This window comes from Castanea sativa, chromosome 6 (genome assembly GCF_040712315.1).
Source record: "Castanea sativa cultivar Marrone di Chiusa Pesio chromosome 6, ASM4071231v1".
In the NCBI taxonomy this organism is placed as follows: Eukaryota; Viridiplantae; Streptophyta; class Magnoliopsida; order Fagales; family Fagaceae; genus Castanea; species Castanea sativa.
The window spans coordinates 42540346-42667982 of NC_134018.1; the positions used below are offsets into that span (position 1 = coordinate 42540346).

The 127637-nt window shown below is 33.9% G+C and overlaps 11 protein-coding genes and 1 long non-coding RNA gene across 18 annotated transcripts in view; 9 read left to right on the forward strand and 3 right to left on the reverse strand.

Moving 5' to 3' along the window:
• Window positions 1-2488, forward strand: part of LOC142641436 (uncharacterized) — a 5899-nt gene extending 3411 nt beyond the window's left edge. The window contains exons 2-3 of the mRNA XM_075815874.1: window positions 1426-1902; window positions 2289-2488. Of these exons, the coding sequence (XP_075671989.1) occupies window positions 1426-1901 (476 nt within the window). The 3' untranslated portion in view covers window position 1902; window positions 2289-2488. The remainder of the gene's footprint in view (window positions 1-1425; window positions 1903-2288) is intronic.
• A 3076-nt stretch (window positions 2489-5564) lies between these two features.
• On the reverse strand, window positions 5565-7828 carry LOC142639183 (large ribosomal subunit protein uL10). The gene is made up of 5 exons (XM_075813309.1): window positions 7332-7828; window positions 7170-7238; window positions 6494-6592; window positions 6028-6420; window positions 5565-5928 (listed from the first exon to the last, which is right to left on the reverse strand). The coding sequence occupies exons 1-5, from the start codon at window positions 7587-7589 to the stop codon at window positions 5779-5781; spliced, it is 969 nt and encodes a 322-aa protein (XP_075669424.1). The 5' UTR covers window positions 7590-7828; the 3' UTR covers window positions 5565-5778.
• Window positions 7829-9560: 1732 nt separating this feature from the next.
• LOC142638100 (syntaxin-31) lies at window positions 9561-15597 on the forward strand. The gene is made up of 6 exons (XM_075812097.1): window positions 9561-10066; window positions 12094-12344; window positions 12445-12590; window positions 13968-14006; window positions 14717-14914; window positions 15067-15597. The coding sequence occupies exons 1-6, from the start codon at window positions 9814-9816 to the stop codon at window positions 15224-15226; spliced, it is 1047 nt and encodes a 348-aa protein (XP_075668212.1). The 5' UTR covers window positions 9561-9813; the 3' UTR covers window positions 15227-15597.
• A 15077-nt stretch (window positions 15598-30674) lies between these two features.
• LOC142641755 (auxin transporter-like protein 1) lies at window positions 30675-37526 on the forward strand. Its single transcript, XM_075816240.1, has 9 exons — window positions 30675-31494; window positions 31605-31796; window positions 31915-32100; window positions 32252-32364; window positions 32495-32678; window positions 32988-33085; window positions 34767-34974; window positions 35597-35854; window positions 37116-37526. The coding sequence occupies exons 2-9, from the start codon at window positions 31629-31631 to the stop codon at window positions 37320-37322; spliced, it is 1422 nt and encodes a 473-aa protein (XP_075672355.1). The 5' UTR covers window positions 30675-31494; window positions 31605-31628; the 3' UTR covers window positions 37323-37526.
• Window positions 37527-40585: 3059 nt separating this feature from the next.
• LOC142641632 (uncharacterized) lies at window positions 40586-42762 on the reverse strand. Its single transcript, XM_075816103.1, has 3 exons — window positions 42578-42762; window positions 42286-42492; window positions 40586-41400 (listed from the first exon to the last, which is right to left on the reverse strand). The coding sequence occupies exons 1-3, from the start codon at window positions 42684-42686 to the stop codon at window positions 40781-40783; spliced, it is 936 nt and encodes a 311-aa protein (XP_075672218.1). The 5' UTR covers window positions 42687-42762; the 3' UTR covers window positions 40586-40780.
• A 1878-nt stretch (window positions 42763-44640) lies between these two features.
• Window positions 44641-47789, forward strand: LOC142638906 (uncharacterized). Of its 3 annotated transcripts, none has more exons than XR_012845088.1 (4): window positions 44641-44755; window positions 44849-44944; window positions 45168-45318; window positions 47059-47789. XR_012845088.1 is itself a non-coding variant. In XM_075812979.1 (4 exons), the coding sequence occupies exons 1-4, from the start codon at window positions 44723-44725 to the stop codon at window positions 47242-47244; spliced, it is 453 nt and encodes a 150-aa protein (XP_075669094.1). In that variant the 5' UTR covers window positions 44641-44722; the 3' UTR covers window positions 47245-47789. The 3 variants fall into 3 exon arrangements, 1 of the variants encoding a protein (XP_075669094.1); XM_075812979.1 differs by having other exon boundaries at window positions 45181-45318; XR_012845089.1 differs by lacking the exon at window positions 44641-44755 and having other exon boundaries at window positions 44762-44944.
• A 2964-nt stretch (window positions 47790-50753) lies between these two features.
• On the forward strand, window positions 50754-53884 carry LOC142641213 (uncharacterized). The gene is made up of 5 exons (XM_075815616.1): window positions 50754-50844; window positions 51188-51277; window positions 51374-51472; window positions 52823-53021; window positions 53386-53884. The coding sequence occupies exons 1-5, from the start codon at window positions 50821-50823 to the stop codon at window positions 53679-53681; spliced, it is 708 nt and encodes a 235-aa protein (XP_075671731.1). The 5' UTR covers window positions 50754-50820; the 3' UTR covers window positions 53682-53884.
• A 1027-nt stretch (window positions 53885-54911) lies between these two features.
• On the forward strand, window positions 54912-60750 carry LOC142641551 (putative zinc metalloprotease EGY2, chloroplastic). Its single transcript, XM_075816000.1, has 12 exons — window positions 54912-55288; window positions 55395-55479; window positions 56352-56495; window positions 56989-57039; window positions 57139-57249; window positions 57710-57784; window positions 57891-57996; window positions 58142-58235; window positions 58759-58912; window positions 59577-59784; window positions 60021-60181; window positions 60336-60750. Exons 1-12 carry the CDS (start codon window positions 55134-55136, stop codon window positions 60582-60584), a joined length of 1593 nt encoding a protein of 530 aa, XP_075672115.1. The 5' UTR covers window positions 54912-55133; the 3' UTR covers window positions 60585-60750.
• Window positions 60751-70052: 9302 nt separating this feature from the next.
• On the forward strand, window positions 70053-76832 carry LOC142640879 (anthranilate synthase alpha subunit 1, chloroplastic). Of its 2 annotated transcripts, none has more exons than XM_075815190.1 (11): window positions 70053-70421; window positions 70754-70938; window positions 71037-71226; window positions 71693-71844; window positions 72446-72561; window positions 72652-72898; window positions 73000-73056; window positions 73243-73395; window positions 73531-73611; window positions 75428-75514; window positions 76236-76832. In XM_075815190.1, exons 1-11 carry the CDS (start codon window positions 70259-70261, stop codon window positions 76560-76562), a joined length of 1758 nt encoding a protein of 585 aa, XP_075671305.1. In that variant the 5' UTR covers window positions 70053-70258; the 3' UTR covers window positions 76563-76832. The 2 variants fall into 2 exon arrangements, with proteins under 2 accessions (XP_075671305.1, XP_075671306.1); XM_075815191.1 differs by having other exon boundaries at window positions 73555-73611.
• A 5-nt stretch (window positions 76833-76837) lies between these two features.
• LOC142640880 (small ribosomal subunit protein bTHXc-like) lies at window positions 76838-79157 on the forward strand. Of its 2 annotated transcripts, XM_075815193.1 has the most exons (4): window positions 77211-77458; window positions 77566-77630; window positions 78041-78144; window positions 79024-79157. In XM_075815193.1, exons 1-3 carry the CDS (start codon window positions 77290-77292, stop codon window positions 78131-78133), a joined length of 327 nt encoding a protein of 108 aa, XP_075671308.1. In that variant the 5' UTR covers window positions 77211-77289; the 3' UTR covers window positions 78134-78144; window positions 79024-79157. The 2 variants fall into 2 exon arrangements, with proteins under 2 accessions (XP_075671307.1, XP_075671308.1); XM_075815192.1 differs by lacking the exon at window positions 79024-79157 and having other exon boundaries at window positions 76838-77458; window positions 78041-78274.
• Window positions 79158-86345: 7188 nt separating this feature from the next.
• Window positions 86346-92447, reverse strand: LOC142640895 (pleckstrin homology domain-containing protein 1). 3 transcript variants are annotated; one of them, XM_075815211.1, is made up of 4 exons: window positions 89695-90467; window positions 88410-88886; window positions 87970-88039; window positions 86346-87863 (listed from the first exon to the last, which is right to left on the reverse strand). In XM_075815211.1, exon 4 carries the CDS (start codon window positions 86961-86963, stop codon window positions 86532-86534), a length of 432 nt encoding a protein of 143 aa, XP_075671326.1. In that variant the 5' UTR covers window positions 86964-87863; window positions 87970-88039; window positions 88410-88886; window positions 89695-90467; the 3' UTR covers window positions 86346-86531. The 3 variants fall into 3 exon arrangements, 2 of the variants coding, with proteins under 2 accessions (XP_075671326.1, XP_075671325.1); XR_012845278.1 differs by lacking the exon at window positions 86346-87863 and having other exon boundaries at window positions 87870-88039; window positions 89695-92447; XM_075815210.1 differs by lacking the exon at window positions 86346-87863 and having other exon boundaries at window positions 87870-88039; window positions 89695-90483.
• Window positions 92448-107725: 15278 nt separating this feature from the next.
• Window positions 107726-110738, forward strand: LOC142638519 (uncharacterized). The gene is made up of 4 exons (XR_012845024.1): window positions 107726-107779; window positions 108570-108736; window positions 109796-109835; window positions 110190-110738. It is a non-coding gene; the product is annotated as an uncharacterized LOC142638519 (long non-coding RNA).
• The last annotated feature ends 16899 nt before the right edge of the window (window positions 110739-127637 follow it).

Genomic DNA, 127637 nt, shown 5'->3' on the forward strand with positions numbered 1-127637 from the left:
TAGATAGAATCTATGAACATCATATACTATATATAATAAAAGTTGGGCTTAGACGCCGTGATTGTGCTAAGTGGCTTCACCAAATTGCAGAATTTTTTTTAGATTTTAAGATTTAAAATATGTATATATATAATTTTTTTTTTTCTCCTATAATCTCTAAGTTGATAAAAATTTTAATTTGATTACAATCCAAATTTGTCATATAATCCACCTAATCCTTATTTAATCTTAATTTGATTACAATCCAAATTCTTTATCTAATTCTTATTTTTTACATGCAGTGTATTATAAAAAAAGCAACAACTTTCTTTTTTCTTTTTAATTACTACACTACAGGTTCTAATTTTTTTTAATTGCAGAATTTTTTTAGATTTTTAAAATATATATATATAATTTTTCTTCTCCTATAATTTCTAAGTTGATAAAAATTTTAATATGATTACAATCCAAATTATCAACTAATCCATCTAATTCTTATTTGATTTTAATTTGATTACAATCCAAACTCTTCATCTAATCCATCTAACAAACAAGATCAAGTGTAAGTAAGACTCTAATTCTATTTGTTCTTATCGACTTATTTGGATAAAATAACAATAAGTATTGTATTAACTTTTTTATAAAGTAACAATTTTACTTTTAGCCTAATTTAAACGTTAATTGTTGTTTTTTTTATGTGGATAAAGTATCAAATGATAGCTAATATGTATTAACATTAACGTAAACTTAATTAAAAAATCTTAGATAACGTCAAAACAAAAACAAACAAAAAAAAGGATAAAGTAACCCAAAAAAAAACTAATATATATTTAAATAATGAAAAATTTTGCAAAAAAATAAATGACAAATTCAAATCCATGTAAGTTTGAAGAAAATCATACAAATTTTGTTTCATGATATTGACGAAAATAATATACAAAAAAGAATAAATCATCTTACACATTCTAAAAACAAACATATTTATTGCACTATTTTAATAAGTTATTACTTTTATATATATATATATATATATATATATATATATATATATATATATATATATGCATTTCGTAATACCTTAGTTTCATACAATATGAATTTATTATAAAACTTAAAAGTAAAATATTTATTTATTTTTATTATATATTCTATTATCTAATTTTAAGTAAATTAATAAAAAACTATTTACATATGAATTTTGATTTAGCCGTACATCGCACAGGCATAATGCTAGTATCATACTAAAACATGTACACGCGCACAAATTATCAATGCTTCTAACTTGGAAGTTGGAAATGATGGCTTTGTCTTCATGTTCTTCTTTAGGTTCAACATTTTTTTTGCTATTTTGAATATACAACGAAATTAAGTTGTACTTACATTAAATTCCAAATATCATTGTATGAAACTAAAAATATTCCCACACATGTCATAATTAAATTACAGAGTGTGGCATGGGTGGTGAGGCATCAATAGAGGCGGACGTGTATAGCTATGGAATATTAATACTGGAGATGTTCTTAGGAAAGCGACCCACTGATGACATGTTTAAAGATGGTCTCAATCTCCACAATTTTGCTAAGATGGCACTGCCTGACAAACTTGTTCAAATTGTGGATCCAATCCTTCTACCAAGAGAAGTTGATGAAGCTCCAATGGCAATAGTGGCAGCTAGAGAATATAATAATGGCAATGAAATTCAAGCAGACATGGAAGCTCAAGGTATTCCAAACTTTTGCCAAATGGATCCCAATGTGCATAAATGCTTAGTATCAATCCTTGAAACTGGACTTGCTTGTTCAATGGAGTCACCAAAATACAGAATGAAGATGAAGGAAGTTACCAGGGAACTACATTTGATCAAAAAAGCTTTTCTTGGCTCTGCTATCCGCAAATGTGAATTTAAAAGAATCCAAGTTTAAGGTACTTCTGGACATTTCAAATTTTAATTTGCCTATATAATAAAATCATCAATGATAATTATCTCCTAAAATGATCAAATACTGTCCAAAATGGAATTGTGAACGTCATTTTTTCTATATAAAAAAAAAATCATGAACTTCTTTTATTATTTTGATAAATGATTTTAATTTATAAATAGATATATTTTTCGATTCTCATCAACAATAAAATGTTAGACTAAAATTTTTCACACTTTTAGATCCAAAACCTTACAATAGGTTCTTTCATATTTAGTTTTTTGATATGGTCTCATACAAATGCAATAGTTGTTCTTGTTTCTACTTTCATGGTTTTTCTTTATAGTTTGGGAAATAACGAATATAACTAACTTTGTACTTGGACTGCAGAGCATGAAACTACCAGAAGAGGTCACTGAAACTTCTTTCATGTCCCTGTTGAGCACATAATATAGGTGTGCTAGTTCAATCTCCCTTGCCAAAATGTTTAAGGAATGATTTTCTTATATTTTCATGTGTCTATGTATTTTGTTTTATTTTGAAACTCAGTCTAGTTACAGAAAACCCTATTGTATTAGGAATATCAACTACGATGCTTTTATTTGAATGTTTAATAAAGATATGACATGTATCCAAAATTCTCGAAATATAGAGTTTTTTAATAATTTTGTTTATTCTATATTTTTTATTATTAATATCTCTAAAAAGGTTCTAAATATTTTTTATTTTCTAATTCAATAATTACAATAATGAGAAATGGAAATTTGAAGGTTTTTCTCATAAAAAGGAGAAGACAAGTCACTAAACTATAAGGCTATTGACACATGAAACATAATTATTAAAACATTTAAACAAGATGGAAGGCACAGAAAATGAAATAACAAAGAAAAATTTTATAGGACAACTGTTCTCCAAACCAATCTCCTCCAACCCAATAATTTTGGAAATTTGTGAAGCATAGAGATTACAGAGGTTAAATAAATCTTTTCCCTAGAGCACTAACAACATTTTTTAGTTCCCTATTCCGAGTAAACCGACCATACATACTCTAAATTATTTTATATAATTTATAATAAAACATTTTTTTATTAAGTGAACATCTTCTTTATTTTTCTTCTTTATATGATTTCTGATTCTTCTTATGTCATTTGGGATATTTCGAACATATTAAAATTATTAATACAATTTGGTCTAAGCCTAATTTTACTACCAATATTTTAAGAATTCTAAAACTATTACCCATATCAAAATTCTATTTCCAACCATTTTTTTTTTTTTATAGATATTACAAACCATTTAGAAATTTAAATAAGCCTTATGTTTCTTTAATCATCTATTATAGTTGATCTTTTTAAATAATAAGATTTAGATCGTGCCTACCATGCTTGCTATGTAATTTGGAAGTATATCATAATTCATAACAAAGGAAATGAAAATTCAATGATCTTGACCAACTTTGTCATCATAATTCATAACAAAGGAAATGAAAATTCAATAATCTTGACCAACTTTACCAGTATATTTTTGTAGATTTCCAAATTGAGGAGGGTGATCTTGCAAATAATTTCCTAAGAAACAAACTGGGGCGGCAAAATTATTCACAACATTTACATTTATAGATTAATTTGGTAATCTATTAATGTGAATCACACATATAATATATTTGATGATATAACTCACACTCCTTAATTCTGCTAGTGTTAACATTTGTGTTCTGCCTCTCCTTGAAGACTGTAGACAGTTGATATCTCAAATTGGCCAAGTCCGAATCAAACATTGTTTTCGCGAGGCCAATACTTGTGCTGATTTTTTGGCTCGGTTAGGATCTCACCAGGATCGATCTTTTGTTTTACATCATGACCCGCCTATGGGTCTGTTGGTTTTGTTAAGCTCTGACAGAGCTGGTTTGTACCATAGCAGATATATTTCTGATCTGTCTTGTTTTCCTTAGTTCTTTTCGTTAATGAAATTCCATTCTATCCAAAAAAAAAAAGATGATATAACTCACAAAAAATGTGGCACCCCGCACCCATTTCCCATTCTATATAAACTCCACCCCTCAACAGTTATGCATTATATAAATCAATCTTGTGAGTTGTGAGCAAGAACAAATAAAGAGTTAGAAAAAGAGAGTAAAAGTTCCTTAATTATCGAAGCTTGTTCATCCGTAAGATCAAGGACTTCAAGGCTAAAGACAGACCCTTCATCATAAACTGAAAGTACAACGAGGCCATAAGAGAACGGCCTTTTGCCAAGCTTCGCAAAAAGGGCAGCCTCGGAAGACCCAACCTCGTCACCCTTCTTAATCAGCTCTATGAGGGTGATGATTTTAACAGTACCCTTACTGATTTTGGTGGGGATGTTCAGCACCTAAAAGACTTTCAGGTGCTGAATGCCCCCAATATCAACAAGGAAACTATTAATGGCATCAGGACAAAATGTTTCATGCTAATAGAAAACTCGAATCCAGGTAATAATTGTTAAATAATTGTTTGGTTTTAACAATTAGATCAAAGTATGAGAGTAAACTCGATCGAATACAGTGGAGTTATGCGTTAGAGTCGATGAAACCATGTTCTAAGGTAGAAAATTGAATAATAATTATCCATGTCTATTCAAGGGAAAAGGAGAGTACCAATCCAAGGCTTCCTCGGTAACTTATGGTGTGTTGCGAATTGTATGATATTTTGTATTAAATTTTATTATCTCTTTTATAATTCTTTTAAAAAAATAAGTAATTTACTTTAGCCTGATGGGTATTAATTATTTATTTAAACAAATTATAAATGGATTGAGGATAATTTTTTTATGAGTAAAAAAAAAATCATTAACTTTCAAGAAAACCAAAACAACCCTCTTTGCTTTGTCAAAATTTAAAAATTTAAAAAAAAAAAAAAAAAAAATCAATCAATAGATCAAGCACCAAGTAGACCCTTGAAGGATGTATGGTGTGGATAGAGTTCTCTTTAGGTAATGTTTCCCAGAACCATCTAGGATTAGTCATGATAAGCCTCAGGGCAGATCTCATGTAATACTTTTTCCACTTTTTGACTGTACAAGCATATTTATATTCTAGTATAGCGTTTACATATTTTGCAATCTATTGAAAATCAATCCTATTACAAAAAACCGAATATAACTATGATTCTTTCATTTGAATGTTTATTAAAGATTTGACATAGTATCCAAAATTCTCAGAATATTTAAGGAAAAGAGGCACTGAGAATTTTGAATCCAATCCTACATTAGAGGACTACTTTTTTTGTTATTATTTTTTAGTATTACTATAAGACAGATATCATATTATTCTATTTCCGTCACTGAGAATTTTGAATCCAATCCTGAATTAGAGGACTACTTTTTTTGTTATTATTTTTTAGTATTACTATAAGACAGATATCATATTATTCTATTTCCGTTGTTGGGGTGTGCAAAATAATGGGCGAGTAAAAATCGCTGCATTCCTATTATAGCGGGCCTTCTCCATTTGGGCACCTTCAGGTTATTGCCTTAATGGCCTATCCTAGTCAAGGGATAGTGCTTACAAGGCATCTTGCGCTGTCTACCAATCCTGTAGGGAAATAAACAGATTTTCCCAATAAACAGATCTGGAAAAATCTGGGTTCAAAGGGGTGGCATAGACGGGAAATAACTCAGATAAGTCAATAACCACTACAAACTCAAGAAACACTCTAAAATAAAACCAACTAAACTCGTCCATGAAAAAAAACTGCAGAATGACGTCCAAATTAATAATTTCCTCAACTGGTGGAAATATTTTGCAGTCCAAGTAAAATGGCATATTAACTTAAAAATTCTCCAAAAAACAAAACATTTCTAATGTAAAACCATCAGGAAATAAACACCACTCACGCAAGTTTTAGTCAAATAAACTAAAACCCATGTCATCATCCGACTCTTCAGCCGGCTCTTCCTTCTTCTCTTCCTCCTTGGCAGCAGCAGCAGCAGGGGCACCACCAGAAGCAGCTGCTGCAACAGGGGCAGCAGCAACAGCAAACTTGCTAGGATCCTGCATTTATACTCAAAACAATTAATGTATTGAACAAAGGCTGGGACTTGACTATATGTGAAAAAGTAAGAGCCTAACTAATGCTGAAGAATCAAATACCTTTAGATACTCCTTAACTTTCTCCGCCTGGGGGAAGGAATACTCAGTAGCAACAGCAACTGCAAGAACGTTCTTGTAGGCATTGGCGAACATGTGTGGCGCAGCAGCTAGGGTTGGATATGAGATAGCAAGCGACAGTGACGTCACCATAGAGACACCAATGAAGAACTTCTCTATCAGGTCCTCATCCGTAAGATCGAGGACTTCAGGGCTGAAGACAGACCCATCATCGTAAACTTGAAGAACAACAAGGCCATAAGAGAATGGCCTTATGCCAAGCTTTGCAAGAAGGGCAGCCTCAGAGGACCCAACCTTGTCACCCTTCTTAATCAACTCAACAGGTGTTATAATTTCCACAGTTCCCTTATTGATTTTAGTTGGAATATTCAAAACCTGAAAGATAACGGTGTAAGAACAAATGTTTCACACAAATAGAAAACCAAATGATTAAGACAAGAATTCAAACCTGGAAAAACGAGGTCTGTGATGGATCCAGACCTGTGTTGCCAGGAGGGACAACGACATCAATTGGTGCTACCAACCCAACACGAGCAGGAGCCCCAACCTGTTTAGTTTAAAATGTTACAACCAAGTTAGTTAAACTTCAGAATAGGATAAAGCATTTAGAACACAATTTTTAGTTCTTAGCCTCAAAGAGAATGATTCAGATTTCAAGGATAACAAAAACAAATCAATCACCGTGCTCACTAAGCAAATCGTTAAATGGAACAACCAATAACTTAAGCTCATTCAAGAGTTACGTGATTAATTTATTCTTTTCTGTATATAGTAAATAAAGAGTTGTTAGTTCTTCACACATCTATGCTTATGATAGATAACTACATTATAGTTAAAATTACACTATTTGAGTAGATTAGATAAAAAATAGTTCCATTTATATAATTTTTAACAGGTTATAGCTTAACAACAAAATGGGCTATCCATATTATCAATAAATTATAATTATTAATTTTATACCCTATGAAGATTTCTACAAAATAAGTAATCCACTATCAATTCTATTAACCATTAACACGTAGAACTCGGCTTGTTTAATATTAAACAAGCATATATAGTTAAATTATTTTTCTCCTCAAATAAATAAATAACATAAGGAACCTAATTAAAAGTAAAAAATTTACCTTGTATTTGGCGACCTCTTCACTGACCTCCTTCAAATCACCCTTAGTGAAAATCAGACCCACGTTGCCCTAATCAAAAATAAATAAATAAATAAATAAAACTCAATTTTTAACTATGAATGAAACAAACAAAAAAAATGAAAAAGAGAGAGCGAAACTTACGACAAGGAGAGGAATGAGATTGAGGAAGGCATTGTTGCCAGTGTTGTCAGCATGGATCCTGATAGACCTCTTCATCATGGTGTTTTTACCCATGAGAACCACCGAGTCGCCACGTAGACCCTTGCGAATACTCTGTAGCTGGGTGGATCCGACGTTGTCGGCCGCCACAATAAGGATCTGGTTGTACTCGTCCAGCAGCTGGCATAGCTTGGAGTCGTATGCGATCTTCTTATCGGCTTTTGATGGCTTGTGCACCATTGTTACGATGGAGATGAAGAACAAGAATGATGTTTTGGGTTTTCTAAGGTTAAAATAAAAAAAACACCTGCGAGAAAATGAGCAAAATCGAGGGCCAAGACGAAGCTCTGTGCTCGGTCAAGGCGGACAGCGAAACGGCGCCGTCTCTTTAACCTCTGATTCTAGTAAGAGCTTTAGGGTTTGGGGAGGTTTTCTGCACTAAGAAGCTCGTAGAAAATGAGAGCAGAGAGGTTAGTATTATATATATATGGTGGGAAGTGAGATGAGGATTAGGGTTTTTTGAGGATGATTTGGATCTGACGGTTAGGATGTTTTCTTTGTTTGGATCTGACGGTGATTAAATGGGGTCTTAATTTTGGAATTTTAGTGGGCCTGTGGTGTAAATTGGGCCTGCAGAGTGGCTCAGTGGGTATTGAGAATTACGTCTGGCTTGACCAAGCATTAGGCCCAATCTCAAGACAAACCATGATTAGGTTTTGAACTATAGCACTCAGTTTTGTTATTGAACTTCTTTCTTCTTCTTTTTTTGGAGTCGATTTTTTTGTTATTGAATTTAAATCTTGTGTCAATTTAGTGGGCTTCATTTAAATATTGAGTGATTGAAAATAATAAATATTTTTATTGTACTGTGAATAGTTATTAACATGTAGCTAATTTTTATAGTCAATAATAATAAAATATCAATGGGTTTGAAGAAGGAGCAACTTATTTAATTGTAATGGTTAAATTTGCGGTATTCAAATGAAATATGCAGAAAGCATTCTTCGTTGCCATTTCTATTAGGTTTTGAATAGATCCAACAACCACTTGTGAGCAACTAAATGGTTGAACCATTGCTTCTCTTTAATCAACAGTGGGTCCTGTCTTTTACCACCCAATGTGATCGAGTTTTGAGTCTAGTCTAGGTTGAGTTTAAAACCAACTCAAATTGACTCGTGAGCACCTCTAGAGATATCACTTGTGAGTTTCCTATATGTTGCATTTAAAATTTTGCTTTAGGTTCATATCACATTACACTAGTTATTAATAAACTTATTAGAGTAATGAAAAATGAAGTCATAAGTGAATACTCTTTATTGGCAATATAGTTTTAGTGAATGAAATTAAACATAGAGCCAATACATAGTTCGATATTAGATGGTTGCTCTAGAATTTAAAGGCTTCCGACTAAGTATGTATAAAACACAATAGATGAAATGGAAGTTTAGTAAATTGAGAGAAAATAATAAAGAAGTTGTAAACTTGATGGTCAATAGATAACAAATAGAAGTTATTTTTGACATCTTATTTCAATAATTTACAAAGATTGAATAATATATGAATCATATGTTAAGAACATGGTAGGCAACATAGAGAAGCACATCGAAAGTATTATATGATGAATACTTATTAATTTAAATGGAAATAATTATGAAGCTACTATGTTTTGATTCAAGTAAGATAAGCGTTGATAGGTATAAGAAGATCTAAAACAACACACATAATTTTTTTTTTTTAGAGACAAATAAAAAAGAAAAGACAATGCTAACTATTGAAGCATTGAACAATGTAACTTTGGGGGACAAGATTTTCTCATTTTTAATCCTCCAATTCCCTCTCGATCTTATTTAGATAGAAGACGTGTGGAATTTAAAAATTAAATAATTGTCACATGTCACACATCCCATTAAAAATATAAGGAAATTGGATAATTCAATTAGAGGAATTCATTCTCTAATTTTAGACATATTAAAATGCAAAGAAAAAATACACATAATTAGGTTGTTAACGGGATGTGTGACACGTGATTATTATTAACTTATTAAGGGTGTATTTATTTATGAAAATATAGTTTTTTAAAATCTTAATTCTTCATAAGTCATAAGTTTTTGAAAACAAGATTTATGAAATTAAAATAAAATAATAAATTGGGCCTAATAAATATAATTAGGTTGTTAAAACGTAATTTCACCAACAAGGTGTTGAGGGGTCCATTCTCCATTCCAACCCGTTTAGGTTGTTATGTAAAAAGAAATCGAAGGGGTTAGATGAACAGGGCCACGAGTAAAGAGCACGAAGCTCAAATCCCATACCACCACCAATCCAACACTGCGAAAATTTCACACGAGTAGCTCCGGTCAGCTCGCGATCCCAACACCCACTCACCGACACCAAGCGCTACTCACGTGCACATATATTATTCTATTGTCGCCGACAACAATTTCATTTCCGACCAATACAAGAAATGGCGTCAACGTACAGAGATCGGACGGCGGAGTTCAGATCACTCTCGGAGACTCTGAAGAAGATCGGAGGAATCACAGCCGTTCATCATCAACAACCCGAAAACGACCCAGCTTCATCGAAACCATTGACAACAACACCACCACCAGCAGTAGCAGCAGCAAACTCTTCTAGATCCGAATTCAACAAGAAGGCCTCGCGAATCGGGTTGGGGATCCAAGAGACCTCACACAAGATCTCAAGGCTCGCCCAATGTAAGCTTATCTGTATTGTATTCTATACTGTTATAGTTTATCTGGTTGCCGCCAAAATTAGTTGGTTAAAGTTAAAATAACAAAATTAAAAAAAAAAAAAAAAAAAAAAAATGTAACCTCTCTGGTTCAAACTTAGTCTTATCGGTTTATGCTAGAGATAGTTCAAATTTTGGTACATATGTTCTTATGTTTTATAAATTGATGTGTTATCCATTACAAAAAAGTAAGCCAGCTTGTTGTAATAAAATTGATAATAGCTTTCACATTTTCCATAGGAGAAAGTATCTTGTGCAATAGGTGTGAAACCTCATACAAGTGGATCCCATATGCATGTAAGGGTGGTGTTGTATGTATCTGTTACATAAAGATACCACTTCATGAAAGAGATCTTATAAAACTAGAAACATAAGTTGTATAAAATGTTGTGTCAACTTTGTTCTCCGTAGTTGTCGAGGGGTTGGCAAAAATAAAAATGTTTCAATGAAGCCTTGACAGGGCAATGGTTATGGTGATTTGGGAACAAGAGTGATATGCTTTGGAGGAGGGTGATAGAAGTTAAGTATGGATGTGATTGGGGGAGCTGGTGCTCTAATTCAGTACCTGGTCCGTATGGAGCGAGCTTTTGGAGTGTTTTCGCATTATATTCAGTATGAGGTAGGACATGGGTTTAGAGTGAAGTTTTTGCAGTATGTGTGGTGTGGGGAGAGTTCTCTTTAGGTATGTTTCCCACAACTATCTAGGATTAGTCATGATAAGGAGGCTTATGCGGCGGATCTCATGAAATTCTCTAATGGGGTTCTCCATTGGGATTTGTCTTTTATGAGAGTTGTTCAAGACTAGGGACTGGAGTTGTTGTTGAACGTTGTGGATGTTATTTATAGTGCTCCTTTGCGTGGGGGTTGGGATGATAAGATGTGTTGGAGACTATCCAAGAGTAGGGGGTTACTGGGTTTGACCCATTCTATGTTCAGTTGTTTCCTTGGAGGAGCATTAGAAAGCCGAAGGTCCCTTCTAGAGTTTTATTCTTTGTGTGGATTGCGGCATTGGGGAGAATTTTGACTATTGACTACATACGCAAAAGGCATATTTGGATTTGGATTGGTGTTTTATTTGCAAATTTAATGGGGAGAAAGTGGATCATCTGTTGCTTCGCTGCCCTATTGCAATGGAGTTATGGTCAATGATGCTTGGATTTTTTGCGGTTTCTTGGGTGATTCCAAAGTCTGTTGTTGATTTACTGGCGTGTTGACAAGGGAGGTTTGGCTGACATCACTGGTGTTGCTTGGAGGGCTGCTCCTCATTGTATGATGTGGTGCCTTTGGAGGGAGAGTAACCACTGGTGCTTTGAGGATTTTGAGCGGCCTTTACCAGTTCTAAATTTATTTTTCTTCCAAACATTATTAGACTGAATGTATGTTGTGGGAACTATGTCTCTATGTTTGGTTTGTGATTTGGTTGATCATTGTAATTTGCATGTTTGATTGTACTGTTCCCCAATTGTATACTTCCTGTATGCTAGGGTGACTCTTTTTTTTTTTTTTTTTTGGTTTCTATAAAATTTATTACCTAAAAAAAAACACTGTTGTGTCAACTTTTGAACATATCAGAAAAAAGTAATTAAATTATTTATCTATTTTTATTGTTGACGTGGCACCAATCACATTCATCTTTATGGCAGATTGTAAGCTTTTTGTAGTAAACTTGCTAGTAAATTTTAAGTATTTTCCCTTGAAATGTAGTCCTATGATTTTTGGACTTAACACTTTGTGTAATTCACCGTTGTTGGGTTGACCATAATGTTTTATGATTATGACATTTCATTCCTTGTTTCTGTCCCTTTAAGACTGAAATGAGTTATCTAACTTTGCTCAAAAGAAAGAGGGAGCTAAAGAAAAGAAAACTTAATAGTGTCTAGTTTGGTGAATGCTTATTTTCCAGTTGGATCCCAAAGCAATTAAGATCTTATAGAGCTGGATGATAATATGCTGACCTTAGGTTTTGCTTGGTTTGTTTATATTGATGTGCAGTGGCGAAAAGGTCAACAATGTTTGATGATCCGATTGTGGAAATACAGGAATTAACTGCTCTGATAAAGAATGATATTACGGCGCTGAATGTAGCTCTTTCAGATTTACAAACCATTCAAAACATTGAAATAGCAGATGGGAAGTATTCTGAGGATAGAGTTGGACATTCCACAGCAGTTTTTGATGACTTGAAGAGCAAACTTATGGGGGCTACAAAACAGCTACAAAATGTTTTGACAACAAGAACAGAGGTTTATTTCAACAAGCCCCTACCTTTATCGTTTACTCTCTTTTTTTTAGTTTATTTTAAACATTTGCAACTCTTAATTATTTGAAAATTGCCCCCCACAGCATATCAAGGCTCATGAAAATAGGAAACAAATGTTTTCCAAGAATGCATTAAGAGAGAACCCTTTTCAGCATCATGCAAAAACTGTGACTGAGCCACCCCCTTGGTCCAATTCATCAAATGGAGATGCAAATGCACAACCATCAGCGTAAGTATATACTATTTAAATTTAAGGTGCACATCAATTATTATATTGATTTACCACTTTCCCTTTGCCTACGTGTTATAAAGAATTCTCACATAGGCTCAGATACTACCCTTTTGAAAATACTAGTTCAGCGTAAGTATATACTATTTAAATTTAAGGTGCACATCAATGATTATATTGATTTACCACTTTTCTTTTGCCTACGTGCTATAAAGAATTCTCACATAGGCTCAGATACCACTCTTTTGATAAATACTAGTTCAGTGTAAGTATATACTATTTAAATTTAGGGTGCACATCAATGATTATATTGATTTACCACTTTCCCTTTTCCTATGTGCTATAAAGAATTCTCACATAGGGTCAGATACCACCCTTTTGAAAAATAATAGTTTCTAGTGTACTAGAATCTAGAATTTCGGTAGTGTAGAAGCTTCACTGAACACTATATTTATCAGCCATTGGATGGGCTAACAATCTAAACAAGTACAAAAATACATGTAGTTGCATTGCTGACCAGTTTAGAAGCTTTAGGTTTATAATTTTCTAGTAAAGTACTTAATGATATCTATGAGGAACTCAGCTGGGACAGAAGATATGAAGAAGATATTAGTCAAGATGAAATGTCATCTTTAAGATGGATTGTCATTGCTGAATACTGAAAGTTTACTGTCCAAAGGAATTGTCATGTATCAATTGGAATTTAGGATATACTAATATTCTTTCTGTTAGGCTAGATTTAGGCCAAAGACTTTTCCAATCTCATCCCAGCTCATCCCTTTACTACTTCTGTCAATGCCAAGGGCAAGTGTACAACCATTTTGGTTTGACATTTATTTGTTTTGCATCCTGCCGAGACATAAAATTATTGCTTGATACTTGAAACTAGTATATACCTCAAACCATCTTACTGATCCTCATCTTCATGTGCTTTTGAAGCTGTCCAAGTTTATGTTTACAGATGCTGCTTCAGTAGATTTGCTCAGGGGTATAGTTGAACAATAACTTAATTGTATGCTAGTCGTATCATAAAGGTATAATACAAAAAAGCATTTAAGCATCAGTTATGTGTCTGATATGGCAGCAGATCCAAATTAGAAGGGTGTCATAATGAATCTTATATAATCCGGTCATTGTAATTCTGTTTTAGGTTGGAGGTTTTAGATTAGACTTATTCACAGAGGTCTTAGCTGTCAGAAATGATAAATCTATCTGTGTAGAAGTCTACAAGTGTAACTGTCTTTCTTAATGCTTGATATTCCATTTATTTATGAAACCTTGATTGATCTCAAACAAATTTACCATTTCTAGAATAATAGGGCTTCCACAGTTCATTTCTGATAACTGATACTTGTATATCTCTCTCTCTTCAATCAGATTGCCACCAAATGGAGTTCAAGTTGGCAGCCAGCTGAGGTGTGTTTCATGTGACTACCACCCTAGATCAAGTTTGACTTTTTTACATTTTGTGTAGAACATGTATTTTTGTGTTTGACCATGTTATTTGATATTTGTGATCTCCCACTCATGCTCACATGGACACATTATAATGTTCTTTTTGTCATTGGTATTGCATTTTTTTTTTTTTTACTTATCAAACAAATCCATGTAGGGAGCACTTTCTGGAGCCATTTAAGCTGGATTTGAATGGCTTGCTTCTGGTTTTTCTGCTCATAGTTTCTTTGTTAATAGTTGAGCAGTCACCACTACCCCCCCCCCCCCCCCCCACACCTCACATTTGTCGTCCTTCCTTTCTCCCTGGGAGTTCCCCTGCTTTCAGCCATCCTGGTGCTGTCTAACTTCTGCCTTTTTTTACTGATACTATTGAAAAGGCTCTATGTAGGGCCTTCATTATTTTGTACAACTTCCCCACTTCCAAGCTCGCTTGATTATAAAAATGGAAACCACCAAAATCTTATTCAATAATTTTGCATTTTTAGTTTTTTTTTTTTAATTAATTCAATAGTTACAATGACCCACCAGGAGATTCCAATTGAGCTACAAGGCTCTTGGCAATTTGCATATTTAGTTTCAGGATTTATTTGTTTCCCTACCATGGCAATAACTTGAGTTCGCTTTTGTAATGTAACTGATGTTACATATATGATATAACCTTGCCAAGTCAGACGAAGATTAGCTGTTGAGAATACTCCATCCCAGCATATGGAAATGTCAATGTTACAGCAGGTGGTTCCACGGCAGGAAAATTATGCACAAAACCGGGCAGTTGCTCTTCACAATGTGGAATCCACTATTTCAGAACTCAGTGGGATCTTTACACATTTGGCTACAATGGTTGCACAGCAAGGGGAACTGGCAATCAGGTTTGCCTTTTTGCTTCAATGTGTCATAGAATTTGTCTGTTTTAGATGTATTAAATTGGGAAAAAAAAATGAAAACCATGGAAAGTATTTAATTTGGTTAGATTTTAAACTTCAAGTTCTGTAGCATGACCTCCCCTGATTGTTATGAGCAGGATTGATGATAACATGGATGAGTCACTGGCAAATGTTGAAGGTGCTCGCAGTTCTCTTTTGAGGCATCTTAACCAAATATCATCGAATAGGTGGCTTATGATAAAGATATTTGCCATCTTGATATTTTTCCTTGTGTTATTCATTTTCTTTGTGGCATAAATGTCATTATGGGAACCAACATACAATTCTTGCTGCATGGGGTTTCCAGGCTTTCTCCATGTCCATCCATCGGCTAACTTGTCAGGAATAGGTTACCTTTATGTGGGAATGAGTAGGCTCACTTATTGTGTATATTTACTTGGCATTTCCATTTTACAATTTTTTGCTATATCTTGTAAAAGCTTCTAGCTATCTCTACAGAAGCATATATATATAGCAGTATTTGTTTTTGAGTTGTGTGCATTCATCAAGTGATTGAGCTTGGAAATGTATATGTGATTGCGTATTAATATTGATACGAAATTTTGACAACATTATGGTATATTGTCTTCAATTCTTTTAAATACCAGTGAGCATCACTTTTTTATTTCCTTCTTGATGTCTTGGGGGTTGTGCCTCTACTATACTCTTTTGATAAAAATTATTGGATATGGATCTAACTCTCTCCCTCTAATGATTGTATCATTATGCAAGCAGATATATGCAAAATACAATGACTTCAGGGTAGTTTAGTGGTTAGATGTTTCAAGCTTGCTTGATGAATAGTCTGCGAGTTTGGATCTTCTGTGTGCTCATTCATGGGTAGCCCTTAAGATGTCCAGAGTGGCAGTGGACAGTGACCTGGCAGTGCAAGATGAAACTTTTGCATCTCAATTTTCAAATTTAAACCAAGGATAGCAGGAAGAACCTTCCAGTCCTCGAGTAGTCAGGTAGATGGTCATGTAGATAACTTTTGTGACTTGTTTTATTTTAGTCTTATAGCCGAGTGAGCAGATTACCGCAGCATTCACAAAGCTCCTTTGAGAGTTTTGAATCTGCATCTTAGGCATAAGACATAGATTTGGATTTTCTGACACAATACATGTGTACACGTTTTTTATACATTTTCTGATACAAGCGTAAGACATTTTTGATACTTGGAAATATCAGAAAATATCATTTGACCTAAAGATCATTGGCATATGACTTATGAGTGACCTAAAAGCAACATGATTTCTTCTTCTTTAGATGCAAAAACTTTCAAGCAGTTTTGTATTTGAATTAGCAACCATGTAGTACATTTGTCTTTATTATAGATATTGATGTATTTTGAGCCTAAGATCGGCTTCAATCTCACTCTAACCCAATTCTTTTGTTACCCCCAAGCTGAGGCCATCCAGGGTCTCAAGCCATGCTTGGCCAGTCACAGAATTTATAAAGCATATTAAGGAACCTAGTGCATAGTAGTCTTGAAGAACTGAGAAACATGTTTGTGGAGCAATACTGGGTCATCAGACAGTTATATCCCCCACACACATCTACTTTTTATTTTTGCACTGTTTCAGGTATGAGTTAAACTGTTTGAGGTGGAGTTGTCTAATCCTTAAATTATGTAATTATCACAATTTCATAAAATAGTGTGCCTTGTGTGTGGGGAACAACTTGAACGGGCATGTTCACCTACGGACTAACATGTTGAGTCACTTCTTAGATGTCTCCTCCATTAAAAAGCCTAGGAATCAATCAACTCCTGAATGGGCTTTTTTACTTAGTGCTAGCAATTACTTTCGGTGGGCTAGTGACTTTTGAGTCCTCTTGTCATCATTTGGGCACGTGTGTAGGATTTGGCAAGTTACTGAACTTGAGCAAATAGAAGAGTGTGTTTGGAGGAAGCCAATAGCTTTTATATCTCAATTAGTTAGCATTTCTTGGTGTTTCAAAATATTCTGAGTTTAAAACCCTCCTCCCCGTATCAAATGACCAAGAAAGAAGTGTGTTTGGAGTAGTTTATTTTTGATAACTTATTCCGTTTAAAAAATAAGCTTTGTTTAGGGGGGAAGGTGAAATTTAAAAACTCATTCTTAGCAAAATTAGCTAAAAGATAGACTTAGGCAAACACACCTTAAATACTTCTGGATTAAATGTTCTCTAATCAGCTCCTTGTGCACATGACAAACTCCAAGGTATGGCTGATTATAATGTGAGATTTTAAGATATTATATTTGAACTAGACTCAAGTTGTGATTGGCAAGTGCTTTTGGAAAATCAGGTTGCTAATTGCTATTAGTACCTCAAGGTTATGTCTTATTGCTTAACATCCTAGTAGGCTAGTACTAGTCTCATGCTTCACTATGCAACTATAGTAGGCTTATATTCCTATTCTTTTTTATTATTAATTTAAAGAAACAAAATGAAAATGGAATTTTTTTGGTCCTGTCAATGTATTTAACTATTTATGCAAACCATTTTGTGTTTTTTACAGAAACTAGAATATCAAATTCCAAAAAAAAAAAACTATACTGTATAGTATTTAGGTAGCTGCCAAATCACATTTTCGTGAGGTATCATTTAAGCACAGCATTCTAAACAGTTGGTGGAGGAATCCACTCACATCCTTTTTCTCAAAGAATATTCTTTTCCATTTGAATGCTTTGCCAGTTTCTTAATGTCTATTATTGTTTGCCACATCTGTTAGTGGAGAAATGAAAGAGGAAAAGAACGTGCTAGACAAGCCAACATTCAATACTGTGACTAGCTTTTCTTACGCATATGCATAGGAAAACTCTATTTTACATGATTAAAGAAATAACATTTTGTTTTGGTAATCAAACAGGCTTTGGCAATTATGAATTCATGAATTGCATATTGGGAGAGATATATATTAGGGACTTCCTTTTCCGAGCAACTATCTTTTTTGCTCTTGAAAAGGAAAATAATCTTTACCAAGGGCTTCAAATATAGAGAACGAGATGAAGTAAAAAGCTGGATATAAAGGTGAAAGTTGATTTTATACGTAAGAGCGGAAAAGGAAAAAGACCCAACTTTTCTTTCTTTTGCAGTGTATAAGATAAGGCTTTTCCATGTTACGAAGAATCTTTATTTCACGAAATTTCTGAAAGAGTTAAAAAAAGAATTGTGGCCCTTAAGTTCTTCTGTCTCATAAAGCGTTTCCAATAATCTTATTATCTTACATTATTGTTGGTGACTAAATTTTTAGTCTCCTAAGTCCTAACAAAGTTGCGGCTAAACAGTGATGGTATGAAATGGAAACGGATTAATCAAACTTTGATAGATAGTTTTAATTTATAGCGTCCTCTCCTATTAATTTTTTTTTATCATCAAATTAAGATATCAATTAATTTTTAGTGTAATCAATGATCAAGCTCAAAATCTTTTATTTAACCACAAAAGACTTTACCAAATAGGCTAATTAAAATCTACAAAATCTTATTAAATAGAGTAACTCTATATTTACATTATAATTTATAAAATTTTAAATATTCATAACGAAATGGTCAATCCCCAATCTCCATTTAAAAATAAATCAATAAATAACCTAATACCTTTGTTAAAAAGGCTATTTTGGATCACCCACGACATAAAAATGTCGACACTGGACACTGGTAAAGCCGAAGCCGACGTGGGATAAGATTACAGTATTTATTTGGAGCTGAAAAGACAAAACAAGAAGCTGGGCTTGGAAATTGGGTCGGTTTGGTATCAAACTACTGGTGTTTGTTTAAGCCTGAGTTGACATTGAGACAACTAAAGTTTGGTCCAATTATCTGTGACTGTGAGGTAACTGGCTCCCCATGCCAGACCAGGAGGAGGAAAAAGGAGAAAACTACAGCAACATAAAACATTTACTTGGGTAAAAAATATATATATATAGAGAAAACCTAGGTAGACTAGGTTGTAAGTTTCCAAGGGTTTGAACTCCATGTTGTAAGACGAGGTTGTAAGTTTCTAAGGGTTTGAACTTCATGTTGTATACCTTTCAAAGAGAATTGAGGTTGTAAACGAGCCAAGTATTAAGTTCAAGGTTGTTTATTTAGTTTTGTTTCAAACACGAATCGAGCTTGAGTTCATCACCTAATTAGCTATATGATTAACCTTAGTTCAATTTCTTGCTGAACAAACTCTATCTTGTTTTTTGAATAACTTGTTTAACTTATTTATTTAATTATTTCCCATATATGTTGAATACCACAACAATCATTTTTTTTTTATCCATTCACAAATCTACACTAATAATTAATAAATAAATTATTGTTGAAATTATATTATTTGAGTTAAAAAAAAATAGAATCGTTTTTGTTACTAACTTATAAAATTTACATTCACGAACTTTTTATAGTATAAATTTACAACAAAATAGGCTATTTATATGATCAATAAATTTAAAACAATAAATAGAATCATTTAAAAAATGTCTTGATTCATTTACATTCTTAAAGGGAATTATTTTATGAATATATTCTTTCTGATTCTTCTAGATTTAGTCTAGTTAGTGTAATATCTTGAAACCCAAACCACCACCCCTCCTCCTCCAAAAACAAAAAACAAAACAACAAAAAAGCAAGACTAGAGTTTTTTTTATTTAACATAAGAAGATTACTTATGGCATCCCTAACTCCGGATTTAAAAAAAAAAAAAATCATTTTAGATTTTTTTATTGTCTCCAAGCAACTTTTTTTTTTTTTTTTCTAATAAAAAAGTGGTATCAATTTATTAAAAACTAGAGAAGTGATACGTTAAAGTAGAAATAATAAAAACATGGAAGGAACCACACCAAAAGGCACGGTCCTTCATATGCAAAGCATGCTTCGCCAACATGTACGCAATTCTATTGCCTTCATGAAACACACGTTTAACATCTAAACTCCGGAAGTTTTTTCAGGTTACTCTACCCTTTACATATGAACTATCCTACCTACAAGCGAATCTTGTAGGTCTAAAACTTCACGGTGAAACTACCTTAAAAATATTAGAGGATTTTAATACACCTACCAAAAAAGCAAAAAAATTAAATAAATAAAAAGAAAAAGAAAAAAGAAAGATCATTATTTGGGATTAATCATTTCTAGCATAGGAATTACATTATCATAGCCTTTCCTGATTACACTTTTTTCCATCTTCTGGTGGTAGGTAAAGGACCCCAATTAATTATTAATTAAACTTAAGCCAAAATGGAAGTAAAAGATGTAAGTTTGGCATCAATCATTTCCAGTATAGGAAAGAGATTAGCTTCCCGGATCATTCCACTTTTTCAGTTTTCTGGTAGTAGGTTGGGATCCTAATTAATTAAACTTATGCTGAAATTGAAGTAGTGAAGTAAAATAAAAGTTAAAATTTACTGTTTTTATATTATTAAAAAAAAAAAAGATTTTCAGATACCATAAACTTAGCGTAAAATCATTGAGGTCAGCTACTAAAAGATTAAGTATTAATTAGTTTGCCATGAGTTTAACGTACAATTTTTTTAATTTTCAATTTTGTCTAAAAATAATTACACGCAATCTTGTATCTTGTCTAATATGAAAAATTATTGTAAACTCTTGGAATACGTCGCAATCTCTCCTCTCACATGAATGATGAGTTTCATTGTGTATTTAATTATTGGGGCTTGCTATTTATGCCAGAAGAGGGAGTGCACTATTATTGTACTCCCAAAGATTTGTATAATTATTGGTTGCTCATGTATATTAGATGAGTAATTCGTAATATGACTTACAATTTATATGAAAAGAACGAGTAAGTCACTATTGTACACCCAAAATGTATAAATTTTTAATACACAAAGAATACTAAACGAAAGTCTTGCCTTAACATAATTTTTTTTTTAATGAAAGAAAATGGTAAGAGCAGGCGATCAAAGTGACTTCCCTATCTGGGCGTTATTATAGTAGTATCCTATTTACTGGAACCAAGTGCGCACAGCCGCACACACATTACGTGAATTGACATTTCTTTTATTTATATTTATTTATTGTTATGGTAAACTCAAATGGAAGTAAAGTCACCCAATTTTAGACGGAAGTCCATAAATCAAGTCCATGTGTCCATGATAGATGGTGGAAGATGCCCATTGAAAAGACTAATGGATACCGATACCATGGAATGTTATCCCACTATGCCTAAAAGAAGCATAGCCTTGTGCAGTGGTTGATAATGATGCATTAGATACCCACTATAATAATAAGTAGACATATCGGAGACAAGCCCTTCAATTTTAGAATGCTAGTACAACAAAGAAAGAGGCAGAGCTGTTTGTTGTGGTCGCCATGTGTGAATGGTGGGATGAGATTTTGTTATAACTTTGTATCATTTGATGGTCCTTGCCTGCTTTGTTTTCTCTGTGCATATCAAATTTGATGTTACATTTCCTTGATTTTTGTGCAATAATGATGCCGCATTTGGGTTTCTTGCTAAGAAAATTTTGCTCTATAATGTCTGCTCATAAATCTTCTCAGAAGAAAAATCTTCAAAATGTGATTATTTCATGAATTCTCACACCTCTTAGATTAGGACGTGACTCACATTAAATTGTCTTGCAAATGTTTATGAAAATCATTATCAAAGATATTAGGAGATACCCAAATGCAATGAGCTCATCAACAACTAAGTTTGTGAAAAATAATCTAATCACAAACATGTATGGTGCAAAATATTAATGTGTAATATACTATCAACAAGAAAACTGAATTATAAGAGGCGGTTTAGTTGGTATGGATTTTCTCTTTACTTTAGTTAGATTTATGTGACCTACAAGTAACTTTTTTTTCAGTGTTAGAATCTGTTTAGTTCAACTTATTTTCATTTTAAAAGAAAGAATACAGTTTTTTCTTTTTTTTTTCATGAAAAACTATTATAAATTACAGGATACCAAAAAATATGAACCAATTTTATACCAAACAAGAACTTTTCCATTAATTCCTTATGACTTTGTTAATTTTCTTCCCCAAGTATAATAATACCCCATGTCTAAATCATACTCTAGATCTAAATCCTACATAAGCTAGTGGATGCCTGAAGGCCATAAAGGCATTAGACTCCATCCCTGCTGGTTTTATATTTCTTGTCAATATATGTATGTGTATATATATATATATATATATATATATATATATATATATATATATATATATATATATATTGTAACGAAATAATGTAAATTAACTATTGTACACTTCCATACTTTAGCTTTTTAAAATTTCTTTCCATTTCCTTCTTACTCTTGAAATTTTCCCAAACAAGAGTCTAAAAAGAGGAAAAGCTCTCCGACAACAACAACGTTTATCTCCAAAGAAATCTCCTTCAATTTATCATATGGTGAATAAAATAACCGTCTACATGTATTATTTAAAAAAATCTTATAACTCATTTAAAAAGTTATATGACTAAAAGTACACATGGATGGTCATTTCAACTACCGCATAATGAGTTGAAGAAATTTTCTTTCATATCAGTTTGGAGGTAAAACTCTACCCCTCCAATAATGTCATCAAGATCTCTACATGACATTATTTGTTTCTCAAATATCCTCAAGTTTCTTGAGCTTAAGCTATGTGACTCTACACCAGTTTCTTCTTCCTCAAGCTTATTATTATTATTATTATTATTATTATTATTATTATTATTATTATCAGTAATATTAATTATACAAGGTATGATAAGTTGTCAAGTTAATTTGGAGAAATATCGCTTTTATAAAAATCCACTACTGATATACATATTTATTCACATCAATCACCACCACAATAATTATGGGGAAAAAAGTTTAAAACATTTGTATTCTAAATATATATTTTTTGATAGATAGGTTAATATCAATTTCAATGAAATAGTGTTCTCAATTATCATGCCAAAACACCTTTTTGATTTATGCATAATACACATTTTAGATATTTTATTTGACTATTAAAGACACCAGTTAAATTAAGTGGAACCCACTTGTTTCTAAATATATTGATGATGTATTTTTGATAACTCTATAATATATTATATGCAGTCATGTCCCTTTTCTTTCTTTTCATGTGTCTCCTATTTGATTAGAATGCTCTCTATTTGTTTTTAAACAAGATATCTATGTTTTTAGGATTACAAGTTAATTACAACAACTACAACAATTAAGAATGGGCCCCTAGCCCAAAATTTTCATAAGCTTAATCCTCGGCCCCATACCACTATGCCAGTGATTAGTGATTGTTAGTCATGCTGGTAAAAATTAATGATAACCTGTGACCCGAAAAAAAAGAAAAAAAGGAAATTAATGATAGCCCTATTCTCTTATTAAAAAATGATAGCCCTATTCCACATGAATACGAACAGTCAGTGCTTTAAATCCAACCTATTTTTCTGTTTGATTACTAGACAATACAGTGTAATAAGAATGTGCCTCTTAAAGTCTTATTTTTTGGGGACTTTTTAATCCATAAAAATGTTTTTATTTTCCGTGTTTATTTATGACTCTTTAAAATGATATGGAAAACCATTTTCACCATTTGATTGTTACAAAAAGTCATTAAGTTCTGTTAGCATGGTGGCCATAGTGAGAGCTGTGGAAAAATTAGAACCGTAAAAGAAGTTGCGGTGATAATTCAATAGTTATAATAGGAGGGCGAGAACTTGAACTATGAGCATTTCTATTAAAAAATTCAAAAAAAAAAAAAAAAAAAACTGTTACAAGATTCATAACAATGGAAGAGTGATACATTAGAGAAATATATATATATATTAACTCTTTTGGATATTTTTTTTGTTGCTTCGGAAAAGTTTTCTCTTATCAAAATGTTCACTCGCACCCACCACACCAGAAAATATGGAAGACATTTATTTTTTTGGAAAACAACTCGCGGACCGCGGTAGCTTGGCTATGAACAGATCATAGAGATCATGTCAATGTAGACATCGCCAATCGCACAGTGCCACCACCAATAATCTATTATGCCAATGATTATTACGATAAATAAAAAGTGTATTACACATCTTTAAATTTGATATATTGGTGAAGCACTTTATTATTAAAAAAAAATGGCCATGATAAAAGTTTCATGTCCAACCCAATACAACCTCTTGTCCTGTGTTCATAATTGTCCCAATGCAAGTGTGTATTTATAAACCAAATTTTGGGGGCATTGGAAATGGTATGAATAATAAAAATTGAATAGAATTATGACACTGCTACATGATGATTTATTTCGCAGCATTAGATACATAATTGAACCTTTAAATAAATCAACTTTGTGGGGACTTGGAACTAAAGCATGTCCTAGGATGCTTGTTCAGTGACTCCAATCAAAACAGATTCTGGGTGGGACAAGTCACTGAAAATACCAAACAGTGAAGCTTGCAGCTCACAGTTTTTTTTTTTTAATTTAAAAATAAATTCTAACTCCAAAGCTTTTTGTAGAGTAGAAAAAGCAAAATAAACCCAATCTTTTTCTTTTCCAATGGTATTTCAAGCAATATTCTCTCTCTTGTGGGTACCAAAAAAAAAATCCTTCTAATCATAATGGTATGTTTGGACCATTTTTCTTTCGTATGAAAACCGAAACAAAAACACCCCACCCGCCAATTTGTCATGCTGATATGATTAGAGATATAGTGGTAGTTGCAATTTGCTTAGACGGTAGAATTGGAAGGGTCTAATCCTTTAATCAAGACCAAACAATTATAGATACGCAAACAGAAAAGAAATTGGTTTGTTGCCCATGAATATGAATCTAGGCACGCTGTTCTTCCCATTAATTATTATTTATATGCGTGAAGTTGAAATTTTACTAGAGGTGATCATCTTGGTAAAACAAGCGAGTTAATTTGTATTTTAAAAGGAATCTCATACAATCTCACGCGACTATAAAGAAAGAACGTATGGTAGAGGTTTCATATCCTCCATATGATGTATTGCAGCTCAACTAGCATTTTTGATAAACAGCTTCAATTCTTCGCTTCTACAGTTCTACGCCGTAACTATTGAATATTTTTTTTCAAAGCTATAAAAGTTACCATTATTTATTACTTTTTTATGAAGAATAGGGCCTAGTAACTCATCCCATTAATCATTACTATCCCACCAATCCCGAAGTTAATTGTTTATTGTTGGCATGTTTAGGAATAGTCGATCATAGTGCTTTAGAAAAAGGAAAAAAATGGGGCTTAATTTTTGAATGAATGCTGCATCACCTTCCTTTTTATGATGTTTAAAATTGCATTGAGAAGCGCATTGGATGGTGAAATGGGATTTGATAGGTGCATTAAGATTAGGATATGTAAATGGTCCTGTAAAATCACCAAGATGGGGAGCCATGCAAATTACCATATAGTATTATTTATTAGTCAACAGTCAGAGAAAAAGGGAGACAAGGAGCATATTAAGGAAAAGTTAAATAAAGAGTAGGAACCGAGTGAGAAGTTGGACCCTCCACCCACTAAGCATGTTTATTTTAGCTCATGATAAGGGGAAAATAGACGTTAATGGAGGTTTTAATAAAGATCAATTCACCAATTAAATGTTTGCATGCTGAAAAACTTTTGACTAATTAAGACCCTTGGTCACTTAAGAGTGGCTCAACCAAATTCTTCTAAGCTTAGTGTTATATGTTTTTTTTTTTTGGGTCAAAGTTCAAATCCAACAAATCCCTCGTATTTTCACAACATGTATTATTCCTTTTGTTATTTGGCCCTCCATTATGTTCATGTGAATGCACACCATGATAATTAATGCTAAAGAATTAGGGAGAAGAAAAGAAATGAAATCAAAAGGACGCCGCATTTTGCACCTTATTTTACTTTATCAAATGATACAAATGTGAACATTATTGGTGATGGGTACTATCTAAGGTTGATGATATCCAAATAGAAAAGAAAAATAAAATAGTGTCAAAGAGAAAAAGTGGAAGAAACAAAAATACCTTGATTCGGCTGGGTGACAACCAAAAAGAAAAGGGGAAAAAAAACCAAACAATTACATTATTATTATTATTATTACTATTATTTGTGTTACAATAAACTCAAAATAGAACATATGTAGAAGTATATAAGATTTATACTCGGTTTGTTTCAATAGAAAACTTCATATAAAAATATTTTTTCGCATTAAATTTAACTTAGTAGAAGATAGAGTTGTTTTCTACTAAAATTTTATGAAAAACGATTCAATCTCATGCGAAGGTAAATAAGAAAAATAATTTTATCTTGCGCTAAACTAAATAAGTAAAATAGCTCTATTCTATGCAAAACTAAACAAGAAAAGTCAAAAGATAATTTTCTAATTTATTTTAAGGTTACTACCTAATATAGGGAAATGATATGGTATTCTAAAAAAAAAAGGAAAATGATTCAATTCATGAAAAATGTTAATCTCAAAACAAATGGACTGTTAGTATAATTATAACCCTTTAAAACTAGGGTATATTGTGGTTTTCTAAAACAGTAATTCAAGGAGTCTCAACTTTTTTCACATAATATTTCACAATTACCATCGTGAAATTAATAAAGAGATGTTTGTGATGATCTAAATAGAAATCAATAAAACCCATTTAAGTATATATAAGAATATCTTAATATAATAGAACCTCTTATTGTCATTCTTTTTATGTTTTGTTTTGTGCATGCATTCAAATATTAGCAACAGTACTTAAAGGCCTGTTTTTGTTCATTTAAGTGGCCGAATTTTGTTTTGTTTTATTTTTTATATAATAAATTGATAATACATGGAAAATCTTGATAGAGTAGCACTAATATTTGTTGTTTTTGATAGAGTGGCAAATTGACACGGTTTAGAAACTTTAATTTGCTTCAAAGTTTTTTTTAAAAAAAATTGAAAATGATTTTGATCAACCATCACAAAACTAGAAGGCAATTATATAATCTACTTTTTTTTAAGGGCGATAGAACTTGAATTCATCTCTTTGAGGGGGAATTAGAAGTACCCTGAACCAAGGGGCCTTTGACAACATATCACTCTCTCTTGGATATTTGAAAGAATAAAAAGGTTAGAAGCTTTAAAATGTCATATTTCTCCTTAATAAAAATCTTATATGTTACTTTCGTATTTCAATTTATGTTTCACTAACTAACATGATACATTTTTCCTTTTTATAAAGTAATCAAATTTTAAAATAGAAATAAATCAAACATAATAATTAAATACATTTTCCCTTTTGTAAAGTAATTAAAGTTTAAAATAAAAATAAATCAAACATAATGATTGGTGGAACGTAAATATTAAGAGGGAGACAGAATTTTGATTCCATTCCTCATAAGTCAAAACTACTAAGGCAGATTGTAGGGTACCCAAGAAACAAAAAAGCAACTAAAGAAACTAGTTGAAGCTGAAGCTGTAATCTTCAACAGAGACAGCCCAATCTTCAAACAAAATTTTGTTGTTTCCTCTGCGGTGGATTTTCATTTTATCACAACTCAAACTTTCTAACTTTTGTGAGTTCGAATGCTCATTCAGTCTGGGGTTAGTGACTCGCAACTTGACAGTATGTCTGTGCCGAAGGCATAGTGGTCACTAAAGAATAAAGATTGGAATTACATAGTTTTCACTTTTCATTTTCCATGTGTTTATATTTTAACCTTTATTATTAATTTTTTACTGGTTGAGGTGGGTCGGATTTCTAACTTCATTTTGTACGAGCTGTCCTGTTATTTTTCTAGAATAATTGGACACGACTTACAAGGATTGGAATTGCGAATAGAGTAATACTAGGGGTATAATTTTTTTTTTCACAGTTACCTATCTGAATGATTGAGACACAATAAAATAGACATAAATGGTACATCCAGGTAAATATGATCTTGATTCTCGTTAAAGACAAAAGGGGTTTATATGATTTTGTTAATGGTAAAAATTGGTGCCATTTAAGAGCAATGGCATCAACTCTTGCAAAGTATTGTAAAAAAAAAAAAAAAAAAAGCTCCGATACATATTAAGCCATCTATTTTTAGAAATATTTTCTCAAGAATTGAACAAGTTGTTAATATTTTTTCAATTTTTGAAAAAATATTTTCAAAAGTAATTAATTATCATATGCTTTTAGGGCACATGTTAGCAAAATCCTTTAAAAAATAGTTTATTTTACACATTTTGACAAAAAAACACACATCAGTATGTGTAAAATTATGCATAAATACAAAGTCTTTTATACATTATTTTAGTATTATTTTTCTCCCCTCACATTCTCTCTTCCCCTTACTCTCTCTCTCTTCAACTCATAAAAATATTATTTATATAAAATATAATGTATAATAGATGGATTGATATGGGTGTTTTGTAAAAATGATTGTGTAAAATAGAAAAAGTAGGGTTTTTAATGTAATATAGACAGAATATTTTAGAAGAGCTGATGTGGTTGTTCTAAGACTAAGAATGATAGGAGGATAAAATCACTTGTCATATGTATCTGGATGAGTACAAATTCTTTGTATAATTTTTTGTGTTTCACCTTGTATATATGGCATACCATAATTGGTAGAACAAAAAAAAAAATGGTGGAATTGACTTATATTATAACTTTTTCACAAGTTTTAATAGGGAAATGTTAACCAATGTCCTTTAAGAGCATTTTTTAGAAACATTTTATTAGGAGAAAGATAATATATATATATATATATATATATATATATATATATATATATATATATATATTGTTAACAACTTTTTATATTTTTCATAAAAGTTGTATCGAAACTTTCTTATTATGGTTAACAATTGTCTTAGGGATATCCGTTAACATGACCCATTTTAATATAGTATGATGCCATTGATGTATAATAAAAATAATAAAAATGAAATAGACACATGCCCACATCATGTCGTATTCAGTGCATTAAAACATTGGATGCAAACTAAACCCTAAGAGCATTTACATTAGTAAGTGCAAAATGGAAAAATTGCAAAAATTTACACAATATAGCCTATAACTCACACGCATTAGACAGTGTATTATTGTGTAAATATCCAAACTTATACACGGTTATTGTAGTTTTGCAAATCAATATATCATAACATTATAAATATATTTGATTAAAATATACTACTTTTTTTATCATTTACTTTTATAAATAAAATAATGTAACATGTATTTGGTTGTAGTTTATTAGATTTTTTAATGTATTAAAATTTGAATGATTGTTTTTCTTTTGTTTAGCAATCTTTAAATTATTAGTATTTTTTAAATTTTAGTCATTATATTTAATGGGTGATAAATTAATTTGAAAAATCTAGGTTCATAGACAAGTTTAAGACTATTGACTTGTTCTTTAAATAAATACAAAGATAGTAATTTAGAAATAGTACTATGGCAGACAAAAAACTGGCTTCATGGACCTCCATGGATTACAGTTAAAAAATCTCACACAATCTATTTATAATTGAACAACTGAGAATAAACATTCCACAATAGGAAGCTCAAACAATTGATTTCATTGATTGCAAACATTACAAGTAAGATTCAAATGTTCCCTCCTCCAAAATTCTTCCATCCCCGCGGTGTTATATATATTCTCTCACTTATCAGATTGGTCACCCCCTTTTTTCAAAAAGAAAGAAGATCCTATATCTTCTCTTACTCCCTCCTTTTTTTTAGGTATATTTATTGGTCCTATCCCTACAACTGTCCTGTTGCTAGCTCAACTCTCAGAGATATTTTTTTTACTTTATTAGTTTCCTCCCCTCACTTATTCTTGAACTCCGTCTTCTGGGGGATATTTTTAATGTTTTAGTTGCCTCATATGTATTTAATGCGGTAGAGGTTAGGTAAGGGCTCCCTCATTAATGCAGAGGTAAAAATCTTCAACCTTCTTGCATGTTTTGGAAGTTTCCCGTGGTTTTGGGCACCATTTGGAAGCTACATGTGGATTATCCGTGCACCTCGCTTTAAGTAAGGTTAGTTCATCACCTTTTCCACGAGAACCATTTTTCCGTGGTATTTTCCTTTCTTGGGTATAGGGGATGGTTCAGCTTCCTTCAAGTGTACAGGCTAGGCCCAGTTCATTCCCATGGCCCAGTCCATTATTGGGCTTAAGGCCTGGACGGAGATTCTTCTACTCTCCACAAGTACACTTTTGAGTTCTTATTATTAAATTGTATGTACATTACTATTATTATGGATATAATTAATATATACATAGAGAAAAAAAATTTATTGTCTAATTTTATGTTTGGCCCCCCAAATATAAATTTTTGGCTCGACCACTGATTTGTGATAATTGAATGAAAAAAAAAAAAGTAGTGAAAAATGTGGAAAGAGTTGGGAAATTGAATTCTCATAATTATTTTAGGGTAAATTACAACTTATTCAACTTTGGTTTAACTGAAATTTAAATTGCTTATTTGTAATTTGAAATCCCATGATACAAGTGTTCTACTAAATTTTTTTTTATCTTATTTGATATTGTATTTTTATGTTTTTTGAGGTGAAATATAAAAGAGGAGCAAATTACATATTTAGTCATGTTTTTAACATAAGTGACTAATGAAAATTTAATTAAGCCAATTTCAGGTGAGTAAAGTGTCAAATTTCAAATCATAACTAGACAACTTAAATTTCAAACAAATCGTGAATGAATAAAATTGTAATTTGCCCATTATTTTACTAAGATTTGGATCTGCTCCTGTACATAGAGCTATAGGGTAATCTAACCATTTTATATAGCATACTCTCCGAGACAAAGTGACAGAGAGAGAGAGAGAGAAAACAGAAAAGAAAATAGTAGAACAAGTACATTGATAGAAGCTAAGCCTAAGATCTCTGCTAGCAATTGCTAACAGAAAACACAGTGAGACAGAGTTAAAGAGAGAAAGAAATATAAAGATTTCGTGCTGTGTGGTATTCACTTTGTATTCTCGGTTTCTTAAAGACTAGCATCAACGGTTGCTCTCTGTACTGCAAAAGTACCTCTCTCCCTAATTCACTCTTTCAGGTGCTCCTTTTTTGTCAGATCTCGCTTCTCAAAGCCCAGGAATCAAGCTGCAAGAACCAACTACCTTTGCTCACTCTTCCTTCGTTGTATCCAACTCAAAGTTTCCCTTTTGAGATAGTGGCACTATTTGCTTTATTGGGTTCTTTCTCTGTCTTGCCTATTCCTCCAGATAAAGCCACATTTAATAGGTTGTTTAGGTGAGAGAGAGATAAGATTGTGTGACAATTAAGGCACTGACTGACAATATTGGAATTGTGTGTGACTTTTACGAGTCCAATGCACTACAACTCCACACAGATTGTAACTTACTTGGCGAAGCTGTAAGTAACAGACGGCCAAACCAATAAAAGAGTCGTAGTTCTATTACCCTTCACTCATTTTTGTTTCTTCAAAAGGCAAAAAAACGAGATAAGCGCAATTTCTATGCTACTTAAGCAGTTAAAGAAGGCAGCTGATTGCGGACTGTCACACATTTGTCATTAAAGTGTTGCTGGCTCACTCTTCTTTTCACAGTATAAATTACCTACTAGTTGTGACTGACCTCTCAAGCACAAAGCCACAGACTGAGATTTGGGGTATCTTCTAGTCTTCTACATAGCAAGAAATGTTATTTTTTTTTTAAAGAAACATTCTTGGGGTTCAAGTTTTGAGCTTTGTCTGATTTTAGTTTTAATATATGTTGCAGATCTATTTGTTGAGTCTGTAAAAAATGTTGCCTCAGAAACAAGCAGAGGAAGCCATGGTCTCAAGCTCCAACTTGACTCAACATGATGACAGGGATGAAGAGATGCCAAATGAGTCTGGTTTGGGGCTCAAAAGCCTTCTCTGGCATGGTGGTTCTGTCTACGATGCCTGGTTCAGCTGTGCATCCAATCAAGTAATACCAAAAAAAAAAAAAAAACCCAAATCATAATTTGGATTCATAACACTATTTTCCTTTAGTTTGTCATGGAAAGATTGGCTTTTGATTGGTTTTTTGGTTATTGGTTATACAGGTTGCTCAGGTTCTGTTAACACTGCCATACTCTTTCTCTCAAATGGGTATGCTTTCAGGGATTTTACTGCAAATCTTCTATGGTATGATGGGAAGCTGGACTGCTTACCTGATCAGTATCCTATACGTTGAGTACCGAAGCCGAAAGGAAAAAGAGAATGTCAGCTTCAAGAACCATGTCATCCAGGTAAGTTTTTCAAGACCACCACCATCAATCACCAAAAGCAATACAATTTCCACACAAGTCAAATTTACAGTCTGAATTCCAATACAGAAAATGACCTCTTTTTTTTTCTTCTTCTTCTTTTTTTTTTTTTTTTTTTTGAATATTTGGACAGTGGTTTGAAGTGCTTGATGGTTTATTGGGTCCGTACTGGAAAGCCGTTGGGTTGGCCTTCAACTGTACCTTTCTCCTATGTGGTTCTGTTATTCAGCTTATAGCTTGTGCAAGGTCTTCTTTTTTTCTTTTTTCTTTTTTTTAAAAATTTATTTTCCTTCAATTTATTTAATTCCAAAGGGATAATAAGAAATGGGTTGTGCAACTTTTGCTTAAATTACTTTTTTTTTTTTTTTTTTTGCAGTAACATATATTACGTAGATGACCATTTAGACAAGAGGACATGGACTTATATCTTTGGAGCTTGCTGTGCCACCACAGTGTTCATACCCTCTTTCCACAACTACAGGATTTGGTCCTTTCTTGGGCTTGGAATGACCACCTACACTGCTTGGTATATCACTGTTGCAGCCCTTGCTAATGGCCAGGTAATTAGACTTGACTAGTTTCTGGTACTGTTTATTATGTGTTATACATTTCTCAATTAAATTCAACCAAAAGTTATATTTATATGAAATTGTATTGACTAATAAGTCAATAAAATATATGGTTGTACTGAATTAATCTAATAATACACATGATTAAATTTAATTGAAAAGTTTAAAGTACAACACCTATGGCTATGCCTATTCCTATTCCTAAATTTTGACATTTTATTTTTTATTTGTGTGCTTGATTTAATCATTTAAGCTCCTCATTTTTATTCATATATGTTTTTTTTTTAAACTGGTTTACAGGTTGAGGGTGTAATACACTCTGGCCCAAAAAAGTTGGTTTTGTATTTCACAGGCGCTACCAATATACTGTACACTTTCGGCGGGCACGCCGTCACTGTGTGAGTTTGATACCTTGATTCAATTTTTTTTTTTTAAATTTATTTTAAGAGATCATATATAATGCTATTATCTTCAAAAAAAAAATCAGAGAAAATGTAAGGTAGAAATTCATTGCATGGCGGTTCCTTTTAGAAGCTAGCAGGCCATTAATGGGTTATGAGAAAAAACTCAGAAAAGACAAAATTATGAAACAAAATATTTATTTAAGCCATTAATGATCTCTAAGTAGTTAAATCTTAAATGCACGTTTGGAGGCTAAGTTATACTAAAAGATTTATTTTTTCACGATTATAAAAAAAAAAAAGATTTATTTTTTCACAAAAAAAAAAAAGAGTGAAATAAATTTTACAAATTGATGTATTAATTTTTAAAGACAATAGAAAATGTAATTTTTAAAAATTCATTGCATGGCCGTTTCTTTTAGAAGCTAGCAGGGCATTAATGGGTTTTGAGAAAAAAACTCAAAAAGACAAGATTATGAAACAAACTATTTATTAGACCCATTAATGATCTCTACTCTATGTAGTTTTTTTTTTTTTTTTTTGGAGATAGAATGATCTCACGTTAGGGATAAATTAGTTTTACAAATTAATGTATTAATTTTTAAACATATTGCAAAAATATAATTAATTTTTTTTATTAATATTATTAATATGATATTCTTCGTATGAATGGTTACATCAATTTGGATATTTATTTATTAAGGAAAGTTAGTAGTAATTTTAATATTTTTTTAATCTTAAAAAAAGAAAAAGAAAAGAGAGATCTTGATTGACTTAAAACCTATGCTTTGTCGTTTATAATAGGTAGCGAAAGTGAGGTTCCATCAATAAAATAAAGGTTAGCATAGCATAGGATCTGGTCTTACTGCCATGAGTTAATACTGATGACTGATCTCAAAAGCTTTGTCAGTAGGCTTTCATTAAAAATTGCTATGCCATTGCCATTATAATGGGTGTAGCAAGAATCGCGCGTTAAATATTTCCAAGTGGGGGTGGTTTTGTATTAGTTCGTTCAATTAATGGGGTTTCATAATAAAATAGTGAATCTTTCTCTCTATTTCTTTATGAGGACTTGATACGATTTTATTGAAAATTGAAATCCATAATATTTGTAAAATTTAAAAGTGTTCCACACACTTAATTCATTGTATCCGGATCAATTCAGGTCAAGTGCTTAAGATTTGGCATTAACTCAGTCCTCTGTCTCTCTTCCTTTCTTTATCTTTCTAATCCTAGTCAAATTCAAAGTATTAATATATATGATTTTTATACATAATTATATATATATATATATATATATATATATATATATATATTATATTCCCTTATCATCTCAAATTAGATATCACTTTTTACTCCTCTCAAGTGTTGCCCCTTCTCATTGTTTCTTATCGCTTGTTCTTATAATAAAGGTTAAATAAGCTAAAGTGCTAGTTTATTATGGTATTAAATCAAGTAATAGTTTTAATCATATCTTCATTTTGCCTTCCATTTAATCCCTCATAGTTAATTCATTTATTTGTTTGGTGGATCCGTAAGTTACTTTACATAAGGAAAAAAGAAGAAGAAAGTCTTCATCAATCTTTTGGGGGAAAATAAAAGGAAGAGGGAATTTGTATATGATAATTGGCATGTGTGATGGGTGGAACTAAACTTTCTAGGATCATGTTGTTTACAGGGAAATCATGCATGCAATGTGGAAGCCTCAGAAATTCAAGTTCATATATCTCATTGCCACTCTCTATGTATTCACCCTTACTCTTCCATCTTCTGCTGCTATGTATTGGGCCTATGGTGACCAACTCCTAACCCATGCCAACGCCTTCGCTCTCCTTCCCCGGACTGCATGGCGTGACGCTGCAGTCATTTTGATGCTCATTCACCAGGTCCATACATTTCCCTATATGACTAAATTGTTGTTACAAAGTTAGGCTAATGTACTAATTTAGCCTAATGTTACTTAAGGAATTGCTGCTAGATAGTAGGGACATGCACGTGAAAGACCTCAATGAATTCTCACAAATTAACTGGTAGTATTTAATAAATGACCCATAACATGATACTAAAATAACTATTAATTTTACTATAAGAGCATTGGTTTAGGAGCTATTTTTAGAAATATTTTATTGAGAAAATCATTAAACAATAAATGTTGTTGACAGCTTTTTATATTTCCTATAAAAGTGGTGTAAAAAATTTTCTATTATGGTTTATTAACAATTGCTCTACGAGCATCCGTTAACATAACCCATAACATGATACTAAAATAGTTATTAATTTTACTATAAGCTTGCAATCTAAAATGACAGTAAATGTAATTGATGTCATGTCACTTCAATAGCATAAAAAATAAATGTCAAAATTACTTTTTGTAATTGCAAACACATTAGTTTGATAGACTTATATATCAAAATTTGGAGTATTCTTAACATTACTCTTTGAAAACCAGACGTTTTCCTTGTACAAAATTTACATGTTTGAGCTAATGTATTACATGTGTTTTGGCAGTTCATAACATTTGGGTTTGCTTGTACGCCATTGTATTTCGTGTGGGAGAAAGTTATAGGGATGCATGACACAAAGAGCATATTTTTGAGAGCACTGGTGCGGTTGCCTGTGGTGATACCAATATGGTTCTTGGCCATTATATTTCCTTTCTTTGGTCCAATTAACTCGGCTGTGGGGGCTCTTTTGGTCAGCTTCACCGTCTACATCATCCCCTCTTTAGCACATATGTTAACTTTCAGATCTGCCTCAGCCAGACAGGTAAAAATGGTCCCTTCTCTCCACTTCTTATCTTCATTTCTAACCATTGTGACTACTCTTAGTCTTATCCAAGTCCAACTGGCATTGTCTAGTCCACCATGAAGTTCTTTAGTGCATTACCACCTGCCTCACTTTGAACCCATAATGACTATAACCAATGTGATGGGTACACATGCTTGTAGCTTACATGGTGACCAACCAAATAGTTTCCATGTTGATGTGGGGGGCATATTGGTCATTTAGACAGTTAAGTTGGGTCCTAATTGCTGTTTATTAGTACTTACTTGTTTAGGTAATTTTATTGACTGAATTATTAGACAGGGGTATAATTTTGACTTCCTAGGAATTTAGTGGAATCCATGCTGGGTCTATGAGCTGTTAATCACAAAATCAGGGCCTACCTAACTATAATCTATGGGGTTATGGCTATAGATTTTCTGGTAGTCTGTCAGCTAGTCATTGTGTCAATGTTAGTACTAATTACTTTCTAAGATTCTTTAGAACTTCAATTCTAAACCCTTTTTTTTTATCCTCTGAAAAGATTGGAAACTCTGTAGTTTTACACCGTTTCTTGGAGTAAAATTCAGAATTTGTGTATAGCATACAGTACTCTCTATGGCTTTGCCTTTCTTACACTCACAATTTGTCTACTAGGGAGCACATGGAAGAATCCAAATATGTGAGGATACAAAATCAAAGGGTGTTACCTAAAATGAGAAAATAAAAGGAGATAGTTAATTGATTTAAGGAATCTGCATATGAATCCAGCTTTCAATTTTGGCTTTGAAGTGACTTACAGTATCGTTAGCAAATTCTAGCCCCAATAATTCTTTTGGAATTTTATGAGACAAAGATGAGTTTGGTGGCATCTCCTTGTCATTCAGTTATTAGATACCCTCACATTTCTACTTTTACGTCTTGGAATGCTATTTGGGCCAAGCTATCTAATAACTATATCTGTGTTGACCCTACTTAGTTCATCAGTCTTTGTCGAAAATACAGCTTCCAATGACTGCAAGCTAACACTTGGAACAGACTCAGTTTATAAATAAAAGATATAATGTAATTAATTAAGTACAGATTGGATTAACAATTTGAAAGTACTTTCTTTTAAAATTGTTTATGCAAATTCTTAAAGTATTTTGCTCTCGAAAACAACAGAAATACAAGCAATGTGTTCATCAAATTATGCCTAAAGCTTTATAGTACACTTCTTTTTCTAGTCCTCTGATATTTAATGGTGTAACTTTCATGTATGCAGAATGCAGCTGAGAAGCTTCCATTTTTCCTCCCTAGCTGGACGGCCGTGTATGTGGTGAACACATTTATAGTGATATGGGTGCTGGTAGTTGGCTTTGGATTTGGAGGATGGGCTAGCGTGACCAATTTCATCAGGCAGGTTGACACTTTTGGACTCTTTGCCAAGTGCTATCAGTGCCCCGTTCGAGCCCCAACTGGAGGTCACTAATGTCACTCATGTATTATATACATAAGGAGCATCGGCATTTCCCCCTAATGTGGTGTGCTGTGTTTTCCCCTTCTTTTTGTTTAATCTACAGTATTGTGAATGGTGATGTTTCTTTAGTAATTTTGATTCCTTCTCTTTTAATAAGTGAAGATATGTTCAAAAGATGCCAATGGTATGCAAAGAAAGTACATTTATATTTTGCAAGATCTCCACTGTTCGTTTTTGTTAATTGTGGTCTGCTTCTAAATACTAAAAAAGGTTGTGCCTCCAATTTTTCAAGACACCATCTTTGATTATAAGGAAAACTTTGTGGAGCACTGAATTGAGGTATCTGCTTCACATGGCTTGCACATTGGCAAACTTCTGTCTAGCATCCAGCTCCCTAGCATTTGAGTCACATGAATACAAAACTGTATGATTATGATTAATAATCTATATTATGCCCCCTTTGACTGGCTCTTTTTTTTTTTTTTCCTCAATTCACATGAACCCATAACTTGTATGTCGTTTTGCTGCATAATTTTGTTCTCTTATAGGGTTGACTAGTCAAATTACAATGGATTAAACTTGGGACCCTTGTTGATGTGGATGGTGGCTTGAAAAAGTTGTTCCCATGTGTTTGGTTTTTGTAGCTTTCATCTTTATCACCATACTCTGAATTGCTTCTTCTCAAGCCTCGTTTATTTATTTATTGCATCTATGGGTTATGCTAATCATTGGCATGGGGATACACAAAGACAATGACAAACCAACGATGATAGAAAAAGAAAAGTTATTCTTTTGAGTTGGGAAGGAGCAAAATGGTCCAACTGCCAATGACATATTATACTCCATACATTTTGAATCCTCTAAGGAACTTGCTATTCTTCACCATAAATATGGAGGACCAACACATCCTCCTCACCGACAGAGTCCTTTAAGACCAAATTGTAAATAAAATCATTTAATGTCGTTTTCAATTTCACCGGATTGGATCTTCTCAAATAGTCAAATTAACTTGAAGTAGAAAGAGTTCATTTCATGGTTAGTAACATTTAAAGTTTTAATTATAATTTTTACAAGACAGTTTGTAGCCCTTTACATTTTTGATATTTAATTTAAAAGATACATTTTTTAGAGATAATTATAATATGCTACTAATTCCGTAGCTCAACTATTTCCCTCTTAAACCTCCGAATACTTTGTGCTTGGGAATGTGTCAATTCAACTACTAGGCTTTTAGTATTTAAAGATACATTTTAAATAAAGAAGAGGCAATCATATGTTTTCCAAAAAAGAAAAAAAGAAAAAAAAGGAGGCTGTCATTGTTATGCTCTTCTCATTGAATATGCCCTTCAAATGCACTACTTATCTTTAGAATAAAAAGGTTACAATCCCTGCCATAGATATCAGTCTTTGTTTTTTGTTTTTTAAAGCTTTTTAATTCCTTTACACATATAAAAGATAATGACAGACCAACTTTTGGGAAAGTTTTTAAGGAAACGAGAGGGCATTACCTGATTGAGTCACTCGTTTACGTCCTGTTCTTATCTTCCTTTCTTTTCTCCTTACAAAAGCATATTTCTTTACGCTAACTAAAGTGTGAAAACAGCAGTTTTCAACTTTTTTTTTTTCTTTTCTATTGTTGTGAGGACAGATGATCCAAATTATTGAGTATGAGTTATTAATAGTAAAACTATCAACTGTTTAACACACACAGTTTTGTCTCATCATCATCTTATTTTATTCAAATTCTTCTCATTAGTTCAAATTAATTGGTATTTTTTTCTCAGAAATACAGTAAACAAGTCCCTCAACTGAGATTCAATATGAAAACGTGTGTGATAGACATTAACATGATAATGAGGATTCTGGGCTTCAAGCCTTCAACGAAAATACGAAGCCCTGGCCCTTTCTTCTTTTCTATGTTAAAGGCCTGCATTGGGCTTGGATGATATAGAGAAATGTAGCCCATATTACAAAGGGGAGCTACATCCATTATGGAGCGAGGAGTGTTATGCACACAACATTTTCTTCTATGAAAGGTTGCGTCTGTTTCAGGTGAAAACACTTTCAGTAAATTGTTTTACACCTTTTTGTGTGTTTGGTAGTTACAGAAAATTCAGCCAAACGGAAATTCAAATACATGTTGACTGTAAAATAACCCTTTTCACACGTAAAACCATTTCCATTCTTATTTTACCTTCAACGAATTTTCGAAAAATACACACCCGAAGAGAGAGAGTGAGAGCTCAAGCACACTCCACCTGAAGAACCCAAGCACATCCTCGCTGATCAGATCGCCGTCCTTGTTCAAACCCATCCCCACCAGTGATGCCCAGAACCACCCCTCAACACATGGCCCTGCCGTCGCATGCAAGCCACTCTGCTGACCCATCCCTTGTCCTCGTCCTTCGCCGACCCATCCCTCATCCTAGTCCTCACCGACCCACCTCCATCGACCCATCCCTCGTTCGAACCAACCCATACCTTCAAATCAAGTTTTACGGATTGAAACTTGACATGAGAGAGAGAGAGAGAGCTTGAAGGGAAAGTGAAATTGAAGAGAGAGAGAGAGGGAGCTTGAACTTGGGAGAATCTCATCACTGCTGCCGGCTCATAGTCGCCGCCTGAAGCTTATCATCACCGCCAAACATAGATCGGAGCCTTGTCATCTCGTTCTCGTCGCCGCTGAAGCTCGTTGTCAACGGCAAACACAGATCGGAGCCTTGACCCGATTTCAACCTCTCTCGATCTACCACTCTCTTTCCCTCAACCTCTCACTCTTTCTTCCTCCCCCTCTCTATTTGACCAAGTTTGAAAGTTTAATGGTTTTATTTTGATTTTTGTTTCTTTAAAAAGTTTATATCTTGTAATTTTCTATTATAAATTTGTTTGGAAGCTGAGAAAATGACTGAGAAAATGTGAGAAACCAGTAGAAAATTTGTATTTTTCATAATATTACCAAACACTTGAAAATATTTTCTAATACAATTTTCAAAATACAACCAAACACTAAAAAAATATTTTCCTTTCCCGAAAATATTTTCACCTGAAAATATTTTACACTCGGAAAATATTTTACATTCAACCAAACGCAGCCTAAGAAGAAAAAAGAGGGTTGTTACATAATTTCTTTGAGTTTTGACAAAGTACACCAAACTTGATTGGAGTCTTGATTTAATGATAAAAAACTATCATCATTAGCGGACGCTATATATTAAAACTCTTTTAAAAAAAAAAAAAAAACCAAAAGAAATGAAACATTATTATGGCCTAAAAAGTAAAGAAAAAACCCTCATTATTATTAACTCTTTGGATACGGTCCTTGGATAAGGGGCTTTTTTTTTTGTATAAGCCCCAAAACACATTCACCATACCAGACCTCCAAGTCCACCAAAAGTAAAGACCCTCGTAAACTACTAGTATTAGACACCAAAACCCAATTACTTCTACTAGCAGCATACAAAAATTGTAGATTACAAAGGACCCATGGCTAAAGAAGCAAAGCCACTATCAAATTTGGGCAACTCATTTTCCATCTTTGCTATCTCTTTAAGCACTTCCACCATAGCAACCTGCTCTTTCTCAACCTGTATCTGTAGGCCCATAATAACACTTTCCAACCTACTTATCTCCATTCTATGAGCTTCAGCCTTGACCTTCAATCTCCTAATCTCCAACTGAGACAGCTTTTGCTGCAGTATCACCTCTGTTAACTCCACCAACCATTTCCTCAGCTTAAACACATTGTAGCCCAAACTTTGAAGCTCCTCCATAGTCTTCCACAGCTCACTGGCTCTGACCCAGAAGTCATTTGCGGTCAAAGAATGTATTTCTTCCACCGTTTCTTCAAATGCTCGATCCCACCCTGCCATTAAATTCTTCCTTGCCGCTTCAGAGTGGCTACGAAGCTGAAGAAAATGAGGACTGTGAGGAATGCCTTTCAGGATTCGCGAAATGCGTATTAGTGGTAAAGGTGGACATGAAACTAGTTCAGAATTTTCTTCTATCTCTTTCAGGGTGTTCTGCTGATTGAGTCCACTGTCTTTTCCTGAATTCTCTGCGTGATCTGAGCCTGCTACTTCAACCATTTTTTCTGCATCGCAATGTTTAATGTTCAGACAAATTAACTCATATGCATTCTCTTTTTAAATGAGTTAGAAACTTAGAAAAGTGACAAGTTTGAAGTTACATTCTTTTTTGGTTACATTCATCATACTCACACCATTCATCATACTCTACACCATGATAAATTATCTATAAAAAATTAACTACTTAAATATTATTCTAACAAAGCTATATCGTCCCAAAATCTTAAAATTTTAGAAAAAATAATAAATTTTTAAAAAAGAATTCTACAATACACACCAATTTTAATAGACTTAAATAAAAAAAAATTAATGTACCATACTACCAATAATTAATTATATTTTTTTTATGTGGACCAATAATTAATTTGGTATAACTTAAATTGATATATTGTTTTATTTAATATATATTCTATAGTGATATGTGACTAGTTAAGATTAAGTAGAAAAAAGAAGAAGAAGTAGATATGCTACCAAAAATAAAATTACAAAATTAGGCCAAAAATACATGGTTGGTATGTAAAGTTTAACTCATCACTGATTTTTTAGCCTTTGAAATTAAAAATATTTATTAAAAAAATTAATATTTATATTTATATGCAAACATAATCATAATAATTGCCTATTACTAATTTAGTATTTACCATAATTATCAAATTTTATATTTATATGAAAAATAAAAGAGTGATTTTTTTTTTGAGTTAAAATTTCCCAATCTAGCAATGACCATGAATTCAATCATTATTCTAATATTAATTGTAAAATTTAAATTTTTAATCATGATTCTAAACATAATGGTAGAAACCATAGAATGACCTAAATTTAAAAACATAATGATTATAATAAGTTTTAAAATTGTATACAAAATAAATACACGCAAGCATTGAAATTACCGGGAGTAGTATGAGGAAGAACTGATGAAGTAGCGAACGAAAAGGGATTGCAAAACGGTGTAGTTGGAGTGTAATTTGACAAGTTTTGATTTGTTGCAAAAGAAACTGTGTGAGCTCCGACGCCGAAAGAGTGACTTCTAGTTTTACCACCTTTCCTTGTGACTCTACAAATCCGACGGTCTCTTTTGTCTTTGACATCAATGGTTCCTGATTATAGTAAACGTTGTTACAATAAGTTTGCAACTTTGCATACGAGAGAGAGAGAGAGAGAGAGAGCAAATGAAGTGCTTACCAGAAGAAAAAGAAAAACCTTCTGTTGCTGCGAAAACGAATGAGTTTGTGTCTGCCATGGTTGATTGGTTTCCAAGTTCAAGAGTGGCAATTGGTATATCAAAGAGCATATATGGTACAGAATGGTTTCCCAAGGTAGCTTTGCAAAGAAGGAAAACACAGTGCTAGCATGTGTTTTCTTTTCCCATAAGCTTTTATTTCAAGTGTGATAAGTAAAGCAAACATTGGGTTACTGTCTTACATTGGAGGACCAATGGTTGAGCACAATTTCAACCGGGCCTTTTGCTAAACTTCTTGTAATACGTACTAACTTTTCGAGAGTAAAAACTGAAAAGAGAAACAAGGAATTTGAAAGTGAGAAAGAATTAAGGAGATGATAGCAATCGACGGTGGAATTAGAGAGAAGAAATAGGAAGTCAATATATTATGGTACTTGATTGAGACTAATCATATGATCCTTATCGGTTATTTGAATTTATATTCTGAATAAGAAAAAAGAAAATGTTAATAAATACCTTAAGGCTATTGGTTTATAAATTATTTTTAAAAAATTTATAGGAAAAGAAAAAATAATTATTTATTTTGACGACTTTTTATATTTAAAAGTGGTGTTAAAACTTTTCTAAAATTTATTGTTTGCACTATTTCTTTTTGTGAGAGAAAATTTATATTATCGATATAATTAAACATTTAAGATTTTCTCTTGACTTGGGTTGACACTATTTGATAGCTGTATCATTTTTTTTTAGAGATAATTACAACATGCTGCTAACTCCGCAGCTCGAACCCTTTCCTCTTTAGACTCCTTAAGTATTTTGTACATGGAGAGGTGCCAATTTAACTACAAGGCGTTTGGCTTTGATAGCTGTATCATGGTTAAGAAAGGTGATCACTCAGGGTTTGGACCTACATTTATGAGCTTCATGGAAAAAAAAGAAAGCTACTTTAACTTTTATAGGGAAAAAATCACATTATCTAAAATAAAAGGCAAAAAAAAAATCACGACAATATTATTCCCCCCCCCCCCCCCAAGCTTAGGATATTGTTATGCAACGAATTTTATAGGGGTGGTTGGTGAATGATAAAAGATTGAGTGGTTAATAGTTGGGTCTAAATTAATAAATTTAAAATTTTTAGGAATACAAATCTTTTACCTCAGTTTTTGTATCTTACAAATCTTTTATCCCCTTTTGTATTTTATTTTATGCTCCACCAATCACGGTATGTCATGTGAATGGTTTTCTTACTTTTTTTATTTTTAATTTTAAACTTAAGATTATTTTATAAGAAAATTTAAATAAATACATGATAAATTATGATTGATGAAACATAAGTGGAACTCAAAAAGTGGGATATAAACTTTATATTCATTTTTCGGGTTAAATGTTGTCTTATATGTATTGACTACTCATCTCAATTAGGGCTTTCCAATTTTTTATTTTTTATTTTTAATATAAGATAGAAATCCTATTCTAGTAAAGACTTGAACTCGAGTGTGTGAAACTCTCTTTCATTAGAGACTTAAATCCCGACCATTACCCCTCACCTCATAATAACTTTGTACTTGTGAAGTAACAATTATGCTTAAAGTGTGAAATCGTGGTTTTCCAAAGTATTAATCAATTTAATCTCCCCAACAAATATATAAACAACTAATTTGGAGTATGATTTCCTAAAAATAAACAACATGTTTGCATTTTTGTTAAGGACATCTAGGGACCATTTAGTTGGTAATGTTGTGTTAGCAACGTTGTTTAAGTGTTATAAAAATACATGTAAGTGAAAAAAAGTATTATGAAAAAAAGTATTGTATTGTTTAATCAACAAAAATTGTTGTTTAAAAAACAAAACCAAACACTCTTAAGCATTTTTCCTTCTTAGTTAAGATTTTTTTTAATTTTTTTCCCCTTTTGATAAACAGTAAAAAGAATTTTTTTTTCTTTTAATTCCGTCCCTTACATTCTTTCCAGCTGGAATCACAACTATTCATCTGGGCCGTCCAGTCATTCTAACAAAATCTCCATTGCCGGGTCCACTGCAAAATAAACGGTCCAGATTAATCTAAAAAAACAAACAGTAACTGCTCATGATCCTAGGCGTCTAGTGAATCTTTCTCAGCAACGGAGCTGACTAAAGACACCGACAAATGGCTCCAACAGGCGGTGGAAGAACGCGACAGGTCCGATTCGTCAACGTTTCATTTCTTTCCTCCACTCCACTCACCCCTTTTCTTTTTTTCTTTCTTACAAAATTTTCTCGAGAAAATTTTCAGGTGGGTTTAAGACGCATTGATGCTGCACTTGATGCTTTACGTCCCATGGGCTTCGCTGAAGATTTGGTTCGCAGTACTGTTAGTGAACTCCTCGAGGTCAGTGTTTTTAACTAATCGTTTGGCTGCTGAGAAAACTCGGAAAAATAAAAAGAAAAACTGTTTCTGGTTATTGTTTTTAAATATTTGGATATGGGTTCGGGAAATGTGACATCTTTTTGGAAGTGGGTTTAGAATGATATTGGAAATATATTTGTTTTCTGGGCAACCAAACAGTGATTTTTAACGTTTATTGTGTTTTGTGTGATATATGAGGAATTAGGATTTTGGTTCAGGCTTATGGCGGAGATGAAGGGTGGGCTTTTATAGAAGAGGCTTCTTATAAGTTGGTTATTGATACCATTTTACCAGAAAGTGAGGAATCTAAGCGGGAAGATACTCAACCGAAACTTATTGGGAATTTTTCAACCAAGGTAATGGAGCTTTTATTTGTTCAACTCTCTTTCATGTATTATTTTATCAATTTAAAAATCTCTTTTAAGTACTAGCTTGTTTGGTAAAGCCTCTAGCGGTGAATAAATGATAAAGAGTAATTATCAAGTGCAAATGTTATAAGATAAAACTATCTCTAAAAAAAAAAAAAAAAACTTATTATATGCATATATTTTTTTAAAATGTAAATTTAATGTGGTTCTCTATGTTTCTATACTTTTTGTGAAATTTACTTTACTGCTCTTTTGGTTTGTTTACTGCCGAGGAATGAAAAGAAAAGAAAAGAAACAGGGAAGATTACATTATAAACCATACATCTTAGGGAGAGTGTCAAAAGTTTTAAATTAAAAATTGAATTTTTAGACTGATTCAGATCTTATAGTTCTGCTAGTTTCAAATCGAACCCTTAAATTTTAAAATCATATTAATTTAAACCCTATAATTTTGTTTGATTGGGGATTTAAATTGATTGAAATTATATAAACGATAGACTATGTGATGATATCACACCTACCAGTGCCTTCATTAGACCTGTGAAAGTCAGCTCCAACAGAACCACATCTAAATGATAATCAATACCATAGCATAGAAACTTATAATAATCAAGGCTGGCATGATTTCAACTAGCTTTTCTTACAGCCATGATGGATAATTCCTGAGCGAAAGCGGTTAGTCCTTTATTCAAAAGTCCTAAAGAGTGTAGGTTAATCGTCTATGAAATTTAGTTCAAATAACATTTCCTCTTTTCAGTTTTCATAGAGAATAGAGTTGAGGATGAAGTCATGGTTACAAGATCCACTAGGTGTGTGTGTAACTTATTAATCAAACATGTCCTAAGAGAACAGAAAATAAGCTTGTTTTGTATATGACATAACTATTCTTAATCAATCTTATAAAGAACTGCTTTCTTGATCACCACATTTTTGGTAAGTACTTTCTTGATCATCCCATGAAAGCTCATTTAAATAAGTTATTCTTCATGGAGGAGGGTGTTAGATGTTTTAGTTCAATATATCCTGTCATTGCTTGTTGTTTTCATAATGCTATTTTGTGCTTTATATGTTTTAAATAAGAAATATAAAATGTGTATGGTTTGCCCCATAGACATAATGATATGGTAATGGGTTCAGGATGTGTGCATAACTCTATTATCAATTACATACCTGATTGGATTGTTTAGAAATGGAGGAAGATACATAAATTTAGATCTACAAGAATTAAGTTGAAGCATATTCTTCTTTTATGTGATTGTTTGTAGCGCCCATGTTCACTACTGTGTAGTTTGTACCTGTTTCCTAAGAATTGATCTTAGAAGTTACCAACACCAAGACACATACCAAATCCTGTCAAGGAGGTTTCACCACATTTCTTTGTGCCTTTTTCTTACTCTATGCTTTGAGAGTGGTTTGGTTGTGTTACAGCTTGTATGGTGGATGCCTTCTCTTTCTTGATTATATTGGGCCATCCCTGTAGACTTGTTTATTAGATATGATTTAGCTATTATTTATGTTTATATGCTTGTCATTATGTTATATGAGGTCCAACATATCCTGCAGACATTATTTATCTATTTTCTTTCCAAAATGCAATTTGAGTGTTGATGAAAGCATATAGTTCCAAGTTGTTGATCCCAAGACTTGGTTTATTTCAGCATGTTATTTGTCTATGAACAGTGATGTGATGCTATCTATTATTACAACATAATTTCCTGAATTTTGAAGGATTTCACTTTAGACGAGCCTGGAGTACAATGTCATTCCCCAGATGTCCATTCTATGCAAATCCATTCCTTGCACAATCACTCCCCGGCCCCAAAAGACATCATGAACCGTTCTCTAAGGATGATGCATCACAAGAGAAACTCAGTGTACAGATTCGATCCCAATTTCCCGATTCCCCACCACTAGTTGACATTAGACCTGTGACAGATGATACCTTACAAGATAAGCCTGGAGTACAAATGAACTACTCACAAATTGTAAACCATTCTCTAAAGGATGATGCATCACAAGAGAAACTCAGTGCACAGATTCAATCCCAATTTGTCAATTCCCCACCACTGGTTGACATTAGACCTGTGAGAGATGATACTCTACAAGATGAGCTTGGAGTACAAATGAACTACTCACATATCAGCCCTGTGGTAGCTGACTCTGCAAGTATGAATCCCCCACCACTGGCTGACACTTGTTTTGTTGGAAGGCGTAGACCTTGCTATGGGTGGATAAGCAGTGATGATGATGAAGATTTTGTGTATTTAATGCCAGCCATATAAATTATCATTGCCTGTTAATGATCTTAAGATGGTTTAATTTTGTTAAAATATTTCTTAGTGGGTTGGAGTTGATATCTTTTGCTCAATGGAATGTGGATTTGTGTGGGATGTTCACCAGAACAACTGTAGATGTTAATGTGATGTTAATAATCAGAAAAAAGAAAAGAGATTTTAATATGATGTTACTTCAGATTTTCCACTTCTTTAAAATTGCAAATTTTCCTACAATCTTATTAAGGACAAAACTTATATGAACTTCCTTCGGTGTTGTAATTTATAATTTATTTTCCCAATTAGATTCAACTGTATGACTTATTGACCAATACAATACAATTGTAGTTATGCTCTTATTTACTTTCCATCCAAACTCTCAATCATAAAGACAATCAAAATTCCAGTGCAATGTCTTCCTTGATTTTAAAAGGTTACAAACAATATAGGACTGGGTTAACTATTTTGCTATTCAAGGGGATTGGATACTGAAAAACATTTTCTATAATTCTCAACATTGATTCTCAACACGAGTAGACAGTTAACTAGCTCTATGCATACTCTATGTACATGCTTATATTTATTGGTAAATCAATATCAATCAATCAATATATATATAAAAGCAGAGACCTCATGCGAGAGAGCATGAGGTCCTGCCATGTGGCGCTCTATTTGAGTTCTATTAGACCAATTATTGCATTTAACCTTCCCAAATCACCTTCACTTGAAAAATAAATTCCAACATCCTTTTAGAAATTGAAAAGATGCACATTACTTATTGTTTAGCAAAATCAAATTCACCTCTTTCTCTTTCTTAACTCTTTAGTTCCCTTTTAAATTTGATGCACACTAATATAATTCTTTTTAAATCAATATATACATACATATATATATATATATATATATATATATATATATATATATATTATCTGTAGCCCTTAGAGCTTACTGGACGCTAAGGAAAATAAATCAATGTAATAGTTCTTTGGACAATAACCGAAATCCCATTAGATACCTCTACCCTTTCTAGCTCCATTGATGCCAATTTGCTTCAACCATTATATCTTCTTCTCGGAGCTATGTTTTAGATCCCAAATTTAATAATAAGGTAATTCTTTCTCTAAAATGTGGGTATATAATCTCTAAAAACAACCCTTTCTCTATCAGTCTCTTAATTTTTTACTTTATTACTTTGATATCTTTAATTTTACTTTGTAATTTTGGTTTGAACGCAATTGCCTTTAATTTATATGCATGCAAATTGTTTGATAAAATAGCTGAATGTTTTGCTATAGGCAACTATTAATGCAGGAGCAGCAAACTATTTTTTATGTGTTCATATTGTAAATTGTAGCAATACACAATAAATATGGTCTGTGCTAGAAGTAACGTTGTAAATTGCTTCATATAAACACTATTTTGGTTTTACTTTCTTTTCTATAGTTTTTATGGTTTGCTTAATTTGACAATTTTGTCACTAAACCAGAACAAAATAAAAAAAAAACAAGACAGGAGAATTCTATAGCTATGAAATTTATCTTAAGTGATACTCATTTTGCAACATTTTGATTGTGTATGTGTGAGTGATATTAGAATAATTCAAAACATTTAAGAATATATATATATATATATATATATATATATATATATATATATATTAATTACAAGTCAATTCTTTCAATTTTTATTTTTATTTTTATTAGTGTGACTGTTATTTATTCCAATAGTACTATAAGCATGAATTTTATAGAAAGGTATATAACAAAATCTGCCAATTGTTTGAAATACAAACTCTTTTGGCCTTTGACCGGCACTTTGCCACTTCTTTTTATCATAAATCAAACATGAACTTTCTAAATATTGTATTTGTACTTTTGCTTTCCTATAAATACTCGGTAATTAGTTTATTGTCATACGTATATTGAAGATGGATTGTGGGTTAAGAACAAGTTTTTGGACTAGGTTTTAGGATAATTATATCTAATTATATTTATTCAAATCAGAATTGCTGATACCTAAAACATCCTAAATTAACATTATAAAGTTAATATAAGGAGGCTCAACTCCATGTTTCAATGAATTCTATGAGAGAGTGTCAATGCCCTAATGAAGGACGAAGTCCTTACATCTTTCAATCGAATGTCCAAAACTACCACAAAATTGGGTCGTTACTTTTGATAATTGGAGAAAAACCCCGTTTTGCACACCTAAAGAGATTTTTTTTTTTTTTTTTTGAGAAGGCGCCAAAGAGATTGATAATGGGCTAACTGCTTTGCCTAGACATGACTCACTATATGACCTTGACACTACTATATATAGTTAAAATATTATTGAGGATGCTTGATGAGATCAATGCCTTGGTTAGAAATTTCATATGAAAAACAATAGATTCAACGAGTCTGATATGTACAACATATCCTTGCAGCTAATTGGGTTCATGATCAACTGATGGTAGGGAACAAAATATGCCTACTTGGTCTGAAGTTTCAGCTATAATTGTAGGTGATTTTTTTTTTTTTTTTTTTGAGAAGCAATTGTAGGTGATTTTAGCAATGAAAATATTCACCATTTGTGTTATAATATATGTACTACATTTTTCAAAATCATCTTACATAAAAGCTTATATAGCATTATTCGCGCATCGCGCGAGCAACTTCCTAGTTAGATATGAAAGTGAGGGCCAATTGTATCTCATTTCATTTTTATAAGAAAGTGAATTAAAGCATCATTTGAGTGAAAGTTCATTCTAGAAATAAAATGTAGGTTACGAGTTATATATAATAATTTTTATTTTCAATTTGTTTATTTTACTTTTTATATTTTATTCCAAAGTATATTTTAGCTATCTAAGTATCTATCAAATAGTCTTAATTGATCTAATTAAACTACGAGTAGGGCTAAGAGTTTAGCGGTTATTTTTCCACACATGCCCAAATTGGACCGAACAGGTGACTTTAAGTCAATTCAATTCACATAACGTGTGCAACAAGTTTTTTATTTTCTTATTAAGAACACAGTGTTGTCAGACTTGGACTAGAGATTATAGAATCCAATTGCACTGCAACACATGGCAATCCATGGCCCAATGATTACATGGTTAGATCAATATTTTATTAGTCTCTGACATGGCAAGAGGCAAGTATGCACATTTGGACTTCGGAATCGGCACAAAGAGAGAGAGAGACTGTGTGTCTGTGTTGTGTAGCAAATACTAGCAATGGCTCCGAGAAGAAAACCCAAGGCTGAGTTTCTCACCCACTGAACATTTTCTTGCGCTTCCTCATACCTTCCCGAGCTTTCACACTTTCTCACATTCACATTTTCCTTACTTTTCTGATTTCTCTCATTTTCTCACTCCTTTCAACTCTTGCCCACCTCTTCTTTTCTCTTTCCCTTCAAATGGGTTATATTCGACTCACATCAATATTCTCTCATATATCTTCCCAAGTTCAAAGCTTTTTAGAATTTTCTCCCTTGTTCATATTTTCTTTGCAAAATTTTCGCTTTCTCAAACTATTTGCTATTAAGTTTTCTTTCTCACTTGCATTTTCTCATTTGCTTGTTTCTTTGGTTCTCTTTTGCAGGTTGAACGCATGGATGGGGCCCTTGAGCATATGCGGCAGTTTGGATTTTGCGATCAAGTGGTTAGAGAAACTGTCAAAGAGCTCCTGAAAGTGGGTTTTTATTTATTTGTTTTTTGTTTTTGCTAAAGCAAGGACATTCATGGGGTTTAGTTACATTTGACATAAATAAGGTGTATTTTGCTTCAGGTTTATGGAAATGATGGGTGGTACTTCTTTGAAAGTGATTCTTACAAGGTTCTACTTGACGCCCTCCTTGAAAAACAAAAAAATGGTGAGCAAGGGGAGGTAAATATTTACTGTTCTCTGCTAATTCTTTTTAAAAAATAATTACTTTATATCCTTGAAATTTTAGTTGTAAAGTAGATATATACATGCTGGATATGTTTAGTTTAGTTCTTGTTTTCCTGAGACAAATTAGGAAAAGAAAATAATTTGTTTTTAGAATCCAGTTCCTTGGTGATTGAAGATTTCCAATTGATTGAGCCTATCACACGCGTGGCTTAACAGGGCAGCACCTAAAAAATCTAAACAACCTAAGGTTAAAAATTCAATTTTCCCCCTTCTTGGCTACCACACCTAGGGTGAGAGCTTCATTGCTGGAATGATGGAGAAACAGGAAAGAACTTGGATATCAAATGGTGCATTAGGCAATTTGTATAAGACCTTTTAGCTATAATCTGTCCATTGTGGTTTATGGGGGTATTAGGATTTAGAAATTCAATCTCCCCTTGTTTTGTGTTGACAAGTTTTAGAGTTCAAATATTTGTGAAAAAAAAACTTTATTATTGTTAATTTCCCAAATATACGAGCTGAAACTACATCCAATACATTGGAAGTTAAGTTTGTTGTTCTTTCTAGTCTTGTGCAATCGCTATTCACTAACCATAAAAAAGCATTCAGATTAACTAAAATGCAAAGAAGGAACTCTTCCTACTCCAATAATTGCTGCAAACTTGCTGTTGCTGAAATTCTTTCTATTTCCAACAGGCGCATGTTGGAAGTTCAAAATCTTTAGAAAGAGGCAACTTTGTTAATATCATCAATGTTAAAAAGAAGTACACTTCATGTCTATCATGTTTTAAGCTTTGGGACCTAGGATTAACACAATGGACCTGTCTCATTGCTTTGTAAATTTGTTGAGGTTATTAGAGTTGCTAGCAGTCTTCCTAATGAATGCTCCGGTTGACTCTTTGCATTTCTGTGTTGTATTATAACTTTAGGGTCTATTGATGATACTTTTATATAGCTTGATTTGGTGGCTGATCTATGTTGTGAACTGCTGTTTTTTATGCTCTTGAACTGAAAACATTATTCTGTTATATTAGTGCTAAGTTGCTTTGAAAGTCAAAAGAAATGGCCCTTCCCCCAAGTGCTGTTACTGTTCTCATATTATCGTATTTGTGGTACTTTTTTATTATCTCTTATGCTACTATTGTGTGTGTGTGTGTGTGTGTGGCTTGTAGTCCTGCTACTCTTGATATTAAAAGCTGGCTTGAACTTTGACCTAAAGTAATTAATTCTACAAAGAATATTCATGATGCTAATTCAGACCTTGAATCTCAATAGCAAGAACATTGTAAATGCAATTGCTTACTTTTCATGCACTCATAAGTATTAATATATTTTCTTCTGAAGGATGCATCACAAGATGATACAAGAGGCAGAGATGATATCAAGACACTACCTGCTGGGCCCTCTCCATCAAGTGTACCTATTCATCCATCCCATTCTAAGCTGGAGGCTGCAAATGCTACGATTCAAACTAATGAGGCTTTAGACTCTGCATCACAGACTATTGAAACCCCGGACGCTGCAGCATTAACTAATCATCTTGGTAATAAACTTCCAAAGCATTTCTCAGAATTTAACTGTGTTACTGATTACTAGGTACTAACAACGATAACTGCCCCCTAAACATTCTCATCTTTCAGTTAATTGAGTGAAGCCAAACTGTCTTCTCTGTAAAGTCAAGTCCCATGAATCCATTTTCAATATAACTTAGGGGTGGTCATCAACTAATGATGTAATCTTGTTTTCAATTTCCTTCCATTCAACCAAGCAAAATTGGAGATAAAAGTGCTTTAAAATCAACAAATATAATTTCTAGTGCATTGATAACGCCATAACAGATTTGCACCAAATGTCATTTATAATTTCCATGTTAATTCCATTGTATATTGTATGCTCTTGTTATGCAGATGGCAAGGAACAATCCTCACTAGAGGAAGGAGAAATAAGGGACCCCGGTGGTAGTAAACATATTGGGAACAATCTTACCTGCTCTCCTCCTGGTTTGCACACCCCACAGCGGGTGGATATTCTCCCAGCCTGTACGCGTAGACCTTGCCATGGGTGGATCAGCAGCAACGAAGAGCAGGGTCCTTTGCATGGAACAAAAGCGCCATTTCCAAAAGACATAGCAAGGTTTCTTCTTCGAATGGATGGGCGAAGAAAGCGCAAGACCAGGTGGGATGTTAGGCCTGAAGATATGTAATGTAGCTGCCTCTTTTGTACTCCATGGACTAGGTTTTTGTAGAACCAGAAAACTTGGCTGCACTTGTGAATCCTGTAACTTGACTAGCTTTTTTAGAATAGAGTTTAGATTTAGCTAGCGTTTTCTTGAATCGTGACAACCTATGTATATATATCTCCACTAAAGTTATTAGAGTATCATTGCGTTTGGCATTGGCTGAAAAATGCAGTTTTTTTTTTTTTTTTTTTACTCTTTAGCTTATTTTTGCTATTATTTATGCGTTTTATTTGTGAGTTCTACTGTATTATTTCAACTAGTTTTTAATTTTTTTTTACAGTACTTTCACAAAAAGTTTTTAGTTTTAATTAGATAAGTTGTTTCTAAACGGACACTAACTATAACTAATTGATATGAAATCAAAGCAATTCACGGGACAGAGGAGAGAAAATTATCCATATTTGAAGTGTCTGTTTAAGAACAATTTATTTAACCGAAATTGAATTTTTTTTTTGGGTAAACTACATATTTAGTCCCTAACCTTTACACTATATTTCAATTTGGTCCTTAACCTTTTAATTGTGTCAATTTGGTCCCTAACCTTTTAATGTTATGTCAATTTAGTCCTTGCCATTATATATTAGATGAAAATTGCTTATATGAGAAATGGTCAAAATAAAATTTTAGTTTATTATCATATAAACGGAAACTAATTTTTTAATTTGGCCATTAGATACGTCATCAATTTTCATCCAAAAGATAACTATAAGGACTAAATTGACACAGTACTAAAAAGTTAGGGACTAAATTGACACAATTGAAAGGCTGGGATCAAATTGAAATATGGTGTATAGTATAAGGACCAAATACGTAGTTTACCCTTTTTTTTTTTTTTTTTTTTGGTAAGCTGAAATAGTACCGAGACTTAAGAATATTTTTTGTAATAGGATGCATAAATAATAATAAAATAAACTAAATAGAAAAAAAAGAAAAAAGAAAAAAAAAAGAAGGCTTTTTATAACTGGTAGCCTCGGTTTCTATCGTTACAAAAACAATTTTCACAGCGATATTTGGCGTCTTTTAACAACTTGAATGCCGTCACGAAAAGTGAACTGGCTTGATGTAGAAACAGCCACGTGGACTAAAATATATACCGCCAGGATATCCACTCGATGTACACGTGTCCATTTATAATTCGTTAACCGACGGCTCTCCTTTCTACAATGTCCAAAACGAAAATATCATTACGCGGGCAACGAACAAAAAACAAAATAATATCAGATAATTCAGTTTGCCTCTCTCTTTAGCTATATAGCTCTCTCTCAATCTCACTGGATAAGCTTTTGGCTCTGAATTCTTCAATTTTTTTAAACCCTAATAATTAAAATCTCTCTTTCTTTTCTATGGCGCTAGGGTTTCAATTGGATTAAAAAGCCCTCTCTACGTTACGCTCCGAGAGAAAAATAAATTTAAAAAATGAATTTTCCGGCAACTTTTCGCGGGAATTTCGTCCCCATATCGCAGTGCAGCTCTTGTTGTGATTTCCGTTTTCGGCCCTATTTTGCTTGCTCAACTGGTTCTCGGCGAAAACGGTGTCGTTTCAGTACCTTGAAGTCGTACCAGGTTTCGAGGTAACTGTTTTGAATGGTATAGTGATTTATATAAAGGTTATCAAATTTAATTCACATTTTATTTTATTTTTAAAATTTTGATTAATTTTTGTTATCAATATGTTAGATTAAGACTTTGTGGGAAGCGAGAGATTGCGTGTAGAGTGACTGATTCTGATACACAGACTGACCCAGATAGCAATGACGATAAGGTACAAATTTTTAATATATTTATGATAGGTTTGGTTTGAAATTTACCATATTGATGTACCATAATATGAGTAAAACTTAGGCACAGTTAATTAGGCGTGCAGTAACTTATGGCTGTATTAACCAATGTTGAAAAACAAATGTATTTTTTACAATGACAATTAAATTTAACCATGTGGTTTGTTGGTTGACACAACCATATTGTTGAATTCAATTGGGTAATCTAAGGAACTGTACTTAAGTTTTATTTTTATGCATATTGATTTTTCCCATTAAGTTAGGCCACTTCTGGTTGCAATAAGTTTAGATTTGAATTTGCCTTCCGTTTATTTGGGATTGGAAAACTGTGCTTTTATTGTGGAATTGGAACTTGGTGTTATTAAGGCCTATGGTGAATGAAGCAATTTAATTGCTAATTTGGAATTTTAGTCCACACAATCAACTAGAGCTTGAGTTTAAAATTGTTTGACTTGATTTTGTTTTACGCAGCAGGTGAAAGCATAACCGGTCTTTTAGAACACTTGGTGCATTTCCTAGAGGGGACTCTAATTATGACTGCTCATATTAAATCCAATTATGGTTACATAGAATGATGCTCTTTTGTTTTCAGAGTTTTTGTTTGTAACTCTTTTTATTTTTTTTAAGTTTCCAAATTGTGATGTTCAATGCATTATGTAAGGATTTAATGATGAATTTGTTTAGAAAGTGATATAGAATTCATGACTAGACATTCATCTTGTCTAGAACGCACATACACTTCCTCGTAAAATTTATGCTCTTACATAATTTCTGTTCTTGGTTCAATAAAACAGAAGTGTTCTTTTCAACATTGTCATACCCTTTATGGATTTTGATATTATCTGGTTATTTCTAGGAAAAAGAATTACAGAAAGATGGAGAAAAGTCACCTTCCACTTCTTCCTTTGTGCAAAATGACCCCCAACTTGATTCTCAGCCTATTAATGGGGAAAAAATAAACAATAGTGATGAGGAAAATCAAGCTCAAGGTGGTGTACAGGTATTTTTCCCTAATATATAGAATCACTACTTCACCCTTGGAATAGTCTAATTGTTATATTTACTTCTTGATCAGAATATGATTGCATTCCCAAGCAATTAGGTGTCACTTTCATATTATGCGTATTTTCCTTTTCAAATTCTGCTTTTTAAAAGGGGAAATGGCCCCTGGCCACTTTGTATACAAAAAAAAGGAAGAAGAAAAGACTCCTATATGAAAATTAGCCCTTTAACTTGCATTCATGACTTATGTACTTTGGCATAAATCTATCTCCTCAAGGGTTCATGTAAGACCTGCAATTTGGACATGGGTTTAGCATTTAAATCCCACTATGAAACTTCCATCTTTAGGCTGATTATAAAGTTTAATTCCCAAATAGAAGGTAGCGTATTTAGGATTGGTTCTCATTGTAGGATTTTCTTTGTTGTCAGAAAGTTGTTCTAGTGAGCATGGCATTCTGAGCCTTACTGTCTTAAGATTTTGTATGAAACAGGATGTTGATAGTGTAGAAATTGCTAGTGGATCTCCTCTGCCAGGTGTGAAGGTGATTGTGATGAGCACCGTAATATTTCCTGCTAAAGAAAATATTTCTGTTATTTATCTCTCCTTTTTGACATTTTGTTAGTAAACAATTTCTGAACAGCCACAGCAACTGGATGAATCAATCAGGATTTCAAAGGAAACAATTGAAATTCTTAAGAATCAAATATTTGGCTTTGATACTTTCTTCGTCACAAGCCAGGATCCATATGAGGTGAGATATTTACCTAGCTAGCTTTGAATTCCATCCCCACTTCCTCCCATAATGGCAGGTTGTCAACTTCCATTTGAAGGGAAGTTAAAAAAAATACAAGTTGCAATATCTATTAGGAACTTCACTTGATTCCGGTTCATATCAATGTTTTATTAGGGGTTAGAAATTCTTTTTGGAATTATGTACCTCTCTCAAGTAACTTTGAGAGGTATCAAAGGATTATGCTACAATAGATGATATTGATAACCATTGGAAGTCGTGTTGTACTCTTTCTAGTCCAGTAATCCTACATCTCTCTCTTGTTATATCTGGCTTAGTTTTTTTTTTTTTTGGATAAGTAATAAGATTATATAAATCAGGAAAATTGAGTCTCCCAAGTATTGTTTTTTTTTTTTTATAGGTAAAATCTATTAGTATCTTCATCATAAGCATGTTGAGATTATTGTGTTACTTTTGCTAGGGTGGAGTCTTGTTTAAAGGAAACCTGCGAGGACAGGCTGCAAAAAGTTATGAAAAGATAAGACAGAGAATGCAGGTACTTGTAACCCCCACCCCCCCCCCCCCCTCCCTTCTTTTGTTTACATTTATGAAGGTTCTTGTTGATTCTTTATTCAACTCAATCTCTACACCATCTATTTTAGGATAAATTTGGGGATCTATATAAGCTTTTTTTTCTCATCAATCCTGAGGATGATAAACCAGTTGCAGTTGTTGTTCCAAGAATGACCTTGCAACCAGAGACAACTGGTAGTTATTCAGCTCCTGCATTGAAGTTACTTTTATTTTTCTTTTAAATTTATTTATTAGAATTTCCATCACGTGCTGTAGGGCTGAATGACTAACAGACAGCCTATGATTTTTGTACTATAATGGACTTGGTAATATGTTGCAGCTGTCCCAGAGTGGTTTGCTGCTGGGGCCTTTGGATTGGTCACAGTGTTTACCTTACTTCTTCGAAATGTGCCTGCATTGCAGTCCAACTTACTGTACGCAATCCCTTTTTGTATGTTTTATATGATATTCTTAGGTAAATGCAAAGCATGGTTTGTTTTTAACCCTCAAATCAATATTACTTTCTTGTTCATTTTTCCATTTTAGATAGTGAACTTTTCAAATTTTATTAAATGCTCGTCATATTTTATATATAGATCTTTTTTTTTGTGAAGTAAACAAATTTATTCAAGGCCGGTACTTCCAAGATGATATTGCTATGCAATTATGTGATTCCTTTAAGCTGAGCTTAATTTTAGTCTGTGAGGATGATGACTTCATCCGATATTTGTCTTTTGCTTTGTTGCTCTTTTGCAAGGACATTTCCACTTTGTCATTGTTGTTCTTTTTGTTAAACCTTTGTTTTATTTAATTGGAGAGTTTCAGTTGATTATCTACTTGATATTTTCAACTGTGAACTCTGATTGGCTGTTTTGTAATCCTTATATTGATGTAAGTCTACATTAGCTGTATATTTATTTTTTTCTGACTATGAAGGTTATGATATTAATTTCTCAGATCAACTATTGACAATCTCGACTTGTTAAAGGATGGGCTACCTGGTGCCTTAGTAACTGCACTTGTCCTGGGGGTACATGAAGTCAGCCACATTTTAGTTGCAAATAGTACTGGAATTAAGCTTGGGGTGCCCTACTTTGTTCCTAGTTGGCAGGTGATATATATGATTGTCCCGTATTAATTCTTTCCTATAAAAAAATATTTTATAATTATTTTTTTTTTATTTTTTTTGCATTTAAGTTGGTGGATCTTTGTTTCCATCTCTTAGGTGAAGTTTTCAAGTCTGCACAAATCCGGATCTTTATCCCATTTCTCCTGTCATACATATCACTAGAAGCCAGTAGTTAAGCTGCATTTTGATTCAACTTGAGTGGAGAATGACTTCTAACTGCTGCTAGATTGGCTTTAAATAATCTAATTAGGAAACTAACTTCTGGAACTGTAATCTTCTATACCCAGCAAAATATAATTGCACCATCTGAATTTATTTTTTATTAAGTCTAGTTACAAGTTGTAAGAAATGCTGAAGAAAGTTTAAACAATGGATAATGGATGTGATTTAACTTAAGGTGTAGTTAGAATGAGTATATTAGTTCTTCACTTCTTCTGACTTTTCTGCTACCTGTTTTGATATGGAATTACTTTAACCATCATGCCCAAAGAGAGATTTGTACAGCAAACTGGTCTCATTATTACCGGTCAGATTGCAACTGTTTTGGCTGTTAAGTGTTAAGCCATGCTTTCTTCTGTAAAGTGGGCTTTTTTTTTTTGGTGAGTAAATTGTGTATTGAAAATCTAACGAGTTGTTTTGGTGGCAGATAGGCTCATTTGGTGCTATTACAAGGATTGTAAATATTGTATCTAAGCGTGAAGATCTTCTGAAGGTTGCAATAGCAGGACCTTTAGCTGGGTTTTCGTTAGGTCTTGTTCTTTTGCTTTTAGGGTTCATCTTACCACCAACAGATGGTCTTGGTGTTGTTATTGATGCTTCTGTGTTTCATGAATCGCTTCTTGCCGGTGGCATTGGTAAGCTCTTCGAAAATATGTTGCATGCAGGGACTGAGAGATGTAAAGACATATTAAATCATGGGTTGGAGGAGCATCTCAATTTTTTTTTACTTTTTTTTTTAATTCCGGAATATGCCAGCAATCATATTTATTTTTCAAGTCTTGTGCATTCTATATTTCAGCAATCATGTTATTTTTCATTAATTTGGAGATACATTGTTGTATACTTAAGTTGACTCTTGCTTCTTTTATAGCAAAGCTGCTTCTTGGCAACGTGCTCAAGGATGGCACTCCCATATCTGTTAATCCTCTCGTGATATGGGCATGGGCTGGACTCCTTATTAATGCCATCAACAGCATCCCTGCAGGAGAGCTTGATGGGGGGAGAATCTCTTTCGCCATATGGGGAAGAAAGGTATGCAATTTGAAGTTGAATATATTACTGGAAATTCATTTTTACATGGCTAATAAGCTGGCTAAGACCCTTGAAACACCTAAGCTACTATGAAACTTCAAATTATAGAGAGTGAAAAATTGCTAAACTGATTAAAAATAAAAACATTTGCCAGGCTTCATCTCGCTTCACAGCTGCCTCAATTGTGCTGCTTGGATTATCATCACTCTTTAACGATGTGGCATTTTATTGGGTTGTTCTGATATTCTTCTTACAGAGGGGGCCAATTGCTCCACTTTCTGAGGAAGTAACTGATCCTGATGGAAAGTATGTTGCCCTTGGAGTACTAGTTTTGTTTTTAGGTTTGTTGGTATGCTTACCATACCCATTTCCCTTTACAGATGAAGTAATTACAAGTTTCTAGTAACACTTCCTTATATAATTTAAAAGATCTTATAGAATTAAAGAAACCATTTTTGTAGGATTTGTCTTAGAAAATTAAATGTATTGGTTTGACAGAAATAATATTTCATAAAGACGTCTCCATGCTTTCTTAATTTCATCATTAATGAAAAAAAAAATGTCTCTCAGGATTTTTTCTTGTGTCTATAAGCCATTTTGGATATTATGGTGGAAACATTGGTTCTTGAAGATTCTTTTTGCTTTTTATTTCCCCCCATTATTGTTACCCTTTTTTTTGGGTCAATAACGAAAAATTTATTAAGAAAAGGCAAAAGAGGAACATGCTCGTCAGAATCAACAAGGGACCAAAGTGGGATAGAGGTGATGGATTGGGGTCCAAGTCTGTCAAAAGGATGTCCAACGGGCCAAATTATGGGCCAAACAATTGTTAGCTCTAGGAAAAAAAGAAAAAAAAGAAAAGAAAAAGAAAGATCAAGCAGGAAAATAACAAATAGGGGTTTATCATGAGAATCTCTACAGATAGAGGCTAGGAAAGATCTTGTGTCAGTAACAAGCATCAAAATTGAACTGGGACCAGCCTATGGGAGGAGACAAGGTAGGAGGCTGCTTTGGATAGTAGTAGAGGCCCGGGCTTCTACGACCAGCTTTAGGCCGTTTGGTAATGTTGTTTTAATAATGTTGTTTGTATTATTTAGATATATGTGTGGGTAAAAAAATGTGCAAAAATACGTGTAATGTTATTTAAACACTGAAAATTGTTATTTAAACAACGGTAGCAAATGAGCCCTTATTGATCCCAATGGTAAACAAGTATCTACAAAATTTTAGTGTCATTTGGGAATAGTTTATTTAATTTTTTGCGAAAAATGTGCTAAAATATACAGTACTTTTGAAAAAGCGAAAAAAAAAAAAAAGTGAGGTTGAGCATTAGTATTGAAGCTTGTAAATGGTATATGTTAGAAGATTTTAGCATCAAAACCATAAAAGTATGCAAAAGTGTGCATTCGGTATTGTAATTGTAAAAAAATTTACAATTGTGCTATGGTAGCATCTTATATATATGATACTACTGTAGCACAATGGTATTCTTAAAAAGCATTTTTTAATTGTCTCTCTTCTACTTTTTATTAATGATTCCAACAAAAAATAGAATTTTTTAAAGAAACTGGATGTGATTAGTTAGTTGTACATAAAAGCTAAAAGTTGAGCCTACAAGGTAACTTTTTGTTTATTTTATGTTTTGTTTGGAGGTTTCACAATACACTTTATCTCACTTTTATTTCAAATAATTCAATTTTTAGCTTCATTTCAAATAATTAAACTTTCAATTTTTTTTGTCTCACATTATACAAATAAGCTACAAAAAATAAGCAATTTTCAAACGGATACGAAATTGTAAAAACATCACTTTTTGTTTAATTTTTGAAGAGGCATAGTGGCTTAAGACACATCATGAGGGGAAAAGGAGTTTGTTGTGGATTGTGTTCTACGCTACTAGGAGCAGTAGTTTCTCCAATCAAATAAAGGTGGAGAATTCTACTAATTAAATTCATGACATATTTATATGAGAGGAGAGAGCATTGCTTGTTTTGAGAATACGGTTGTAAATGTGTTGTAAAAATTTTGTAAACATAACATCTCTCATTTTTTATTAATAATATTTTCTTCACAAGCAAGAAGAAAATATTAGGCTAAAATGCAAAACTGACCCTTTAAGTTTCAGTTTTTGTCATTTCAATCCTTTAAGTTTCAATTTTGTCATTACAGTCCTCTAAGTTTCAAATTTTGTCGATTCAGTCCTTCATTACCCTTCAGTTAAGTCTTGTCGTTAACTAAACCAAAACGACGTTGTTTTGGTTTTTTTTTTTTTTTTTTTAACTTCTTAATTTTACTAAAATACTTTAATTACAAAAAAAATTAATCTAATGGGAACGACGTCGTTCCCCTGCCTCTGAAAACCAAAAACATCACCGATACCCTATCTCAAACAACTCGACTAGCTAAGAAATTTTGGGGGAGAAAGAAAGAGCGGAAAGAGAGAAATATATATGTTAAGAAATTAACATATATATGACGACGACAACGACGATCAAGACGACAAAGGAGCTGAAGATGAATCCATGTCGTCCTCCGCTATCGCCTCAGACATTCACAGAGCTTCCACGTTCCCCGTAGACTTAATCCAGAGATCGAAAAGGACAACGCCAGTAGAACCCATCGCATCGTCCTCACTAGCCGCATATTCTGGTACTCTCAATTGTATCCGAATTAATTGAACCTTAATAATAATAATAATAATAATAATAATAATAATAATAATAATAAATTTTACGTAATTGCCAAATTCCAATTGAAAATTAAATATTCTTCTTAAATAAATAATAAAAACCTAAACGGCGAAATTTAAAATTAAAAAAAAAAGTACCAGAGCTATGAAGGAGATGATGCCAAAGAGAGCGGTGAGGATGTGATAAATATGATCTTGCCAGAGAGGAGAATCGTCGATTTGGTCCCACCAATTCTAAGCGTTTTTGAGTTCGTACACTGCTACCATCACTGCTGTTGGTGCGCTTATTACACTACCGCTACGACCCATCACCGTCGTTGATAATATGATGATTTACAACGCCTTTGTATTGAGCAACTTTATCTCTTCCACCGAATCGTCCATCCCCACGCTCTTCTCTCTCAATCTAGATTTCACAGTCTCTCTCTCTTCCCCTTTTTCTCTCCCCCCAAATTTCTTAGCTAGTCGGATTGTTAGGGATAGCTGGATAGGGTATGTGATGTTTTTGATTTTCAGAGGCAGGGGAACGTCGTCGTTCCCTTTAGATTTTTTTTTTTTTTTGTAAGTATAGTATTTTAGTAAAATTAAGAAATTAAAAAAAAAAGAAGAAGCAAAACCCCGTTGTTTTGGTTTAATTAACGGCAGAACTTAACTGAAGGGCAACAAATGACTGAATTAACAAAATTTGAAACTTAAAGGACTGAAATGACAAAACTGAAACTTAAAAGACTAAAATGATAAACGCTGAAACTCAAAGGGTCAGTTTTGCATTTTAATACTATATTTGATTTTGATTGAAATTGCCAGTTGTGGTTGTTGGAGTCCTGCGTCCTCCACTGTTTATCTAACTTAAAAAATAAAAAAGCACGTTGTGGTCCTTGTCTAAAGAATAGTCATCCAGTTCTATCAAATGTCTCCGATATGATGCAAACATAATGGTTCACGAAGAAAGTTAAGAAAATGACATTTTTTGTGTGAGAATAGAATAAAGACCGAAGTGGGCGAAATCAAATGCATTGATCTCTTGTGCCAATGGTCCATAAGATCGATATCGAAGTTAGGTTTCACGTTCTAGAGAAGATATTTTTGTATATATAAGATACACGTTGGCAATGTGAAGATCATGTAAAAGATGCATGTTGGCAATGTGCACTAAGAACTGACGAGGTCTTGTAAAATCAATTTTCTTAGACTGAGCTTCATTGCCTTCTCATCACCCAGCCCTTAATCACGTGGTATGTGTGACACTCGTCTATTTGTGTGTTTTTCGTTTTTGCCTCATCTAGTGTGTTTTGGATTTCGTAAAATAGTATAATAGAATGGATTATATAGATCATAAAGCGACTGAATGGAATTGAATGTGATGCATCTTTTTTTTTTCTTTTTTTTTTTTCTTTTTTTTTTTCTGGTGTGTTTTATAGTTTGGGATAAGATTTTCTCCCATTTAAATCCTCAAATTCCTTCTAATTTTTTAGTCTGATGTGAATCACATGACATTTATCTGATTTTGTATAGTTTATGTGGATTTTTTAAATACTACTTGTCTTATATCTGGGTTAAAATATTTCTACTAAACATCAATCACCCTAGATGAAAAGGAATTTACACTACACATAGTTTTATATTAAAAAAACTCTAAGAGAACAAATTTATGATAATCCACCTGAAAAGATCAAATTTATATGGTACAAACTGAAATTTTTGGGAAAAAAAAACAGAACAAAAAAGGATAAAAAGGAAACTCAAAACTCCATATTGGTGATGATGATTGATGAAACCATGGAACCTGGAGTTGCAAGTGAGCTTATTTGAAAAGGATCATAAATTATTATCATAATGGGTTACTTAACTTTATCACAAGTATTATAGTCAAGAACTTTGTTGCTTAACTAGCATTTCTTCCAATTGACATATCCAGATTCAAGTCTTCCCTTCTCCAACAATTAAGTTATCCAAAAAAAAAAAAAAAAATTTAAAGTTTAGGGGAGCCGTATTCCTCGTTTACATGTGGATGTGGCTCTTCACCATCCATATATGATACATCCTTAAAGGCTGGACCTAATCCAAGCATATATCGGAGTACAAGATAGGTGCTATTGTGCCTAAAAAAACAAAAAAAGATGGTCCTGGCATTCTTGTCTAATTGGGTGTTTCTTTATCGATCGACCTTTTCTCTTTTGAGGCCCTTGGCCTTTTTTGATAGTGATCTGGTAGAAAAGAACTAATAACTACAACTTCTATTAAAAAAATAATATAATTATATATTTTGAAAATTTAATTGTTAGATATTATATTTTTTATTTTCTTAACACGCATGTTAAATTTCGTGTCAATTGAATGTTATTTACTATGACATAGCTATCGATTTTTTTTTTTAAAATTTTTTTTAGAGAGTTTCAACCTATGATGTCTGCTGTTGATGATATCTCTTTATCATCAGATCAAGACACCAATCAGTTTTTTGTGTAGTCGGAGATTGAACCCCAGATTTTTTATACAATGACTTTAACCCAATTTTTTAAATTGAAACTCACTTTTTTTAAATGATATGCATGAGGGTTGTAAAAAGAAAATGTTATTTAATAGTATTTTTTTTCAAAATTTATGTACCATAAAAAGATATTATATAGAGTTATAACCATTGGTTAAAAAAATCTTAGTTGTAAAATAACAAGGAAGGATTTTTTTTTAAATTTTTTTTAAAGTCTTGAATAACAGTCTATCAAATGAGGAATTCCTAAAAAAAAAAAAAAAACTGTAAAATAACAAATAAGGTTCAAAAAAAAAATTGAATTCTTGAATAACATAATAACATATGAGGAATTAAACACGAAACTACGAACAAAACCCTCAGAAAAAATGGCACGTGAAAGTATCGGATGATTCGCCTAATTCATGTTTTTCACATATGCGCCTAATTCATGTTTTTCACGCTAGTCTTTAACGTTTTATAAAAAAGGTCCTAAATCGTGTTCTGCAAAAGCGTAATTCAAAGTTTGACCCTACGTGTTTGTCGCTAAAAGTTTTTATTATATATATATAGAAATAAGAAGTGAGAGTGTGAGACTGAAAGAGGGCGTTTTTTTATTTTTATTTTTTATAATTTGATTGTTAGGAAGAATAATTTAAACACTCAACGTCTCCATTGAAAACATGCAAATTTATTACAAGAGGATCTCAGCAGAGCAGAACAAGTATGAGGTTTTGATGCTCTTGTCCAATGAAAATGAGCATCATATATGAGTATGACTAGTGAGTATTCTTGTCTAATGTGGGTCTTTCCTTTTTGACTTGAAAGAAGCTTAAGTCCGCTTTCAAAGACGTATTTGTTGAAAGATGACTGAATTGGACAAATCTCATTGATTGAGACATTTATAATAATAGTGTAATTTTTTTTTTGGTTGAGAAGGAAATAGAGAGTGTAAGTTAACTACTATATTAAAGAGATGAACTTCCTTGAACAATATATATATATATATATATATATATATAATTAGTGAGGGAGTAACCTTTGTGACTAGATTTATAGATATATTGTTTAAGATTTTTTCAATTTCAACTTTGAGATACCAAAAGTATCAATTAACCATATTTAAATAGATTCTTAAATCACGAGAGGGATATAGGAATGTAAAAAGGGAAAGAGAGGGATGAGCTTTCTTTCGCTTTTGGCATAGCGGCCCCAGTAAGTTTAAATAATTCAAACAATTATTGATATATTTATTGTAATTTTTTTGAGAAAGTTTCAACTTACATCGTCTAGGGATTGCAATGGGGTGAGGCGGGGCTGAAGGATGGGATCTTCGTCCCCGTCTTGCATGGTTTTGTCTTGCTCCATTCCTGCCCTGCTCCGCATGACGGGGAAAACTTTCTCACCCCATTCCCACCCTTTGGAGCCCCGTGAAGCCCCGCCCCACCCCGTAAAACTCTACTTTTTGTTAATTTTCCCTATAATTAGTACCATTTTTTTAATGAAACCTATTTCATTAATAAAAATATACTTGAAATTACAACTAAATTTATCCCATCAAATCAAATCAATTTTTTTAAAAAAAAATTAAATGATATATCCAAGCGTTTAACAAGACAATCATCCAAAAAAAAAAAACTTATAGTATAATACATAACAAAATAAAGGCAGAGAACCACATTGGGTAGAATAAAATAAGCTAATATTGATATGTTATTTAAATAGTAGAGTTTTAGGGTATGAAAAATTTACAATTATAATCCTTAGCAACTCGGACGGGGCGAAGTGGGTCTAAAAAGTTTAAACCCATCCCCACCCCGCCCCGTGATACGGGGCTAAAATTTTGTCCCATCACCGCCCCATCATCTTTGCAGGGTGGGGAAAACCCGTGCGGGGCGAAGCGGGGGAGGGGCGAGTTAAGCGAGGCGGGAAAAAATTGTCATCCCTAATATCGTCTACTTCTAATTATAGTTTTTTATTATTAGATCAAAACATCAATCAATATATTTGTTGTAATTTAGTACTACATAAAATACTAATGTCATGAAAAACTTTGAAAAGTTTTAATTGGATCAATTTTGCGTATTGTTGATATCTAAATGGCTTATATATATGCTATTTTCTTACGAAAATCAATTTTTATATATGGTTGATCATGCATGATTAACAAGAATCTAATGGGAAGGAGCCTGTAAATAATGCATTCTTGAACCACACACTATATTTTGAGAGGATATAGGATTTTTATATCATAAATTTAGATTATAAAGAAACAATGTCCACAACATTTTTGTCCAAATTTTAGGTGGGACACACACCTATATGCTATAAGGAAAAAACTTATGGTCCATTTAGATTGAGGGAGGGGGAGGAGGAGTAGAGAAGAGTAGATTTAGCACAAAATTAGTTATTTTTAGCTAACTCTACTCTACTTCCCTCTATTCCCCCTCCTTCCCCCCTCAATCCAAACATGTCATTAGTCCCGGAATACTGATCGAAGACTACCTATGAATTACCCATGCTATAAGACATCTTTTTAATTGTGCCCATATGCTAAAGTGGTCGGTAAAAAAGTTGTGTCATTTGTTGTGGCTTAGATTTTTTTGATTTTACAACACGAATCTTGCTGAACCTGACACCAGTGAAAAAAAAAAAAGGAAAAAGAAAATACTAAAGCTATTATAAACTAATTACAAATTCTTAATACAATACTGTGGCGTTTGGTACGGGGGAATCCACATTACTTCTGGCATCCAGATTCCTAGGAATGTGATTCTTAGGAATCACATTCCTAGGAATGTATTTATTCCTATGTTTGGTTTCATTTAGAGATTCCTAGGAATGTGAGATGATAATGTTTGGTGTATTCCCAAGAATCTTAAATGAATTATTTATTTTTTCCATTTTGTCCTTAGATTTGAATGTGAACTACTAAGTCCTTTAAAAAAAACTTCCTTTAAATAAATAATGAAAAATATATATAAACTATTAAAAATATCTTCCTCTAAATAGATAGATAAAAAAAATATTTTAGAATTAATATGAAATTGACGTTTTTAATCAATGATATTGTAATTTGCTCAATCGACAGGTAAACAAGGGTGTCACCTAATTTGAACTAATTAATGGTACCTCCTTGTTAATGAATTATTTTGACACTACTTTTATGAAATGTATAAAAAAAATGGCAGAAAAAATCAATTTAAAAAAAAAAATTCCTAACAAGTTTCTAGAAATTTAAAATTTTCTTTTCCATTAATTTTTTTCCTTACAAAATTGGGAAAAATTAATAGTTAACTAAGAGCATAGATTTCGAAACTTTTTTTTATGAAATAAGAAAAAAAAAAAAAACCAACATCCATGTCCAAGCTAAAGCAAAAGCAAAAGCAATCCTTTGGGCGGTTAGTTTGGCTAGACAATTGAATGTAGATCAGATGGTGTTTGAAGGGAATTCTAAGGCCTGCATTGAAGCTTTGAGTAAGTCAAAGCCTGTCTCACAGTGGCGGCTTGTCACTTTTGCAAAGGATGCCCTTCGGACCTTTCGAAGCAATCTAGCTGGAATTTCAATGCCTAGAGCTGGAAATTTGGCTGCCATAACTTAGCAAGATGGTCCTTCTTTTGTAAATGTTGTTCAGAATGAGGCTGGACTCTCTTAGTTTAGGAGCCTCGCCTTTTTTTGTGCCATTCTATCCTTTGTTTCCTCATTTTTTTCACACGTAAAATCTAAATAGAACCTTGTTAAAAAATATATTAACAGGGTTGTTTATCCTTATATTGTTTTGGCGGGAAAAGATAAAGACAAAAGAGAAGATATTGATAATTTGTTTATAGTTTATCTTAATTGCTTAAATGATAAGGAAAAATGGTTAAAATTGTCAATTTATAAAAAAATATAATTTCTTTTAAGATTTGGAATCTGGATTCCTACCTATTTTAAAGGGAATCCACATTCCCACTGAGAGGGGTTTAAGAGGGGAATCCAGATTCCCCTGGCATCTGATTCCCAAGCGTAATTTGCAACCAAACATAGGAATCTTTAAACATTCCTGGGAATCCTAAAACATTCCCCCATACCAAACGCCACATACAAGTAATTGGTGTCTCTTCAACCCATAATACTAAAATTGTCATTATTACTATTCATTTTATTGTTGACACATAAACTTAAGACTTATACAGTGAAATTTATAATATTTCAAGCATCACTTAAAAGAAAATGCTAATGAAAATATACCTCTCTCCCAGTTATCAAATTATAAATAAAAATTAAAAAAGAAAAAGAAAAAGAAAACCTAAACTTGGTTATTTTGTTCTTCTAGATTGATAATTGAGACATGCGAGAACTAAGATTTGAACGAAAATAGTAAAATGTAGTCCAAAACACTCAATTTTTTTTAACTAAATAAGGATTGTTATTGCATACTCCAGTAATTGAGACTTGAGAGAGCTAAGATTTGAACCGAAATGGTAAAATGTAGTCCAAAACACTAATTTTTTTTTTATAACTAAATAGAGATTGCTACGGGAGGAAGAAAGTATACTGCTAAGTGAAACCCATCCTCCATAAGAGGAAGGGAGTATACTATCAAAATATACAATAATTTTCTAGCCAAATAAAGGACATAAGATTCCTTTATTTATTTATACATGTCTCAAGAAGGTGAGACTCACGTTTATGTTATAAAAAGAAAGTATACTACCGAGTGAGACCCATCCCTCTTTAAGAGGAAGGGAGTATATGTGCGTCTGAAGAGTCAAGAGTGAATACACGCAGTGCGCGCTACAGTTGCAGCACAGACATCTCATTTTCTTATTTAGGGTGTTTTTTCAGTTACGGAGGCCCCAACTCCCAAAAGTATTATACACACACCACCATCTCTCCGCTACCGGTGACCCGCAGTTCCGGTACTTCTTCCACATGCATTCCGAGATGACAATGCAAACCCTAGGTGCCCTTTCCTTCCCGTCCAGCCACTGGCGTTCCCGGTTCCCGGTCACCGGTCTTCCCTCCACTAGAACCTCAATCTCACTCTCATTCTTCCGTACAGTGAAATGCTGCGCTCTCACAAGCTCCCCTTTAGGTATTAATTTTTTTTTTCTTTTCTATGTTTTTATTTGAAAGTTATGATTGCTGAGAAAATTAGAGAAAGTACTCATTCAAAAGAATATGAAGAATTTTTTATTTTATTTTTTATAAAGTGTACTTTGTCTCATTTTCACAGTCACTAACTGAAAAGGCTAATAAGACTTATTACAGTGAAAGCGATAGTTTTAATCATTAGATACTATATGTCAAGTTACATTTTTTTTTAATAAAAAAATTTCAAAAAAATTAGAAGCAACCAAAAATTAAAAAAAGAAAAAGAAAAAAGAAAATTAAGGATTTAAGTTATAAGTGATTCTGTTATTTCAGTTGACAATGAGATAAAATTTGTGGAAGCGGCTAAAAGATCGAATCTAGTGCCACTTTATCAATGCATATTCTCGGATCAGCTCACTCCGGTTCTAGCTTATCGGTGCTTGGTTAAAGAAGATGATCGGGAGGCTCCGAGCTTTCTTTTCGAGTCGGTGGAGCCTCATCCTATTGTTTCGAGTGTTGTAAGTGTGTGTGTTTTGGGATTTGTTTATTTTTTTGGTTTTGAATTTCGAGTGTTGTAACCATATTTTATAATTGAACGCTGCATTGGTTGTTATAGGGGCGTTATAGTGTAGTTGGAGCTCAACCGACAATGGAAATCGTTGCGAAAGAACATAAGGTAATGATAATGGACCACGAGGAAGGTCACTTGACTGAAGAGTTTGTTGAAGATCCAATGGTGATTCCGAGAAGAATCTCGGAAGATTGGAAGCCTCAACTTATTGACGAACTCCCAGGCACATTTTGTGGTATGAGAATTATGCTACATAATATATATATATATACCTTGCTTAGTGTTGAAATTCGATATACATTTTAAGTATGATTGGATCATGACCTTGTGCTAATTTTGTTTTAAAGTTGGTTTCTTGGATATACTATGCTCAAGCTGAAACAAAAGTGCACAGAGATATAACTTTTTTTTTTTTTGTTTATTGCTGATTCAGCAGATAACTTATTCAAGCAATTTCCTCAATTACCCTCTTAATTGGAATATTGCATTAATGTATGCTAGAGACATATAATGTGTAAGTTTCTCTCATGGCATGCTTATTGTCCTACAAGTTGGCAACCCATGGTGGGTCTTGTTCATAATAGGAATCGGGTATTTGGGATTCACTTGATTGTCTATTGATGGAAGTAAACTACAAGTGTTGTATTCCTCTTTATATTTCTGAAATACCTTGCTTTGTGGTAAATTACTGTCATGACTAGGTGGCTGGGTAGGATATTTCTCTTATGATACAGTTCGGTATGTTGAGAAGAAAAAGCTTCCATTCTCTAGGGCTCCAAAGGATGATAGAAATCTTGCTGACATACATCTTGGCCTCTATGATGATGTGATTGTTTTTGATCATGTGGAGAAGGTAATCTTGTTTTGTAGCATTGACAGTGTGTGACCTTTTACAGGTGATCATAATTGTTGGTTCTGATGTTTCCGTGTGTGAATCATTTGTCAAATACCACTTAAATTTTCTTTGTAATTATTTTTTGGTTTCCATTTGAAAGTTTGAAATTTTTTTTTGGCCCCCCCTTTGTAGTGCTCATGTCCTAATTTGTACACATTAAGATGTCCATGTCTCTCAGAAATGTTATGGGCATGATCATTCCTATTAGAGGTGAAAAGAAGGGAAATAATAAATTAAAATATGCACGTATACACTTCCCAAGATTTTGCTTATAATAAAATGGCAGTGTATACTGCCAAGGAGCTCTAGCTCAACTGGCACCTCCTCCACTTATAGGTGTTGGGTGGAGGGTAAGGTGGTGGGTTCAAAACCCACTGAGTGCGTTTGTAACTTGCCAATAAAAAATAAATAAATAAATTGCAGCATATATGATTGTACATTAAGGTATTATATTGCCATTTGTGATGGGTTTTTAAAAGTTGATTTGCAACTTTGCTTCTGCTTTTGGGTAGTTGAGTTTCATAATTTTTGGGCATCTTGGTGTTCTGTTCATGTGCAGAAAGCATATGTGATTCACTGGGTGAGGCTAGATCGGTACTCCTCTGTTGAGAAGGCTTATAATGATGGGGTGAAACGCTTGGAAGTATTACTGTCCAAAGTACAAGATATTGACCCGTGAGTAACTGTTCTTCTTGTTCTTTGTATGAAAATACTGGAGGTCATAAAATTGGTAAGTAATTTTTTGATTTTATTGTCAATTTTTAGCCCAAGGCTTTCTCCAGGGTCTGTGAAATTACACACTCACCATTTTGGTCCTGCTTTAAAGAAGTCAAACATGACAAGCGAAGAATACAAGAATGCCGTACTACAGGCCAAAGAACATATTTTTTCAGGAGATATCTTCCAGGTCGTATTAAGTCAACGTTTTGAACGGAGAACGTTTGCAGACCCATTTGAAGTTTATAGGGCTTTGAGAGTTGTCAATCCAAGTCCATATATGACTTACTTGCAGGTTTGTATCTCTTAAACCTTTTCTAATCTCAGGCCCTGGTTTTATGAGTTTGCTAAGTTGTTCTTTCTGATTTATTTTTCTTTTAACTTGTTCTAAATCAGGCTAGAGGGTGTATTCTGGTTGCTTCAAGTCCAGAAATTCTTACTCGTGTAAAGAAGGTATATTATAACACTAATTTGAAGTCCAACAAAATGATTTGCTCCTTGTTTAGCTTTAAAATTATTTTCTACCCATAAATTTAAGCAAGTTTGTGGATGCCAGTGAGTTTTTATGTAATTAGAATTTATTTTTTCCGTTTGAATATTTACAAACAAAGATATCCATTTCTACAATGTTATGAACAGAATAAGATTGTCAATCGGCCATTGGCTGGTACTGTGAGAAGAGGAAAGACAAAGAAAGAAGATCATATGTTGGAAGATCAGCTGCTAAGTGATGAAAAGCAATGCGCAGAACACGTCATGCTTGTTGATCTGGGTCGAAATGATGTTGGAAAGGTTTCTCTTAAATCATTCTAATCACGACTCTCTCAAGAGTCTCTTCTTTGTTTTTGCTAGAAAGGGTGTGACTTCTCTTTTTATTGTTAGCTGCATATATAAAACTGGTCTTGGTGACATAGATTCTAAATGTAGGTCTCAAAATCTGGTTCTGTGAAGGTGGAAAAGCTCATGAATGTTGAACGGTATTCCCATGTGATGCACATAAGCTCCACGGTGAGAATCTGCACTCTAGTGTCTGTTATTGGTTGAATAGGAACCTAAAAATGTTTTTTCTTCCAAAGAATGATTATCTGCATAAAGCATGTATAAGAGCACTTGCAGCAGTGGAGCTAAAAAGCTATATAGTTATTTTAGCTCCATCAAAACACAAAAATAACCATACAACAGTGGAGGTAAAGCTATTTTTTTTTTTAGCTTCATCGCTATAGTGCACATCCATAGAAATAGATGTGCACTGTAGCTTAGAGCTAAAAAAAAAAAAAAAAAAAAAAAAAAAAAATTCCCTGCCCGGTTGTGTGTGGCTGTGATGGTTGTGTGTAGTGGATATATTATTTTCTTGTAGTAGATATCTTATTTTATTGTGATGTTTATATTATTTTATTGTGTTGAAAGCTAAAATAGATTCACTATTGCAGTATGTGTGTAGGTAAAATAAATAAAGTAACTTTTTGTGGTGCCAAATAGTTAAATTTTTAGCTCTACTAATGTGGATGCTCTAACATGTTATTATGTCATTTGCACTGGTTTTCCTTCTATAATTGGATGGTGTAGGACAGGAACCTGGATTTGGGAGACTACTTGATATTGACATACTGTATACATATGACATTTAAAATGAGTAAGTGAGAGCAACTAAACAACTAAATGGTTGCGATGTGGGTGACAACCATGTTGTAATTGCCAATTTTGGGTTGAATGTGCATTTATTCCCCTAAGAGCATCCACATTGGTGGAGCCATAAATTTAGCTATTTGGCACCACAAAAAGCTACTTTATCTATTTTACCTTCTTACTTTACAAAACACCCAACATTAGTGGCTTTATTTTAACTTTCAACACAATAAAATAATATAAACAACATAATAAAATATTATATCCACTACAATAAACAACAATCACAACCACTATTGCAGTGGGTTTGGCCTTCTATTTTTCTTCCGATCTGAACACACTAACACACAAATTTGCAACCAAAAAAAAAAAAAAAAATCACAAAATTCCAATTTGCAAAACCCATAAAACAACCCAACATACCAAATTTAAAAACTGAAGAGAGCTGAGAGGCATTAGCTGAAAAATAGCGTGCGAGGGAGAAAGAGGCAAAAAAAAAAAAAAAAAAAAAAGGAGAAGAAACAATGTGCAAGAGAGAAAAAGGAAAAGAAAAAAAGAAAAGAAAAAGAAGATGAGCGTGCAAGGGAGAAAGAGAGCGTGGAAGTGTAATAAAATAAATTTTTTTGCTTTAGCTTTTTTGCTACAGTGCACATCTATAGATAGCTATGCACTGTAGCAAGAAACTAAAAAATATTAGCTATGGCACCACCATTGCAACATGCTTTTTAGTATTGGTGGTGCTAAAAATAGCAATATGGCCTTTTAGCACCACCAATACTAATGCTCTAAGGAGAATAGTATGTCTACAGTAATAAGATGTAAATGTCTATACACTGCATAATATAGATGAAATGCCTTGCTTCAAGTTTGGTTGATTAATGGTTATTGGGGTTAGGTCTGGCACTCAAGACATCAAATGAACTGATATATTAATGTTTTGTTTTGTTAGTTGTACAAGTCCATTTTGCCTCTTTTGCGACATTGTATTATTTCCTTTCTTGACTTTCCTAACTTGAGGAAATTTAGGATTTTGCTAAATTTCATATATTTAATTACCATATTGATTCCAGGGATGATTATGCACTTGTTCCACATTGGTTCTATACACCATTGTCCAAGAATATTCCTTGAAAGCACTTCAAAGCAATGTGACCTTATAGATTCATAGTGACAAACGCATGCTGATTATCTTATGCAGGTTACGGGAGAGTTGCAAGATCATCTCACTTGCTGGGATGCCCTTAGTGCTGCATTGCCTGTTGGAACTGTTAGTGGAGCTCCCAAGGTTTGTAGTTGTTTTGGCAAAATTTGCTTAATGGTACTTTTTAGAAAAAAAATTGGGTGAATAGCATATGTTTGAAGTTTTTTAGTTAGTTAGACTGTTTTTGGAAGTCGAGTTTGGCAAACTTGGGTTTGGGCTAGAAGTTGAGTTTGACAAACTCAACTTCCAAGCAATATTGATGCATCCTGCTTGGAAGTCGAGTTTGTCAAACTTGACTTCCAGCCCAAACTTGACTTCCAAAAATAGTCTAACTAACTAAATAACTTCTTTCGTGTGCTGCTTTCCTAAAATTTTTCTAAAAACATACTATTTGGCAAATTTTGCCTGCTTGTTTTCGTTCCTTTCATTTACCCTGAGGCTGCATATTTGGTTCTAAATCAATGACAAAGTGTTGCCAAAACAAGAGCAATACTAGGATACAACTTGTTTTCCAAAATTTTTCAATACTTGATAAGATGTGATTAGTGCAATGTCACTTTCACATGAGTTCATCACTGATAAAACTTTTATTATGCACCAATTATAATATATCACCTCAATAGTTATAAATAATTGTATCGCTAGAGTTATTGCAAAAACAATGTGGGCTGTTGTAAGAGAGTCAAGATCATTGCGAATGAATTAGCCATGTGTAATCTTACCTAGTTTACTGTTCTAAATTTGCAGTCTCTGATCAAGATTTGTTCCTCCTCTTTGTTCTGGTTGTCATTGATGATTTGTCCAGGTCAGGGCCATGGAGATAATTGACGAGCTGGAAGTGACAAGACGTGGACCATACGGTGGAGGCTTTGGAAGCATTTCTTTTTCAGGTGACATGGACATTGCTTTAGCTCTAAGGACAATGGTATTCTCCACGGCAACCCGATATGACACAATGTACTCTTATAAGGATGCAACCACACGCCAGGAATGGGTTGCTAACCTTCAAACTGGTGCTGGTATAGTGGCTGACAGTAGTCCCGAAGACGAACAACAGGAATGTCATAACAAAGCTGCTGGTCTTGCCCGTGCCATTGACTTAGCGGAATCAGCATTTGTTAATACTAGCTGATGCTCTATGCAATGGCACAGCCCCCCTTCCCCCCCTTTTTTTTTATTTGTTTGAGAGGGGAGGTAGAGCGGGTCAAACCCGATACAGGGATGGAGAGTAGCTTAGTATGTCCCAAGTCCCAACGGCCAATTAAGCTATAAGGCCGTTGGGACATACCGTAATTTTATTTTGAAATAATTTGTAGCAAGTTTTCGGTATGATTGATCTATATGTAATGTTCATATTTTGATGTATGATATTATTTAACATTTAGAGAAGTAATTTTAATTATATTGCAAGATGAAAAACATTGTAAAAAAAAAACGCAAAATGGGAATGCAAAAAGAGAAATGAAAGGAAAGTAAGAAAGAGAAAAGAAAAAGAGAGATAGAACATAGAACAAGAAAATAAAAACGAGAAGTTATTTTTTTATTGGAGAATGAGAATCCTTAGCTTGGCTAATATAGCAAATGGGAATGCAAAATGCATTTCGCATAAACTAATAAATCAAAGGCTACCAAAATTTACAAGATCCATTTCATTTTATAAAAATATGTGAAATCTTTTTTTTAGATCAGAATTCAGGAAAATTGACTTATTATATCGTTAAAAGAAAAGGAAAAAAAAAAAAAAAAAAAGAAGAAGAAGAAGAGAGAGACTTTTATGACTTTATTACAACGACGACGTCTTACATGTCCCTTTTATAAATTCCTCCCGGTTGCACTACACAGAAAAAAAATTCATATCCATGGCGTCGCTGCTACTGAAACTGAGAGCTCTTCCAATTCCAACTCTGGCACCCGATATCTCCTCCAATTTATCGTTTTCTCAATCCGAAACTCTCTCTCTTCCAAAACCCATATCCCCAAATTCGATTTCACTCTCTGTAACCTCTCCAACACTACCATTATTAACAAGTAACGTCTATCACAAACCCTCCAAAAACATAACATTCTTATGTATATGTCTTTATGTTTCTTATAAAAATTTTTGGGCTAATTTCTTTGTTTTGTTTTGGTTTCAGTTCACTGTGGCAGAGGTGACAGAAAGACCGCCAAAGGCAAGCGATTTGCTCACTCCTTTGGAAATGTGAGTTTCTTAAATTCATTATTATTTTTTCTTTATTTAAAACTTGGATGTTTTTGTTCTTTGTTTGGCTTCTGAGAAAACCTAGGAAAAGCTAGGAAAACATAGGGAATATGAAAATGAAACAACAACTTATGGTGTCAGCTCTATCAGGATTGCTTTTATAGGGTGTTTACGAGATTTGAATCCGGGTCTCTTATTTTTGGACAAGAGACTTTACTAGATTAGCAAACTGACACCCAATTTGTTTTTTTATTAGACTAACTGAGCAAACTATGAAGTATCAAAGATTTCAAATTTGATGTATTATATATTTTTAATATTTTGGGCAACCAAATGGAGTGCTTTCATCTTTGATGAATGATTATGAGAATGTTTTTGGGTTTTGATTGTGTTGTGTGTGTCATCAACAGGCAAGGCCTAGGAGCAAGAAGAAGGGGAGAGGTCCACCGAAGCCACCTATGCCTCCATCGGAGCCTAAGAAAGATCGCTTTGATAATGATTAGAGATGGTGAAGGTTGATATTGATGGCTCATTGTTTCCCAAAAGATTGTTTAGTTTGACATCTTTTTTTTTGTTTGTTTGTTTGTGTGTGTAATTTCTGACACTTGAATTGCTTTTAATGTTAGTAAAATTGCTTCTATGGATCTTTAATTTGTAAATCAAAGCAATTTTTCTGTGATTTTACTTCACTAAAAGACAATCAATTTTCTGGCTAATTACCTGAAATTGTGGTTAAGATCACAATTTGTTAGCTATTCCATTTTGTAAAATTCAGGGTTTGGATAATATGTGTGTTAAAAGAAAACAGATGTGAAGCCCCAGCATGCAGGTTTTATGGTAAGAAAACCTGAAGGTGGAAAACAGAATCTGAGTAAAACAATCTACAACAGTTTGAAATTAAAGGCTTGAATTGTTGTTGATTGAGACAGATTTGGGAGTTACTGTGTGATATTTTTAATTATAAGTTGGGTTTCCTATTTGGTGTTGAATTAGTGAATTACCCATGTGTGTTTGTGTGTGATTTTAGGCTGTTGGACTATTGTCAGTGTGAGTGTGTGGATCGACTGTGAATACCTAAGTATTTGTGGAGAGAGTGATTCTGATACATTTATTAATGTTTCTTGGGAAAGTATAATGGATTTTTTTTTTTCTCAGTTGTTACATGGATTTTCATTTATTCGTTAAAGAAAACACTAAATACTTTAAAAACGAGTTTCGCAGAAAAAATGTCACATATATAACTTGATTGGCTTTAATTTTTATTGAGATTTAGACAGATACAATCATTGAAATTGGTATTTTGTTAAATAACTAATCTAATCTTCTAGTGTTGGAGTTCTCAACTCATAGCAATCATTTTGGTGAAATTGCAATTTACATTATCTTTTTGTAGGTAATTTTCCTGTCTGTCTCACTTAAGCATTGACATGGATTGGATTCGGTTGCTTCTATGATATTGTTGAATTAGCACTTTGATGATCTACATTGTTTTTGTGGGCGTTCACACTGTTTTGCAATGTGGTTCTAGTGTGTGTTTTTACTAAATTTAGAGTTTTGTAATGTTTTAAGATCTAATATCGGACTCTGGACTTTTTGCCAAGAAGCCAGTTGTTGAAAAAGGTTAATGACGGAAGCAATCTATATGAAAAACAGTATCTCTCTTTCAATCTCTTCTTCTTGTTCTTTTGTATATGGGATGTTTGGTTTCTGGCTGCTGGGTTGGTCACAAAAACATCAAGGATGACTCCCATATAATCAATGCATACTTTAATCTTGCTACTCATAGACAGGTGCTTTATTTTAATTATGGTTAATCATGTTTATAGTTATATACTTTATAAAATGAAATGGCATTTATAAGTGTTTTAACAAATTAGTATTCATAGTTGGAGCCAATTCCCCACTAAAATGCAAATGGATTGCGCATGAAGCAAGAGTAGCTTTATTTGCTGCAACAAAAGCAGTTGAAATGGGATATAAATTTGTAATTTGTGAAGGAGACACCATGAATGTAATCTTCCCACTACAAAGTTCCTCGACTGCCCTCCATTGGACTCCATTGAGAATATCACTGCTAGAACTATACTTGTCTTATATTCTTTTTATTTAATGCTCTGTAACAAACACAATTAGGGAAGCTAATTTTGTGACCAGTAATGTAATTAGACGGAGATGGATTCATTTACCAATATTTGCAATTTTGTCTTTCTTTGTGATAAGTATTATTCAGAAAAAAAGTGCATGGCATGTATGCCCAAAGAGACTTTATCACTTAATTAAAAATTTTCTTATGCAGAAAAGGATGTCAAAAGTAGAACTAATGGCTTGTTTGCAGAGAGTTACTTTCATATATTAGTTACATTCCTTCATTACTTGAGTATATTAGTGCTTCATTACATCCCTTTGCAGAGAGAGTTTTGGACATTAAGATACTGTCGTGCACCCTTGTGTCTTGCTGCAAACTAGATATTTACTAAAGTTGATTTTGTTGTAATCTTACTGGATAAGGTTGCTTAGGTTACATCAAACCAGACGTGAAATCTTCTCGTTTCATTTTGTGAACACACAATTTATATCATGCTCTTTTGAGTTTCAGCTGAAATTATGCAGTGAAATATCCTATGCGACATGTGTGAGTATGAAGACTTAAAAGCCTCTCTAATAACCTCAAGAGTTAGGCCCTTTTGAAGTTATTAGTATTGTAAGCTCTTGTGAGTCTTTCTCCCCCATTCCCCGTGTGTGTGTGAGTGTAATTTAACTATGTCTATAAAAAAAAAAAAAATCCTATGCAGCAATTTCTGCTCGTGTTGATAAGAATAGGCCACAGGAATTTAGCTGCTAATCTGTTATAGGTACTCTAGTTTGCAAATGAGTGTCAGGAAACATAATAGTGCCTAGAAGCTAATGGCACACTTGAGAGTTGAGGCATTAAGGTTGCTTCTACAAATACATCCAAAGTTATGAACATGATGACATGAAATTGATTGACAGCAAGCGACTGATGGGTCATGTAACAGAGACGTATTACAAACCATAAGATTTACAACACATTTGTTTATTTGTGAATATAAATAGAAGATTCATAGGGGTTGAGAAACACAAGATTTTGAAAGTCACTAAATTTTTTTTTCCGTCTTTTTAAAATATCAAATACATCAACTGTTTAATTTAGTGCTAATATAGAAGCTGTAAAATAAGAAGCAAATAGAGAAGAAAAATACCAAACATAAAAGCATATACAAAAAGAGAATGAAGATGAAACTCTAATCAATATATATATATATAGATGATACAACTGCAGCTTTAAAAACAAAGTCAAGTTTGCCACATTTATTTTAGACTATGATCTGCATCAACCGAGTTGGTTGGTTACTTAATTAAACAGTGTTAGTAACCATAGGAATAACGACCTAACAATAATACCTTAATATGTTATCCAACATAAAATCAAAGTAAACTCCTATGCAAATAAAGAATTACACCAAGTTTCAAAATCTTCATCTTTCTCCTCATTCAATGGTGACACACAATGTGATACACTATCCATGCTTATAACATCATCCCAATTAATGTTACCGAAATCTGAAGGTGGTATCTCAGGAGTGGCCCCTATCTAAGGAGTGTTCATCTCCGAAATCAGTGATGGAAGCTCTAGATTCTCAAATGAAGTAGTGTCCTCTATCTGGTGTGAATTGTCTCTTGTAACCCCTCCTCGTTTTTTAAAATTTATTAATCTGGTAGAGGACATAATTGTCCTGAAATTCAAGAAAAAAATGTCATTTAAAGACAGACCGATAATATGATAAAAGGCAAGATATTGATTTTGATGGAGAATTAACTAAACTGTCCTAGATGTATACTTCAATTTAATTAAAAAAAAAAAAATTTACTTATAATTAATGATAACAAATCAAGAAACAGTATAAACAATAAAAAAAAAAAAATTGCTTATAGAAACAGAACATGTTGAAAGACAAAAAAAGAAGAAGAAGAAGAAGAAGAAGAAAGCAAGATAATAATTAGAAAAATAACATGTTGAAAGACAAATAAAAATAAAAATAAAAATTTTATTATATCTATGGGAGTCAAAAACCACTATTCCTCAAGGATGATATATGGGTCCTCGAGAAGTAGTTTGATTGACTAACAATTTACTTATAAAAGGGAAAAAAACACTCTACAATGGGAAACTCGAGCAATTGATTTTACACAGTACTGCTCATTCAAAGTTAAAAACGTGTTACAAGAGAAAATTCAATTTCCCTTGGTATTGCATAACAACAGTTCTTAATGTTTCACTCTTTTTTCTACTACTAATCCTCTCTCTCTCTCTCTTTTCAGTCCCCCTTCTTTTCTTGTCCTCCCCTTTATATAGGTATCTTTTTGTTCTTATCTCTACAGCTATCCTGTCGCCAACCGAGTCTTTAGGGATATTTTCTTCTCCTTTATTGGTTTCCTTCCTTCCCTTATCCTGAAATTTTGACTTTTGGGGGTGTTTGTACTGTTCAAGTTGTCTCTTATGCACTCAATGTGGCAGAGGTTAGGTGAAAATCCCCTCATTAATGCGAAGGTGAAGATCTTCAACATTCTTGCTTGTTTTGGAAGTCTCCCGAGGTTCTAGGTACCTTCTGAAAATCAGACATGAATTATCTGTTCACTTTACCTCGGGTAAGGCTAGACTCTTTTTTGCTTATTGCCTTCTTCACGGGAACGATCTACTAAAGTTGCTCTCCTCCTCCTGAGTGTTTGGGATGGCCCCACTGCATTTCTTCCATACCCTATAACCCATTGGGCCCTCCTACAAGTATACATGTTTGGCCCAATTCATTCCACAATGTCCAATTGGTACTTGGGCTTTAGGCCTGAATGGGACTCTTCCACTTTTCACAATATTAATAAAACTAATGGCTTGTTTGGTTTGTATCTGTTTTAAACATTTTTTAAAGTTAGAAACAAAATGCAGTGGAACCTGCTTTAAAAATGAATTTGGTTGGAGTTTTTAAAAATACAACTTAAACTTTGTTTCGAAGATCACTACACAGATGCGAAAACTGAAATCATCTCCTACATGTTTTCATTATTCATCATTTTGTTCTTTCAGACCTATTGTGGCAATTGGGTAATATCTAAAATGAAATATCAAGCTGTTACGAGAAATTGATTATCAATAATGAATTGATGCATCCACAACTTATTCTTATGAAATTTCTTAAGGTTTCACTTTGAATTTAATTTTGTCTCAAAATTGGATAAATTTTATTGTGGAAAATTAAGATGAACTTGACGTATGCTTGGATAAATTTGATTTTTAATTATTGATTTAATTTTAAAATATTGGAGCATTTTAAATATTAAAAAAAATGCAAATGAATTAATTGATGGAATATAATAAGTTGGCAAATTGAGAAGAAGTGAGGAGCAGAGTTAAGCTTAAAGATGGGCCACTGGTTGGAGAGGTTTTAAAATGGCTAGGTCCGTTTGGATCGTGTAGGGTCAAGTCAATTCCGACCCAGCTTATCCTAAATACTATTTTGAAAAATTGCTTTGTCGAGATTTATATCTCTGATATAACTCATTTGGATGGGAACAACTCAACAAAGCATGGTGAATTTATTGTTTGTGGTGCGTCGATATGGATGTTCAAAGTTGACAATTTGCAACCCGGGGTGGATCATTATTTGCTTCTTCTAGAACTATTATTTGGAGAGTTTTTTTTATCCTTGAAAATCCATCAGAAAATCAAGAATTCAAGTCTCAACAATTTGAACCATTCTCACTATGTCTAATCTGTGCACGCTCTATGGCCTATGGTCTTGTGAGGAAACTGTCGTTCATGCTCTATGGTCCTGTGGAGATGCAAATGATGTATGGGCTGGTTCAAATATAAAGCTTCAGACCGTGATTTCCACATGCTGTTTGATGTCTTAGTTGAGAGATTAACGAAGGACGGAGTTGTCTTTTTTACAATATCGGCATAGCAGATTTGGTCTCGTGTCGTGTCGTGTTCATGGCAGCAAGTTCCATAATCCTCTAATCCTCTGGTGTAAATAGAATATGCTCAACAACTTTGGCATGGCTATAGGCAGATTTGCAGAGTTGAGGAGATTGCACATCCCTGCTGTTCCAACTAACATGGAGTGATTTGGGATGTTGATATATCATGGTCATTGCTGCAAAGTCCTCTAGTGTGCCACAGTTACATGGTAGAATGGATGCTTATGTCTATGGACTATGCAGTAGTTGATGCACTGAATTTTTGCCTGAAGGTTGGTGTTTTCAATGTTCTTATGGACTGAGATGATCTCACTTCGATCAAAGTCGAAATCCATCAACCACTTATGGCCATTTATTGTTGGATGAACTTAGATTGTGCACTGGTTTAGATCCTTCTATTTTAATTGTTTGTAAATCTTCCAATAATGTGGCTAGCTTGTCAGCTTCTACTGCAGAAACCCAAACTGATGTTGTCGTTGAATGGAGGAGTCACCTCCTCATTTTGGTGCTACTGTTGCAGCTGATGTACCTTGATGAATTATATCAATAAACTTTCTAATCTATATTCAAATAAATAAATATCTTGTATTGTACTATACACGAACACTATGAATTTGCACGGTCCATTTTCTTGTGTAAAGAAGTTGAAAACTAAAAAAATTTGAACCTCATTTTCTTAAACTTTCCCATGGACCCAACAAACTGTTTCTTTCCATGATATTATTTTTTAAAAAATAACTACACATTTTTAACCTCAAAACCAACACATTCGATACAAACTAAATTAAAATATTCACAATCATTATTAATCAAATTCCAATAAAGCAATTTTACTTACTTATCATCATGAGCATAAAGTGTTTTTATTTCAACAAAGCAATTCTACTTACAACCATATATATATATCAAATTCCAAAAAACAAAAAACCCCAAAAAATTTGTATACATCATGTTTGACATATTAAAACACAATACTAAATAATAAACCCAAAAAATCCATCGGCTGCAAGATAGGACAAGGTAACAACAAGATACTCTAGACCAAAACTAAAGTTGCCAAACACAACAGAAACAGAGAATTAGTAGAGATTCCTTAGATTGCTGTTGAAAACTAGTTCAGGTTGCTCTGCTCTACTTGAGGGTAACAAATATTTCGGTTAAACGAGGGAATGATAGGGATATGATACCTATCACAACCTCCAATCTATGTGGTTGGAAGCTAACATCCACATTTAGACTTAAAAGTACGCTACTTCTGCATTTATACTTGTATACTGTTTTCATTTATGTATAATTCTATACGTATGTATTGATGTATGCAAAGAAAGACGTACACAAAAATCGCAATAGAATTGACATGAATGAGGTGGTGGCCGAAGCTTAACATTGATGGCAGCAAGAACCTAGTCATGGTCAGAATAACTAACCTTGTCGGTGGCCACCCCTGCTCCCATTCCAATCTCATGTTATTCAAAATAACATAGGGAAAACGCTTTGTCTGACTCCACCAATTTCAGTGGCTCCAATATCACCTTAAATTTCTACCAATTGTATGTTATACTTCTAATCATAGTGATTAAATTAATTTATTAAAAAAATATTTCTTTTTCATATTCCACATTAGTTTTGATCATGAATCTTTGAAGCCCAAGTGATCAAGTTGAAGGGATATTAAATCCTTACCCTGAAACATTTTATCTCGAGTACAAAGGTCAAATAAATGCTATAAGAGAGCGGATTGAATTAAGCCTAGATGCTGCTCCTATATTTTTATTGCATTTTCATTCAGGATACTAGACAAGAGCATGATTAGATATGGGAATCTAGTAGGTTGAAATTGGTAGCAGTCTAAAGAGTCCAGAAGGTTGGTGAAGAAGTTCAATGTGTAGCATAGAAGCTTCTGCATGAACTTCCAATCTTAGCTGTCTCTGTGTAAGGCTGATTACATGACTCTGTTGTTCCTTTTCTGGCTTACTATAAAAAGGAAAAGAAAAGAAATGAAGATGAAAATTGCTTTGCTTGTCAGTTTAAATCAACTAGTTAGTAGGGGACAAGATGTACTTATCTTGAACACTGGTTTGGAGATGAAAAGAAAAAGATAAAGGACTTTATCCCTGTTGAGACACTTATAGCACCAGATGATTCACGTTAGTATGATATATCTATTATTTTCAATATCCTATATTAAATGACTTTTTTCTTGAACTCTACACAATATATTTCATGTGCTTAGTCAACAAGATGTCTGTTTTAAGCTGGCTTCAAGATGATAAGCATGGAGGAATCATATTAAGGCACAATGTTGGTAAAAGCGTGATGCACACTTATGTACAAAGGCCTCCTAGAGCCTAAACACAAAGTGCAAGCATGCGCAATCTTAATAGACAATCCAGCGATCAACTAATCATATAAAATTTTATATAATTCTCTTTGTGCTTTACAAAATATACACTATGATATTTGATATCTATGATCAAAATAAAGACAAACGCTAAAAGGCGCTACAATGTTAAGTAACGATTTCTTTGCCTAACAAAGGCCATGCAATGCAATACTAAATTAATAGTCTCTCTCATGAGGTTCTAAGTGTAAATTTGATTGTGCAGTCAGGTTTCGTGTTTACTGTTCAGTGACTAGTGATTAATTACCATACACCAATTTGTCCCTATTTAGAAAGCAACACGTTGAATTCAGCAAAAATCAAGGAGTTTGAATGAGAGATTTACTGTAAATTCAAGATCTGAGAAGTGATCATTGATTCATTACCAAACAGAGAGAGACGGAGAAAGTATTCTTACAATTACAATTACAAAGAGCCACAGAACGAAACGATCCGCATAGATATACAAACAAAATATCCGAAAATTAAAAATACAAAGAAACCGAGCTCACCAATTATTATCATCATCATCGCTTGCTATCGTAATCGACGATCTCGGAGTCGGTGACTGATCTAGAGTGCTGCACTATGGACCGTCCGATGGAATTGATCCAATCCTCCTTTTCCTTCTCGGAATCGGCGATGAAGTACATGGTATCGGATCGGGTGGAGAGTTCGAAAGCGTACTGTCTGTTGAGGATGTCTTCGGCGCCCTTGACTGTGAGGCAAGTGGCCACGGGGATGACGCCACGTGGCTTAGAGACGCGGGTGACGGTTGAGTCTTTGAACCAGAACAGCTTGCCTTGCTTCAACACGAACCAGCGGCGACGCCAGGTTTTGATGTACTCGCCTTGCTTGGTTAGCCACCCGGTGCGCTCCGGGTTGGCCCAGTACTCCACGCCGTCGTAGTTGTTGGGCTGCTCCGCCTGTCCCGTCGCGGCCCGCCACAGGCTCGCCATCCGAACTTCTTTCTTTTTTGGAGGAGCGTTGAGTGGTCGGTGGTGAGAGTGAAACTTAAATAATATTTGGATTTTTTTTTTCTTTTGTGGGGGGAATTTGTAAACGTGGCAGTTAAATTTTGTGTATTTATGAACTAACCCAATGATTTCATGATATTTTCATAGACTAATGGATCTTGGATTTCTTTTTTCCTTTTTTTTCGGTGCTAAGTAAAATAGGACTGACACATAAGAAATGAGAAGGTAAAGTTTTCCTCCAAATCGGTTTAAAGGAATCTACTTTTTTTACTTCTTAATGATAACTTATAAAACTATTTACTTGCAATTTTTTTAACAAGTTGCATAACTTATTAAATAGATTACTTGACTAAAAATACATAGTGATGATTATAAGTTGAGAGTCATTCTCTTATTCCAAACTTAGAAAACATGATTCTCTTTATTAACCTTTTTACTTAGAAAAAAGAATGGAATCTCATAAAAAAAAAAAGAAAGAAAAAAGAACAGAAATTACATGAACTTCCTTGGCAATAAAGAAACTACAATAACCAATAATATTTTGTGGAAATGACAATATCCTCCTTGAGTTTTGTGATAAACGTAAAATATATTATGAAATCCAATGTTGCTCAAGTTATTGTATTTTTGTAGACTAACATATATTGGGTTCAGCAAAAATGTTCATAATTTTTCTGTTAGCTTATTGATGAAATCTTCATTTTTCCCTTTACTTTTCCAATTTATATGATTTAATTTACCCAACAAATTTTGTTGTTTTTGTTGAAACGCAATTCAAATTCTTTACCCTTTAAGTAATTTAAGGGCAAATAAGAGATTTAATAGTATATTTTATTCTTCTCATAAAGTTTAAGGGAAATTATGATTCCCGATAAGGGACCCCTCCAAAAAAAAAAAAAAAAAAAAAAACTTATGTTAAGAAATAAGAACCAAAGAAGTCATACATTGATCCTTCAAACAAAGGAGATTAAACAAGAACGCCACATACAAATGCCAAATCTTTGCTCAACAAGGGTAACAAGTGGATTCCACTGATCTCTTCAAGTAGCTTATTGCACCTAGAATTTAAGTAAAAAATTAGTTTTGTTCTATGATTGTAAATAAATATCATGATACCAAAAACAATAACACGTTTTGTATGTCATTAAAAAATAAATGAAAATTAAAGTACCCTTATCCATTATTAAATAGTCAAAAATTTCAGTGAGAACAGCGAAATCAATTAAACAATCATGATTATCAAACAAAAAAGATTTTTCTTTTATAAAAAAAATCTACGCTTGTGTTTATGGAAAATTAATTGGAACAAGGAAAGAAAACATATATCTAAAAAAAACACATAATGGCTTGTAAGTTGTAACTATTTTACGAGATAATTGTCATGCCATATTCTACTTAAGCAAATTCAAAATTGAAATATAGCATTACCTCAACTTGGATTCTACTAGATAAGTCCACCTCTGCGGATCCTGGAACCAAGAAAAGCATTTTTAATCAAATGCATTTCTCTGGTAACTTCCTCCATATTCATTCTTTCTTTTGGCGACTCCATTGAACAGGCAAGTCCAATTTCGAGGACCGAGACTAAGCACTTATGCACGTTGGCATCAATTTGGCAGAGGTTCACAATATCAAGAGTGTCTTCATCTGTTTGAATTTCACTTTTGTTGTTATATTCTCTAGCCAATGTTGATGTTTGCGTTTCTTCAACTTCTCTTGGTAGAAGGATTGGGTCTACAATCTGAACAAGCCTTTCTGGCAATGACATTTTAGCAAAATTATGGAGATTGAGACCATCTTCAAACATTTCGTCAGTGGGTCTCTTCCTCAAGAACATCTCTAGTAGAAATATCCCGTAGCTATACATGTCCCCCTCTGTTGAAGCCTCACCGCCCATGCCATACTCTACACATTATGTTATGTAAGGAGATTTTGCCGTTCTTGTTTATAATGAGATTTGGGATTCAAGGAGAGTGCAAATTCATTTGAGTCATAAAAAAAAAAAAAAAAAAATGAAGGTAGAAACAAATTGAACCTAAGGACAAACATGATGATAGATACCATGATTACAAAATTTCAAGTTAAGAAAATGGTAATATGTCCATCAGAATAAAACTTTTGGGGTCTAGCAGAAGGAGGTAATATTAATGGTCTAGATGTAGTAGTTAGTAGTAAAGGAAATATGGTTAATGGTTAGGATTAGGATAATCTAATCAAGTTAATTTTTAAATGGTATGGTCATACAATCATATTGGACACATTAGATACTGGCCTTCCTAAATACCTAGGGCCCTTGGCTCCACGGTCCACCCATATATGTTCAAAAAAATGCTTAAAAAAACAACGAGGTAGTGTTGAGGGCACATTAGCACTAATCTGTTTTGAGGGCAACTACACCATATTTGATATAGTCGGTTGGCGAGCTATTATCACAACGAGGTAGTGTTGAGGAAATAAATGCTTAAAAAAACAAAGTGAATGGATAGTCAATGACATTTGTCAACCAATTTAAATTGTGTTTAAAGCTCTTCATACTTTGAGTTTATTTAAAAAATAAATTCAGTGTGTGCATTCGTGTTTCCATGTTGCATTTGAGAGAGAGAATCTTGTGTTGATAGTAAGGTAATTGCAAAAGTAACAATAAAAAATTAATATTTTTCAAACAATTAATTTAAGATATTTTATAATTTATACACAATTGGAAAGGCATTACCTGGAGCAGCATAGCCAATAGATCCCTTTATCCCAATTGTACTAGATTGCTTTTGAGAAGAATCATCAGTGGTTGGGAGGAGTCTTGCTAAGCCAAAATCGCTTACATGAGCAACCATATCATCATCAAGAAGAATATTACTTGGCTTTAAATCACAATGAATGATTGGTTGTGCAGAATGATTATGAAGATAATCTATTGCAGAAGCCACATCAATTGCAATATTTAGTCTTTGAAGAAGGCTTAAATTACTTGATTGATTTTCATTGTCTCTCTCGGGATGTAGCCAAATATCTAAGCTCCCATTTGTCATGAATTCATAGACTAGAGCTTTGAATTGATTCCCACTGTAATCCATGCTAGAGCAACATGTTAATATCTTAACAAGATTCCGATGTCGAATGTTTCGTAATGCATTGCATTCAGCCATGAAACTTTTGGAAGCTCTTTTGTGTTGAAGGTTAAGGACCTTTATAGCAACTGGTCTTTTTCTTTCTTCCTGACCAAGAGCTCCTTTATAAACAGCACCAAAACTGCCATATCCAATTAAATTACTTGGAGAGAACCCACCAGTTGCTTGATGAAGTTCTTTGTATGAAACATTTGGAAGGAGGCTTATTGTTGAAACCATAGAAGGCGATTTCTTCTTTGATTTTTTCATCCAATAAAGAGCAAGAAAGGATGAAAACAAAAAGAAAAATATAGCAATGGAACCAACTACAATTGCTAGTTTGAAGCCAGTGGATTTTCGTGGTTTTATGAAGCTTAAAGGGCATTTTGGCAACTATAATTTTGATATACCACCACAAAGTTTAGTGTTTCCAATCAATGATATGACACTTGTGTTTTTGAAAACCCCTTCAGTTGGTACCTCACCCTCAAAATTATTAAACGAAATATTCAAATAATTGAGAAAAGGAAGCTTCTCTATACCCTTTGGAATGGATCCTGATAGGTTATTTTGTGAAACATCTAGATATTGGAGGCCTTTCAAAGAAGCAATTGATGATGGTAGTGATCCTTCAAAAGAATTCCCTTGCAAGTAAAGTTGTTCCAAGACCAAGCAATTTCCTATAGATGTAGGAATTTCACCAGATAAATTATTGTTAGAGACATCCAGTCCGTTAACATTTTTCAGATTACCTACTTCGAATGGTAATTTGCCCGTAAAAGAGTTGTATGACAAATCGAGGAATATTATTGGAAGGGAAGAAGGACCAATAAGCTGTTGGGGTATGGATCCATTTAGGTTATTCTGTGAAATGTATAAGATCTGCAGATTTTGACAGTTTACAATTGTTGGAGGTATGGTTCCTTCGAATTTGTTTTCATCTAATTCAAGTTCGAACAATTGAGTAAGGTTGCCTATGGAGGCTGGTATTTCTCCTGACAGTTTGTTTCTACTTAAACCCAATATTTGCATCTTTTGAAACTTCCCGAAAGTAGCAGGAATGATGCCCGTGAAGTGATTCTTATATAAGGTCAAGACAATTAAGTTGACAAGATTTTCTAATGATGCAGGAAGAGTTCCAGATATTTCGTTGTATCCAAGATATAATCCAGTGAGTTGGGTGGACAAGTTGGATATTGAATTGGGCAAAACACCTTCGAATTGGTTTGTATCTAAATCCAATGATTGAAGTCTGCTACAGTTTGTTAAAGATGTTAAGAAATTGAAGTCCCTTCCTAGGGAATTATTACGAAACCGTAGCATGTAAAGATCCAACAGATTTCCCAAATTAGTTGGAATTGATCCTATAAAATTGTTATCACCTAAATCAATGCGTTGAAGCTGAGTTGCGTTGCATAATGAAGCAGGGATTGGCCCAAAGAAATCATTAACAGCAACTAGAAGAAGTTGGAGATTAGGAAGATTGAGGCCTATGTTAGGTGGAAGTGTACCATTAAGTTGGTTGTTCGCAATTGACAAACATTGGAGAGATGACACATTGTAAAGAGAGGAAGGGATTGTACCTGACAATTTATTATTCCCAATCGCGACTCGTCTTAAGCCTTTTAATTGGCCTACGACATTTGGAATATTTCCCACCAAATTATTGTACGCTGCACCGAAATATTTGAGTGATGAAAAATTTCCAAAAGATGGTGGAATACCTCCTGTTAGATTGTTTATAGAAAGAGAAAGGCCTTCAAGCTTCATCAAAGAGCCTAGGTCAGCTGGAATCTTCCCATTAAGCTTATTCCCATTGAGATTTATGAGTCTGAGATTGGAGCAGTTGGATAAGCTGGACGGAATTTCCCCTTCCAACGTGTTATTGTTAAGAGAGAGGTTTTGTAGTCGTAACAAATGACCGACTTCTTGAGGAATTTCGCCATAGAAGCTATTGTTTTGGAGCTTGATGAACCGAAGAAAGGTGAGGTTTCCAATATAAGATGATATGGATCCACGTAACTTACAGCCCTCTAGGTTCAATGCCGTGACTCTTTGGTGCCGACGGCCGCATGTGATTCCATGCCAGTTGCAGAAGTTCATAGAATCATTCCATGAGCTCAATATGTTAAAGGGATCCTGAGGTACAGATTCTTTGAATTTGAGCAAAGCCAAATGATCAGTCTTGTTTGTTGGAGCAGTGGCTGTAATGGTGGTCATCAAGCAGAGTAGGCATGTGGAAAAGAGAAGAATCACATGAAGGTTTATAGAACTAGATGATGCACACAAATTGGTTTGCTGAAGCGTCATTTGGTTTGGAGGAGAAGGAAGCTGGTGACTATGTGAAATGGAGGCTGATGAATCCGTTGGGGTCAAGGGCGGAATATGCACTTATATTGAAATCGTACTCCACAAAAATACGTTAGCTTATAGTCTCGTACTAATAAAAATTCTGTATACCCCACAAATCATAATAACATGACATTCTTTTTCCACCATTTCTCCCCCGTTCCCATACCTTTCTTTGTTTACTTTTTAAAAGTTTCATCATTCTTAATTTTTAGTGGGGGGCAGATTTTCTGCCACTCTCCTCCTTTCCCATTTGAATCTATTTTCTTTTCTTAATTCTTTCAATGTTTTATTCTTATTGGCAAATGAACACTGCCATATAATTTGATGAAATATAAAAATCAAATATTAAATGGTTTTTCCACCATTTCTCCCCCGTTCTCATACCTTTCTTTGTTTACTTTTAAGTTTCATCATTCTTAATTTTTAGTGGGGGCAAATTTTCTGCCACTCTCCTCCTTTCCCATTTGAATCTAATTTCTTTTCTTAATTCTTTCAATATTTTATTCTTATTGGCAAATGAATCTACCACTCTTTCCCCCATTCCCATGCCTTTCCTTCTTTCTTTACCTCTCCAACTTTTCCTCAATTTGAAATTTTAGTGGCAGAGAGAAGAGTGTCATTTTCCTTAGGCTTTGTTTGATTGAGAGCTGGGAAAGCGGGGAATAGAAGAGATTTGATTTTCTCTTATGTGTGTTTAGTTAAGGATGAAAAAGTTTTTTGTATGATTGAGAAGAAAAATGAAATGATAGAAAATATCGTTTAAATAAATTTACTTACATACTCTTATTTATTGCATTAAAAAAATTAATAATTTTTAAAAAATTGTTGTAAAAAAAAAAACTGTGGGGAGTAAAAAGACCCAAGTGGGCATATGGGCCTTTGGATTGTAGCATGGAGGGCCGACTTGCTCAGAATTAAGAATTTGTTAACTCTACGAATTGGGCCATACGCCGAGGGTTCGAGGATACAGCCGAGGGCGAGCTTCTCCTCGGACAGATCCAAGAGAACTCAGAGCTTCATTATGAAGGTCAAGGCACAACTCTGGAAAGACTAATGGTTAAAGGGGGAAATCCTGAACCTTCGAGGTACACCGGTGTTAGAAAAATACCAAAAGAAAAGGCTGCCACCTCCACATTAAAGACTTTGCACCTACCTTCCTGGCCGCATTAATGGGGAAGTGAATCTGAATAGTAGAACTGAAACTTCTGGTCACTATTTAAAGGCACTAAGAAAAGAAATATCTAGGGGGGAGGGGGTTGGAGTAACACGTGGATAAAGCATCGGAAAAAGAAGTATTTAAGAGGGATGAACGCCAGAGAAAAGGGGAGGTCGGTAACTAAGAAAGAAATTGAGAATTGTAACTTTTAAGAAAGAAAGAGAAATAATACAGAAGTAGCCCTCGGCTTACGTCCGAGGAGGTCTATTTGCAATTATCATTTGTTATTTACAAGTGTTTGTAACTCTTAGCCTGTTATCAAGTTCTCATTACCTCTAACCTAGATTTCAAGCCCACACTCTACAAATTTTATTATTTAAGGCTCATTGGGCCTGAGTCCGTAATTGTCTTTGGGTCCAGGTACAATTGTGCACTTACAAAAACTATAACAACAACGTGTGGGAGGAAATAGGGGTAGATGAGTAATTTTTCATAAGCCCCTCTTTCCCCATATTTTCTCTGTAAATGGAGAGATTCCAAAATCACCCAAAATGGTGGGCCCAGGAGAAAACTCCTTGGGTCCCCTATTTTTCCCCCCAACCAAATACCCTCTACTCCCATTTTCTCTCCACTTTTCACCGTCTTCATCCTCCAATAATCACCTCAACCAAACGGGCCTTTAAGGTTTAGGATGGAGTTTTATTTCCCCAAATGTCAAGTGATTTTTTTGTAATTTTATTTTTTTAAAATGTTTTAGTAGTATTTTTTTTTTTATATCATTTTTGAGGTTTTGGGTATTTTGGTCAAAATAGAGCTTTCAGGGTATTTCAATCGTTTTATGGTTTTGTGAATTATTATAGAGTTTGGTTAGATTTTTATAATTTTAAGTGATTGGATGCCATTGCAAAAATGAGAATTTTGTTTTGGGTCTTAAAATCCTGAGTGAATTTGGCATAAAATCAAATCTTTGCTCTTTTAAACTATCATTACGATGAGAGGTCTATTTCCCCTGGGCCCTTGGATTCTAAACATTATCAAAACCCAAAACAAAACAAAACAAAAAAGAGACCACCTAACCAATAATATTTGGTGGAAATGACAATATCCTCCTTGACTTTTGTGATAAATATATGATGAAATCAAATGTTGCTCAAGTAGATTCCATTGATCTCTTCAAGTAGTTTATTGCACCTAGAATTTAAGTAAAAAAATTAGTTATGTTCTATGATTATAAATAAATATTATGATACCAGACACAAGAATACGTTTTGCATGGGGCCATTAAAGAAAATTAAAGTACCTTATCCAGTAGAGTTCTTGGTCTAAATAGGCAAAAAATTTAGTGAGAACAACTAAATCAATTCAAAAATCATGATTATCTAAAAAATAAAAAAGATTTTTCTTAAAAAAAAAATCTACACTTGTGTTTACGTGAAATTAATTGAAACAAGGAAAGAAAACAGACACACACATATGTATATATATAAACATATTGACTAGTAATTATTTTGCGAGATAATTTTCATGCGATATTCTACTTAAGCAAATTCAAAATTTGAAATACAGCATTGCCTCAACTTGGATATACTAGATAAGTCCACCTCTGTGGATCCTGGGACCAAGAAAAGCCTATTTTATCAAATGTATTTCTTTGGTAACTTCCTCCATATTCATTCTTTCTTCTGCCGACTCCATTGAACATGCAAGTCCAATTCCAAGGATCGAGACTCAGCACTTATGCACATTGGCATCAGTTTGGCACAGGTTCACAATATCATGAGTCTCTTTATTTTCTTGAATTTCATTTTCTTACCTTCTCTGGCCACAATTGATGTTGTTGTTTCTTCAACTTCTCATGGTAGAAGGATTGGGTCTACAATTTGAACAAACCTTTCTGGTAGTGCCAGCATATCAAAATTATGGAGATTGAAACCATCTTTAAATATTTAGCCATTGGGTCTCTAACCCAAGAACATCTCCATTAAAAATATCCTGTAGCTATATATATGTCCCCCTCTATTGAAGCCTCACCGCACATGCCATACTCTACACATTATGTTATGCAAGGAGATTTTGAAGTTCTTGTTTATAATGAGATTTGGGATTTAAGGAGAGTGCAAATTCATTTTATTCATTAGAAAAAAAAAGGTAAAAATTGAACCTAAGGAAAAACATTAGATACCATGATTGTAAAAATTTCTAAGTTAAAAAAAATGGTAATACGTCCATTAGAATAAAACTTTTGGGGTCTAGTGGAAGGAGGTAATATTAATGGTTTAGATGTAGTAGTAAAGGAAAAATATGGTCAATGGCTAGGATTAGTAGAATCTAATCAAATTAGTTTTTACATGGTATGGTCATATAATCATATTGGACACATTAGATACTGGCCTTCCTAAATGGCTTGGATCCACGGTCCACCCATGTTCAAAACAAAATCATGTGTCCTATATTATTATCCATTACTTGAAATTTTTGCTTGTTGACAACTTGTTTAGAATAGGACACCGAACATGAATAAAATACACAACATGTTTTGAGAGCAACTACACCATAATTGATGTAGCCGATTGGGAAGCTATAATCACAAAGATATAGTGTTGAGGAAATAAATGCTTAAAAAAACAAAGTAAGTGAATAGATAGTCAGTAATATCTGTCAACTAATTTAATTGATGCTTAAATCATGTTTAAAGGTTTTCTTACTTTGAGTTTTTTTATTTATTTATTTATTATTATTTTTTTAACAACATCAATTGAGTGTGTGTATTCGTGTTTCCATGTTGCATGTGAGAGAGAGAGAATTTTGTGTTGATAGTAAGGTAACTGCAATTTTTTTTTTTTAAAAATCAATATGTTTCATACAATTATTTCAACATTAGGATTCAGAAAGAATTGGAAAGACATTATGTAGAGCAGCATAGTTAGTAAATCCTTTTATCCCAAATGTACTAGTTTGCTTCATGAGAAGAATCATTAGTAGTTGAGAGGATTTTTGCTGAGCCAAAATCACTTATTTAAGCAATCATATCATTATCAAGAAGAATATTGCTCGGATTTAAATCACAATGAATAATTGGTTGTACAGAATGGTTGTGAAGATAATCTATTACAAAAGCCACATCAATTGCAACATTTAGTCTTTGAAGAAGGCTTAAGTTCCTTGATTGTTTTTTGTTATCTATCCTCAGATGCAGCCAAATATCTAAGCTCCCATTTGTCATGATATCAAAGACTAGAGCTTTGAATTGATTCCCACTATGATCCATGCTAGAGCAACATGTTAATATTTTAACAAGATTCTAATGTCGGATATTTCGTAATGCATTGCATTTAGCCACGAAACTTTTGGAAGCTTCCTGTGAGAAACCTGGTGGTGCCTAATGGGGATGGATAGGAATTATAGGGGAATTGATGGAAATTGTAGCATGAAAATTGACTTAATTCGAGGTAGTCTATTTTCATAGAGAAATATTGAGAGAGAGAGAGAGAGAGAGAGAGAGAGAGAGAGAGAGAGAGAGAGAGAGAGAGAGAGAGAGAGGAAATGCACTAAGCAATAAGTTGGTTTATTCTTCAATGATGGAAATGTGATTACAAGTAGGTATTTATAGAACCATAAAACTATTCTATTGACCCACATGGCATTATCCTAATGGTTCTATTATTCCCAATGTGCATTAATAATTCCAACATGTGTTAAATGTGATTAACATCTTAGAATTGTAACTAACTAACTAAATTCAATATTGCAACAATTATTATCTATATAGGGTTTCCTATCACTCCCTTGTGTTGAAGGTTAAGGACCTTTATAGCAACTAGTATTTCTTCCTGATCAAGAGCTCATTTATATACAAACCCAAAACCGCTAGATCCAATTAAATTACTTGGAGAGAATCAACAAGTCATTAGATAGAGTTCTTTATATGAAACATTAATTTGGAAGGAGGTCTATTGTTGAAACCATAGAAGGCAATTTTTTTTAAAAAAATTTCATCCAATAAAGAACAAGAAAGGATGAAAACAAAAAGAAAAACAGAACAATGGAAATATATATATGGGTCATGCATGTTAACGGATGTCTTGAAGGCAATTGTTAATAAACCATAATAAGAAAGTTTTGACACCAGAAAATGGAAAAAACTGTTAACAATATTTATTGTTTTATCATTCTTCTAATAAAATGTTTTTAAAAATAATTCCTAAATCAATGCCCTTAGGACATTGGTTAACATTTCCCTATATATATAGATTAATTATTTTTTAAATTTGAAATCTATTCCTCTTATTGTTTGACAAGAGAAAGATTAATAATTTAGTTTTTGTATTTGTATTTGGGTTTTACTATGACTCATCTACTTAAAGCATAGAACAATATAATCTAGTTTATTGTGTGTAGTTTAACTTGTCTCTCCCTCCCAAGGACTCGACTTAATTTTCCAAATTCAAGAAATAGGAGAAGTACAAAGGTTTTATTATACAATTGAGTGATTAAATAGCACAAGCAGCAAAACCAGTGCTAGTGTGTACGTAGCATTGCTCGACCATGAAGCAAAATTTTTCAGAGGAAAAAAAAAACTATTTGTTTTATCTCTTATTTATACGTTTAATGTGAAAGAAAAATAAAAGAATATGGCATAAAGTAGTTGTATTTTTTGTTCGCTCGCATTTACTCTATTCCGCACTTAGTATAAGTTAGAGTAAAATCAACTGAGCCGTAATTTTTAATTTGGGGTCTAAACAGTTCTTGTGTTTTCAACACAAATCCGAGCTTTCAATTGGTATCAGAGTGGGTGCACTTGTTGTGATTTCATTAACTAAGTGCGATCCAAGACCTTTTTTGTGATGGATTGGTCACAATCTCTCAATGCTACACCATACTTTGATGGGAGCAAATACGCTTTTTGGAAAGTCCGTATGAGGGCATTTCTTTGTTCTATAGATGAGTCCGTATGGGATTATGTTGAGAATGAGTATGTTAGACCCGCAACAGCCAAGTCCAAATGGGACAAGGCAGCACTTGCTTTGACAAATGCTAATAGCAAAGCAATTAATGCTATCTTTTGTGGTGTTTATTGATAAATTTCATAGGATATCACATGTGAAGACCGCCAATGAAACTTGGACGATTCTTGAGACTACCTACGAAGGTACCAAGAAAGTCAACGACACAAAACTCCAAATGCTTACCACTCGATTTGAAGAGCTTAAGATGAGTGACGATGAGTCATTTGATTCATTCTATGGGAAGCACAACGAAATCATGATTGCCAAGCTCAATCTCGGTGAAAAGATTGAGGATGCTAAGGTGGTGAGAAAGATCTTGAGGTCCTTACCAGAGAGCTACCGTGTGAAGGTTACTGCTATAGAAAAAAGCAAAGATTTGGATGAGATTAAGATTCAAGAGCTAATTGGATCTCTCTAAACATATGAACTTGGACTACCTTCTCACAAGCCAAGCAAATCACTTGCACTTAAAACCATCAATGAGAGAATGGACGACTCTTCCGAAGAAGATGATGTGGAGAAAAAAGTAGCATTCCTTGCAAAGAACTTCCGAAAATTTATGAAGATGAAGAATAGTGGGAAGTCTTTCAGCAAAGGAAAGTTTTCATCATCCAAATGTGATAGGAATGAGTTCAAGAAGAGAGATGGGAAGGACTCTCAATCCCCCCAAGGAGTTGTGTGCTTTGAATGCAACGACCATGGACACATCAAGAAAGAATGTCCCTACTACTTGAGAGGGAAGGGTAAGGTGTTTACCATTACTCTTAGCTATTCTGAAAGCTCAAATTCAGGCACGGAAGAAGAGTATGACAGTGACTGGAACTATAGGGCCTTCATGACAATTACCTCCGTTGAATCTAATGATGATTTGAACAATTTGGTAAATGAACTTGGTGAGCATTCCTAGGGTGAGGAAGTTGAAGAATCGAAAGATGAAGATGTATGCCAAAATGAAGGTGAGAACAACCTTCAAGAAGCATATGATTCTTTGCTAGAAGACTGTAGAAAATATGCCAAGGTTGCGAACCATGCTGTGAGAAAGATGAAGAAGATTGAAGAAGAGCATAAGTGTACTTTTGTGCAACTTAAATAGGCAAAATGTGAAGCAGAAGGACTCAAGGGAGAGCTGGTTGAAGCTTACTCTAAGATCAAGTTTCTAGAGCTTGAAATAATCCAAGCTAATATCAAGGTTAAGCATATCTCCACCAAGAAACTTGACAGTGTGTTGTCCTCACAAAAATCCTCACATGACAAGACCGGTTTGGGTTATACCGGAGAAGGAAGCTCCAGCAGCGAACCTAAGAAGGAAGTGAGGTTCGTATCAACCAAGAGTGTTGAGAAACTTAAAGAAGTGACGGCTGAGACTGAGACCCCTGTTGTTGAGAAGAGAACCATTGCTGTAAAACCAAAAGATAAAAGGAAGTCATTACCCAAAAATCAGATGGGGCCTCAAGTGAAGCATGTGTGTCATCATTGTGGCGTTCAAGGGCACACAAGACCCAACTGTTTCATGCTTCATGCACTCAAGAAAGCTGATTCCATGTGTGGTCAAGAAAGTTCAAATAATAGACCAAAGGGAACATAATCTAAGGGAGAAAATAAAGGACATCTCATTGGAGACGTCATGGAAATGCTGAAGAACATCTCTCTATGCCTTGCTAGCTTCACTCCGAGGTTGGAAAGCTATGTTGGTCCTGCACCTCCATCCAAGGCTCTCAGTAAAAACACTCGAAAAGTGCGGGTGAAGAAGGGTACCCATGCATGATTGTTTCCTATGCCCATGTTTTAATACTTTCGATGTCTAGGGTCATAGGTTCATGCATCGTGTCATGTAAAATCTCCTTGTGTCATTGCTTCCGATTCATAGCATGTTTCTTTTGCTAGCTGCATTTTGTTTTTGTTTTTGTTGATCTTACTTTCCATGTTATGTTTTTTAGTGTGTTGAAAAATTCAAAAACTCATAAAAATTGAAAAATCTCCAAAAAGTTTGATTACTTGTGTTGTGTATATCATATGTGAGTTGGGCCTAATACCTTCGTACTAATAGTATAGTGCATTTACGAGCTTAGCTTATTTTGTATGCACATCTATTTTTGTGGGAAAAGTCTTGAAATCTTTGTGTGATTGTTGTAAATCGATCTTTAAGCTTGTCATGAATGATTAGTCAATAGTCTTGTTGGTTTTGATACTTGCATAGATTTGTGCCTATATTTTTTTCCATGCTTTTATGTTTTTGCTAAATAGCTCATCAAATGTTAAATTTCAAAAAGAGATATTGAGCTGCAAAAGCTGTTACACATACTAGTATTTGACTAGGAAAAAGAGAAAGTGACTTGTATCAAAATGTATGGTGCCTCAAAAAGCCAAAGGCTCACTCACAAAGTTAAAATATCAAAAAGCTCAGGCATCGATCTCAAACTGAGATGTATTTGTTCAAAAATGATCAAATGTTATGTTTTGTAAAGAAGTCAAATGAAAAGCTTCAAAGTTATGTAATCATTTTTTTTGTGGGAGATCATATATGTTCATTTCTACAATTGAGATAGTCCACTTGACTTAGTACTAGTTGTGTATGACTTGATTGAATTGATCATTGAAACTTCATTCTAGACTAAGGCCTATTCCACATTTGATACTCACATACAACACACAAGACTTTGTTCAATGAATGCTTATTTCATTTGTGTGATTGTACATGATCAAATGTGATATGTATACATAATTGTTTGTCGATCAAACCCAAAAAGATTTTTGAGTATTCTATACGTTTTTGAAAGTGTTTTTGTTCTTTCGTGCTTTAAGTTTTTGTTCAAAAATACATTTTTGTGTTATTCATCAAAAACTGGTTCAGAGGCATTTTCGCGAGAAGCTCGCAACTAAGACCTTCCCGCAAAAAGAGTTTAAGGGAAATCTAAAAATCTCATTTCCTTACAGAGAGTATCGCGACTGTCTTGTGACTATTTCGCGACCAAGCTCTTCCTGCTAAAAGATTTTTAGACAAAAACTGGAAAACACATATTTCAGACAGAGACTTTCGCGACTGTATCGCGACTAAAAGCTTCCCGCGAAAGTGTTTATGCTTCAGTGGTGTTTTTCGCGAATAATTTCACGACTGCCTAACTCGCGAAAAGCGTGTGTTTTCAGTTATATAGGGCTGATGTGACTGAGTTTTTAAAACACTCTCTATTTCCCTCGCACTACCTCTCTCGAACCTCTCTCAACCCAAATTTCTTTTTACTCTCAAAACCCCATCTTTTCAAGATTGTTTTCTGCAAAATCAACTTCAAGGTACGTTTTCTAAAACATTCTTTTCATTTCTGGCTTAGATTATGCAGAAATTATCTTAGGGTTATAAATTTTGGGGATTTTTGAAATAAGGGTTGGGTTCATGATTTTTAAACAAAATTTTTTCAATATTTTGATTGGGCTGAGTCCCATTTGGTTTATGTGTGTCTGTGTTAGCCCCTTATGGCATTCTAAACATGTATTTATGCATATTTCCATGTGCTCATGCATTGCCCACATGTGTAGAACAATATTACACGCTAAGTGTTTGACAAAATGTTCAAGTGACATTTTTGTGTTGTTCTGGACTCAAATGAGTTCCATTGTTTAGGTTTACCCTTGATTGAACATGCTTGACATGTTTTGATCATTGGGTATGTGTTTTACACACTTTGTTCAATTTGTGCCTCTATGTCATGCCATGCATCACCTAGGCACACACTAGGCACACTCCTTGCATCACTTCGTGCACACACATGCACAGTGGATATATTCTTGCATTTTGACAGTGTTTACATGGTTTAGATCATAAAGCATGTAGTTTTGATACTATTATTTTCTATTTTAAGTATTTATGCTTATTGGTTTTGGACTAACTTGAATCTAATAAAGTTTTGTCGTCTATTTTGTGTTTCTGTTTTCTTTTTGTGCTTTGTGTTTGTTTTACAAATGTCTCCCACCAAGCATGCTACTTCCAAGAAATCCTCTAAGCGTGCTCGCATGGATTCTGACAACTTCAAATTTGTTGAGGTAGATATGGCTTACAGTGACTGCTACAAGCGAGGTACAATAATTATGAAGAGAGTTGTCCAATTGGATACCCTTGAAGACACTTTCATTCCCGATGTATTCAAGGAGAGAACATGGACGAAGCTGTTAACTCCGAGTGGAAATGTGCACTCAAAAATCATTAAAGAGCTCTTTTCCAATGCTAGTATGGATGGAGATGATGTTAACTGCTGGGTAAGACACAAGGAATTTGTGATTACAAGAGATTCAATCCAAGATTTTCTTGAAGTTCGTCCTCCTTCACAGTTGATTATCGTGCAATACAGTGATCGTTTGGAATCCATCGAGGAAATGGTAAACCAACCAAGAGGTCTATGAACACAATTCCATTCAGTCCGGAAATGAGGGCTCTTGCTTATGTGATGATCCACAATTTGTATCCGGTCACCAACTTGACGATATTGTTTGCTGCAAGGACAATCTTTTTGTACGATCTCTTCACTCACAAAGAGATTGATATTTGTGGACATATCTTCTACCTCTTGACCAAAAGCATTGAGAAGCGGAACTCCAGAACAGTCGTGCAATTCCCCTCTCTTATTATGGGTCTCATTGTAAAGGCAAAGCTCAAACTTCCAAGCGGTCTCACTATTGTGCATAGAGATTACCCCATTGGTGCACACACAGTAACTCGAAGCACAGCTCACATTAAAGGATCAAAGACCGGCACTTCTCAAATTCCAAGGGCTGCTGTTGAAGAAGAAAGTAGAGACACGAGGATGAGATTGACAAATTTACTTCTGCTCTAGAGAATTCTGCACAGCCATCTTCCCAAGCGCAACCACTAGGATTCGATTTTCTTGATTGACTTCTTACTATGGTAGAACAGATATATGGCATGCTCGAGTCTCATGTACAGCACACTGTGGATCAATTTGCTTACATCCAAGGCCAAATCATTGCATTATCATTTCAGATTGAGGATATGGCTGTGGCACAAGGATCCGATTCAGAATCTAAGCAATCCTAACTCCTTTGGCCATTCCGGTCGAAAAGGGGGAGAAAATTTTGAGGGGGAGTTGCACATTTTGAAAGGGAGCATAGTGGACCATAGTGTAGCACATGCACTTCATAGTCATATTGGTTAATTTTTGGTGGTTTAGTTGTTTATTTTTTTGCCATAGTCTAGAACGCTTTTATTTACATTGCTTTCTTTTAAAGCTTTAAGTACTTTGTTTTAAATTCAGTTGAATATTCAGTACTTTGTGTTTATCTCATTGCTTTGTAGCATTTTTTGAGTACTACCCTCTTGTACCCTTGTTGGATCTTGTGTCCTTAATGCGAATACTTTGGTACTTTGCATTGGTTGAGTGTTTTGGACATACAATTGATTCTTGCTTTGCACTTAATTGCATTGTGTGTCCAGATGATCGTTTACTAGTTAAATGATCATTGTAGTCATTTCGTAATTACTGTTCTTGTATGATCAAGTTATGCTTCATTGTTTATATCTTGTTGTTTACCCTGATCGCATTATACTTGCTCCTATACGTACCTTGTATTCAACTTGTCATGAGCTTAATGGAAGTTTTGTTTGTATGCGAGTGTTTCAGGATACATGTGTATTTGTGCTAGTGCTTCACTGCTTCTAGATTAGGTGTGAATGAGTTTTGCTATTGTTCCTAAACTCACGTTTAAGTCTAGAATCTGTTATAGGGTGTTTTGTCACGGAATAGCCAAAGGGGGAGATTGTAAAATTGTAATTTACAACTATTTTATGTTGGCTTTAATTTCGTGCCAAATTTGATTGTAATTTTTTTCAATCTTTTGTACCCTGTATTTTATGTGAGATTTATTTGTAAAGGTTATGTGTGAGAGAGAGTGTGAAGACTCAAAGACATCTTTTGAAGATAAAAGGATTTTTCGTCGGTAGCTCGCAACTAGCCATCCCGCGAAGTGAGGCATGTGCCCAGCACATGACTGGAATGCAAAAAATCATGACAGATAGTGACAACTAGTTTTCGCGAGTGTCTCGCGGGTAAAGCCTTCCCGCGAGATACCCGTGAAACAGTCTGTTCTGCTATTTTGTCCTATTTGCTCCACTACATTCTCATACACACTATATATACCATCATTACCCACATATAGAGGAGAGAGCTTTTCAGAAAGAAAACCCTAGCCTCAAACCCTTGAGAGTGTGAGATTGTCATACCCACAATTCTTTACACCATCCATTGTGGTTTTTCTTTACTCCTACCTCTCCATTTCCAAATCCTTGAGAGGTTGATAGCCCAAACACTTACCACACCCATACTGAGTGTCCAGTAAGATTTTGGTATTGCTGGGAAGCATTGGAAGAAGTCAATTTTTGGCGGATGCAATCGGGCTCATTACGGGATCTGGAAAGGTAGACAAGACACGGTTCCAAGAAGCCTTGTTAGAGTAGGAGCTTGGAGGGCTTAGGTGCACTGAGTAGACTAGGCTTGGAGAGTCTTTTGCTATTCATGTATCCCAACTTATTGTCTAGTAGATCGATTTATTGCTTGGAGGGCAGCGGAGAGGTTTTCGCTGAGTTCTTTGGTTTCCTTTTTGATAACACATCGGAGTGTTATCTTGTATTTGCATCTCTCTTCCCTACTCTTTTAGCTTTCTTTTTACTATTGTGTTTTAAAGAATATGGCTTAGAGTAATTGTATTGTTTGTTCGCTTGCATTTATTCTATTCCATACTTAGTTTAAGTTAGAGTAAAATCAACCGAGCCGTAATTTTTAATTTGTGATCTAAATAGCTCTTGTATTTTCAACACAAATCCGAGCTTTCAAGGTTTTATATAGGGAGAGCCGAATAGGGGAAAAATTATTAATTATATATGATTTAAATTTTAAATATATAAGTGGGTTGGGTCGGGTTAAACGGATTTATGATTGTTATGACCCGAACCCAACCTGACCCACCATTAAAAAAAATTTCATAACCTAACCCAACCCACCAACTCCTAAAAACTGGCCCAACCTGGCAGGTTGGGTCAGGTAGGTTTTGGCGGGTTGACTTCACACCCCTATCCACCTGTTACTTTACCACATGTTACTTTACCATCAGATCAATTCAAACTTCAAAGTTTCGCTCTCTTCTTATTTTCTTAGTTTTCTTTCCTTTCCTTCACAATCCACATGGTAAGATGTAAGAGACATTCTCTCTCTCTCTCTCTCTCTCTCTCTCTCTAAACAAGCTCTTCACTTCTTCCTTAACATCTAATCCCAAGTCAAGGGCTCAATGCTTTTTTTTTTTTTTTTTTTCTTCTTCTTCTTCTTTATTCTTATTTAATTACTAGAACTGGTTTAATCGCACCAGTTTTTGGTTTTGATGGTTAGATCGGCGGTTTCCAATTATTTTTATTTTTTTTACATTGTATTTAATTTTTGGTTTGTTATGACAACCAAACTAGATTAAGGTTTGGTTCCCTATTGAACCGGTTGGTCCAGTCTAGTTTTTAAAACCATTCTATTCTAGCTCAACCAAAATATTGGCATATGCAATTTGTACCAGTTGTTCTTGTGGAGTTTCAAAATTCTAGTCCAACTATGCATTTTAGACCAAAATTGATTTTGTGGCTTTCTTTTGATTTTGCTATGGTTGTAGGACCTACACCCATGCGAAAATCAATTTAAAGAAACAAAACGAAATACTCCTCAGAAAGACTAAAAATTTTAGGAGCAACTTAGGGCTTGTTTGGTTTTAAAAAAATGGCCACTCATCACTCATCACTCATCACTTAAATACCCTAATTTTCTAATACTACTCATTTGGTTTTTATTTTCACTTCACTTCACATCACTCAAATATTTTCACCTTTTTTGTGGGTCCCATGCTTGAGTGAGTGTCAGACCCTTCTGTTTCCTTTCCCGCAGTACCCATTCCTAGGCCATTTCCTTCACTTCTTTAAAACCCCTTCACCCCTTCAACAGAGTGCCTCTCTCACCATTCTCTTCCTTTCTTATTAGCTCCAAAAAAAATCAAAGCTCAAAAAATTAAAGCAGAGAGCAAAGCACAGAAAGCAAGCTCTGGCGTCCGTCACGTGCAAGGCCGCTGCGGCGGCACTCTGCATCACGTGTGACTCCGATATCCACTTGGAGTCCAAACAGCGCCGATCTCCACCTCACCGAGTGGTTTGTGGTTTGTGGCTTGTGATGTGTTGGTTGTGGCCTGTGATGGGTGTTGTGGATGACCATTGTTGAGGGGGGTTTGTGGTGGTGATAATTATTTTATTTTATTTTATTTTAATTTGAGCCGTGGTGGGTTGGTTGTGGTTGCAGCAGTGGGTGGTGGGTGGTTGTGATTGGGTCGGTTGTGCTGATGGAGTTGGCTGATTTGGGGTTGCTAGGTTGGGGTTATTGGGTTTGGTGGTGGAGCTAGCTCACTGGGGATGAAGAGGGAAGTGAAAATGAGAAGAGGTTGAGAGAGGGAAGTGAGAAGAGGGAGCAAAAATTTTCCGAAGAACTGAAATGAAACGGAGGAGCTCCAATAGTAATAACTCAGCCTGTTTCGGATGTGACAATGCACTGGCTTTTGGGGCCCACAATCTTCACTTATTTACGAACATGCCACTGAGTGATGGGTTTTGAGTTTTGAAAACAAGTTTCAGCTGTTTCCATTTTCCATCACTGTAATTCATTTTTTGAATCACCATCATCCAAAATTCATTCAAACAAACCATCATCTGTGGGACCCACATGATTAGGATGATGGAAACAGAAAATTGAGTGATATCACTCAAAACTCATCCAATCCAAACATGCTCTTACTCTCGTTTATTATTATTATTTTTTATAAGATACTCTTTTATTTTTGGTTGTGAACGGGTTCATCCCAAATGACTATTAAATGGGCTTGTGGCCATTGTTTAGGAAGAAAGTTAGGGTCTCTTTTATGGAAAATGATTCAGCAGGCTGAGCCCAGTGAGAGAGGATGGGCTATATCTTTTGTTAATTAGACAGATCATATGGGCTTTAACTAGACTAGGCCAGTTCGCGTAGTTGGGACCTTTCTCTTTTAACAAAGACTCATACTAGCCGTTAAATCCCAATCACCAAACCTCAATTTTGTTTTGCTGAGAGACAAACAGAGGCGGTGAAAGAGAGAGAAAGAGAGAGACGGTGGCGAATGGAGGTAAGAATGGTTTGTTGCTTTTAGATTTTTAGTATGAAATCAATTTATTCAGAGCAAAGTACGCTGTTTTAATATTCGTATTTTGTGGAGTTAGGGCGTTGAAACCTTGCTGATTTTGTTTGATCTGTTAAGGGTTGGTGTGATTGTTCTGTTCTATTTGATTAATTTTTGAGATTGCTGTTAGTAATAACCATGCTTGGCTTTTGTAAATTCGATGTTCGATCCGCGTTGTGTAAGACCCATCTCATGTTAGAGGTTTTTGAAGGTTTCACAGTTAGAGATGATCACAGAACCTGCGACGGAGTCCGTCACAGAACCAGCAGAGGCCATTTCGAAGTCCATGTAAAAATTAATGCTAATCCTCAAACTACTTTCACTTCTTTCAAATTAAATTAAAAAGCTAGATCTCATTAGCTGTCTTATTGTTTTGTTTTAAAATTATGTTTTCGACATGAACATGAATGAAAACAGTTTCGAAAGATTTAATAAGAGTATCAACTCTTTATTTTGGTCATATCTCCATGTCACTGTTATTCTATGATGTGTAAGGATTTTGAGCCCATAGGCTGTCTCTCTATCAGATTCAGACTTTTTTTTTTTTTTACTATTGTCTTTGAGCATACAACAACCATCCGATCAATCATCAGATTCATCTTCAACCTCAATAAATTGGCCCGTAGATGGTGTGATATAAGTTTGAGCCAACTGAACTTTAATGATATTTGTCCTAACCCTAATCATCCTTTCTGGATAAATAAATTTGATAATTACATTTGATCTGTGTTTGCAGTGCGTAGAAAGGTTATTTTCTGTTATCCTGAGTGGACCTCCAAAGAAATTTTTATGGGAGATATTCAGCGTAGTGGGCTTGATCTAGTAAAGGTTGCTCGGGATTTTGATAATCTGACTCTACCAGAGCCTTCTACAAACATTGTTTTGAGATTTACCTATTATGATGTGAGTTCACCATTTCCCAGTACAATTTTTATATTAATTGTTTGTTCAAAAATATTATATCGCGCTGTTCTTGGCCTTGATGATATAATTCCTTGGTTGATATTTACCTATTAAGAAAAAATGTGTTGCCTAGTATATCAACCCCCTCCGTCCTTTCTTTTATCACTGGCCTCTTTCCTTTTAGAATATAGATGATAGTATTTAGAAAATTAATTTGATTATTCCTGCAATGGTAATTGTTGTGTGGTTGATTGACTTGAGTCATTCATTTATTGAGATTTTTGTTTGTCTGTTTCATAATTGTTCTCTTGAACTTGAATTCATTAATAAAATTCATTATTTATAAAATAATAATAAATAAATAAATATTGTCCTTGAATACATTTGGCGGATACTAATTAATTTTAGTTGACCGCACCGTCATGCGTTTGCTGGTCACTGTATTGTTTTGTTTGAATTTGGATTTGTTTATTTATCTTCTGTCAATTAGGGATTTCTAAACAAAAGAAGACAGACAAACCTTTTCTTTGAATCAAGCCAAACTCTATTTGAATGGCTTGGAATGTTTTGATCCCTTTGTACAGACTATGGCACTAATATCTCAACCATTTTATCATTTCCCCATGCTTTCCTTTTCATTTTTGTTACTAGTTTTTATCAAAAAGAAAATGCCATTGGAAGGATGTTTGCATTTGGTTACTAGTTTTTTTATTATTATTTTTTTAATTTTGGAAATAATGTAAGAAATTTTATTTAAAAAAATAGCTAACCCAAGTACACTGAAAATGTACTACAGTGGCATAAATTAAGAACCCAGATTAGGTGGAAACTTTTCCTATTTCGTTCTTGTGTTTCATGGACCATCTTTGTTCCATCCCTATCAAATTTCAAATTTGTGCTTCTTCTTTTAGATTGTCAACATTTAATTGTGTTGTCATTTCTTTTCATGGAAGGTAAGAGAAATAAGTGTTCGATATGCTTTTGCTTGCTCAAGTCCTTTTAAGATTCTACTCCCATAATATGATGAAATCTAACTGTTTTTTTTTTTTTGGGCTCCAGGATAAGAGTTATGACTTTGCTTGGAAAGCAAAAATCACTGGTATTACTTTTAACATTTGTGGTCCCCCCCCCCCCCCCCCCTCTTTCACTATTCTAAGTGTCATTATCTTAACTTCAACTTAAACTGGTTTCCCCTATGATGATATCATTGCCTTTCCCTGCCCTTCTCTTCTTACCCATAAAAATGTATACTTGACTCTTGTACTTGTGTATATGTTTTCTGCGTTGTGTTTTAGGGAGTATTTATTAATCTCACAATAATGGTTACACTTTCTCAAATAAAAAAAATAAAAAAAAACTCAGAATATTGGTTCTATATTACTCTTGAGGTTTTAATTATTGCCAATATAATTGCGATTATTCTTGACTTTGATGTGCATTGGATAAATTGTAGATGCGATGGAGCTAACCCTAAGAATCAGCTTTGGCTGCAAAACGAGTCAAATCGAGAAGATTTAGATTACATACCTGTAGTTGATCCAAGGGTTGACGAAAATGCGTATGATCTACTTCTAAATGGCATTGAACAATGCTACTGGTATAGAGTTTTAAGGAGAGTTTTTTACGATAGTGATGAAGATTATGTTGAAGATGTCAAAGAAGATGCTGTTGAAGATGTCAATGAAGATGTTGATGAGGAAATGGGCTATGAAGATGAAGATGAAGATGAAGCTGAAGATGATGAATATGACAAGTTACATGATCCTCACTTTTTTTAGCATTTTAGATGGTGTTGAAGGTTGACTATGGTAGAGTTTCAGCTAGAGTTAAAAAGTGTCATTGAAGTTTCAATTGATGATGAAATGAATTGTTAATATGAAAGATGAAGTGGACAATGGTGAGTATGATGTAGATGGGAACTAGAAGTTGCTTAAGATGTATACTTGTCTATTACTTTTTAGGTTGTGTGTTAAAGCCAATTGTGCCAGTTAAAGATATTTAACTCAAACCTCTTTAAGTTACTCTTTAGGTTATGTAGTGAAGCCAATTATGCCTATGTAAGAAAATTAACACAAACCACTCTTAAGGGCATATGTTTGATGCATTGTGATAGACATTGTAATTGAATAGTTCTTTCTAAAGAATACTTATTCCGTTGTTTGGTTTTTATTATTATATGGAATAACTATTTCTTATAAATAGTTATTCTTAAAAATGACTATCTTAATGTCTGTTCCTTAGCCTAGTAATAACTTTTTTGGGAAAAAAATTCCAACACCCCCCTCCCCACTTAACTAATTCCCCCCCCCCCCCCCCAAAAACTGTTTTTTTTTGGGGGGGGGGGGGGGGGCTTCTCTCTCTCTCTCTCTCTCTCTCTCTCTCTCTCTCTCTCCTGTTGTTGCTGCTGGTTAGACCAAAAAATAATGGATGCAAGTATTATGATTAGATCTGTGCACAAAGACGAGAGTAATAGCAAAAAAGGCGAGATATTACTAGCATTTGATAGGCTTCTTTATCTTTATAATATTTTGATTTATTGTTAATTTTGAACAAAGAATAGTAATTAATTGTAAATTATTCATTTTATATATAATAAAAATTAATCCAGACCTTTAAAATGTGTAAAAATAATTTTATAAATAAGGGTTGCTTTTGAAAATTTGATCTATATATCATTCCATTGCACCTTTTGCACCAAATTGTGGTATCATGTTTCTAGTCTAATGTTATCACTAAATAAATGGAAAGTAATAATTACTCGACTCCCTCTTGTATTCTTTGTAATAATGATTCTTATTCCCATGTATTCACTCTTACAATGTATCAAAAGTGTTTTAAGTATTATGTGATGATGTAACATATGGTAATGTATGAAATTCATAAAGCCTAATGTTTTATGTTTAAAAATCCTACTTAATACGTACATATATTTTAATCAAAAGGATTGCTTGCATAAAAAATCTCAAGAACTAAGAGCCACCTAATCCCTATACAACTTGAGGGAGTTTGCTTATGGGAATAGTACAGGTTGGTCAAACAAAAACAGCGTATTACGGGCTCTTTGCTCCTAGTTACTAAGGGTCTGTTTGGTTGGAGGGATGGAAAAGTGAGAAAATAAAAAATAGAGAGAGGGTGGAAAATAGGGAAGATGGAAGATATTTTAAATTCTCTCGTTTGGGTTTAGTTGGAAGATGGAAAAGTTGAGGGATGGAAAATGTAATTTGCATAAATTTACTCTCATGCTCCTATTAGGGAAAAAGATTATAATTTTATTAAAAAATTGTGTATGAATGGAACCTTCATTAAAAAAAAAAAAAGGTATAAGAATCCAAAACAGATGAATGAAAAAAAAAAAAAAAGTAAAAAACCCATTAAAAAATTGAGGGAAACAAGAAAAAAAAATGGATGGAAAAAAGAAAAAACAAATGAGAAATCAGAAGTGAATGTTGGTTGGGGAATTATAAGAAAATCAAAGAAGAAAAGGAAAAAAACTTGTATGAAGAAATGAATGAATATGAGAATGATACAACTATTCAAGTGAAGTTAGTGAACTTTGCATAGTAAAGAAAACAAAGAAGAAAAATAGCAACAAAAAAGAAAAGAAAAGAAGAGCTTTGCAATATGGGACATTTTTGTCCAAATCATCAGCCCAGTTTTCTATCTAGTTTTCTCCCCATTTTGGGAAAATTACATTTTGTTGGGCCTAGGGAGAAAAAGCTTGGGCCCACCAAAAAGTTTAAACCTTTTATCTCCTTACCAAACAACACAAAATCCTATTTTCTCTCATTTCTTTTTTATCCTCCCTGTTCGATCTCCAACCAAATGCAACCTAAAGTAGTGTTAGGGTATAAGGGAAGGCACATAAGAAGAGACCTTAAGCAAATGATATTAAAGCCACAGTCTTACTTGTTGCAAGAAAAGGTTGTTAAGTGTGTTGTGTTAGGTGAAGAGAATATAACATGAACAAGTTTAAGAGCACTAGCATTAGTCGTGCTAAATGCAAAAATTTTAGCATTTAGCATACCAAACATCAAAAATACTGCTGGCTTGAAATGAATTGACCACTTGCAATTAATTAATCAATTACCAAAGTTAATTAATTAGATCAATTTCATGCATTAGCGTGGCAACACAAACAAATCACGAAATTATCTAAATACATTGGAAAATAAATTTGACACAGATGATTTGTTTATGAATAGGGAAAACCACCTAGGCAAAACCCCATTGAGTGATTTTAAGGCTACCATTCTCAAGAATCCACTATTATCATTCACAAGCAGTTACAAGTATAAAGAATTTTGTTGTGAAATTTTAAAATACTCCCAAGTGTACGAACCATACCAAAGTATAGTTTGACAAGAACGAGGTCAAACCCACAGGGACTTGAATGAACGTAGGAAAATTAATTAAATCTTATCCAAATTAATCCTAATATAGTTTAATAAAAATTGGTTGTTTTGAAATTAAATAAACTAAGCAAATAGTAAAATTAAGCAAATAGTTAGACTAAACAAAAGATATAAAACAATAAAAAGATGTAAACAATCAAGGAAAAGGAATTAAGATTTTGGAATCCGCCTTGTAAGTCATATTAGTATATATTTATGATCATTAATTTTTTCCAACTCACTACATGATAATCTAGAAATCAATCTTGCTATCATGGAAAATATTCTCATTAAAATCCTTATTTTAAAAATCAAAAGTATGTTCTTCTTCACTTCTTAAGTATAAAATCAAATCATCAATTGTATCCGTAGCCAAAAAAATCACAAGATATATCCGATTCTAAAAATCAAATCATAAATTATATCTATTAACAAACAAATCACAAGCGATATCCAATTTTATAATCAAGAATTAATAAACCAAGTATTCAAATAATTAAGATAAATCCTAAATCATAAGAAAAACATGATTGAACTCATATCTAGAATCTCATCTTAGTCAATTGATATGAAGTAAGAAGAATTTAAATCATCAAAGAACAACTATTGTGGGAAAAATCAAATCACATACATATTACTAATAATCCTTAACAAGGTTTCATCCTTAACCCTAATTATAAATATAACTACTCATAGTAATTAAAATAAAACACAAAAATAAAATACTAAACATTAAACTAAACAAATAGAATAGAGCAAGAAATAGAAAATCCATAAAAAAAACAAAGCGCTGCTGCCTGTGCTCCAGTCTTAGCCCTAGCCGCCCTCTTATTTTTCTGTTTTGCTATCCTATTTATAATCTACAAAAACGGCTTTACGGTGAAACATGCACACCTAATACAAGTCGGTTTAGTATTGTTTTGGTTTGCTTCCCATATCACACAACACACTAACCTTAAAGCCTTTCTTCACAAAACCAAAACAAAAGCGGCCCATTAAGAAACTCTTTTTCAATTTCGTTGGATTAATGGACAGCCCATCAAATTAGGATCTTCAAGCCCTGTAGATTTCTTATCCCACGAAACTTCCTTAGTTCCTTTTATTATTATTATTATTTTCTTTCTTTCTTTCCTTGGCTTTCACGTATGCATTCTGGAGCTCACTTCTTATTCTTTTCCTTTGTGATTTTTTTCTTCTTCTTTTTTCACTTCAAGCTTCAGTGGTTCACATTGCTTCACATATGCCTGAGTTGAATCTCTCAAATTGGCCCATCATGTAGCATGTCCACCTAAATAGCCTTTAATATCTATAAGACAAGGATAACTTATAATCAATCATAAAATAGCATAAAAGTAAGACTAAATATGTAGATATGGAAGTACTTTATTGTTTATATTTCATGCACATCAAATTTTACCAAACCCTTTGGTCTATTCCGAAATACCAACCTATAGTTGAACCCTTACCCCAATACCCAATTGAACTTGTATTGTAGCGGCAATCTTTCCCTTGATGCACGAATCCTAGTACGTGACTAACCAATGTGCACAGATTCCAATATGTGACTAACTTCAGCAACTTGAAGAGATTGTTGACTGCAAAGTTCTTCAGTTCATCAACGATGAAGATCATGAAGCTCCTTGGTCACAAAACCCTTGGTGTAAAAACGCAGTAGCTTCTTTAAAGAGAATAATGAACTTGGTCACTTGTTGCATACGCGACGACCTTTAAAATAAGACTTATATATGTCTAGGGTTGTGAGAAAAGAAGCCCTCTACAAATATTCAGCATAGGTTGAAAATTAGATTTGAAAGTTCTGATTTCATAAGTCTCGACAGAAACAGCTTGTGTTAAGCTTCTGTTGAGTTTCGACTATAAACCTCGATTGAAGTCTTTTTGTTGAGATTGTTGTTGAGATTTAATGAACAGCTTTTCTTTACTTGTTTCTTGGTCAGATCTTCATGGCTTTAACACTTGACTGAAAGTTTTGCATACACGACAACCTTTAAAATAAGGCTTATATATATTTAGGGTTGTAGAAAAGAAAATCTATACAAATATTTCAACATGGGTCGAAAATTAGATTTGAAAGTTCTGATTTCATAAGTCTCGACAGAAACAGCTTGTGTTGAGCTTCTGTTGAGTTTCGATTATAAACCTCAATAGAAGTCTTTCTGTCGAGATTGCTGTTCAGATTTAATGAACAACTTTTCTTTACTTGTTTCTTGGTCAGATCTTCATGGTTTTAACACTTGACTTGAACAACATGTTTCTTGAAGTCCTAAACCCATTATAGGTCTACCCAATTACAAGTAAAGTGCATTGTGTCAAAAGATTTGCCAATAGCATAAAATATGTCCCTAACAAATACCTCTACAATTGTTTTCTTTTTCATGTTAAGAGAACCATGGTATAGTGTCATCATGAGTTTTTTTGGCTAAATATTGGTAAAAATAGAGTTTAGAGCATTTGTAGTAAATGTGTTAAAATAGCTAAAAAACTATTTTAACCCCTCAATCACAAAAAAAAAAAAAAAACCCTTAGTCAATAGTGTTAAAGCTAAATTTTTTTAGCAACTTGCTACAATGAGTAGTAGCAGGTTCTTGTAGCAAGTTGCGAATTGACAAGGCCGTCAAGGCATCAAGTCCATCTCTCCTCTCTTTGCTGTGACGATCTAGATTGAGATCGAAATTTGGGTATATGTTGGTTGTGATTGGGTTTTTTTTTTTGTGTGTATTCATATGGGTTTGGTGGTGGTGGTTAATTTTGGCAGTGGGTTTTGTGGGTTTGGCTATGGCAGTGGATTGTTGTCGCTAATGGTGTCAGTGGCTAGTGATGGAGGTGGTTATAGCTAGTTGCTAAAAGTGTTTGTGGTGTGGTTGTTTTTATTATTTAATGAGTTGTTTATATTATTTTAAATGAAGTGGTAAAAAAATAGAGTATTTGATGTTGGGTGTATTGTCTAAGTGAGATTTAAAATAGATAAATTAGTTTCATGAGTTGTTAAAAACTAAAATTTTTAGAAGCTTTGATGTGAATGCTCTTGTAATTGATATGTGAACTACGGAAAGTTATTTCGAAAATTGAGGAGAGAGAAAATTCGGCAATGTCAGCACCAAATTTACATAGCAATTTAGGGGAAAATGATGAGAGAGAAATACAAAATTACAAGAAAGAAGAGAGATAAATTCACATCAATTTTGGTGTTAGAGTTGCCGAATTTCAACTCCCAAAGTGCCACATAAGTTGCCCAAGCCTCTGCCTACACTGATATGGGTATTAGTTTCTTCAATTAGGGTCCATTTGGTTGGAGGGGTAGAAAATTGGGAGGATAAAAAATAGAGAAGAGATAGAAAAGTGGGAGGATAGAAGAGATTTAGTTTTCTCTCATATGTGTTTGGTTGGGAAGATAGAAAAGTAGATAGATAGAAAACTCACTTGTTTGGTTGAAAAGAAGAATAAGAGGATGGAAAATAAAGTTAGTATAAAATTACAATTATGTACATATAAAATGAAACAAAACAAATGTAACACATTTTTTTTATTAAAAAATTGTGTATGGACACTTCAATTTATTTTATTTTTTAAAATTTTAAAATAGCACAAGCCGAAGGATCCAAAACAAATGAGCACAAAAAAACCTTTCCGATAAGTATTGAAAAAGACAAAAACCAAAGAAGAAAACATAAAAAAGAAAAAAAGAAAATGACAAACCATGTGCTTTGCAAATGGTTTTTTTTTTTTTTGTCCACCTTTTTCTCTCCAGATTTCTCCCTGATTTAGGAAGAAAATATTTTGGTGGGTTAGGGGAAAAAACATCCGGGCCTCACCAATTTTGTCTTCAATCAAACACCCACAAAACTCATTTTCTTTCCACATTTCTCTCACATCTTTTCCACTCTAAAATTTCCCCACCCAAACAGACACTTAAAAACCAACCACCAGACTGCTCCCTTGATTGTTGTTAATTTTGCAAACTAAAATTATTTATTCCTAAAATGATTAGATAAAAAAAAATATGTTTTATTTTATTTTATTAAAATAGATAGAGGTTTTGAGTCAAATTAAAATTCAACCAAGATGATATCATAATTAATTTAATATTAATTGAATGGAAAGTTAATAACCTTCATTAATAAATAGTTGAGTTAAAATTATTTATCTCTAAAATGATTAGATATTTCAAAACAAAAGTATTAGTTTTTTTTGTTTATTTTAGCATAAGAACTTAATATTTCTACTTTACATACTCATTTTTTTTAAACAACTCACATTGGATTATCTATTTTATGCTACATTTCATTAAAATATCAAATTTTCTTGATTTTTTAATTGTTTCTCTTTCTTCACACATAACAAATACTATCCATTCTCTTTTTTCATTCTCAAGATATGTAGACAAAAAATAAAAGTTAAATGCAAAATGAATAATACTAATGTAAATTTACACAGTTATTGTAACAACCATTTATTTTTATACGACTTTACATGGCTTGATGGGAGAATTTTGAGCTTGGTAGACTAAAATGCTGTATTTTACACCCCTATACTTTTATTTTAGCCCATTTACTCCATAAACTTCACATATTTGCCAATTTGATACTTCTGTTAGGCTACTGTTAATAGTTCTCACATGACACGCATGCTTAGTTTGTTTTAGAGAAATATCAAGATTCCTTTTTTCTTTTTCGCCAAGGCCATGTGGCTGTAGTTTACATTTTTTTTGAAAGTACGCGGTCGTGATTTCATTTATTATCTATTTTGCCTTTTATAATTAGATATATAATAATAATACTGCAAGACTTGTGTGACCATTGTGTATCTCAATTGGATAACTTTTAAACCAAAAAGCTTTAGTTTTTGTTATCTCCATTATAGATACTAGTATATAACCTGAGCATATGTACGGTAGAATTAAAAAAATTACAATTATATATATATATATATATATATATTGATTTAAATTATACTCACTATTTTTCACTCTTATGGTTTTTTTTTTAAAAATAATTTCTTTTGGATATACACATGAGTTTACTTTTTTTTTTTTTCTTTTTGGTTTATTGAGTTTTTGATGATTGATTTATATTAGACTATTTGTCTTTTGCACCTCATTAACTCACTTAGAACAAAAATTAAAAAAAAACTTTAAATAAGACACGTGGCACAAAATTAGACAACAATTGGAATCCAATTTAGAACCTAATTGGATTTTTTCACGACATGGTCAATACCATGGGCGGTGAGATCCACAGTTAGGGATGGGCCTAGGTGGGGGCCTGGCCCCCTTGGCCCATTTTTTTTAATTTTTTTTATGCTTATCATCTTTTTATTTATTGTAGTTGGCCCCTCTCCTCCCCAATCAGTCTAGCCAGCCTAACACAACTAGCAATTATCCAACTCAAAAATTTAAACATAATAAAAAAGGATACACAATGGTAATTGTATTTTAGCAAAAAAAAAAAAAAACTGTTTTACTGTAGGGAATTAACACGAAATTCCCAAACTCATGAAAAAAAAAATAGAGAAAACACACACCAAAGAAAAAAAAAATTCACAACCACACAATAGTATTTACGTGGTTCAGCAATTTGTCTACGTCCACGGAGTTGCAGGTATTTCACTATTATTAAGGATGCAACTCCGTGAACGTAAACAAATTGCCGAACCACGTAAATACCGTCTTGTGTGTGTGAATTTTTTTTTCTTTGGTGTGTGTTTTCTTTATTTTGTTTCTCACAGATTTGGAAATTTCGTGTTAATTCCCTACAATAAAATAGTTTTTTTTTTGCTAAAATAAAATTACCGTTGTTTTGTTGGTTAGGGTTTTTTGATGTAGTTTTTTGAAAGAGAGAAAACTGTACTGCTGCATTTTATATTTTTTTCTCTGATAATAGTGAAATCCCTGCAACTTCATGGACGTAGACAAATTGCTGAATCACGTAAATACTGTTTTGTGTATGTGATTATTTTTTTCTTTAACGTGTGTTTTCTCTATTTTGTTTCTCATAGGTTTGAGAATTTCGTATTAATTCCCTACAGTAAAATAGTTTTTTTTTTTTTTGTTGTTGCTAAAATACAATTACCATTGTGAATACTTTTTTTTTGGGTTAAATTTTTGGGTTGGATGGTTGCTAGTTGTGTTAGGCTGGCTAGACTAATTGGGGAAGAGAGGGGCCAACTACAATAAATAAAAATATCATAAGCACATATATTTTTTTAAATATTAAAAAAAATGGGCCAGGGGGGGGCTTGGACCCCCACCTGGGCCTGTCCCTGACTGTGGATCTCACTGGCCATGGTATTGACCATGTCTTCCGCTCCATGGACTAAGCCTCAGAAAATCTTCCATTAAAAACCACGTAACATCATTTCAAGTCAGATCATCATTCAAATCAAACATAACTAGGGACCACAAAGCCCAGCATTTACCACCAAAGAACCAAAAAAACCATGTGTTATTAGAGAATTTAAAGCTAAATTTTTAGCAACTACAGTAAACTGGTATAAATATTAGTTGACTGTAACAAGTTGTTAAAAATAAAATAAAATATTTTATTAAGATTATCTCTCTTTCTTCAATTAAAAAACTCAAATTTTCTCTTTTCCTTATTATTTTAATGAGTTGTTTATATTATTTTAAATGAAGTGGAAAAAAAAATAGAGCATTTGATATTGAGTGTATTGTAAATTGAGAAAATAAAAATGAATAAAGTATCTTTTTGAGGTGCTAAAAGCTAAATTTTTTAGCACCATTATTGTGAATGCTCTAACTTCAATATAAAAAAAAAATTATAGATGCCTATTTTTGGAGTTTTTTTTTTTTTTTTTTCCTTATACTTTGGCCCCTCTAACTTAAAATCCTAGGTCTGCCCTGTCTACAATGGTTCCATTGAGTGAGATGCTCTCTCTCCTTGGTATCTCTCCTCAAAATAATAATAATAATAATAATAATAATAATAATAATAATAATAATAAAATAAAACCCAGTATTTTTTGTTTCTAATTTTTTTTGTTTTTGTTTTAAAATATGAATGTGACTGGGAGTGAATTTCAACAGTAGACTAACAGAATAAAAAATTTGGCAAACATGTGAAGTTTATAGAGTAAATTGACTAAACTAAAATAAAAGTTTAAGAGGTGTAACGGCCTCCCTAAAGTTCAGGAAATGTCATGGCGTTTTTTTTTTTTTTTTTTTTGATAGATGTCATGGCGTTTTTTCTCAAATACTTAGAGGTAAGACTTTTATTTAAGAACAAACCACTTGACTACCCCACATTCTGTTGTCCAATGTTGAAAGCTTAAATATTTATTAGTATAGATATTGCAACAAATAAAGTATGATTCATTAAAAAAAAAAAATCAATAGATATAACAATTGGGATATGGTAGATTTGAATCTTAACCATCTATGCTGGAAACATCAACAAAGTATTAATTAGCATACAACAATAAAATATATAAAGTTTCATTAATTTTTATCATAATTATATATATATTGTAAGGACACAATTCAAATTCCCAAACCACGACTGGGAGGAAATGGGCTTGAAAGGCCTTTCTTCACAATGAATTTGTAGAGGATGAGTTTGTAATCTAGATTTCAAGGATGGTTTAGACAATTACAAAAAGAACGGGCTTTGGGCCCAATGGAAGAAAACAAAGAATCGTTTGCAAAGAATAAGATTGAGAATTCCTCCTCGGACTGTTTCCGAGGATAGTTTCTAATAGTATTTCTCAAGTTTGGATACAAATATTGATTATCATACACTTTTTCTTTCTCAAAAAGCCTCCCTTTTCTTCGTATGCCTTCCCTTCTATTTATATATCTCTCCTTCTCTTCAACATCTTCCACTTTATGGTTGCAATCCTGATTTCCGGATACTTGTCCCATCCATTCTTCCCTAAAGCCCGCTGGGGTTAGGGACCAAGTTCCAAGCTCTATGCTCAAGTCCCATCCTTCTCTCTATCAGTCAGCATATCAATTACAGAGCTTTTAATGTATGGGCGGTGGTAGCAGCTTTACTTTAGACATTCCACCGCTCTTTTTATTGTCCTCCACGTATACTGTGTGTCCTTGACTTAATATTCCGAGGACAAATCTACTCCTCGGACGTTTTGGGACATTTAAATACTCCATGATCATTTTGATGTTTTCGGATTTGGGTTTCTAGCCCAAAAGACTTCGTTGGGCTGCCCTTCATAAATTGTTGGGCCCAATACCCCTACAATAGCCCCTCGAGATTCTTTATTTTTTCTTCACCTCGGGAGGAAAATAGGATCTCGACTTAAAAAGACCTTTTCACCTTGCAGAATCCTAGATTACTGCTGACGGAAATAAATTCTGATCTACCCATCGCGTGTTCCCGATGCTTCGGTATGCGAAACGCCCCCGAATTAATTATTGGCGCTTTTATGTTCCCCACGTTTCATTGATATGACACATATCCAACAGTCGAGAGCGATTCTTGTGTTGAGGCGGGAATTCGCCCGTTTCAAAACATCTTTTGACATATAAATATTAATTTTCTTCAAAATTCTTCACACTACAGAAACCTCATAACGTACCTGTCACACTTTCTACCTCCCCGTACTCTCTCTTTCTATCAAGTACCCTGTCCGAGGTGACGTGCTTTCTTCTTTCTTTAAAGGTAAGTTCTTCAATACTCTTTCCCCTCCTTATCAGCTTTTTGTTTCTTTTGTTTCTTCTCCTTCCCATCTTCTCTTTTTCACTGTATCTTTCATCCTCAGCGTAGTTAGTTTTCTTCACACCCCCCCTTTTTTCAAAAAGAATGGGTAGATTTGCGTCCCTGGTGGATTCAAACGAAACAATAGAGCAGTTTAAGGTTAAGTACAAAATTCCCTCAGATGTATCCATTAGGTACTGTAACGAGGAAGAGTATTATACAAAAAGAAAAACGGGGGAAGTTGTAATCCCGATGATTGCGTTCATCGAAGGGGGAATGAAAATCCCCATGAGAACCGTGACTAGGGATTATCTTAGGGCTTTTAGATTAGCTCCCACCCAGTGCGCCCCAAATGTCTTTAGGATCCTAGGTTCCATAGATGCCTTAAATGAGAAGATGAACCTAGGGCTCACTCACCACAATGTGAACTGGGTTTACAACCTCCATTACCTAAGCAAAAAAGACGAGTATTACCTAAAATCTAGATACCCAGAAGTTAGGCTAATTCAATGTCTGCCTGAATCAAATAAGGGCCTAAAAAATGACTTCCTGATCATATCATGAAATTGGCACGACGGCCTCCCCTGTTCGACAAGGGAAGGGACTCCAGGTGAAGTTCCTTTTACATACTATTATCCTTTGTCTTTTTACTTATTCTTACCCTCTTTTACTTGGATAATTCTACAGATCCACACGCCGCGGACCATCATCCCAATCTTGTTGATTTCGGACTATTGGATAGGATCCTACGAGCTGAGGTTTTCGTGCACACTGATGGCCAACTCCGAGCAGCTCACTTGATCCTCGACTACACTCCGATATCCAAAGCTTTTCAGGCGCCGAAGTGCGTGATCAAAGCCCACGATCCTCGTCTTCCTCGGATCAGCGTTGCCGTTGAAGGTTTCTTGCTACCGGAGGGGACTATCATTCCTCAAGGTACCTTGGTCACCCAACCAATCCAACCACCACAATTTATTCCAGTTGGGATTCCCACAGTTCCTTTCTCCACAAAATTAACCTTTGGTGAAGCCGCGACTTCCCACACCACTGTAAAGGAAGAAGAAGAAAAAATAGTTGAGGTATCAGATTCTGAGGGCGAGTTTGAGGTTTTTAATCAACCCTACTCTCCTGAAGATTCAACTTCCATCCTCGGCACCTCTACCCAAATCTCAAAGACTACTATTGAAGAACTTGACAATATGGGCATTCAACGAAAGACTAAGCCCAGCCTAAAGGATGTCCTTGAAGGCGTTGACAAGGGCCCTAGAGTCCAAGAACCTCCAAAAGAGGTGCGCCCTTGGACTCAAGAAAAGGGTGCTGACAAAGGCCCTGAAGCTAGGCTTCCTCCTCCTCCCCTATCCTTCCAAACTCAACACACCAACATAGCTGATCTCAAAAGAAAAAGGGATCAGCTGAAAGGAAAGGAAGTGGTGGAGGTAGGAAAGGGCTCTGTTTCCAAGGAGCCCGAGGTGAAAAAGGGTGGAAAGCAGGCCCGCACTATGCAGACTAGGTCGGAAAGAAGAACCGACCAGCAGGTGGCCGTGCGCGCCCCTGTATGGCTTCTAGACATGTCTATGGACGATGAGGTCATTACCATGGATGCGTCCATTAGAAATTCCGATGAAGAGACAGCTGCATGCGTCATAGATGCATTGGAGCAGGCGCTGTTACTCCCTGAGGATATGCTTGAGCTTAGAAAGAAAAGGGACCACACCGTTTTCATGACTTTGAAGAAGGAACTTGCGATGGTAAGTTTTCTTTCTCTAAAACCTTGGCTTTTGTTTTTATTTCCTATATATATATATGTCTAAGTTTTATATGCTTTGTTCGTAGGCCGTTCAATCTGCCCATAGGGTAGAGGAGATTGCCATCAACTCCTACAAATCTCTGAGGGCCGAGGAAGCCAGGCGTGAAACCGCCCAAAAGATCTCGGACCTTCACAAGAAGAAACTGCAGGAGGTTACAGCAAAGTTGGCTAAGGCAGAGAGTGATAAGGCAGGCTTAGAGGCTGATCTAAAGACAACGACTAATCAAGCTGAGGATCAGCGCCTAAAGCTCTGTGAAGCCGACAATAACCTTTCAGCAGCACGAAGGCTCGTAGAGGATCTCAAGAAAGATCTGAACGAGTCTGAGAAGGCCAAAGAGGAAGCCATCAAGGGCAAAGAGGAAGCCATTGAGGAGAAGAAAAAGGCTGAGAAAGCAAAAGAAGAGGCCGAGATCTCAAGAGACCAAGCCGAACAAGACGGTTATGATATAGGCGTGAAGGAGGTTACCGAAACCTTCAAGGCTCAGGTTCCCGAGGTATGTAGGCACTACTGCCTCCAAGTGTGGAATGAGGCACTTTCCCAAGCTGGGGTTGATGCCTCTTCCACTCTTTGGAAAGCAGAGAGTGTCTACTATCCTCCCGCAATTCGCGCTTCTTCCATTCCTGAAACTGCCCAAGAAGCTGCCCAGGGATCATATGAGGATAAGGGGGGTGATTTGGTTGAAGATTCAACTCTTCCTGAAGATGATCCTAAGCAAGTTTATTCAGTACAAGAAAAGGCGCTTGAAGACGTACAGCCCTCAAGTGACCTTCAGGAATCTTCGAAGGATGGGTTGGGTGATCAAGCTAATCCAATAACCTTGATAGATGATCCCAAAGGCAAAGGAATTGCCGTTGAGTCCTCGGTTCAGCTTCCATCTCCTAAAGACCTCAAAGGCCCTCTGAAGATCAAGCTGAAACAATGAATGCTTGCTGCCTTTCTCTTCTTTTTTTTTATTTTATTTTATCTCTAAGTGTAATTTCTAAGTGTGATTGAAAAAGTACTTATTTGGAATTTAATATAAGCACGAATGTTGTTTTATTTGTTTAGATGATTCTTACTTTTTTGCTTTGTTTTGATCATATCATTCCATAAATACCATCTCTTTGTCCTTTACCAAAGTTATTAGCAACAACTTGAATTGAAATTGATACTCCAGGAAGGTTTAATTGTACCGGGAACTGCATTAAGTGATGCATTTAAGTATTTGTTTCTTCATTTTGGATCTCTAGTTGAACTATGTAAAAACAAGGCATATGGTCTTTTGACTTAGACATGCAAAGATCTGATGTTTTTTGACAAAAAAGAAAAGAAGTATTAATTTTTCCCAAGTAAATGATCCGAGGATCCAGGCATACCAAGCTTCAGCTTGATACTTAGATAAATAGATTTGAAATGTTAATTTTCCCCAAGTAGATGATCCGAGGACCAGACGTAACTTAGGTTCTGTTTAACACTTAGTAAAGAATATCAATTTAGACGAGGTATGTGGTCCCAAGATCCAGGCATACCAAGCTTCAGCTTGATACTTAGACGAATAAAATTAAAATGTTAATTTTCCCAAAGTAGATGATCCGAGGACCAGACGTAACTTAGGTTCTGTTTAACACTTAGTAAAGAATATCAATTTAGACGAGGTATGTGGTCCGAGGATCCAGGCATACCAAGCTTCAGCTTGATACTTAGACGAATGAATTTAAAATGTTAATTTTCCCAAAGTAGATGATCCGAGGACCAGACGTAACTTAGGTTCTGTTTAACACTTAGTAAAGAATATCAATTTAGACGAGGTATGTGGTCCGAGGATCCAGGCATACCAAGCTTCAGCTTGATACTTAGACGGATGAATTTAAAAATGTTAATTTTCCCAAAGTAGATGATCCGAGGACCAGACGTAACTTAGGTTCTGTTTAACACTTAGTAAAGAATATCAATTTAGACGAGGTATGTGGTCCGAGGATCAAGGCATACCAAGCTTCAGCTTGATACTTAGACGAATGAATTTAAAATGTTAATTTTCCTAAAGTAGATGATCCGAGGACCAGACGTAACTTAGGTTCTGTTTAACACTTAGTAAAGAATATCAATTTAGACGAGGTATGTGGTCCGAGGATCCAGGCATACCATGCTTCAGCTTGATACTTAGACGAACGAAGATAATGAATATAATGTAGTTTACAACAAAAAACGGCCGAAGTGCCTTTTATTTAGTAATAGTACCTTCGTAGATTATTTACATTCCAGGGACGTTGTACAACACATTCATCCAAATCTTCCAGATTGTAGGCCCCTATTCCTGTGACCGAAGTAATACGATAAGGTCCTTCCCAGTTGGGCCTCAATTTTCCCCACGCAGAATTCTTCGTCGTACCCAAAACTTTCCTTAACACTAAGTCACCAGGTCCAAGAGGTCGAAGTTTCACGTGAGAATCATATCCCTGCTTGAGCTTATGTTGATAATAAGCTAGTTGAACCATGGCGTTTTCTCGTCATTCCTCAACTAAGTCTAAGTTTCTCATTAATAGATCATCATTGCTATCTGAAATGAAGGAGCTTTTCTTCAGGGTTGGGAACTTAATTTCTAATGGTATTACTGCCTCGGCCCCATAAGTCATGCCGAAAGGTGTCTCACCTGTGGATTTTCGTGGTGTAGTTCGATACGTCCACAAGACATGTGGCAGTTCTTCTACCCACCTCCCCTTGGCGTCACCCAACCTCTTTTTGAGTCCGCTCACTATTACTTTATTGACAGCCTCGACCTGCCCATTTCCTTGGGGATAAGCCGGAGTGGAATATCTATTCGTAATGCCCAGATCACAGCAGTATTTTCGAAAGGCCTTGCTATCAAATTGTAAACCGTTATCTGAAATGAGAGTACGAGGGATGCCGAACCTGGTAACGATATTCTTCCATACAAACTTTTTTGCCTCCATGTCTCTGATATTTGATAATGGCTCAGCTTCAACCCATTTGGTGAAATAATCTGTTCCCACGAGAAGCCACCGTCTGTTTCCTGTTGCTTTGGGGAAGGGTCCAACAATGTCCAAGCCCCATTGAGCAAAAGGCCATGGGCTAGATAGAGGATTCAGGACTCCCCCTGGTTGATGTATATTTGGAGCGAACCTTTGACATTGGTCGCACTTCTTTGCATAATCTTGCGCTTCTCTCTGCATATTTGGCCAGCAATAGCCCTGAGTAAGGGCTCTGTGAGCTAAAGACCTTCCCCCTATGTGACTTTCACAAATCCCTTCGTGTAACTCTTCCAAAAGTAGCTCCGTTGCCTCGGGGTGTATACATAACAAATATGGTCCGGAAAATGAACGTTTGTACAATTTCTGGTCCTCGAATAACCAAAAACGAGTGGCTTTCCTGCGAACTTTATCTGCTTCAGCCTTTTCTCCAGGCATGATGTCATTTCTGAGAAATGTTACTATTTGATCCATCCAACTAGGCCCAGTCCTAATTTGGAGCATTTGAGTGGAGTTACCGTCCGTCCCAGTGGGTTTCAACAGATCTTCAACAAGGATAATTCGTGGCAGACTTTGTGCCGAGGACGTCGCGAGCGTGGCTAATGAGTCGGCATGGGTATTGCCACATCTGGATACATGTAATAGTAAAAAAGACTCAAATTTAGACTGCATATACCTGACATGGGTTAGGTATTTTCGCATTCTGGAATCCCTTGCTTCTAGTTTCCCTTCCACTTGGCCTACCACCAACAGTGAATCTGAGAACATTTGCACCGTCTTTCCTCCCATTTTATGAACCATGTTCATCCCTGCGAGGACGGCCTCATACTCTGCTTCGTTGTTGGTGGCCGAGAATCCTAGTCTCAAAGATTTCTCAAAAGTAAATCCCTCTGGAGATATCAAGACTAGACCTGTACCCGATCCCCTCTGATTTGCTGCTCCATCAACATGGACTTTCCATAATGGAGGTCCTTCACACGAAATCATGCCTACTGATTTTTTACCCATGCCTTCTTGATAGTCTTCTAACGAAGGCTCAGCAAATTCCG

Bases quoted from the DNA above. Each gene is read 5' to 3' on its own strand.
- LOC142641632 (XM_075816103.1), bottom strand. From the start codon at position 42,686: ATGCTCTTTGATATACCAATTGCCACTCTTGAACTTGGAAACCAATCA. The intron at 42,493-42,577 runs GTAAGCACTTCA...TACTATAATCAG, and splicing joins AGGTTTTTCTTTTTCTTCTG to GAACCATTGATGTCAAAGAC. The intron at 41,401-42,285 runs GTAATTTCAATG...ATTGCGATGCAG, and splicing joins TCTTCCTCATACTACTCCCG to AAAAAATGGTTGAAGTAGCA.
- LOC142639183 (XM_075813309.1), bottom strand. From the start codon at position 7,589: ATGGTGCACAAGCCATCAAAAGCCGATAAGAAGATCGCATACGACTCC. The intron at 6,593-7,169 runs GTAAATTTTTTA...TAAACTAAACAG, and splicing joins AAGAGGTCGCCAAATACAAG to GTTGGGGCTCCTGCTCGTGT. The intron at 6,421-6,493 runs GTTTGAATTCTT...GTTATCTTTCAG, and splicing joins CACAGACCTCGTTTTTCCAG to GTTTTGAATATTCCAACTAA.
- LOC142641755 (XM_075816240.1), top strand. From the start codon at position 31,629: ATGTTGCCTCAGAAACAAGCAGAGGAAGCCATGGTCTCAAGCTCCAAC. The intron at 32,365-32,494 runs GTCTTCTTTTTT...TTTTTTTTGCAG, and splicing joins CAGCTTATAGCTTGTGCAAG to TAACATATATTACGTAGATG. The intron at 34,975-35,596 runs GTCCATACATTT...GTGTTTTGGCAG, and splicing joins TTTTGATGCTCATTCACCAG to TTCATAACATTTGGGTTTGC.
- LOC142641213 (XM_075815616.1), top strand. From the start codon at position 50,821: ATGGCTCCGAGAAGAAAACCCAAG. The intron at 51,278-51,373 runs GTGGGTTTTTAT...ATTTTGCTTCAG, and splicing joins CTGTCAAAGAGCTCCTGAAA to GTTTATGGAAATGATGGGTG. The intron at 53,022-53,385 runs GTAATAAACTTC...CTTGTTATGCAG, and splicing joins AGCATTAACTAATCATCTTG to ATGGCAAGGAACAATCCTCA.
- LOC142638100 (XM_075812097.1), top strand. From the start codon at position 9,814: ATGGCGTCAACGTACAGAGATCGGACGGCGGAGTTCAGATCACTCTCG. The intron at 12,591-13,967 runs GTAAGTATATAC...CTCTTCAATCAG, and splicing joins GCAAATGCACAACCATCAGC to ATTGCCACCAAATGGAGTTC. The intron at 14,007-14,716 runs GTGTGTTTCATG...TTGCCAAGTCAG, and splicing joins CAAGTTGGCAGCCAGCTGAG to ACGAAGATTAGCTGTTGAGA.
- LOC142638906 (XM_075812979.1), top strand. From the start codon at position 44,723: ATGGCTCCAACAGGCGGTGGAAGAACGCGACAG. The intron at 44,945-45,180 runs GTCAGTGTTTTT...ATTTTGGTTCAG, and splicing joins CTGTTAGTGAACTCCTCGAG to GCTTATGGCGGAGATGAAGG. The intron at 45,319-47,058 runs GTAATGGAGCTT...TGAATTTTGAAG, and splicing joins TTGGGAATTTTTCAACCAAG to GATTTCACTTTAGACGAGCC.
- LOC142640880 (XM_075815192.1), top strand. From the start codon at position 77,290: ATGGCGTCGCTGCTACTGAAACTGAGAGCTCTTCCAATTCCAACTCTG. The intron at 77,459-77,565 runs GTAACGTCTATC...TTTTGGTTTCAG, and splicing joins AACACTACCATTATTAACAA to TTCACTGTGGCAGAGGTGAC. The intron at 77,631-78,040 runs GTGAGTTTCTTA...TGTCATCAACAG, and splicing joins TTGCTCACTCCTTTGGAAAT to GCAAGGCCTAGGAGCAAGAA.
- LOC142640895 (XM_075815210.1), bottom strand. From the start codon at position 90,355: ATGAAAAAATCAAAGAAGAAATCGCCTTCTATGGTTTCAACAATAAGC. The intron at 88,887-89,694 runs GTAATGCCTTTC...CATAATGTGTAG, and splicing joins TATTGGCTATGCTGCTCCAG to AGTATGGCATGGGCGGTGAG.
- LOC142641551 (XM_075816000.1), top strand. From the start codon at position 55,134: ATGAATTTTCCGGCAACTTTTCGCGGGAATTTCGTCCCCATATCGCAG. The intron at 55,289-55,394 runs GTAACTGTTTTG...TCAATATGTTAG, and splicing joins AAGTCGTACCAGGTTTCGAG to ATTAAGACTTTGTGGGAAGC. The intron at 57,997-58,141 runs GTAGTTATTCAG...AATATGTTGCAG, and splicing joins CTTGCAACCAGAGACAACTG to CTGTCCCAGAGTGGTTTGCT.
- LOC142640879 (XM_075815190.1), top strand. From the start codon at position 70,259: ATGCATTCCGAGATGACAATGCAAACCCTAGGTGCCCTTTCCTTCCCG. The intron at 72,562-72,651 runs GTGAGTAACTGT...GTCAATTTTTAG, and splicing joins AAAGTACAAGATATTGACCC to CCCAAGGCTTTCTCCAGGGT. The intron at 72,899-72,999 runs GTTTGTATCTCT...GTTCTAAATCAG, and splicing joins CATATATGACTTACTTGCAG to GCTAGAGGGTGTATTCTGGT.